Here is a 112,531-nt window from a genome sequence, read left to right on the forward strand (position 1 = left end):
TACCATCCCATTTTCCACTGTCACATATTCCGGTTCACCTTACGTCGCTGGATATATCGTTTAGTTAATCAACTTCGGGTCTGACGCTCGCGCTATTCTTCTTGAAACTAGCGAAAGCAGCAGCCCCATGTAGTACGCTCTTCTACGAGGACAATGTTCTAGTGTACTGCATTATCCGAAACCAGAGCTTGTTGCCCTATTGGACAAACGTTTTTTTTTTTTTTTCGAAAAAGCTGCCGTGCACCTACTACACACAAATGTTCTCGAAGTACTTAAGATCCTGATTCAGTCAGCATTTCAGAACTCAACACTGAGTTGCCAGAAAGGAATTGACGACAGCTATGTTATTAAGTCCGTTTCTTTGATATTTGAAAAATTTCTCAGAATTCTTCTTCTCAATTAATTATACCAGGAAAGTGACAGAGAAGACCGAAAGGCCAACTCCTTATGTGCACAAGCCGTGCAGGAAGATTTTGAGCCTGAATTTTCTAGACGCAGTTCGCATTTTGATGAATTGATGAATATATAGAGCAATGTCTAACTTTGAAGGAAAATTTTGTTGTTTGCTGCTCTTTTCGATTCTGCTTAACTGTTTATGCCCATTTCATTGATTAAAAGTAGTCGCGAGACTACATATACATCTTCGGTCTTTCAACCGACTGATACGTTTTGAACGAAGCTAGAACAACCCAGTCCACTAGACAAGTGAAATTTTTACTATATGAGTAAATTTTTGTTATTTACTCTGAATCTGAGACGCGCCATGAATTTTTGCCGATGCCTCTTCTGATCTAAACGAAAACGGCAGCGGTTGACAGCATCTCCACCCAACAGTTCACCAAGAACTCACGTCAGGTTGCGCTACACCTGCTTAAAACATTCAAAGGCAGATTGCATAGCCTGGTAAATTTATTTTTGTACAAAACTTAGAGGTAAAAAATGTTGAAGTGTACCCGAAGCTTCATTCGACCGTGCACGGCCGAACTGACGAAGGAGCGCGTGCGTGAGCGGATTGTTGACTGCATTTTATTCCTCGTACACGATAAATGTTCGATGTTGATGACGGACTTTGTATAAACCATAAGGGGCGAAATGTCAGGACCTGCCAGTTGCAAATGACGCGGGCGAAGCTAAAAGCAAGCGCGCGTTTCCCTTGCGCGTGAACGTCTGTAGCGGAGGAGCAGCAGTGGGGCGGTGGCGACCCCACCGAGGCGCGGCGGGCGGTTGAAACAGACCCCATTGGAGAGGCCGTAAGAGAAGAGAAGCGCTCTCTCCCTCGAGACCGGCCGTGCCTTGTTGTACGTAGGGTGCATGTTTTTAGGTAGGGGGGGGGGGGCGCTATTATATATTCGCGACACTCTCGTGGAATGTCTACTTTGTGGCTTGTTCCTCTATCTGACTGCAGTCCCACCCAGCCGAGGATGGTTCTGCCCGTGGTGGTTCTGCTTAATCTTTCTAGTTGCGCCATGCGCACAGCCTCCGCTAGTTCCGTCCAATTGTTGTGCACCCCCATTTCGAGGAGGCGTTCAGTCGAGGTCGAGATGGGTAGTCCCAGAGCCCTCTTCGGGCATCGTCTGATGAGTGCGTCTATTCTCTGCCTTTCGTCTGATCTAATGTTTAGGAATGGTGTGGCGTAACATATGCGGCTAGTGATGTAAGCCTGCATTAGTTTCAGGAGGCTTCGTTCCTTAAGGCCCCGACCCTTTAGTGCGATTCTCCTGAACAGACCCGTGACTTGCGTGGCGTACGCGTTCAGTTTCTTTACCGTTGTATCGTTGTACCCATCTGCTTGTAGAAACAGCCCCAAAATCCTAATTTGTTCGACTTTTGGCACTATTTGGCCGTCTACTGTTACGCTGATGTTTATCTGGCGTTTACACCTGAGCGCCTTCGGGTTGTAGATAAACAGTTCAGATTTTTGTGGAGAGCACGAGAGGCCCCTTTCGGCCGCGTAGGACACGACGGTGTCCGCCGCCGCTTGCAAGCGCTCCTCGATGCTCGCGTCACTCGGTAGCCCACAGGTTGACGTCGTCCGCGTACATACTGAATTTCAAGTTTTCCACTTTCCTCAGTTCTGCCGGGAGGTTTCGCATGGCAACATTAAAGAGGAACGGGGACAGCACCGAACCCTGTGGCGTACCCCTGCTTCCTAGTTTGACGGTGGAGGATTCAATGTCCTGAAACTTTATCTTTATCGTTCTACCCGACAGGAAGTCTTTTACGTAGTCGTACGTTTTCTTTCCGACCCCCAATTCTTGGAGACCAGAAAGAATTGCCGCGTGTTTTACATTATCGAACGCCTTTGTCAGGTCTAGACCTAGTAGTACCCTCGCGTCCCTGGTTTCGCTTTCTATGATATCGTGTCTCAAGCGGAGCATTACGTCCTGTGTGCACAGGCCGGGCCGGAACCCAACCATTTCGTGTGGCCACAGGTCGTTAAGCTCCATGAAACGCGTTAGTCGCGTTTGGACTACCCGCTCCATCAATTTCCCTATACAGGATGTTAGAGAGATTGGTCGTAAGTTCTCTAGTTTAGGGGGTTTGCCTGGCTTCGGTATCAAAATTACGTTTGCCGTCTTCCACTGTTGTGGGAGGCGGCCTCTGTCCCATACGATTCTCATGTACTTGGTGAGCGCGCGGATGGAATTATCGTCCAAATTTCGGAGAACCTTGTTTGTGATTCCGTCTGGGCCGGGAGCCGATTTTGTTTTTAGGCCTAATATTTCGGCGCGAACCTCCGCCTCCGTGATCGGCGCGTCTAGGGCCTCGTTTAAGGGTCCTTCGTAATCCGGCAGGGGTAAGGTTTGCGTGTAGCCTACGTACATGTTAATTAGTTTCGCCATGAGTTCCCCGTCCGTGCCCTCGAACGCGTGTCTGGCTTTCGTCAGTCTTATGCCCGATTGAGTTTTTGAATTGTCAGGATCAAGTAGGTGTCTGAGTAGGCTCCACGTATTAGCAAGGCTCATGTTCCCTTCCATCTCGTCACACCTACTACACCAGTTTTGTTCGCAAAGTTTTACTGCGTAATCTTCAATCTCTTTGTTATATCTTGCTATCCTTCGCCTAAGGTTCCTGTTCCATCTTTGCGACCGGAGACGCCTCTCCATGCCGCATTTTGCTTCCCACATATGAAGGAGTTTGCTGTCAACCGTCACCGGCGCATCGTCCTCCCGTAGGGTCGTGGTTGCTTTCTCTACTTGTTTCTTAAGCGTCTCTGCCCATTGCTCTATGTTTTGGATTTCATCTCCCGATTCGCAGTTTTCTCTGATTTGCCTAAACCTGTCCCAATCGGTGATTTTGGGTTTTTTGAGGCGACGCGTTTTGACGCCCTTGCTGAGGGTGAGAGCCAGAACAAAGTGGTCGCTGCCAAAATTTTGAGCTGTGTTTTTCCAGACTGCGTCTCCCGTGTTTTTTCCTAAGGTAAGGTCCGGGGTGGTGTCTGCACAGACGCTGTTTCCCATCCTGGACGGACAGCTAGGGTCCGTCAGCAGGGTGAGGCCGAGCTCATGTATGTCCTCCCACAGTTGCCTACCCTTGGGGTCGTGTCTATTGTAGCCCCATTCTTGGTGGGCGGCATTGAAGTCTCCTAGAATTATAAGAGTATTGCTTCCTGCTGTTTTGATCGCTTTGCGGAAGAGGGCGCGGAAACGTACCTTTCTCTGCTGGGGGGTGCTGTACACATTTAAGATGAAGAGACTAGCCTCTTCCTTGCGACCAGTGATAATTTCTATTAATACAGCTTCGATGTCTCGTAAGTTGACCTCATGCTCGACTACCGCTATGTGTCTTTTAACTAGCGTGGAGACGCGGGATTTTTCTCCCCGATCACCGTGGAACGCCTGATATCCCGCCCCATGACGTAGGCGAAAAACGCGGAGCCGCCTCCGGAAGTTTTGGGAGTCACGCCGGACGTGACGCAGCAACAAATTAGGAGCGGCGAAAGGAACCAGTTCCCGAACGGAACCGTCGCGGGATCGCCCTGAGCGCCAGCGAAAGACGCTTCGGAACGGGCTAAGGCCTCATTCTCATAGCCGGTGCTCCTCTCCGTCGCGGCGGCACCGGCGGGGGACACCGCACGACGGATGGAACGGCGCGATGTTCAAACATAAAAGGCCGCCGGACGCCGTCAAACCTGTTCGGGCGGGGCTTCGCCGTTCCCACGCGACTCTACGTCAGAGCGCTTTTTTTTTCCTCCTGCAAGAAAAAAAAAAAAAATGCGGAGGGCGGCTGCCCTCCCTGCAGCGGTGGAAGTCGTGTGTTCCGCGTCTGCACAGAAAAAAAAAAAAAAAAAGAAGCGTGCTGTCTCACGTGCTCTAACAGCAGTTTGGAGCTAGAACGCGTTTTCATCTCAGCTTCGGTAACGGTACAAACACCACGCGTACTGCGCCAAAGCAAATGAGTATAATTATAGCAACCATGTATTAAACCGCAGAAAATTATGCTCACTCCAATAACATTATTCTTCACAATCAGCGAAATTATTCTTCTCAATCAGCATAATCACAGAAAACATAATGAACTATTCTATCAATAAAAGAATTGTTCGCGACAACATGGCAAGATGGTTTTGATACAAGTATTAAAAAATCAAGTTAGAATGGCGCCGACTGAAATATTTCACGCAAATCTGTCGGAAGTCGAGGTTAGCTGTGACGTCCTGCATATTGCAAAATTAAACAAAATCGGCATTTTTTGTTAGCCTCCTGTGCTTTGGTGCTTCAGTAGCTGTACGAAACTCCACGCAACTCAAGAATGCTATCAATATAAGCATTGTTCACCAGCAATGAAACGTTCCTGTCGATACCACCATACGTGATATTAGGTAGCGCTTAATATTTCGCTATCACCTGCAAGTGCAAGCAATGCGCGGCTTCAAAAGCGGTGGCTTCCTCTTGAAACGCAGTTTCGTCACAGCTTTTTTTTTTTTTTTTAGGTTTCTCTGTCTTGCGGGGAGATTGCGACCTTCTCTTGCATTTCTTTTCCCCATTGATATGCCTTTTCTTTACTTGCTTTCTTAGACCTCCTCCCCTTGACGAAGTTTTCTTGCCGCGCCATTTACCCGCTGTTCGCATTTTTTTTTTCTCTCTCTTTTCTTTGTTCAGTTTTGTCCTCTGCTCCTTTCCTCACCTCGCCCATTACCTCTTCCTTTCCCTTCTTCACCTGTGTGGCAGTCGTTTTGACTTCTTTACTGCCTCGAACCTTGTTTGCCACTCCGTACTTGTTTTTGGTTCTTGCTTTGTCTATATAATGGCTCTTAGCTTAACTTGTGAGCCGCATGCTTTACATGATTTCAATTTGTCAAGAACCTGTTCTGCGTTTGGATTGACTTAGGTTGGTGAGAAAAACTACCAGATTAACTATTTGCAACGAGGTACCGTTTGCGTAGCTCCAAAATGAAAGGGAGTGAAATTCCAATTATGCTACTTGAAAATAGTGTTACCTCAGCATCTCAGATAAAAAAAAAAAAATTACCCGTCTCTTATATTCCGCTTTTAGTGTCGCGACTTCTCGCAGCAGTTCAGAGTTGGAACGCCTTCTTATGTCAGCCTCAGTACAAACACCGCACGTACTACGGAACAACAAATAGGTACCGATATATATCAAGCCAGTATCCAAGCTCAGCATAAATGCGCACATCTATATAATTATTCATGGCAGTCAGCGAAATCGAAGAAACCTATAGGAACATATATAATAACTCTGTCATCAATAAAGGAATGAGTCGCCAGAACTTGCAAAATTTCTTTTGATACACCCATTCAAACATACAACCGAAATATCGTTAAGTTTTGCAGGAGGTCATGTTTAGCTGCGACACCCGGTGCATTAAAAAAAAAGAAAAAAGAAACGGCAGCTGTTGTCTTCTTGTCAGCGCGCGCTTCGCGGGGCGCCAAACAGGAGGGCAACCCCCGCTTTTTTTTTTTCTCTGTGCTCGCGCACCGCCGTCTGCATGCGAGCCCGCGATGCCCGCGCGGCCGCTCCGCCAGCGCCCGCTCGGTCGCGACACGCAAGCCATGACGTTGAGTCACGTGAGAAAAGCGAGCCCGCTCACTGGTCCGTCTTTCGTGGGGCGGAGTCCGCCGCTCGCCGGACCGGCGGCGCCTTGGAGCAAAACCCCACGGCGCCGGCCACCCGATTTCGGGGAGTACTGGCACCATTAACTCCCCTTCTCGAGCGAGCGCCGGCGCGACGGAGGCGACGGAGGAGAGAAAAACCGGCTGTGAGAATGAGGCCTAATAAACGTCGGAGTTTAGCGCCGCTTTACTGGCAAGCGTCATCTCGTAAAATATTTTCTTGCTTTGCGCGACGCCTTCAGCAGCGGAGCTAGCAGACATCAGGTGCGTCGCACCGGCCAGCAGCTGTAGGAAAAAAAAAAAAGTTTCGCTTGTATCACTAATTATTTCTTCCAGGACCTCCGTATTGGCCGAATAATCCTCGCAATTTAATCGTGACTGATAGTCTCTTGTACAAATAGTTTAAGCGAATGAACAGCGATCTGCGATAGCTAGATTACCGATATAGGATGCTATGAGCCACCATACTATGAGGCAGCTATGACTTGGGAGCCGATCGCAGCGGCCACGTCTTTACGCACCCAGACTGCCTTGACTGCGCCAGATGGCGCCACATGCTTGGACGGCGGCACGCAGGCCTGCCGCGTCGGGACAGATCAGCGCGTGAACAGGCGTGAGCACGGGTATAGTGCTCACACGGGAGCCATCGGGAGAGCTTACTGGTTACGGTGGCTGATTGCGTCATCACTAAAGCATTTTTTTTAGAACAGCTTGGCTCACAGTGTTGGCCAACCGGACTGATAAAGCAGCATCTTCACGGTTCCTTTGTTGAACATTCCTACCAGTAGACATTTCCTGCGCGTCAACCCACCAAGCTTTCGTGGCTGCTGCTGATTCCTGCTTCGTCGCTTGAGTTGCAGGCGAACGGGTCGGGATTTAAGTGCCCGGCAATGTTAGTAACATCCACGCTATTGGGCGAAACAACGTCGCAGTACTAATTATGCTATGCTGAAGCGCTGCTCGACGACGATATTTTCTTGCACGTGCGACAGCAAGCAGACGAAAAACATGACCCGAATGCGTAATCAGATTTTGTGTTTACGCGATCACCAACCTTGCCAGTAGGGGGCGCTCGTGTCCGGAAAGGTCGAAACCGAAACTCGCCCTGATAAATGCACTTAAAATTGATCTGTGCTGAGGCTTTTTGGGTCGCAGTACCTCTGTTTTGGACCACTGTGGATCGATCAAAGCAAAAATACCGGAATAGAAAATGTACGTGTCTATACTTTAACGGAGCACGACTGTATACACTAGCACCGGTGCCAAGGCGTCGTCGAAAATAATTCCTTTTACTAAGAAACAGCGGGGTTTAGCGTAAGGAAGTTTAATGATCGAGTAGCCCAGTTACTATAACACGTCGCTATCAATTACAAAAGTGCCGTCAGCTGTGGCTTCAATAAAAAGCAATCTAGGCCTAGTGACGATTAGAGAGAAGCAAACGGCTAGAGCGCCGCCAGTCCAAACCATAGAATTAATACAAAGTCTTTGTATTAACTCTATGGTCCAAACGATGCTGCTAACACGGGACAGGGTACCGAGCATGGCGGAAGTAGCCGTCGCATGGTACTCGCTGCTTATATAAAAGTGCTGTCGGACGGTTCCCTATGCACTTCATTTTTGTGTTACTTTCCATTGCTTTCGAGATGTGTTTTAGTGCACAATTTGTACGGAGTAGGAGCGGGCGAGCTCGTGCGTCTTTCGTACTCGGGCATCAGCATGCATCTGAATACTTCCTACATACGGCGCTATTTCCTAGGGATCGAAAGACGCGGCGTCGACCTGTCATCACCGGCCGCCAGATCAGCTATTCACGAAGAAAACAATTTGAAAATGTCTGCACCTCTGATGGAGCTGTAACTGAAGTTTAGTTGCTTAGCAAATCAGGAATAAGATGAGTAAACAGTTTATATTCCAAAATAGTGTCATAAACCCTTTAACGTGCACTGACATCACGCAGCACACGGGCGCCTTACTTTTCGCGTCCATCGAAAGGCGGCCGCATTCCGCACCCTTGGATACAGCAGCTGAGCGCCCCAACGACTGCGCCACCGCGGCGTGCAAAATGAAATAAAGATTACACTTGGCCATATTCGACACCCAAATGGAGCATAGCCGAACGCTAGCGGCCTCGCAAAATTCCCCTTCAGTGGATGTCCCAAACAGTGAAGTGGAATCCAGCGCGCACTATCGCGCAGCCAAGCATCAATGAAGACAGTGCACACATCTTTACTGTGACAATGGGTCGCACGCAAGGCGGAGCTTTATTACGGGGAACACATGTAAAAGGGGTGGCAAAGACAGAGATGGTATGTGTACGGAAAGACTGGTCATCAACGGTGGTGCCGGTCCCGACTGTGTGACCTGCGACCGCGGTGCCTGCTGCCCGAGCGAGATCTCCTGCGCGACGAGGCACGGCGCGAGCGGCTACGCGAGCGACGGGGACTACGGCGACGCGGTGAGCGCGACCGGCGTCGCGAGCGGCTCCTCTTGATGCGTACCGGACTGCGCGACACGCGACGCCTCGGGCTACGGGAGCGTCGGCCGCGAGGGCTCCGTGATCGCCGGTTGCGAGGGCTGCGGCTGACGCGACGACGCGGGCTACGAGACCGACGCCGTGGGCTCCGGGACTTTCTGCGCGGACTTCGCGAACGGCGGCGCACGGGGCTAGGCGATCGTCTGCGCGGAGTGGGAGAGCGACGTCGTGGTGGACTCGGTGACCGGCGGCGTGGACTCGGGGAGCGCCGTCGTGGACTCGGGGAGCGCCGTCTTGGGCTCGGGGAGCGCCGCCTTGGGCTCGGGGAGCGCCGCCTTGGGCTCGGGGAGCGCCGTCGTGGGCTCGGGGAGCGCCGTCGTGGGCTCGGGGAGCGCCGTCGTGGGCTTGGGGAGCGCCGTCGTGGGCTTGGGGAGCGCCGTCGTGGGCTTGGGGAGCGCCGTCGTGGGCTCGGAGAACGCCGGCGAGGACTCGGGCTGCGCCGCAGAGGGGAGCTGGGCGAACGGCGCCGAGGGCTGGAAGAGCTCCGCACCGGGCTCGGAGAGCGCGGCCGCGGACTTGCCAAGCGCTGGTTTGCCGGACTCGCAGAAGTGTGACGTGGTGGCGGCGACGGCGAGAGTGTCTGCTGGCGTGGGCTCGCTGAACGCTGCACCGGACTCGCCGACTGTCTGCCGGGCGACTGCCTCCGCGGACTGGGTGAATGTCGTTTGGGACTCGGGGATCGACGCCTTGGGCTTGGAGAAGGGCGTCTCGGGCTGGGTGTGCGGCGCCTTGGGCTAGGGGATCGACAGTTCGGGCTGGGTGACCGGCGTCGCGAACTGGATGAGCGGCGCCTCGGGCTCGGTGACCGTCGTCGCGGGCTTGGTGACCGACGCCTCGGGCTTGGTGACCGACGCCTCGGGCTTGGTGACCGACGCCTCGGGCTTGGTGACCGACGCCTCGGGCTGCTGGGCGAGCGGCGTCTCGAGCTCGGTGACCGACGCCTCGGGCTGGGCGAGCGGCGCCTTGGACTCGGTGACCGGCGTCTTGGGCTGGGTGAGCGGCGACGTGGGCTCCGTGACCGCCTTGGCGAGCGTTTGCGGGGACTCGGTGATCGTCGCCGCGGCGAGCTTAGCGTTCTACGCGGGCTTCGCGGACGAGCCTGCCGCGGCGATGGGGACCTCCTGCACAGGAAATGGTTAACTAAATATAAGGAATGTGATTTCTTGCAGAGACTGGCGATATCTATGCCTGACAAATCAGGACATACCCCACGAGCAGTGTGTGCAGGGAAAGCATCACATCACCCTCACTTCCTCACCCTACAGGTGTGCAAAATCTCATCCAGGAGCGCGGAGTTTGCACATACTTTTGTGAAAGGGCAGAGTCTGAAGCATGATACAGCATGCACTTTTTACATTTTTTATATGCTGCCATTCTAGCTGTTTGAGCTGCCCTTCTGCAAGCCTTTGAAAGAGATACGCATAGAACAATACAAGCCCTGCTTCATAGAACTGGCTTCAAACACTCTATCACTGCTACTTGAAATACTGCTTTCTGTCAAGCAGTCATTACTATTGGTAGTGTTTCTATCAGTGTCATCAAGTGTCCTGATGCAATCCTGAAAGAGCTTAAGAGCTCACTGACAGATCCTGCTTTCTACTTCCCAGCATTTTAAAAATAAGACTGAAGATGCTCCCTGCATGTCAGAAAGGCAACTGTATTGTGTTAAGGCACAAGGACAAATAGAGTAGGGATATAAATGAAAGTGTCTGTATAAAAAAGAATTCACAAGCCTTTGGTTGCCATTTCAAGAACACATAGACATAACATATCAAGAACACAAAGGCATAACCAATCCTAAGTGGCACAATGCTGGCCATGAAGGCTGCATAATGCATTATCACTCACTCACCGCTGGAAGGATGGAGATCTGTACCCGGCAGGAGGTGTACGCCTCTTCCGGTCTGAAGGGCTGGGTGACCGAGGTCGCACAGGGCTTAGGGGATAATCGGCCATGGCAAGTTTAACAAGTCGACTTTGGATTCCAGTGATTGGAGGGCGTGGCAAGCCATTTGCAGGCGGCAGGCCATCACCACCACCTTGCTGAGGTGGCGGTGACTGTGGCCGCACGGGGCTGTTGTCAGAAGCGCTGCCTGAATCAGCAGAGCTTGCAGATTCGGACGACTGGGCACCTCCACCGCCAGATCCTGGCTGGTTGTGGCTACTGCTGTTGCTGCCTGTCTTTGCAGCCATACGCTTGAGTTTGCGTTTCTCTCTCTTGAGGCGTTTTTTCTTCTTCCTCTCCTTCTTCAATTTCTTTTTTTCTGCAAGTGCACAAGAGAGGGCCCACAGTCAATCATATAAGACAACTTGCCTTATTAGAGGCACAGAGCAACACAGCTGCTGCATTGTTAAAAAGGCATGCAGCCTATGCACCAGCCCATTTGGAAGCACCTTGATTAAAATCAACAACTGGTAAATGCCTCTGCAATTGGAACTATGCCCAGTGAGACTACAATGAATGTCACTAGTACAGAGCCATTTGATCCAAGCCACCTCCTCCCCTTTTCCTATTACAAGGCAAGACAAAGTACCATTCCACTCTGAAGACCATGACATCACTGCCAACAACAGAGGACCTTTCTCGAGCATCTCGTGCATGCCCTAGCCTCTCATCCAAGGCGAAAGTGGCAGAAGTTAGCTTTGCTTTTCATTTAACTGGGTGTTTGTCAGATGGTACCCATATGCATCTCGGCGTGGACTGGGACGCACTTGCAATTGTCTCTTGCCCCCGTTAGTACTTTCTCATTCTTTGCATGTATTGTTCAAGACCTCTTACACCTAAAAATACATGCTTGTTCCTTTGAAAACCATGTCAGCCCCAACCTTCAATAATTAGGCGGCAGTTAAGGGGCTATTATGGTGGACAAATTAGGCAAAAAGTTTTTCATTTTAAATAACGCAAGGAGCAAGCAAGTGCAGCGGCGGGTGCAAAGGAGCCTTCCAAGCCAGTTTAAAATGGCACTAGCTAGTGCTTTCATGCTGTTTTCCACCATTCATTTTTTTAATTGATAATTTTTACGAACAAAATCACTAGGTCTAAAAAAACGTATTTAGCTCCTAACATATCTGACAGTAGAAACTGCACGTTTCGACTACGGACACTTTGTGGAGCACTGAAGCCTGATTCTTGCTTTGCAATTTGCACCATTTTTCTGTGTGCTGTCAAGCCATTCCTCCATATTAGAAGCTGGTTTGGTTGGTCTGAAGGGTTCAACGTCCCAAAGCGACTTGGGCTATGAGAGATGCCGTAGTGAAGAACTGGAAATTTCAACTGCCTGGGGTTCGTTAACATGCCCTGACATCACGCAGCACATGGATGCCTTTTAATTCCTGGCTCTTTCTTGCTAGCAATTTAAGACCTACTTCACAGCACAACACACAGCACATACCAAATAAAAACAGACCCATCTACGTTTACATCATGTGTGCTGTGCTGCACTATAAAGCAATCTGTCACTTGCTTTTTATGAACACGTAGTGCCACCTAATGGTAGCACTTCTTTCCTTTTCCTGGCGGCACAGCGAAGCGTAGACTAATCCAGTAGTGCATGCAGTCACCAGTAATAGCGAGATTTCCAGCACTTGGACCATGCAACTTTGACTTGCGAGAGTTCAGTCAAGGTAAAGTGCTGTACAGCAAGAAATGCAGTAAATACTATAACTTTTTCCTAGAAAAAAAAAAAAAAAAAGACGCTTTTGAGAGTTTTCACACAGAATCAATTAACTGAAGTGCCAAAACAAGCAGCACAGATAAATATATTACTAAGTATTTGCATGAAAAGAGATAAGGAATTCTACACAACGTGAAGGTGGCAAACTAGGCAAAATCCTAATACTGCAAAATAATTTACTGGATTTATTCGCATAAGGTACAATGCATGTGAGAAACAGCCATGAGAAAATGCTCATGATTTCTGACGCTGCAGCACAGTAACCTGTTTCTGGTAGACCTGGCAGTGCAATGCGATTTTTACAAATTGAAAATGCACCACTAGACTTAATTGCTTGTTGCAGAATTTGCTCAATTGCCTCTGTATGAAACAGCATATATATGTAAAATATAAAATATATTGTGCTAAGTACAACATGTGATGCTTAATATACTGGGAACTAGCAGAGAGCTTTGGGTTTCTCTTAACCGCCTGAGAGATATACCTCACTGTGCCCGGTTCCTACCACAATAGACTACCTGCGATAAGTAGCTTTCTGCAAGGCTTGTTTTCCAACAGAAAGGTCTTGCTCCCAGATGCCACTCTCACATTATACAAAGAAACAAGCAGACAGGACTTTTGATATGTTTGATTACCACCTCTTTACATGTGAAAGAGGATGGATGGTCTGGGCATTGTCCAGCGCCTTGCTCCTCGAGTGTGACTGGGTTGGACCCATTCGTCGCGCTGCCTGCCTGCAACGCCTTCGCGACTAATAATGCTTCAATTTCAGTCAACATTCTGGTCTCAGCAGCACTTTCAGGTGGAGGCGAAAAGCTAGGCATCCATGTGCGGTGCATTGTTAGTTCATGTTAAAGAACCACAGATGGCTGAAATTTCTGGAGCTCTCCGCTATGGCGTCTCTCATAACCAGAGTCGCTTAGACACGTTAAACCCTACAAACTAACCCAAACCATTTCAAATCACTACTAATTTTAATGCCGCTCTGTTTCCAATGTTGATTCTTCTCTAAAGGTGTCTCGCTGGTGGTGTCTGCAAAGGTATATGAAGCTTCTAAAGTTGTTGTGAATTGATAGGAGCAAAGAAACAAATGCATGTAAATGACATCGTAGCTGAAGTCGGCAATAAATGTATTGCGGATAGGTAACCAATGATCACTTAATGTAATAGAGCTAATTCAAAGGGAAGGCAAACACAGAAGGGGTTGAGGTTAGGAAGTTTGCTGGGATATGTGGCCACTACTGGCACAGGATAGGGTTAATAGGAGAGAGGAGGAAAGGCTTTTGCCATGCAGTGGGCATAGTCAGGCTGATGACGATTATAAAAGGAGAGACCAATGAATCAGCAAGCCTTCGCTCTCATTATCAAAGAGGGAAATTGACTATCTTCGCAGGTTTTGATCTCCGCTTTGTTTTCTTTTTCTTCTTGCTCCAGGTTTTTCGTTCTTAATAAGCTTCGTTTTTTTCCCTAACAAATCTGCAGTGAAAAAGGCGCCAGTCCTGTGTTTTCTACTCTTTATCTCTGCGTTGAACAGCACCCACTAACCATCATGAGACCAATGAAACAATGTGGATTAGCTTTCGAGGACACTACAAACATTTTAGCTGTTTGAAAAGGGGGCTAAGAAAATCACAAATGAAATGCTCAATTTCTTTCGTTGAGGTGTACCTCAAGCACTACTCAGTGCTGTCACGTCTTCGCATTCAGCAGATGACAAAAAATTGCAAGTATCCTTGCCAAGTAGAGAACATGAACAAAACCAAAACCACTTTTCGTGCCGATCACAAGAGCCACAATGCTTACCAAAACCGATGGCATCATCATACTGTTAGCCATGAAACCATGCTTATTAAAGCGGAAACCTGTGATAGTTGGAAATGGTCGTTACAGTTCATACTGCCTAGTGCTTTTTGAAAACACAAAAAAGTCAGAACACATACAGACAGGCAGGACATTAGTTCATGTTATTTTTTTCATACTAATGACAAAAATAAGGCCAGTGCTCTTACAACCATAGAGCAACACAGAACCGCTGACTGAATGAACTCCGCACGCACAATTTTGCTACCTGCATGACCAATGCACGACTGGCACTCAGCATTGCACTGTGATCTTTCCCTCTGCAGTCCTTTCCTCGCCGACATGATATTTTGCACTTTTTTTTTTTCCTTTTGCTATCGTTCTTGTAGATGAAGCTGGACTGACATGCCACTTGTCAACACTGTCATGAAATGAAGTGGTGTAGGCAATGCATGCTCGTCTGGAATGAGTTAGAGAGAAACTGTCCAGTACCACGAACAACAGATCTGCAAAAGCAGCAGCAGCAGTGTTCAACCAGCAGAGATTTCAAATCCGAGCCCCATCTATCAGACGCACACAGCAGGCTTTTTCCAGTGTAGCAAAATTCCCTCTCATCAATAAAGCCAACACTCCTGTTAACTTAAAATTGTGGCATTGTTGGCAGTACAAGTCGACTAGTGCAAAATGAGCAAGTGCATCATAGACGTGTCCCTTTGACGTTGCTGCTGCAGTTTATTCAGTCGTTTCAGCGATGGTGGCGGCACCGCAAGCTCTGTTTTTGAAGCAGCGAGCCAGCGGTAGACCTTCGCGGTGCGGGCGACCACATTGGTTTGGAGCGTGAAGATGCGAGCAGAAAACGAATATTTTTGCAATTCGGAGATGTGTAAATCAATAAACTGTTTGACAAAGCAAATATGTTGTTCTTGCCACGGAGCAAATGTGTAAAAAGCAGCGTTTCGGTTCACTGGGCCGGTTTGTACGACGTTTTGACTTGACCTATGCGGATTCTGAGCGATGTATTTTGTTGTGGAAAAAAGCTGCGTTGTCAGTGCATTTATGCTTGCGAATCGCATTAAATTTGGGCTTAATATCATGCCATCGCAGCTGCACGAAAGTGCTGCAGTGTTTAAACACAAAGCTGATATGAAACGTATGGTGATATCTTTTAAGGTGGACGTGCCAAAGAGGGAGCCCTTTCTCTTATTACCTGCCTATATTTCTCCGCATGCAGCTGTTCGTTATGGCTGTCGTTCAGCTTTAGCTTATTCTGATTCATCACCACGAGTTTAATTAAAAAAAAAAAAGAAATGAAGGATAGATTTATAAGTCACTCCCTGGCCACACCGCGTCGACATAACGATATGAAATGCACACATTCTTCAGATGTATTTTCATTTTTCGACAGGGTGAATGGGAGCGATATATTTGAAATGCGCTAACTTTTTAGTTGTATTTTAATTTTTCGGACGGCGTGAGCAATGGATCTGAACAAACGCAATCATTTCTTTACAGATGTCTTGTATCTACTTGATCATGCGCTTTTCTTCCGGTAGTGCAAAGAACACGCCTCGAGTGTTAATTTCAGCTGTTTCATTAAGCTCAAATGGCTGTTTCGCTACTATTTTGAACAGTAGCATACATTTGCCTCAGTCTGCCTCATGATATATGCTAAAGACAAACAAGCTGTTATATGCTCGGTATTGAGCATGTGCCATAAAATAAAATGTGAATATCTGAAAAACTGCCACTTAGAGTTTGTTGCCCTTTAATGCGGCATGTTTAGTACATCCGGCAATACTGATAGAGTTTTCACTTCTGAGTTAGCGAATCCATGCGCACTCGTGTCAATGAACGCTTATCTTGAAACTAGTGTAGTCAAACTCATAGATAACTTCGTATTTATGAATGACATACTGCTGCTTGTCAAAACGTGCGCTATATGGCAGCGGAGCTATCACCGACTTAGCCGCCATGCCGTGCTGGCGCCACGCCTCCTATAGGAGCTGGAACGACCGGATAAACATTGCTGTACACATAAGAGAACTCGGACCTTTTTTTTTTGAACAATTTGAATTCAAAATCACATCACATTCCACTACAGAATAAAAAGATTTCAGCTACAAAACATTTATTGAGTGCTGGTGGACTCCACGTGATGATTAATGTTTACTAATGTAATGCGCACAATTCCAAAGCAAAAACTATACTCCGCAACATTTTGTGTCTCCCCCCTATTAGTTCATTTGTGCTAGAGTGCCTCGATCGCCAGCCCCTCATTCAGAATAGACATTGCTCTCTCTGCCGGCATTGCTGGGTTCCACTCTCCCATTCGGCTGCATTGAGCGCAGTACAGTGGCAGGCTGTTTTCAAGGGAAAAGTGCCACTGTTGTGCAAATACTGTAAATTTGGCTACCAAGACACGGTGGTGGCAGAGAAAACTTCAAAAGTAAATCACAGTTAGTTACATTAACATAATGTTGTTCTTAGCTAATCTATCAAGAAACTGTGCTCCCTGTAAGCAGTGATATGTCTCTGGGTAAGAAAAGCAGCACATTTTTTTTGATTCATTGACTTCTCCACTCGAAATAAATACTTTTCTGAGAGTCGGATGACTAATTTCAGACACCAGCAAAGCGACATTCAACTGATTCGCAAGGGAAGGCTGAAAATGAGAGTAAAACTTACTGGGAATGCTTTAATTCTGCCAGCATGCCTAAGGTTTCTTCCCCCCCCCCCCCCCCCCCTTTTGTGCTCACAGCAACAGGGGGTAATTTTATCGCCTTGACAGATGAATTTGACAACAGAAGCAGGTTTTCCGGTAGAAGCTAGAAAGGTGAACTTTGTTCCTCAGATTTCAATTTGAGAATCTAGCAAACATGGTTGCGAATTACCCGAAGGATGGGTTCTTGGACAGCACGTCCTTCACAGCTGCTGCTGATCTACATTTTTGTTGGGGCAAGTTATTGCTAATCCATACTCTTGTTTGCTTCGATACTGATCTTATCTGCTCACGCTCAATGAGTTTCATAAATGGCGATGTGAATGTGTATACTATATCAACAAGCACTTGCTAAATGTACGGGAGGTTCAGAGTAGGTGACAGCATCACAGTTGTCGATAACGGGTCCACTGAGTCACCATTAGCACACCTGGCCTATGTGAGCCACATGGGATGGTTTTACAAAGACCGGTGACATGTCTTCACACTAAAGGGAACTGAAAGGAATTCCAGGACCCCTCATATAAAGTAGAGGTAAATAACCAGTTTAGAACAAACGCTTTCCGCTCCCCCATCACCACAGACCAACAGGGTTACAATAAGGGTTGGGGTTTTCAGTTTATTTTTGAAAATTGGCTGATTTTTTTTCGGTGTTTATATTACAGAACACAACTTTCGTTTTTTTTTTCTTTTCAGCAGAGATTTATTTTTGATGACTGAATTACTGCCTTTCACTTTAATGTGGCAACCTTCTGTGGTTCAAAGGTTTCTGTTTGCTTAGCTGAGTCTTGCTATGGCAACAACAAAACCTAGCTTTACTATACAGGGCATTCTGAATTTATCTGTCTTAGGCGTGAAAAATTGTCCTGTGCCAACTACTGAACTAACCGAGCTCAAATGCAGACGTAAAGTAGCCTGTTATGGTCTACTTTTCGATAATGTATTTTAACACTTTCCTGTCTGCGGAAAAAGTAGTGGTTTTTGGGTGGCGTCATTAACTTTTTTTTTAGAGCAATACATGCCTGGTACAGGAGTGTATGGTATCAAATTGTAGGAAAATTTCTCTTCACAATGGTCTAGTCACAATTAACATGTTTATTGCACAAGTGATGAAAATAAAAAATAATAAAATTGCAGTAAAAAAAATGAAAACGCACGAAAACATTGTAGTTCTTTCACACAAAGAAACAAAAATTTCTACATATACGTTTTTTTTAAAAACAAGGTACAATGCAACATTGCAGCAAATTCTAGCTTTCTGTGTACAGTATTTGCCGAGTTAGGAAAGAAAACAGTAATCGAGGTCGACCCCTGACCGTCTTCGAGTGGAAAACACGACTCTGTGCGCTGGCGGTGGCAAGTAATCTCACCCGAAAGACGTTGATACCCTGCAGGTAACAGTTGTGACCTTAAGAACACTGATCTCTTTCGATCAGTGCGAAGCAAAAGGGGAACTTTGCAGGGGCGGAAGCAAAACTTTTTGTGGCATGGCTTTCTGGAGCGGTTTGGCACAGTTTCGCTCTCGGTGTTGTAATCTGAAGAGCTGAAGTCATCTTCAGAATCATTACTGCTGCTGTTCGCATCCAAAAATGAGCTCTCAGATGAGTCAATTTCCGATAGCAGCAGCAGCGCGCGACGTCAACACCCGACTCTGGACACCAGCTGCATGGGCGCGGCACGGCGGAAAAAATAAAACCAAAGTGAAATTGAAAGAAGGGTTCTTCTGTTTCCCGCTGGATGACACCACTTGTCAAGGAACGCTTCAAAAGCGCGAAAATTCTAATCATGAAACCATCGATAGCGGGTTATCGATATGAATAGGCGCGGACATTAGTGTTAACTCTTGAACCAGCCTGTATTTTCCGGAACCAGCGATAAACTGCTGTTGCCTGCGGCGAAATTTTTCGTTGCAGTGAGCAGATCAGCCGATTCAACAGGCTCCACCATCTGATGAACTCAAGGCAACCAATATCCTGGATAGGGTGTGGCGGGCCTCACAGTTCATCAGATGACACAGCCTGCCGAATCAGCTGATCTGCCCACCATAACGAAAGTTCCGTACCAGACTACTGCAGTTTTTAGCAATTTCGGAAAATGCAGGCTAGTTAAGGCATTAAATTAGTATATCGAAAGCATAGACTATAACATGTTACCTTAAAAAGTTGACGCTTGAGCCTGAATAGTCCAGAACTTTGCACAGGAGAATTTTTCACAACTTGGACAGATAAATATGTAACGCCTTGTAAATGGCTATACTAACTTGCTATGAGTGGCCATTACTACCATGACCATGAACAAGGTGAAAGCTAATTAGGTCCCTCACACAGGTTAGGAAATGAAGTCTAAATGTGTATGAACACAGAACAGTGCAATTACACCTTTTAAACCTGCCACGGTGGCGCAGTGGTTAAGATGCCCGATTACTGTGCTGGAGTACCCGGGTTCGAACCCGACCTCCGCTGGCTGCGTTCCGATACAGGGGAAAATAAGAGGCGCCCGTGTACCGTGCGATGTCAGTGCACGTAAAAGATCCCCAGGTGGTCAAAATTACTCTGTAGCCCTCCACTACGGCTCCTTTTCCCACTTTCACTCCCTCCTTCCTTCCCTTCCTTACGGCCGGTTCATGTGTCCAAAGAAACAAGTGTGGTAGATACTGTGCCTTTTCCTCCTCTTGAAACAATTATTAATATTAAAGCCTAACTCAGCATGTTAGGTTCAGTTAAGCCTAACAGACCTAGCTAAGCATAAAGGCTGATACGGTCACTTTAGAGTAGCTTGCGGCGGTCTGAGCACACACAGGCCATTACTGCTTCACTACTACTTTTCTTAGAAAATTAAGCTTGATTATGCTTACTTAAACCTAATAGGACTAAATAAACATAAGTGCAAAAGCAATGCAAGCTTTTGCACATAAAACCTGTGCTCAGCTATATCTAAACCGCCACTGCCATTTATTACACTTCTAAAGAAAGCTGCAATAAAAATACTGCCCTTAATTTTGTCTTTCCTGTTTATTCGTCAGCAAAAAATCTGGCTATTTTGAAACCATCAAACTATCAAAAGGTCAAAGGACTACGCACTATTTCTTAAAATTTCATTTTGTTTTTAAATTGCATTTTTTTCTTGCGAGCTGTAGCCAAAACTGCAGTTCACAGTTTTGTTGCCTCAGGGCAAGGTCACCCTTGAGCACCCGATTCTCAAGTAGAGAAAGAGGGAGGAGGAGGAGGGGGGGGGGGGGGGGGGGGGGGGGCTGCAGTAGCAGCAGCACTGGACTTGCGCAGCACACGAGGTCAAGCAGCCGATGACAACACTGAAGTGCAGCCAAATAAGCTTTCTCCACATATCATGCCCCAGACTTTAGCAAATAAGATATTGCCTCCGTTGTGTTGGCCTTATACTGGTTGGTGCAACAACTCTGGAATATAATTTGTGACAGCAATGGTCTTTTTTTTTTTTTTTGCTTCCAACTTCAAAGCTGATGCTGAGCTGTATAGCAGCAATGCAAGTGGTCTCCTAACTTTCAGCAGTGAAAAATACCGTATTTACTCACATAATAAACCCCCCTCCCCCATTTTTCCAAAAAATCGAAGCAGGTTTGAGGGGTGTGTTTATTTTGCGAGGTAAACTGTATGAAAACTTTCGGGATGAGCAAAAACTGTGGTAATGCAAAAAAAGAAAAGTGTTAGATAACCTACTTTTCACAATAAATCATGCATACACTATATGCAGACCATATTTTAAATTTCATTTCACTCTTTATCTGAATAGCTAGACCTGTCTTCCAGGTCGCTGGCCACTTCCACATCGCGTCACCACAACTGGCCATCCTCGCTGCCATCCAGTACATTTGCATAGAGCTCAACAGAAAGCCTTTTAATTTTGCTGGTCGACGTCAAAGTGTGCACTCCCTGGGCCATCCAGCCTGTGTACAGACGGCGCACACTGTCTTTGAATGGCCATTTACACAAATATTAACGGGTGGCACCACCGAACTGAGTCCACCCGGAATGATGGCACATTGGTGCGTAGCTCCTTTAGTTCCCGGCGTACGGTGCCTCCCAGTTGGCCGTGAAAGCTGTCAAGCACGAGGGGAGATAGAAGCCAAGCACCAGGTCACCGTCCAAAGCAGTCCGGACCCAATTAGCTATTTGGTCGGCCGGCATCCATCCTTTCTCCTGGGTTCGTACGCGTATGTAGGCTGGGAAATTGGCCTTCAGCACAGTTTTCCTTTTAAAAATGACATAGGGTAGCAACTTCATACCGTCTGCCGTAAATGCCAGCTTTACTGTGAAGCGCTGCTTCTCAGCGCCAGCTGTTTTGAAAAGTATGCTGCACGCTTCTCTTTCACTGACCACCCTGCTCATCGACATATCGAAGATGGGTGTCTGGTCAGCAGTCCCTACTTGAGAGAGAATAAATCATCTGTCTAGCCGCAGACCTATCAGAAACTTGTGGAAGTCCACTACCTTTTCTTCGTAGCAAGGAGGCAGTCGGAGGCACCTTTTCAAGCACAGTATGTTGTGCAGCATGAAGCATGTCGTCCACCTATTACTTGCTTTGAAAGCAGTGGTCGCAATGCCGTGCTACCTGGCTGTAGCTCACGTGTTCATTCTAGTCATTTCATGCGAAACAACACAGCCTTCCTTTCACAGGTCCCGGACATATTCTAGGAACTCTTATTCCACAGCAGGAAACTTTCCGATCTGCGGTCCCCTAAAGGCATGCCGCTCCAGATTTGCAGCGCGCATCTGTACAGTTGCTTTCACCAGTATCACATGCGGGCTTCATCTATTCCTACCTTCATCTATGCCTACTGGCAGCACGATTCCCATGCTCAACTGCATACTCCACAGCCTGTAACTTAAAACCAGCTGACATTGCGGTTGTAAAACGCAATACAGGCAAAGAAGAGACGAGCAACCTGCAGCGCTGTCGCAGGGCGGTAATGTCTGCTGGAAAAATGTAGGGCTAGAACATGGCCAACTTGGCTACCGTCTAACATTGTTTCGATTGGCTGTCTGCGCGCCCCACCACCAGCCCATTGGCCAGCTCCAAAAATTTTTGTATTAGCGGGAAGTGACCATGGAAAAGGTCAGAATAAAAAGAAAAAAAAAAAAAAAGTGCTAGGTTGAGAAGGCGACGTGCGGCTGCTGCTCCTTTTCCCATGACATCAGCCAGATCGAGTGAATCATTCGCAGAACTGCAAGGCATCAAAGTTGAGGGTGCGATTATTATGTGGGACAAAAAAAAAAAAAAAGAAGAGAGAGACAGAGAGAGAGACTGGCTGCAAAAGGTGGGGGTGCGTTCATCATGAGTAAATATGGTATTCAATTATGCGGACTGAGAATGAAGACTCAACTAAATGCCCTGGGAACATCACTTAGTGCTTCAAAATCCACCTCACTATATGTTCAAAATAGTGTGATTTTTTTTAATCTCTTCATCATAGATAAAGCAACCTTTCCTACCAGACTCAGAAGCCAACTTTTCAATGGTATTGGGGCAAAGTCCAGAGAGGGAATAAGTCTGCGCACATCCATTATGCAGATAAGTGGGCTATGGTAACACCACAGAGGCTTCTATTTCTTTGAGGTGCACTGCGTTGTGATTGTCTAACAAAGAATTCCAGGCTGGAAATATTTTTGCAAACAGAATTGAATAATTTAGGACATGCTAGTCATGACATTTGCAGTCTATATACAATCGAACCCGGATATATCGAAATCGAAGGGGATCGCGAATAGTTCGATATATCGATAATTCGATATACAGAAATCGGCTTGTGACGGCACTTACGATGCGAAAAAACGATACAGTATTTGTCGCGTAATCAACCCACTCGCATAATGAACCCACCCTCCACTTTTGCACCCGAGAATCTGAAAAAAAAAAAAAAAAGGGTGTTAAGGCCAGCTCGCTCACGTGCAAGCGATCGCAGTGACGAGCGGCAGCGACAGAGCGAAAAATTTCAAACTTCTTGGAACTGCGTCCCTCTCGCCGCTCAAGCCACCACGGCAGCTCAAAACAAGGTTTCTGTGTCGCCGCAGCAGAAATCGCCAGCGTTTTCACTTGCGTGTCGATGGTGCGATGGCGCGCGGCACTCTCATCCACGGCTCATTTCTTGGCTGCATGCCAAGATGCTGCGCAGTGATAATGTCAGGCGCGTTTATCTTTTGATAGCTCCTGCAGTGGAGGGGAGCGAACTTGGCAGAGTGCCCGTGATGGCTTGATTGCACAAGCCTGGTTCGATTTTTGACTCCGCGCTTAGAGCGGGCGTCATGATCGCAGCAGCTGACCGTGTGCTTTTGTTGATTCATACATGCAAAGATAAACAACTCCAGCGAAAAAAAAAAAAAGAAAAAAAGAAAACCTGCTTCCTGTCCGCAGCCGCCATATCGTACCCGAAAGGATGACTCGCAAAAAGAAAAGAAAAAAAAAAAAAAAAAAAAAAAAAAAAAGAAGAAGAAGAGCTGCCGCTTTTTAATGTTCGCAGGCGCCATCGCCACGTCAGCCGCCACGCGCAGAGGGTTCGAAACCCACGCTAGAAAAAGCGTCTGACGTCTGTCTGAAAGCGGGCTGAGCTGGCTTGGCGCATGCGTAGCGCGTGCTGAAGGAGAGAGATAGCTCGGCAAAAGAATGGGCGCACCCACGCACATGGCTTGCAAACGTCATGTTGGCGCGCGGGAACCGATAACTGCAGATGCGCGCGCCTTTGGGGAATGGGCGCGGCGCTTCCCAGACCAGCCGTCGCGGAACTGTCCCCTCTCATTCCTTTCGCGCGTGGCTTGAAAACGTCAGGCGGCAAACGGCCAAGGGTGATGCGATCGTCTTTGGGGAAGGCACACTTTCCCGTGCATGGTGCGGAGTTCGATATATCGAACGACCGGTGAAATTGAGTTCGATATATGACGCGGCTTTCCTATACTTTTACATAGAATTTTCAAGGGGATATTCCGTGAGTTCGATATAACCGGGGTTTGACTGTGTGTGTGTGTGTGTGTGTGTGTGTGTGTGTGTGTGTATATATATATATATATATATATATATATATATATATATATATATATATATATATATATAAAGCTTCCATCTGAGGAAGATATTTGAAAACTGCAGAAAATGGAGAGAGAGAGATCATGATTAAGCCTGCATCAAATCAAATAAAAACAATCAGAGGTATTGCCCAGCTGCTTCTAAATACAATTACATAACACATGGTGCACCCTTCCATAATCTCTCAATGTGCTACAAAAGGGTGACTAACACCCGCAAAATGAACAAGCACTATGTGTTTCATAAGAGGTCCATGCGATAACTACCTACAGGCAAGTGCTCCATGGAATGTCCATGCACAAAACTAAAACCCACTGCAGCTTTAATAAAGCCTGCACTGAGTCAGCTCTAAGCACTAGCAAAAATGCCAACCACTTACTGTCTTTTGCTGTTTGACCAATGAGGCATGTGCTGCATGCTTACACTTATGAGCATGGGTAATGCTCCTTTTTGACAAGCATCTTATGACCATCATTCCCTCAACAATTTAATAAACAGCTGCAGTTTTTGCTATTAGCACAGTTTCAAATGAACAAGATATACTGTCTCAAGTACAACTCTCTTCAAAGCCGCACTCCATATAGACCAACGTCTAAAAAAAAAAAAAAAAGTAGCTTTTTTTCAAACTTATCCTGCTAGTTCAATACTATTTTGCTCTTATCTTACAGTCCAGATCATTCCCGTATGCTCGGAGAGGCACAAAAAAAAGTGCCCAAACATACAAAAAAAAAAAAAAAAAAGGCAACCAAAGGATGTTGGTGTGCATGCTGTTCAGCAAGAGTTTCAAAAAGGCAAATGCAATGCAACTGTGGACCCTGATTTGTACTCTTCTGCAAGTACGGTACAGCAGAACAGACATTACAATTAGCTAAAAGAGCGATTTTTGTGAGCTGCCTTGCTCTCCCATCTAAAATTGAGTCCCATCTTATAGTTCCTAACGAGGGGGGGAGAGGGGGGGGGCCTTTATGAGGTCTGTGCCTCTTGCCAACCAAAAGCAGCAACCACAAGCCCAGACACAGGTTTCCATGTTCTAGGGAAGGGTCTGCTCACCCTTCTTGAGACGCTTGGTGTACTCAGGGTCATCCCCGCGACTGTCTGCCGGGGGTGGCCCCTTCTGTAGGCCATCCTCAGCCCCAATCTCGTCCTCAGAGTCGTCCTCGGATTTGCGCTCATCTCGTGCTATCGTCTCAGGGCCACAGCCTTCCCGGTGCAGCTTTGCCATCAGCGCGTCGAGGTCCTCAGAGTCCTTGGGTGGCTTGTAGTTCTCCACGTGGTCCACACGAATGGTGCGCTTGCACAGCTAGAAACCAGGAGGGAGGATGCCAGGCACAAGTCAGGGCATCCCCCTTCCCTTGAGCACACGCCCCGCCATTTCCTGCCTTTATCTGAAATGTTCCTCCCAGGCGTGATATAGCTTAAATGCACAGGAACAGATGTTAAAAGCAAGGCCCAGAGTTTGTAAGCTTTAAGTAATTGACATAACTAGCCAGCTAAAAACTTATGTCACACCAAATACTGAAAACTTGGCAAAATATGGCTCAGTGCTCAAAGTAGTCACCCAGCCACCAAGTAAAATGGGGGGCCATTTTGCACATTATCCATCCACCCATAGAAAAAAATGTGAAGCTTTTCTGAGCATTACTCAAGCTGGCCTTGTTTTCAACTTGCCCCACCATGTGCAAAGTATGCATACCCATGTTGAACAGCATTGTCTTGCTGCACAAAATGTAGTTCTGTCTGAACATCGACAAAAGCAAATTCACCAAATTCAAACTGTCAAACTTGAACCAGCCAGTTAGCAAACAATCTGCAGCAAGTGTAAGAGGGGAACTCCCATTTACCAGTTTCGAAAGGAAGTAGCAGAAGAGACGTACCCACTACAGTCGGTCACTTACTTCTCTGCAAATTCAACTACACTCGACACACTGGCACTGAGCATGTGGCTTCTGAACCATACCGGAATGTGCTTGTGGATTACACTGGTTCTCATAAAAAATATAAACACTCTTCAGAACCAGTGGTTAGCACATCTTCCAAATCTACATGACTGTGCACCAAGTTACATCAAATTAAACTTGCAGATTTATAATAGATGTAGCTTTGCTCAGCATACAAAAGCACGAGTCATAATTGAAGACAAGCCACACAGCTTCTGCAGCCTCCCGGTGCCAGTGTGCCTTGCACATTGGATAAAAAAAAAAAAATTCCTGCACACCAGTTTGCAAATCCCCCCCTCTTGGTGCTGTTGGAGCAGGGCAGTGCGAGGCGCAGCAATGACCAGGCCATGGTATCTTCAAAGTGACACGATAGCCACTGAGGAGGAGAGCTCGCACCGTCGTGCCGGTGCCGACTGCTTCAGGTGTTCGGTGGTAGCGCAGCGCCTAGTCGTCCTCCCAGCGCGAGGGCAGCCGGAGCCCCCGTGGGCGGGGAGGGGGACAGGGCGGGCCCGTCCCCGAGTGCGCGGGGGAGGAGAGAAGCCATTGTGGCGCCCATGGTACAGCCAACAGCTGCTCCAGACAGGCTGCCGAACGAGGTGTCCCAGCTCCCTCGCTGGCGGGGCCACCACCCGCGTTGGGGACGGGACGGGCCCACCCTCAAAACGGGCCCTGCCCCAAACACACTGGGGGCGAAGCCTCTGCAGCTCACGGTGCAGCCAGCAGTGCGGCTGCCGCTCCAGACGGGCTCGCGTCCCGTGCCGGCGAGGGGGCCTCCCGGTGGCGGCCAAGCGAGCGCAGCCACCCGCCCGTCCATCGCCCTCTTTAAAGAGCGTCGCAGAAGGCGGCGAGCGGCGGCAGGCCGGCTCAATCAACCCCTGTGCATGTCGCTCTTTTGCGACTCTGGAAAGGGGCAGTGCCAAAAGTGGCGGCATCAAAGACCCATCCCCATTCCCGCAGCCACTTCACACTGGCCCAGATGCAGCATCCCACAAAGGGCCACGACTGGCCACAGAAATCACTGCCGCCATGCCGCAAAGCAATACCACCCCAAACTCACCGGAGTAGAAGCACCCTGGCCGGGCTCACCTGCTGAGTACACACTCCACAAGGGCTTTGCAGAACAAAGGAAGTCGCACGAGGATTCGAGACACCAAGAGAAAGCAAGTCAAGCCAAAGCGAGAGCCCTCACTGTAGTGAGGTGGAACTGCCTACAGACATTTGCTCCGCCTGTCCCAGATGAAGGATACCGTTCAGTCCATGTACTTGACCAGTGCTTACAATAGGAACAATGAAAAGAAGCTAGCACCTCTAAAAACATGCCCCTGAACGAGGAAAGCCCTAATGTTCCGTCTATTTTGCAACAACAAATGCTAACCGGACCCGGTAAGCGAATAATTTTACACATTGCACACACATGAGCATAGAAATTAAGCGAGAGCTAAATACATTTAGAAATCTTTCTATTCACCCTTCGAATGCCGTTTTACTGTAAATTAAATGATGAAATTAAGTTCAGAAAATGCAGTCTTTGTCATGCTAAGCAAGAACAGTGTGCACATTAGTAAGGCAAGTTTGTGTCCCACACTTCTTACAATAGCATAAGATAGTGTAAAATGAACTAAACAAAATGCCACAAGGCATTCCATAAAAGCACCTAAAAACATGAAATGTGTACATGTGCCACCTGTATCGGGCTAGAGCAGTACAGCACTTACAACATAGGCGTACAGACAGGAGCAAACAAGAGCAAACGGCCAAAGATCAGGGTGCAGCTCTGGTAGATAACCACCAATGGCACAAGACCCAACAAGAAGCTGTACCAGCAGCATAGATTTCAAATATATGAGCCTAATGCATTAATATGCTTGCTGTTCCTGGACATGTGACAACTAGAGGTGTTGATATTAACAAAACCTGCATCCCCACACAGGTGAAACTGGTTGTGTGGCAAAGACTGAGCACTTACCGAAATGCCGTTAAGATTGTCCACTGCTAGAACAGTACTACGCTGGTCTTCGTAGCAGAGAAAGCAGTACCCTTTTGACTTCCCTGTCTTTTTGTCCCGGATCAAGTTGATGTTTGCAATCTCTCCGTACCTATATGATGAAAAAATTGTGGTAGTTAAATTTCACAGATGTCGCAAACGGAGAAATCAGAATTCGAGTAATTTAGCGTAATTCTTAAAGATCACGGTGAATGCATATGTTTAAGGTGGATCTATGACTTGGGATCAGTACTGAAGTGTACACATGAATACTGCCGTAAACAGCGTTTACCTCGACGTAATTATTTCTACTTAGATGGCTTCAAGGGGCTTCGGCCAACACAAATCGCTTTTTATTAAGAAGATGAATCACGAGAGTCGCCAGAGGTAATAATTAATTCAAGCCATACCTTCCGTATGGCTTCACCTCAAATATAATGCGCTTTATGTAGCATATAATACAGAAACGTTTTATTCGTAACTCAAGAGCGTTTCAGCGCATTGTTTATACTTCGCAGCAAAACAAATCATTTGTTACATGTAAACTTACTGTGAAAACACGCAGATCACGTCGCCTTCTGTTAGCTGATAGTCCAGGCCACCGATGAAGATCCAAGCGCTGTCTTTATACTTCTTATGCCAAGATGTTTTTTCAGTAACTCCGAGTTTTAGTTCGGTCTCATTGAGTTTGGTGATATTCTTGACGTTGCTGTGGGAGAAAAATGAGTCCGCGTACCAGAATGGTCAACAAAAGAAAACCAACTTGCAACCAACGCTCTGTGCTCTAAGGTGCAGTACCCAACACAAGAACGATCGATTAAATGCTCTATCTCAATTCGATGGAACCGCGCCCCGAACACCTAATGGCGTTCCGTCTAAAGTGTTCGCAAGAGTAGCGTAATTCGGCAGACAAATTGTACCTACGTCAAAGGATTCATGTGAAGCCTTTACCAACCGCACCGCCGTTCTCCGCCGTCAGCGCAGCATTCAACAAGAAATACAGTTGGCTGCTAGGACTAACGAAATCCCGAACCGCGACGCGCACTCGAGCGCAATCGCACCGCCTTTTCACCCTTCGAGCACGCAATGTAGCAATGCGCAGGTTTAAAAAAAAAAAAAAAAGAAAAAGAAATTTCTTGCTCAGCGACAGAATAACGTTTTACAGCATAATCACTGTTGTCATTACAGTTATATCAAATTTAACTTACGAAATTATTGTGTCCTTACGAGAATTGTCTGATGCAGTAGAACCTAACACGGACTATTTCGCGATGAAAACAAGCAGGCTGAAGCATCGGCTGAAGCCTGAAGGCCTGAAGAAGTATCCATGGAGGAAGGAAAAACTCCCATGGAAGTATCGATGGCCGAAATTACGCTACAGTATGGCTACAGCAGCGCAGGCAGTACGGCAGTACTACCAAGGTCAATTGTACTACCATACTGCGACATTCTACTTGCATTTTTTCTTTTTCAAGCACGTATACGATAAACTAAACTACTACAATCTCTCCTTTGATCTTTATTAGGGAAACAGTGGCTGGCAGTGGCACAAATGCTTCTTTTTGGAAGAGGCATAGATTTTCTAGACTTTAATGCTTTAATCTTTCAAACTAGGCAGTTGGTTACAGTGCACTAGAATGGGGCTACAGCACCACAAGTTAAAAGTTGGCCTCTGTTCAAAGGTTTAATAAGAAGCATGACTACAGACTACAGCTTTAATTAAAGCCATGGTAGACATGGCCCAGCCCTATTGCAGCTACCTACAACGCCGCTAGTTTGTGCAACCAACCGCCGGGAATAAAAAAAGAGCATAGAAGTAAAAAAAAATATATTAAAAAAAAGCTAAACGGTCAAAATTAATTATGGATGGGCAGGGGAAATATTTTATTGGACTCTATATTTCGATCAGGGGACCAATTTTTTTCAAGAGTAATTTCTCAACTGCGGGAACCATAAAGCTTAAAGCCCTCATCCGGCCTTCTTAGTGAAGCCAGTGAAGCTGTGAAACTGGAACCACTGGAACTGCTTTGGGAAGGCCGGGAAGAGACAGTTTACGATTTTACAGTTTTGTGAAACTTACAAGAAGGTTAGAAAGAGTTTTTGATGTTGCAAATATCTTATGATGATGATGGTGGATTTTCAGCATTGTTGCCAGTTTGTACTTACGAGTTTGTATGAGTGGCCTGAGATGAGAGTGGCTCGGTGGGCGTACGAACATAGGTGCAATGCAAGTTATCGCGCGCAGGTGATTTCGTGTGTCGTTATCCTGCCTGACTCATGACAACGTCTTTAATGACATTCTGTAATTTGGAGTGAATGTTTCTGGATGTGTGAAGCAAGTGAATTCCAGTGTAGCAGTCGCCGCTGCATTATGAAACTGTCAACGCTGATTCTACACATACCTCGTACCAGTGCAGATCAACCAGTTTGTGAACACCCGGGTTCTGGACGGCCACGACTGTCGGTGTTACCTGCCACGGCTGAGAATCGTGTGCCTTTAGAGCTGGTCGGGCGCAGTGTCGCTGTCGTGCCGACTGCCCGAAGGTGATGAACAAGCGTGGCAATGCTGTTGAATGAAAATATTTTCGTGCGGACCAAGTGCACCCTGCACCTCCTGCGCGATCGACTCTATGCGTGCACATTGTGCATGAGCACACGTAAGAAGGATCGAAATCTGGTGCATCGCTGTGAACTGCAGGTATGGCAGCGGCAGGGGCACTGGAGAACCGTGCGCACTGTCCGCAGTTGAAGCGGCGTTGGAGCAACACCGACGAAGCTGAGCGTGGCGGCGACCAGTCTTCCCCTCTTACGAGAACTGTAGGCAGTACGGGAAACATGACTGCTGCGCGGGGCCGCGGCGGCAGAAAAGCGCACCACGTCCGTTCGCGATCGGATCTGGCCAGCCACGTCCTGTGCGACCCGCCGCCACCGCAAGCACTCTCCGAGCCGCCTCAGATGCGCACATCCGTCTCGTACCCGGCGCAGCTGTCCGGTGGCTGTCCGGCGCGAAGGAGCTTCTTGGACGAAGGTTCATATTTAGTTCCTCTCCGCTCTCTCAAGGTGCTTCAGCCTACCTGCTAGCGCAAAAACGTGTCTTGCACTGCGACTGGCAAAAGGGGGCTAGCTTGAATTTCTTCATGCAGTTGGCTTACAGAACCTTGCTTGTAATGCAAAATGTCTTTCAGTCTTTACAACACTTTTTCATGAGAGAACTGCGTTCTAAAATCTGCCTGCCACCACATAAATTATGCAGCAGTATGGAAACATACTGGTACAGTTCCATGCTTCACTGTCTAATTTTCTTTAGTTATAAGTTTTAAAAGTACCGTAAAGCACTGCATGAAGATGGTGATTATGTAAATGAAGCGTCCCAAGATGTGGATTGATGAAAGGCATACAAATCATCGCAATGACACTTTTCTGTCAGGGGTGTCAGGCACACCCTTTATTTCATGAGGGCACAGTAATACTTGGCCTTGCAGTGCAGTGGCAAGTATTTTCCTGCTCTCTTGTAAGGAAACTACAGAAACCAACTAATCTCTCACAATAAAAAACAAATAACCAAGACATGCCATGAGGTAGTTGTGGAAGTGAAAAAGATCTTGCCCTATATTGTCATAATTAAGCATTCTTTTTTATTGGTAAATGTGGATTTGTTCTTAAGTTTGCACCAAATGCTGTGGGAAATGAGATAAAGTGGGGATCTGAGTTCAAACTTTGCTGCTGTAAGGATATGCCTCCACTTGATGAAGGGATTCCATGAATATTCCAATCCGGGAAATTTCCTACATCTGGGGAACATATGGTTGTGAATAGTATTCTAAATGTAAACCAACTTGAGTGTGTGAGTACTGACTCCTGACCATCTTTACACAGGGTAGGAACTGGGGTTGCAGCGTTTGTCTAAAAAAAAAAAAAAAAATTATCACAACAAAATGTAAAAGAAAGAAAAATTAAAAGATAAAATAAAAGAAATGGAGAAGGGCATGTTAAAGGGCCCATAAAAAGTATTTAAGAAAACTAGAAATCGTGCACATGCAATAGGTATCCCATATTCGTTACCGCAATGCAAAAATGTTTCAAGCTACCTTTATTAGTATTGAAGATATCGGCGATCAAAAATGATGCTCCCCCTCTCAACTCAGTCCATGCCAGCGCGAAAGAAAAAATGAAGTATACAAGTCGCGACGACCCCCCATCACGTCCCGCCTACTTAACTTGGGAGCGTCAAATGAGCAGGCGCGCCCAGCAAGTCTATATGACATCACATGGGAGGTTTGCATGCGGGGATATGTCGCTCCAGTCGGTCGCGAGCGCTAGCCAGGAGCACTTTTTAAAAATTATTTGTATGTTACACGCTGCATGCTAAGTGTTTGGATTTGACTCATATACTTGTATAAGGGTCACCTCTATGGATTTTTTGCATTAGAATATTACCACAGGTAGCATTTCAGGAGCCCTTTAAATATGAAAAGGATGCCCAAGGAACCAAGCACAAAACCTAGAAAATGAAATAAAGAATAGAACTTCCACATCAGACAAAGCGGCAATGCAAAAAATCTGTGAATGCTTGTGCTGAAGTAATGACTGAAGAATCAAGCAAACCGTCCAGGAGCTTGTTGTGTTTCAGGTAAACTTCTAGCTGCCTTTAAGGAGCCTTTATATTTGCTGTAGACAATTTTTCCAGTCATTCATTGCTTATTTCAGTTCATCTCACCCTAGCATCAAATTCCAGAGTATGACTCAACAATATTGTCCTGTTTTAGAGAATTTTGATTCTTATAGCGCTGACGAAACACCACAGGAAGAAAGACACAAAAGGACAGAAGCGCAAGGATGCGCTTCTGTCCTTTTGTGTCTTTCTTCCTGCGGTGTTTCGTCAGCGCTATAAGAATCAAGATCATGTACCAACTAACCCGTCAAAAAGTCCTGCTGGAGCGTTTTAGAGAATAGCAAGCATAAAATTGAGACATACAAAAATCAGAGTTAGCCATCATGCAGGGCATTATCAGTATGTAATGACAGGGGCTATGTAAAATTTTTAAACACATTAAATAAATGTGCAAATTTGTATAAACTACACCTCTAACTTCTTGAATTTGGCTTACCAAATTACTAGCCTGAAATAATGTAATGCAGTTCTACTCCAATTGTACACATTGCTCTGTGGAGTTTCCACCTTTCACTAAATGACTATCCTTGGAAAATATTTCCCAAGGCAGCAAAGGTTACATAGAAATGTAATTCAAACATTAGGGATATTGTAGTGCAGCTCGATGAAAAAATCTCCTCCTGTAGCAAACTGCCTGTCTTGGTCCATTTGTAAGATGTGCAAACACCTTAATATGCCCTAATGTCAGTACTAGGAGTACCGAAATTATGCTCAAATTTCACAGCATTCTTTCTGTTCCTTCATTGGCATAGACATCACATGGGAATAGTGTTATGCACATTAAGTTAATAAAGCATTTTGAATAAGAAGGAACTTACGCTGTGTTTGTGACTGACTGCATCGAAAGTAAGCAGTATGAGACAAGTTGTGCTCTAAAGCTGTCGCTGTCATTGTGCATGAAGTTGAGAAGAAAATCTTCAGTACATCATCATATGCCTTGAATGTCATTTTTGTTAATTGGCTTGTGTAGTCCAGTCTAACAGTGACTGCTATCGTTATCCAGGGGAACATGATAGTCACAAGTAAAGCATGTGGCTTCAATGGGTTCATAGTTACTACCACATGCAAATACCTGCAGGTTTTACAAATAGTGTTATAAATATATCACAGCTCACTTTAGATGACACAAAGTACAAAGTATGACATGAAAGTTGATACCCTTTTGCATAATAAGCATGTCTACATGCACATGAAATTGAGCGGAGTATTTTAATAGGCAATGTAGAGAACAATCTTTACGGTTCTTTTAAGGTCTAGCATGCTTGTTTTCAAGCATTGTGTCAGAAGTTTCTGATGTTTTCCCAGTCAGTAACGCAGTCAGTAACGAAATGCATTGCTAGTAAATAGTCAAATGATTTTAGAGAGAAATTGAAGAAATGATGTCACTTCTTGTGCTTCCTCTTGCACTTTTTGTTCTTACATCGACCTCCAACTCATTGCGCTGTTGATGTCATTTGTAACAGATGCAGATAATGCATGCAGGCATTAGTGGGAACCACAGAAGGTTCACTCCATGATTGTAACTATACTTGTGTGTGCCTTGCTTTCATGTTTTGTCACCTGCAGGAAGTAGATTGGCACCAGCCACTGAATGCTTCTTTCCCACACCGCACAGAGGCCAGAGTCTGACCAGTTTTTTGTCATCTGCTGACTTCAGCTCATGCGGCGAGTTAGACCGGGTGAGTCTACAACTTATGGGAGTTAACCCGCTCAGGCAGTTAGGTTTTACTTTGTGTTTCAGGAAGGCAAATCAGAGTAAAGAAGGAATCAAAGTTGTTCGAACACTATTAACCTAAGCGGGACTTGCAACTTGCAAGCTGTGGTCAGAGCATGCTGCAGGCCAAGTTGGTGATGCCATTATGCATGGAGGAAGGAAAACATTTAAGGAAAGGCTGTTACATCACATTTCTTGAAGTGAAACGGGGTGTTCCTTCTCACCAGTCGGTCATGTGCCCGTAGGGTTTCAGCACGTTTGTGCATATACCATTAGCACCATGAAGATCAGAGTAAGCTTACGATCTTAGATTGCGCCATGCTGCCGTAGGTTGTTGCAGACTTTCAAAACTGCTTATGACTGCATGCTGAATGAACAAAATGCGGAACAGTGAAGACCAACGCAAACTGTAGGCCTCCAAACTTTGTGTCATCCGCAAAATGCAAAGATTGTATTAAAACTTACCAACTTTATGTGGTTTACCTTATGAATATTATAGTCAATTTTGGGTGATGCAGATGATGCAATGTATGAAGTGGGGCCAAGGAACACCAGTAGCTATTGGAAAAGCATGCGAGTTCTGCCACATTTTTTTTACTACGTAGCTTGGATTTTAAGTGCCTCTCTTATGCATTCTTTCCTCCATGCTACTACATGACACACTCATAAACCAAATTGAAGTTGTGCATCATCCTCTGACCATTTGGCTGCAAATCGTGTACGAATGACTTCATCGCTAATTTGCTTGCATATCATATCCAGTTCTCATGCAGCGACACTCCTACATTTGTTAAAAAGGAGAAGAAAATAAAGAAATGAGTTTTCATGTTGTCACTAGAAAACTTTGCATTCTTTTAAAATTTATTGTTGCAATTCTATCTCAAAATGCCATGTTCGTGCTCACCGTCAGTACATTCCCCCCCCCCTCCTCTATCGCTACCATTTCAGGCACAACAGATTTTAAGACTGCTGTATTTTCCACTGTTTAAATAAACTTTTCTTCTGTTCTACAAGATGTTAGGCTTTGTTTGTCATCACTGTTTTCTGTAATGTCCTCAGGCTTGAAAAGTTTGCGAAAAAGAAGGGTATCAGTGATACAAGGTCATCCTGAACTCTGCATCAGACATTGTTTGTTTGGTAAACACTCGTTATGTTCAGGAAAATAAATGTGGGATGGGGAGGGGGGGATGCAGGAAAAAAAATTCCTATCGTTATATAAGCCTTTGAATAGCTATCCCTTGATGCTAAGATGTTAGTAACTCTAAACCAAAAATGCTCCGTGTTGGATGGATTTCTTGGTAATGAGTTTAGAGAACAGTTTACTAGTACACTTTATTTGAACAAAACATACACAAAAAGTGTGCACATTGGTGGCAAAGGAACATGTAGTTGTGCTTCACTTGTGAGCTGATGCGTGTTTCTATTGTGCCATAACTCCACGCTGAAAGCCTTTCTGAGGTTGACGACAAATGATCACAAAACTGATGGATCCAGCATACCCTCATGGTCTTTAGCTAGTCATTTTTTAGCACTGTCTCTAGTGTTCTTAACAAAGAATTTGTTCTGTGTTGCAATTGGTCTAAATATTGTGCCCTTTTGTGTGTGTGTATGTGTGTCTTCATCTGTTTTTCCTGGTGGTTTGCAGGAAAATGCACACATGTACGTCTCGGAAGCTTTGATTGCAGCGTTCGAGCAGATGCGGTGCAGTCGTGCATTGAGGGCGGCTGATGACGATGATGACCAGGGGGACAGTGATGAAGAAATCTGTCGGCTAAGGCAGAGGATACGGATTAGGCGAAAGGAGCGGCTTCGAGAGGTGAGAGCACCGGGGACTAGTGCAGCACAGGGTTAATTTCAAATGTACTAAAGCTTGTTCTATTGAAAACACTCCATTTGTCATATACTTTTATGCTGCAGCAAATGGGAAAGCCTCCCAAAAGTGGGCTAGTTTATTATATTGTAGTTGAGTATGCAAGCTTAAGGCTTAGGCTGATGCTCTGGTTAAGTGTATGCAGGCCTAAAATCCTCCACTGTTATAGCCTTAACGTTCAGCTTGGGTTATAACGGTTTAGCATGCAGTCTGCAGCATCACAGCAAGTGATGTTGTGCACAGCATCGGGCATCTCGCAAGCAACATTGCTGTCTTGTTGGTGCATAACTGCACGTATGTGCTGCAGTAGTTGTACGAAATAATCTCCTCAGAGTTTACGGTGTGTACCAGAGGTGTGTCTCCCCCACTGTGGTGTTGCAGTCCGGACTATTGAATAACTAAAAAATCATAAAGGCGTCCACTCTCTGCACTCGTTCGTTGCACTCTGCAGTGCAACGAAGCAGCAGTGGGGCCTCTTCACACAAGAGCCGCATTGCAGTTTGAGCATGCTTTTTGAAGATTAAACAACGGTGACTCGCAAAGCAGCGCCCGAAATGGTGCTACTGGCTGACGTTCGCGCCCAGTCGCAGCCGAGGGATAGTGCAACTTTAAAGAAGTGAAACCGAAACTATGTGACTGAGCTGCATTTCGGAAATAGGGGACTTTCTATTGTGCCTGCCAAAGCATGCATGAGTTTCGTGAGCACCACTATTCCATGCAGTTGAGGTTCGGAGAGGTCTATTTTGGTGATAGCTGGCTGAGCAGGTCGTACCTCAACGCTCTCACCCATCCAAATTTACGAGCGTCCGGCACCATAAACTTAAATGGGTGTCAGCCAGGACTACACTCCTAGTTTGAGTTTTCCGAATTTCCAATTTAACGAGATTTTACTTGTAAAGGCGAACTATTTGATAAAAAAACTATGTGAGGCCATTTGGTTGGTTTCCTGTAGGAATCAGTGTAAGAAGAATCCATTTAAGACAAACTGTTTAACTTTTGCATGACCAAAAACCACGGTGGTCTTGTGTAATGGCACTCATGGGGCATCTATAAGGCAATGTCAAGGGAAGGAAAAAAATACACAAAATGCTCTGCACTAGAAAGTGCTGCTTCTCACACTTTCTCATGCAAAACTAATCATACATTTGCTAGTTCAGTGATATGACATAATCATGTTTCACACACACGTCATATGTGATACACTAAAAGGTGCATGTGCACAAAGTGCACCTACTTGTTGACTTGGGGCCTAAAGACTATGGGGTCACATTTTCAAGTGACATGGCTTTGCAAAACCTGATGTTATGGTGCAGAGATGGCCAGGTATCAGTGCTCGGCACATTTCCTGTGACATACAGAAAGGTGCTTTGTGTTCCTGCTTGTGGAGTTGGCAACAGATACGCTGCAGAAGGAGCAAGATAAGAGAGATGTCCAGTAGGGTAGCCCTGTTGGGCATCCTTGAAGTGCTTGGGGCGGAATGGAAAGCGAAATTCAGAGAACACATGCATGCATGAATGCCTCTGTGTGTGCGTTCTGAATTTGTGCGTTTTCATGTGTGTGTCTGTGTGGGCACCTACAAACATGCAGGGACATGTGCGCAGACATAGCTGCTGATGTGGGATACAGTGAGAAAAATATACATATGTTGAAGAAAAGAAAACTAGACCAATGCTTTTTTTCGACCAATGCTCGAGCTTATTTCATGCTCTGTCTCCAGCTCATTTTGTGTTTGTGTGTAGCTCGGGAAAAGTCGTACAGTTGTCTCTCTAAAAGGCTATTTTATTAATTGTTTTCATGAGTGTATATAAGGGCACATATAGAATGCTCACATATCTTCTTTACGGGCACTTCTGTTAAAGACAAACAAGTTTTCCGGTCCCTTCAGGTTTGCATGCAAGCTTGCAAATGTGGATAATACATATGTTCACTAACGCAACACTAGTGTTGATAGCCTCCTGGGATGGCTGTGCTGCAGTTATTTAGCATTGAAAGAAATCTCCTTTCTCCGTTTTTTCTTCATCTTCTTTCACCTGTGGCTGGAAGAGATGCATGTGCGCAGCATGCACTAAAGCTTGCAAATACCATATATCATGTACACCATCGCGTCTCCAGAAAAGCAGTGAACTTCCCATCAGATTATGCACTCAGAATGACAAAGTACCTTGATAAAATACCACACCGCATGTGAAAGATTTTAAGGCCTACACAGATATAAGCAGTGGTCTCAAGAAATATGCAGTCACACCGCTGACACCGCCAGCCAACTGAAGCAAGTCTCCCGTCTTTGTTTTTCCCACAGAAAGCATTAATGCGACCAATTGAGCGTCAGCTCAGTGATGGCCGCACAGATGGTAAGCAGGATCCCGGGTGGTGCTGCTTGAACCTTGCAATGAATCGGCATTTTCACCACGCAGCTGCCACTACCAGCACATCACCCTTGAGCTCTGCATTCTCTTCGCCCTGCTTCCACGGTGAGCTTCTGTGACTGAGCTGATGTCACATCTACTTGTGTTGTGATCTTCCGCTTCCTCTCTATCTTTATAATAGCGAAATCGCAGCAGTTTCATCACTTTGTACTTTGCATAGCTGTCTACCACGTTGGTTTCCAGGGCCCACATCTAGCATCAGTTCCTCAAAGAATTGGTTGCTGAAAGAGATCATCAGTTGACTGAAGGAGCAGAACTGGTTTGTAATAAGCCAACGTGGTGCCAGGCATCAGTGGACCGATCATTAGGATAGTTGCTTGTGTGATCACCTAGGCGTGCTTGGTTTGGCAGCTCCATTTCTTGCTGCATTGGCTGCGACATTGCATACGAGGCCACTGTAACTTACAGTGTGGCAAGTATGCCAGATTCAAAATGATGACGCGTGGTGTTATAGAACTTGAACATCACCACAGTTTTATATCGGCCAAAATAGCTCTGAAATGTATTGGCTCTTTTTGTGAATGAGCAAAATTATATACCTGGCTATATTTTCAAATTGCAATCCCTAATGGGATTGAATGTAGCATGGTTGAGTCTTGAATAAAGCATGATTAGTATTCATTTAATTTTTTTCTTTTTCTTTTTGCTCGTCTCCTTCACATCCACTGCCGCCAGCGGACTTGAGCGACAATGATGACGACATAGACGAATACGAGCTATCAGGTGGGTTCAGATATTTGGGTATCTTGTGGCCCTTTGAGCTGAAATTGTTTTTCCCACTTTCTCAGGGCTGGTACTCCAAAACTTAGTGCGTGCTTGGCTCTAAAGCTTCATACTTTTATGCAGTTAACCACAGGGTCCTTATGTGAAGCTCTGTGGAGGCTCACTCATGCATTCAGCGTAAAGTACTGTTATCTGCTGTTACATGCAGTAATATGCAGACGACGTACAGCATTTGTTGAGACCATAAAGGTGGAATGGCTGTGCCTGCACCTCTTTGCAGATGACATGGAGTCTGGACTTTCTACAGTGCATGAATGTGGTCTGTCTCTCTCCTTGGCCTCACTTTACTCGGGTGAGTTATGCTCTGTTTTTATGAAATAACATTATCAGTCTTATGAACATGAAAACTGTGGCATCTGTGTGAAGCCTCCACATGGCAACCGTTGTTGGTGGTGTTGAGGGGATTTCTCGCCACCGTCCATGTGCAGATAGGGAAATCCTTCTTTCCTCTAGTAGGGGAGAGGTGAACAAGGGTGGACTAAGAATTACTCAGCAAAGATGAAAATGGCTGAGAATGACTGAGCAAAAATGAGTAAGATAAGTGACTATGGCTAGAGATAACATAACAATAGGATCATAATTGGCATGTAATTGGAGTGAAATTTAAATTGAAATAGTTTGACGAGGGAAAAGAAAGTCCTATAGCATTTTCTCCGCATACATGCAAACCCACATATAACAATATTGAAGAGCCATGGTAATACCATTGTTATAACTGATAATTATTATAACCGGGTTAGGCTGAAAAAACAAAGAAAGCATTATAAACTACACATTTAATGAGGACGAGGTACTTGCACTTTTTATTTCATAGTGGGAAAAACCCCGTAATCTGTAAGCGTTGTCTGTTTCATGGCAATCTGGCCGACATTTTTTTGCAGGGCATCCAACTGCTGAACATAGTGCAGTGGAAGGTTTTTAGCAAAAACGCAGTCCCGCAGGGATTCCATCATTCTCAAAGCTTCCTGGTGAGACACAACCTGAACTGGTTCTTGTTGATTGTTGTCGTCGCTACTGTCACCGTCGTCCGCGCCAGTGACTGCTGCGATGATAGCCTTCTCTGTCAGCTCTTCATCTGTCGTGACTGTATTTTCGGCATGTAAAAATTCCTCAAGTCCCGAAGCGTTGCTGTCACTACTGCTCACTTTGGACCAAAGTTCAGTCATCGCTGTGTTGGAAGGAGCTTCGCGGCTTTCCGTGCCGCCGGCACCCCCAGCGAAGCCCACCTTCCTGAAGCAGTTCATGATAGGGGAGGAGCTTACTTCTGCCCATGCTCCAAAACGAACTGCACTGCCATCAGGACCGAGACCTTCAAGTATGGTACCAGTCGGCGTTCTCAGGCAGAAATGTTGAGGTTCAGTGTGAGCCTGCTCAAAGCATGTCGGCGATACAGTTCCTTGAAGCAAGCAATCATGCCTGCATCTACATTCTGCAAGCCTGCAATGCAATTGTAAAGCACCAATGCCACCTTCCTGCCTTCACGCTGCATCCGCTTATCAAACTCGACCCGCCACTCGTCCATGCATGTCATCCATGCTTTCCCATTATGACGGTAGCGAACTGGGATCCTCGTGGCACCGCAAAAGTAGCGGGGATTTTTGAATTTTCCTATGACGAAGGCAGGGCACTTTTCGCTGCCGTCCATGTTGGCGCACAAGAAAACGGTCATGCGCAATTCTCTTTGCTTGCCGCCCTTACAGGGATCGCCTTTGACAGCGTCTTTGACGGTAGCATTTGGAAAAACGGCCCAGTCTCATCCCCATTGTACAAGTCCTAAGCCACGCATGCTTCTTGGATGCTGAGCAGTGTTTCCTCAAGCCACTTCTGCCTAAAGTCGACATCGAGCGATCCCGCCTCGCCCATGACTGCCTTGTAGATGATTCCATGCCTCTCCTTGAACTGTTGAATCCAACTGCCACCAGGCTGGAAATCTGTGTTGCGCAAGAGGTATGCGAAGTGCTTCATCTTCTCTGCTAAAATTTGGCCACTAATTGGCAGGTTCGCTGCATGGGAATTCAAGAATCACGGGTAGAGCGCGTGTTCTACATCTTTGTAGGCCCTGTGTCAAACCTTTTTCTGGCCTCTCGAGGTAATAGCGCAGAATGTGGACGGGAGCACATGATTAGAAGGCGATACCACGAGCGCTGACTTTCAACCAACATGCCCAAGCTGCTATTCTAGCTATTCTGGCCGTCGTCCATTGCATGGGCAGCACTGTTCTCAATCTTGACCGCGTTGCAGTTGATTGTCGATACTGTCGATTGCATCAGGCTGTACTTGTGCACCAAGTTGCACACTTTTACGCCATTCTTGTGCTCACGTGCAATGTTCTGCTTAACTTCTAGGGGTATTGCCATTCGCCTCCTCTTCTGCGCCGGTTGTGTCGGCTTCCTGAAGGAGGATCCTCCATTGCTGTTCACGAAAAATCCACGGCCAGCAAGATCGTGGCAACGATAATGGCACACTAGAAGAACCACGCTAGAAAGACATATGCACTAACGCTGGTGCATGCCTGCTGCAAAACATGTGCAACTGCGAAGCGGGCACCCTGGTCAAAGGAAATAGGGGAGGATAGTGCAGTGCACCATGGTCAGCACATCCTCAGAATGAACTGCTGCACTGTGCAGAGAAAGAGAGGACGCAAATTGCCTATGCCACGGGCGGTCTCGAGAGGGAGTGCTCAAAGCTCTCTCTCAGAACGACCGTGCCTAGCAGTGCCTTATGCTTTCCCTCCTCCTCCGCATGAGGAAATGCTCCGTCCTCCCCCGCGTCTCCGCGGCATGCAAGCTTCCACGGCGCACCTGACTAATGCATTGACTCGGTGCGCTGTGTCCTAATTTTTTTTTTTTTCGTTGTCGCTGCATCGCCGTTGTCGGCATCTCCGCTTGGCGCGCACTTTTGTAGTTGCCGCATTTCCACATTTTTGTTGACTTTCAGTGACCATATTTGATTGTTATAACTGATAATATATGACACCATTGTAATAAGCGGTTTATTTTACCATAGAACACATGGCAAACCTGACAGTGCAGCGGCTGCCCATCCGATATATTGCTCAAACCGGTATTGTTATAAGTGGGTTTGGCTGTAAATCCAGTTGATGACCCCTTATGCATGTTTTTTTTTTAGGCAGCACTTAGTCTGCTTTTGTACTGCACCGTTTCTTGTAGGGAAAATGTCTTTTGATCTTATATGCAAATGACATTTTATTGCTGTCAGCCTCTACTGTTTGTATGGGGTTGCCCGTACAGAAATGAGGAAAAGTAGGTAGAGCAAATGTGTGTTTAGTGGCTACTTGCAAGCATTTTAAGATGTGAACACAGTGAATTCCATTGATAACACTACTGGTGAGAAAAATTCAGTAGTTATAATGATTATCATTACTTAGGGACTACTGAAATATGGCCTCTCGAAATTACCCGCACGCTACCCGATTTCCATTTGTCATGAAAGTAAAACATAAAGTGTTGTAGAATGGAGGTTGTACAAAAAAGAAGCACTTGACTTCCAGATCTGTTAAACCAGTGCATTGCGCAGATTAGGCTCACTAAAGAGGTCTGATATGAGCGTGCTGCAACTGAGACTTAATGACCGCGCAGTGCATGCATCAAGTTGCTGCACATACATGACAGTAGATTACCTTTCTGGACAGCCTTTCTGGATTACTTTCTGCTCCCGCTTTCCAGACGCGGCGGCATGTAGTTCGAATTTTTCCGTAGCGGAGCCGACTCGCGTTGAAATTAATGGGCTTTTTATACACAGACCGCTATGGAGCCTGGCCGGACCAAGTAGCATAGATAGAATTATCTGAAAATTCTAATTATCGAGGTTCAAATTAATGAGCTTTCACTATAAGACGGCATTCTTGAGTGCACTTACCAGTCTGCTTGCTGTCTTTGTATTTCAAAGGTAGTTGTCCACTGAGATGGTGAAATAGTTTCCGCTGAGAGGTCTCATATTTACACCGCCCATGGCAGCTGTGGGAATCCACCAGTGACGGCACCGCAGGTACTTTGTTTTTATGCAGAGCACCTATGGTGCTTTGGTTGTAGTATCGTTTTTGATAAAGATAACATGTCTAACCTGACTTATCGTTTTTCTTCGGTGTTCGTTTAAGACCCACAAAAATTTTAAAAGCTGGTAACGCTACATCAGCATTCCAAGATGTGCTTGGTAAAATAAACAGCTGTAAGCTATGTGAAAATATGTATCAAAATATATCTCATTTCTGACTTGCAGATGCAGATGTGCAGAAAAGCTCATCGGTATGTTGGTCTCAAGAAGACCCCAGTCAGACGTAAGTCCATCTAATTTAAAGTTTTAGATATCATACTATTTTTCAGAATGCTAATTGTTTTATTTACAGCAGGATTTAGAGCCAGGCCAATGGCAGTAAAACCTCGTTACAAGAGACACTCAAGGGACCCGAAAAAGATGCCTCTTGTAACCAAGGTCTCTTGTAACTAAAGAATTCCTACCAACTCGTATGTGTGGCAGTTTAGATTCCCTTAACTAAATTCTGTTCTATATCAGTGTCCTGTTTTGTTGCAGTATGCCAGGAGCCAAGAAGGAGTGCCTTCTCTTGACTAGAAAGTCGGAATGTCTTTATTTAGCCACTGTCATTACATTCCTGTGTGAGTGAAACAACGGAGGCATTTTGACGTGCGACTGAAACAATAAGGACATTTTGACTTCCCAGTCAAGAGGAGGCCCTCCTTCTCGGTTCCTGACAAACTGCAACAAAAAAATGACACTGATATGGAACAGAATTAAGTTCTAAACTGCCGCACATATGAGTTGGTACCAGTCAGCTGCGTTGCATGAGTGTACCTGTGTAGTGTCTCTTATAAATAGTGAAGAAGTTACTTTAGGGACCTGCAAAAGTTGTCCTTAGTAACAGAGTGTCTCTTGTAACCATGTCTCTTGTATGCAATGTTGCTAACATGGCAGACACAGAAAAACCAACCAGACCATTTTCAAGTGTCTCTTATAACCGAGTGTCTCTTGTAACCGAGTGTCTCTTGTAACCATGTCTCTTGTAACGATATTCTACTGTATCAAAAAATTATAGAAAGTGAAGATTATTATTGTTCAGAATAGTCTTTGAATTCAAAATACAAAATTGAAATACTGTAATGCCACTTTGGAGGCATTGCTTGCTTTACTTGCCCAGCAATCTAATTTGCCACTTTTGAATCAGAACGTTTCACATAACAGGAATTTGTATTATCGTTGTGACCTTTTCAAGGCATGCAGCTAGCATCTGTGCTGCTTTGACAGTGCTGTTACCACAGTTGCAACACTCACGTGGTGACAATACAGTAGCCATCAGTCCATCTGCCACTTGTCAGCACATAGGACATTGAACATAGAATTCAACGGGGAGAAATATGCTCATGCAGTGGGGTGAAGCACTACAGGTAGTATGGTATGAGGACACAGGTACTGGAGGAACACCAGCTCTTGAAGTGATGTGAAGCTCAGCACATGGTGTGGCACAAGGACACAGCTACTGGAAAAACAAGCTCCTGTAGTGAAGTGAAGCACTGCATATAACATGCAACTGGAGAAATGTAAGCTCATTAAGTGGTGTGAAGCAGTGCGCATACAGTGTTGTGCATTTTTATTGTGATGACTTGAAAAAAAATTTTCCTGCCTCAGGCGCTGCCTTGTTTGTGGCGAAACTGCACAGAACTTGCAGTTGCGCTAAATTTTGCCTTGTAAATTAATAATACTACTTACCTGTTCGGCCAGTTTGCAGTGAAAGTGTGCACAGAACTCGCAGTTGCGGTAACTTGCTTCCTGGTAAGTTTAATAATGGTGCTTACTGGTTCAGCCACAGTTTGCGGTGAAATTGTGTACAGAATTTGCACTTGCGGTAACTTGCCTCCTTGTAAGTTTAATAATGGTACTTTCTGGTACGGCCACAGTTTGCGGTGAAGCTGTGCACAGAACTCGCAGTTGCGGTAACTTGCCTCCTAGTAAGTTTAGTAACGGTACTTACTGGTTCGGCCACATTTTGCGGTGAAATTGTGCACAGAACTCGCAGTTGCGGTAACTTGTCTTCTAGTAAGTTTAATAATGGTGTTCGGCCACAGTTTGCGGGGAAACTGTGCACAGAACTCGCAGTTGCGGTAACTTGCTTTCTAGTAAGTTTAATAATGGTGTTCGACCACTGTTTGCGGTGAAACTGTGCACAGAACTCGCAGTTGTGGTAGCTTGCCTCCTGGTAAGTTTAATAATGGTGTTCGGCCACAGTTTGCGGTGAAACTGTGCACAGAACTCACAGTTGCAATAACTTGCTTCCTACTAAGTTTTATAATGGTACTTACTGGTTCGGCCACAGTTTGCGGTGAAACTGTGCACAGAACTCGCAGTTGCGGTAACTTGCCTCCTAGTAAGTTTAATAATGGTGTTCGTCCACAGTTTGCAGTGAGACTGTGCACAGAACTCGCAGTTGCGGTATCTTGCCTTCTAGTAGGTTTAATAATGGTGTTCGGCCACAGTTTGCGGTGAAACTGTGCACAGAACTCGCAGTTGCGGTAACTTACTTCCTAGTAAGTTTAATAATGGTACTTACTGGTTCGGCCACAGTTTGTGGTGAAACTGTGCACAGAACTCGCAGTTGCGGTAACTTGCCTCCTAGTAAGTTTAATAATGGGGTTCGGCCACAGTTTTCAGTGAAACTGTGCACAGAACTCGCAGTTGCAGTAACTTGCCTCCTATTAAGTTTAATAATGGTACTTACTAGTTCAGCCACAGTTTGTGGTGAAACTGTGCACAGAACTCGAAGTTGCAGTAACTTGCCTCCTATTAAGTTTAATAATGGTACTTACTAGTTCAGCCACAGTTAGTGGTGAAACTGTGCACAGAACTTGCAGTTGCGGTAACTTGCCTCCTGGTAAGTTTAATAATGGTGTTCGGCCACAGTTTGCGGTGAAACTGTGCACAGAACTCGCAGTTGCGGTAACTTGCCTCCTAGTAAGTTTAATAATGGTACTTACTGGTTCAGCCACAGTGTGTGATGCAAAGCCATAATTGTTTGCACCAAGATCGAGGAACCGAACATGCCGGGTTAGTGCCAAAGGGTGGTGATGGCACCATCTGTTGCTCGCAGGGTACTCACACACCTTGTAAAGCTTGCCTCAGTGCCTTTCACATCCTGTCACTTCCCTTTGCAAACAGCAGATGGCGCTGTTGCCACACATTGGCACCAGCCCAGTGCTGGTAGCTTTTAGTTCCTGAATCTTGGCACACATGATTATGGTTTTGCATTGCGTATGACTGAACCAGGTAAGTACCGTTGTAAGACTTACTATGAGACTAATGTGACAACAGTCTGCAAGCTCTGTGTGCACTTTCACAGCAAATGAGCCTGTGGTTGAGAATGGAGAATCTTTTAAAGTCTTCACGATAAAGATACACAATACTGTAGTACTGTAGTATGTACAATGTGATAGCAGCTGAAGAAAACATGAGCTCCTGCAGTGAAGTGAGGCACTGCACATAGTATATTGTTATGGAGGTGAAGAAGTGACAAGAAGAGCCAGGAAAAAGGAAGAAAGAACTGGAAATTTAAGAGTGCGCGCTACATTGGACCTTTTCTTGTGGTGCCTGTGTCACTGTTCGTTAGCTGTGTGAATCTGGCCTGTCAAACATCATGCATTATAAGCAGCATATCTTTTTTTTTCTGTGATTTGTTTGCAAGTCATTTGATTTAAAGCATTGCTAGCTGCTACATTTTGTGCTCATCTGCCATTTAGTGTGCAAGCAATGTTTGTTCATTCAAGTGTGCCATGTCGCACAATAACAGTTGCTCTTCAGCTGAGGCAGTGGCCCTGAACCTGCTGAAGCGGTTCTCTGAGAAGCACCTGCCCAAAGCCTCAGACCTCCAGTGGCTGGTGTCAGAGCAGGATGCGGCCCAGTCGGTATGTTATACTGGCGCCATCTTGGCATAAGAAGAAAAGGCTAGATTGGCATGCATACGGTCCCCATTCCTGACTATATCAAGCAAGTGGGCATAGGGCCATTCTTTAGGTGGGATACTTCTTGCAGAAATTGTATAGACCTATGGCTCGCCTTTTTAATGTGCCAGTGTGAAGCGCCCCGTTCTGCAGTATATCCATCATTGTTAGAATTGCGAGCAAAAAATCACCACCACATTAAAGCAGAGTTTCGTTCAAGGGGTACAGAATAAAGAATGCAGCCAGAAATAAAAATCTTTGTTATTAACCCTTTGACTATTTTTGTTGTACGAGTACTGCGGCCACATTCCGTCCCGCAGGGTTTTTGCTGGAGGGGCACTGCGCTAAACGCATGGCGTTTAAAAAGGTTCAACACCGGGGGTGAGTTTTTATTTTTTTTCGGAATATTCGACAGTCAAAGGGTTAATAATAAAAAAAAAAGAAACGGATGTGGTCATTCTGGCGGCGAGGAGGGGGAGGGGGGTGGTTGGCAGCTGACATGGCTACATACTGATTAGGCAGTGGGTTGTGCCACATCGCAGGATCATACGGCACTGGGCAAGACACGCTACTCTTAGGCCACACAGGCACATTTATGCAGCTTGGTTAAAGTCGAGCTTTATAGATATCTATGTTGGAAACATGACCTTTCACATAACTGGATAGCTTATGACCGTATGCTAATGAATCAGTGTGAGACAACAGTGACAGAAATCAAGAAATTAGTGATTAAGTTACTAGAAAAGGAAATGTATGCGAACAAGGATCTACAAACGGAGCAGCAGATAGGAGTTACTAATGATATTGCGTCATACCCTTGAAGGCAGAGCTTAAGAGTACCCTAAATCTTTTGTGTCCCAGCTCTCGTTGGGCATGTTTTATTGGTTAGCAAAGCATGCTGTATTCACTTCTGTCATGTGCGCAGCCATGCTGAGAGGAGGTGGCATTATTTCTGTAAGATAAATGCTTCTGCTGCTAATGTAACTCATTGGTTTTTTCTTGCTACATCTTGTGTGCTCAGCTAGGTGCCAGTGCTGACTGCGCCAAAATCGGGCACATACTACTCACCCCACAATAAAAAAGACCAATTTTTATAGCAGCATGACTGCCACATGCGAAGTGAAGGTGGCTTGCAATGTTCCAGCTGCACCTTCTCTTCTGCACAATAGGCAGCAATGTTCATGTGCTTACTACTTCCTCACTATTCCTCACTATTGTGTGCTTTTTGCTGACAGTACTAATTGATGCAGCAGAAGATTTCAGGTTTTTTTAGCCTGACTGCCTGGGCTGCTTGCGATATCAACTCAACATTTCAAGCAGATAATGAAAGTTCTAAGAATAGGGAGGCCACAAATGCTGTTGTGTCTGTGCAGGCACATCAAATACTACACTGTAAATTCCAGAAATTCTCCTGCCAGAAGTGTTTTGGGAAGCTGCTGTTATCATCTGACAAGTTCATTTACGAGCAGATAAAGAGTGTGCTGTGTACTGACTGAGCTTATTTTGAGCAGAGCAGAGGTTTATTCAGGTTTTCATCCTGCATGACTACCTACTATGACTTGCGGCCTAATCAAAAACTGGCAAGTGTTAAATGCCCATTGCCAGTACTTGAAGAGTACAGTGGAATACATAGGAAGCGTTTACAACTTAGCTATGCCACTCACAGTGTACTGATGGGCAAACTGTCAACGTGGAATTTCTGTATGACGCCAGTGTTTGTTGCAACTTCCTCAGAAAGAAGTGTGACATTGTTTGTTTGTTGGTGGTGCAGTTGCTGCCTCTGCCTGATGCCTGGCCTGTTTCGCCAGACGAAGTGGAGGAGGAATACTACAGTGCGCACAAAGTGGGTGAATCACTTTCTATGGTGGTTTTTCTTTGTTGCACTTGTGGCTCTTATATGCGAAATTGACTGACCCAAAAGAGACTCTGCAGCACCTTTCTTGTGTAGCAGGTTGCTGTGAACGTCTCAGTACTACAGCTGTGTGATCATATGCTGCATGCTGTGCTCACAAGCACTGCACAAAGCAAGGCTTCTTTCATTCTTTTTAGTTTGCCTTTTGGATGGAATCAATACCATTAAGCAGCCACTGTTGCACCCTCAAGACAGTGGTGAGAGCAGGGCAGTGGTGACAAGCTATAAGCCTTGGTAGGATGGGGCAAACCGCAGAGGTTGAATATTTTCATAGCTTTTTATTTCTCTTCTCTTTGTTGCACAGTAAAGAAAATAGAGTAAAATCTCATTACAAGAGGCATGGTTAAAAGAGAGACTCGGTTATAAGACATTTGAAAGTGGTCTGGTTGGTTTTTCTGTGTCTGCCATGTTAGCAACATTGCATACAAGAGACATGGTTACAAGAGACACTCTGTTACTAAGGACAACTTTTGCAGGTCCCTAAAGTAGCTTCTTTGCTATTTAGAAGAAACACAACCCAGGAGTGCCCATCCAGCACAGCTGACTCATACGAACACGTATGTGCGGCAGTTTAGATTTCCTTATCTAAATTTTGTTCCGTATCAGTGTCCTGTTTTATTGCAATATGTCAAGAACTGAGAAGAAGCGCCTCCTTTTGACTGGGAAGTCAAAATGTCGCTTTTGTTTCAGTCATACAGGTATGTGACGACAGTGGTTGAAACAACGGGGACATTTTGACTTCCCAGTCAAGAGGAGGCACTTCTTCTCGGTTCCTGACATATTGCAATAAAACAGGACACTGATATTGAACAAAATTTAGATAAGGAAATCTAAACTGCTGAAAATATGAGTTGGTAAGAATTTTTGGTTACAAGAGGCATCTTTTTTGGGTTTCTTGAGTGTCTCTTGTAACCAAGTTTTACTGTATCTTTTTGGACTACCTCGCTTCTACCAAGTTTAAGGAACTTGTCATAATTGACCAGGAAGTATTTCTGGGCCCTTTTAAGTCCAGCTGTGCTATTTCTTGGTGTGCCAATGATATATGTCGAAATGTACACAATAAAAACCCTAACAAATACTCTTTTGTGTTGCTGTACTTATCATCATGTGCACACAACAGTTTGCATTATGGCTTGAAGAGCCATCAGTAGGACATTAAGTGCATGCATGCTGGTAGTGCAGACATTTTGCTTAGGTTTGCTCTACATTGCTGCTGCTGCACATTGAAATCAAATCAGAGAAGAAAAGGAGCAGCAACGAAGAGCACAAATAGCCAGTACAGTGGGAGAAATGCCACACTGAAGCCCAGAATGCTAGGTCTGTGCTTAATTTACACTTGTTGTGCCACTTAGATGCTGGAAAGCACAAGTGAGTAGCTGCAGGCTCAGAGTTTTGTTTAACGTTGTGCTGTTAAACAGGGCTATGTAAACACGACACAAGTAAAGAACAAACAGATGAACTTTACTTGAACTTGAGTTGGGTTTTTGCTGAAGCAGTTGTGCTGGGTGAATGAGTGTGACTACCATTTTAGGCAGCTTATTCCAAACTCATAATAAAGGGTGTTAACGATTATTTCCTGCCCTATTTCACTTGGCCCGGCAAAGCTCTGAAGAAAGTGTCACATTTTTTTCTCCTCCCTACACCCCATGTATCTGCTGACATCGGTGCTAGACGATATTCTATGGAGAGAATCGAAAAGTAAACAAGTTTCTATCTTCATATCTTCTCTTTGCGACCTGTAACGTGGCTGGCATTTGCAGATGCGTCTCCGAGGGAACTCTGAGTGGGCTCCGCCAAGGGAGCAGATCATCTTCAGCATGCAGCCAGAGCTGAAGTAAGTTTCTGGCCACTGCTGGCTCTGGACCAAGATGGCCCTTCACTTTTCTGGCCCGCTGTTCATTATTATTATTGTGATGTAAACGGTTTGCAGCAGCTTTTTAAGCTATTCGATACCTCGAACTTTTGGATAATTCGAACATTTCCCCTGGTCCTTTGAAGGCTGAATTAACAAGATTTTACTGTAGCAGCTGCTGTGAGGTACAATGAAAAGAAGAGATGGCAAAAAAAAGAAAACTAGGCAAATGCTATTTTCAAGTAGGATAATGCGAGCTGATTTCATATGCTGCTTTCAGTTTCCAGCTCACTTAATTTTTAATGCAGTAAATGCTCTGTTTGCAGCTATCCTATTTTATTAGAAGGCTGTTTTATTGACAGTTTTCGTGTACGCACATTTGAAACACCTAGCATGCTCACATTTTTTATGAGCACTTCTTTTCAGGCAAATTTCTGGTCTGTTCAAGTTAATCCCAATGGGAGTTTGCTGTATATCCTCACTTCAGATGCCACATATGCACTTATACTCCATATCATAACTAACTTGCAGCACTATGGAAGCTAGGAGACCTCTGCAGCCACTTATAAGAGTGTGTTAAGCATGTTCGTCTGTACTGCGTCATCTGCTCATGGTGTATGCAGATATGGTTGCAAAAAAGTATTGTCTATGTACTAAATCACAGAAAGAAGATTCAGAAGTTTTAGAATAGCAAATTGCTTAACGTCATACTATTTATCGCGTCCGTGCATTTACTGCAACATATCTAAACAAGGCTGTGGCGACAGTTTCAGCCTATTGGCGCTGTCTGATTTTTTTTGGATTGAAAACATTTTTGTCAATGAACAGTCTTGCGTCTTAGGCCTAGAGGAGGCAGAATCATGACCCCCCATCCCCCCAAAAAATATATATATATTTTCTTCTCACAGCTGCAAGAGATCAAATGAGTCTGAAGCGCCGTCGATCATTAATGAACAGACTGAAAAACCCAGTAATAATGATGAGTTCACTCTGGAGTGAGATGCTTAGGTTTGAAGCGTGCCTCCACGTTGGCCACACGGTTTTATCGAAGATGAGACAGAAGTGTACGTTAATGCTCGATTTGAAATGGCATTCCACATATGTGCCCTCTAAAGTTTGTTATATGCTCGTATGTCTATTTCATACTGGCACTGCGTTCCGTAGCTCGGAATGTTGCCTCTACATTTATCACAGTTTTGCTAGTGCTGCAAGGAACTACTGGGACAAGTACCATAATATCCAGAATCATCGCATATCTCCGAGTCATTGCCCACCCCCCACTTTAGGTAAAATATTCGTTATCTAAAAACTGCTGAGTCATCACCCACCCCTAGGAAACATAAAGCGTGGGCCTGCTGATTTCCGAAAGATACCCTGCCGAACACTATGATCTGACTGGAGAGAAAAAAAAAAAGAAAAAAAAAAAGAGCAAGGAAGAAAGAAATAATTGATAGAAAGAAACTGTTTTGTTCACGCATCCTCCCCATTTTTCATGGCCTCAAGGTTGAAAGATGGTCGTGCAGAATAAAAATGATTGAGAGACCGTAGGGTAAATATTTTGTTCGTGAGCGCAAAGAAATCTGTCTGTGCCCAGTGCGGAGCAGGAAATCGCTAACTCTTTGCACCTTGACGTGCAGCGTTTGCTGACACAGGCATTGTCGCAGTTCGACTGCCGGACAACCCCAGTCCTTGTTGCAGTCGTGTGCAATAGGTAGCGTTTTCTTTCAAAAGAGGTCTATTTATGCAAGATAACATCCAATGATTAAAGTTAAGTGTATCGTTTATAATGCCATGCGACTGCTGGACAACCCCAGTCCTTGTTGCAGTCGTGTGCAATAGGTAGCGTTTTCTTTCAAAAGAGGTCTATTTATGCAAGATAACATCCAATGATTAAAGTTAAGTGTATCGTTTATAATGCCATGCTAGATGCAAACAAGAAATGCATATTTTCAAGCAAATGAAAAAGGCATATCTTCAAGCTTTCTTCAATTATTTTGTAGCCCACCTCACTTTTTCGCTGAATTTCAGGTTACTGGGGGGGTGGATGATGACTCGGGATATTATGGTGTCTGTATGCATTTTACATATTGGGAAGTCTCCTTGTATAAAGAACACTGTGCAGAAATGTGGGTACTGTAGTAAAGAGCTAAAATGTGCAAAATTGGTCACATTACCATTTTGAACCAAGTATGCGAAATGGATGCATTTTTAAGATGGACACCTTCACATTTCACACTATGCCTGGTATGGCTCCAGTCAGTGTATAGTAGATTTTTCTTTTTCATTTTGCAGGGATTAGTGCTTTAAAACACTTGAGCTGTGCTTATTTGTTTGCCTGCTAAGTTAAATGTAGTGTAATAGTGCTAAGTCAAAAATAGTATAATAAAGAATTTGTAAGCGGTGTGGAAAAATGAGGTCTAGACAAAAACTGCATAATCGAGCATTTTGGATGGTGAAAATATATTTTGGGTTACCTTGATACATGCAGCTCAATAACACTGGAATGTACAGTCTTTGTCAAAAGTATATGGCCCAAGGATTTTTGTTCTAAGCCGAGTAACGAGGCTCGTAAAGCAACTCTAGCGTTCGAAATCTCGTAGATTACAAATCTCGCCTAATTTTTCTCTAGCGTACATTCATTTTCCAGTATTGCTGCCAGCAGCCGCGTTACAGTGCTTAGAATCGAACCTCTTGGGCAAAGACTCTACATACTAACATTCCTCTCCTCCCCTTTTATGACCTGGGTACAACTACTGGCAAGCTAGCAGCTGGTCTATTGTCCCCAATTTAAATACAGATTTGCTTATTTCCATTGTAGGCATGTGTCGCCTTAAAATTAATGGCGGAATCTTTCTTACGGTTGCATACAGTATCACTGTGCAGTTCAATGTTCACATTATGCCGTATACTTGGAAAAATCACTAGTGTTTCATTCTTTGCAGCAAGTGTTGTAGTGAACAAATATGGATTGCTCTCAAACTGTATTTTTGCAAATGCAGTTTGCATCTTTTTGCAGCTAGAGTTTTTCTAGGTCGCGTCGCTAGTGCCTATTGATGATGATAGCATTTGGTGTGGTTCATAATCAGTAAACACCTGTTAAATTATTGTTCTGTTTTAGTTGCTTGGCTATAATATGCAGAAGTCCTGTTCTTTCGACGAGATCTCGATTTTGCGTCTTTTTTAGCTGCTAGATTCTCAACCGTGCTTCGTGCTTTCAATAGGCACTGAAAGCAGTGACACTTGTTTCCCGCAGGCGTAAGGATCAACTTGCCAAGCAGAACTACCGCTGTGCAGGCTGTGGGCTGCGAGTCAATCAGGGTGAGCGGGATGCTTTGACTGCTTTGTTGTGAACATATTCTATGCCAAGCATGTTGGCTGAACACTCTGGCTTTTTTATTGTGTGGTGTGATGCAACCTCCTTTGGGGTCTGTGGACTTTGTGTGTGGAAGACAGCTGCAACCTATTTTGTAACTTGCATGTCAAAATAGTGGAGTGCAGCAGCATATGTGACAGTCAATTCAAACAAAGTGCTAGGGCGACCTGCCCTGGCCAGAAAAGCACAGTGGCTTGCCCGTTTTGCCTAGTGCAACAAGTGGCTACTGGTGTCATTGGCATACACAGCTTAAAATTGCCTTTAAGAAACATTGGTTGTTAGCACACGCTGTTTGTCACAAGCTGTGTCCTTGCTGTTGAGCTTTTGCAATCTTCAGTGTAGCTAACTGCACAATGCAGTGCATAAGCCACTCATTCCAATTGGCCTTCTTCCTTCTTGTGAAGAAGCACTGGTGAGGAATGGAATTGTGGCTTGCCTTGTGTACTTTGCTTTGCAGTGGGGCAGCAGGGATGTGCATCTCAGGGCATATTTTCTAAGCGGTTAGGTATGTACAAACAATTGCCGAGCTCCATATGGTGTCCTTCATTGCAGCCCAGCTGAGTCGCCTGCGCTACTGCGAGTACTTGGGCAAGCTGTTCTGCCACTGCTGCCACAGCAACAGCCGAGCCACCATCCCAGGCCGCGTGTTGCAGCGTTGGGACTTCTCACCTTATCCCGTATCCAACTTTGCACGCAACTTGCTCGAACGCATGGCCCCCGACCCATTGTTCAATGTGCGTGACCTGAACCCAGGCCTCTACCGAAGAGTCAAGAGCCTCGATAAGATACGTCAGTGCCGTGTTGCACTGCACTACCTTGACCAGTACATCCAAAGCTGCCGACGTTCTGTTGAGTAAGAAACAGTTTCTTCCTTTTTTTTCACACAGCTCGCTGTTTGAAAGCAGGGTACGCAAAAAGGGATGCATGCAACGAAACCCTGGTTAATCTCTTTTGGGAATGAGTACCTATAAGCCTGTACAGGGAGAGATGCGGCTGGCACAAGCAGGAATGCTTAAACGTTAAATTTCTCAGCAGTGGACTCAACTTGGCTGTTGCTACCTATGATAGTAAATGAATCGGCTATGTGAAACGAAAACACAGATTTGAGCTTCACACTGATGCGCAAAAAGTTTGAATTGAACGAAATTCAAGTACTGGAAGTTACAGACCAGACAGAATAGTCACATTTGATGGTGGAGTGGCGCGGATTATTTGGGAACACAGTTTAACCATTGGAGTCTGCTTTTTTCTTAGAGTGCAAGTGTATTTGCTTTGTCCTTGAGTGGTTTGGTATTCTGAAAAGAATTTTCATCATCCTAATTGAGCTTTGAAACAAGCACTTAGTGTTGTTGATATGCCCTTGAACACCGTAATGTCGACGACATCCGGCATCCATTTCCTCCTCCAGCTTGTTGCCATCTTCTATACCAGAATGCTTGCTGGCTACTTGTGCAGTGTCACCCTCCTTTCTAGTGTCTCTTCAAAGGGACAAAGTAGGAGATGTTTGGTTGCTGTGTAAAATTGGCTGCCTTAAGAGAATATTTTGGCTCTTATAAGCTTTTACGCACAACATGCGTGATGGTCCCTAAATATAAGTTGCTTGCAAGCCACGACTCTTCCGCCTTCTCAGCTCCAAATTCTCAGCTTAATGGATGTTCTTCGTAATTTCTTTGTTAGTTGTTGAGTGTCTTAGCAATCTCATGCTTGCTACTCCAGCCTTTGCTAACCTGGCTTTAGGTGACGTAAATGCTATAGGTGATGTTCTTGTGGCTTGGGGCAGTGCACGGCTACTTAGGACAACAGATGTGCCCACAATGCCATTAACCAGTGACAGATAGAGGTCAAAGATGATAAAAAGTAGCCCACTTCCCCGATGCACTTGCTGTGTTAACCTGATTGGTGAGCCAGACAAGTGGCAGACTGCAGGAGTTCCATTTGTTCCAGGTTTCACATCCAGCTCTGGAAGCAGCTTTTTTTGATCTGAGGCCGTCCATTGCTTAGTAGTGAAGTAGGAAAGCATTTATGGAATATGTAAAGCCCTCGACTTTCTGGGCGCAGAAATTTTAATTCCGCAAATAGTAAACTAAGTATCCACGGTATTCTGCTGGAGACTTCTTCAAAGTGTAGAATACAGTGCAAATTTTTTTTAAAGGTTTTCAAGCCAGTTAAAGAGACCTTCACAACCAGGCTTGAGAAGTACTAGGATTCATATTTATAGGGAGGCTTTAGCTTTGTACTGTCCTTTAGGCAAAGTGTTCGGTGTGAAAGTGCAAGGGAGAAAGTGGTGTGGGACAAAGGTGGTGCAGGTTGTTGAGAAAGAGAAGGCATCGAAAGGGTTTAGTGGAATAGGAAAAGCAAGGAAGGGCAGTCAAGTGCAGGTCTGAGTGGCTCGAACCTTCAAGTAGCAGAAGCATGGCAGTGATGGCAGCTGCTGCTGTGTCAGAGACTGCACACATTGAAGTTTAGGAGACTTGATTTTGCTACATTGTTGTGCTCACTGCTCAGATTATATTCACAGAAATAGTGTAAATCAGACATATTTCCATTGCACTATCATTCGTACTGATGTCCGTTACAACAATATCAGAAAAAAAAGTGAATTTGCTTCTAACCCATGACTGCGAAAAATGCTTAACTCCATGATTTTTCGCGAATTCACGGGGAAGTAGAAGCCTTAGGCACATGACAGCACTCTGTCTTTTCCGATTCTGCTTATTAGTATAGGTAAATTAGGCCTGCATAAGCAGACATCGGGCGTGACATGTGCAACCTTGTTTTGAAGTATGTGCACTCATGCCCCAACTGCCAACGCCGCACCTGAAGCCATGTTACGCAGACGCTACCTTCTCAAGAATGATGAAAGGAGGACCCAATCCGCGTGAGGGTTTGGCCTAATGCTGTGTATGTGGCAGTGGGTGATAAACTATCCAGCATAAACTACTGGGCAGCTTATCTGGAGTGGGCATTTATATTTGTTTACAAAGACAGTATAGAAGCTGATGTATTGCATAAGCAGCCAGAGTGACCATCTGCAGGCTCCAGGAGTGGCTGCAGAGTCTGCCGCCGCACCTTGTGGGCGACCCGCATCTGTACTCGCTTGAGGATCTGGAGCAGGCACACCAGAGCAATGGTGGAGCATTGCTAGGGCGTCTGAGCAGCCTCCGGCAAGACTGTGAACAGCACTGCCTCACCTGCCCCGTGTGCACGGGCCGAGGATTCGTTTGTGAGATCTGCAACGACGTCCGCCTCCTAGTCTTCCCTTTTCAGCTGGCTTCGGCTGCCCAGTGCTCAGGTGTGTGCCACCACCTTCCTCAGTTTAAAATGAAATGTGCACTGTTCTCTCTCCCAAGACTCCAGTGAGACAGTTTGATTCTCCACTTCAAGCTTATCTTTCGTTATCCATTTCATTATGTTTCTCTCTGTCATGCATTTGTTACGACTATTCCACCAAGCTTCGGTTTGGAAGCTGGGGGTGACGAATGGATGGTATACTAGTATAATTAAAATGCTAAATATTTCCGCTCATGATATGGGAATCTTGCCACAATGGTAAATGCTTGCTCAAATAATGATGAGATAAAGTGCTGTGTGTTTCAAGTTTCATGTTCATTGCTTTGCATAGGTAATAAACCATACCATGGCAATGGTAAACATTACAGACTGGAGAGTTAGATGTGGCAGCACTGCTTGCCAAGTCTGGGCAGCAGTGTAAGAAACCAATTTGCTTGGTGGTGTAAAACTTGCTTGCATATGGCATGCTTATGTAATGAAATATTTTTGTCATATTTGATGTAGTGCCAATTGTGGAAAGTGATGGGAGTTGTGATGGTGTGGTGGTACAGGGGACCGACAGTAATTGACAAATATTTATAGTGGCGTTGTATGGGTAGTGTTGGTTTCATTTGGTCCCTGTGAGAGGGAAGATTTCACTATGGAGACGTACAGGTCGAGTGCATTCTGTTTTAAAAGAACTAACAGCAAGGCATTGCATACTTGAGTTGACTGTGTGTAGAGTGAGCATGCACATGTGTCACACAGCTTAACCTATTTGTCATGCGTTTGGTGATTACCTGAGGCCACCATCGAGACATGGCAAGAGAGAGGTGGTCAGTCAATGCCTGGTGTAGCTGATAAACAACCATGGAGAATGAGACAAAGGCATGTTGACTTGCAACAACAACAAAACGCTGTTTATAGATTCAGAAAGAGGAGTACACCAAGCTTTTAGTGGATTGCAGCTGCCATTCTTAGAGACAACAGCCCTATGAGTGACCAGCATATTGAATCAAACATGCTGAATTATGTTGTACATATATTTAAACACGCATTTCAAGATGGAAGTAATAGTCCAATTAGTGACAGTAGGAAAGAAAGTTCAGAACAGGAGTGAACATACAGTTGATCAGGGAGTGCGGCGGCAGCCCACTCACAAAGACACCGTAGATGGGGTGGCCCTCGAAGGCAACAATTCTTCTGGGGGCAGCTTGTGGTTTCATGGATGTGGTGCGGCGGCAGCTCGTGACCCTGGGAGTATGGACGTCTCAGCTCTTCCTAAAAGGAGCGGACTGAAGCCAGCGCCCCATCGGCTCCTTTTTATGCCATTTGGAGCCAACCAGGGAGCATGCATGGATGACACCTTGTGCAGAGTCATGGTAAAAAGAAACGGAAGAAAGCACACACTAAAAGTGCTATAAGTGATTCACACACAGAGAAGGAATCACATAGGCACACCGCACTTCGACACTGCATGGCCGCCATGTTGAGTTCAAAAATACAGCAGACAAGATAGGCATGTATGTCTGCCACTTGTTCAGTCCCGACGATGGTGACATTGCTTACAATTAAAGGGTGCCACCAATTCTGTGACACTATTGCAAACCTGCTTGCACGGACTTGATTAGCAGTTGTTTTTTACGGAGCTGATTCTGAGCAAGATGTTTATATGGGGCACTGCTGTCACCCTTTTGGTTTGCCCTTCAATAATCTAAAGCCTGAGGTCTTATCTACTGCTTTTTTGTTTAGTTAAGAAAGCAGCGTGCTGTAAAGTAAGATCTATCTTTCCTCTGAATTCTTCACTGCATCCTTATCTATGGATCCGGCATGCAAACCATCACTACCCATTTGCTCAGAGATACCTTCTGAGCCTTCTTGAAACTGAGGTTAAAGGAGAATGCCGATACTGTTTTTTTTCCTCCTTTAATTTAGCATAATGAAGTTTGACCACAAATGCCTTTTTCGCTGTCTTATTGTTGACTGACCCCAGCTGGTATGTGAAGGTTTTCTTTGTGATTTTCGCAGGCTGTAAGGCGTGCTTTCACAGGACTTGCTTCGTGCCAGGTGCCTGTCCGAAATGCAAACGCCTGGAAACAAGGTGCGTACGAATGGAATTAAATCAGTTATTTTTGTTTGGAGAGTCAGAATAGTTACCATGAGATGACATGTCAGTAGATAGATAGATAGATGAATTTATTGAAAGGAAAAGGCAGAGAGGTTGGCCGGAATAATTCAATGGCCTGCTACTCTGCACTGGGGAAGGGGAAGGAGAGAAGAAAGAAGGTCATGATGGGTGACGATGTGGGAGAAGGCATATGAAATACATATACAGACACAGTAGCTTGTTTTACAAGCGCGAATCAAGTCCGCTGGCACACAAAAAACGGCAAAAAGCACGCACTGCCTGGACACCCTTCCCCTTGCCCTGCCAAGCGCCCAGCAGCAGTTCCTCCGACAGAGGCCTCTTGTGTAAACAAGCCAAGCGGTGCTAATCAGACATATTGATGGAATAGATTCTGTTTGGATCAAAGATCCTCAAGTAGATGAATTGAGGTGGACTCTTAACTATGAGTGTATTAGGACCAGTGACATAGTCCTTGGACACGCACACACTTAACTGGTAATGGCAAGGTTGCCAATGGCCTCCTAAAGCATAGCTGGGGATTGTAGGTGGGAACCTGTAAATCCACTGGGATAACATGGCCATGCCTGGTGCTAGAGAGAGCTCATCCATGATGAATAAGACAGGCCTGCTTCCTGCTGTGGATGCAGCCAGGTCTGGTGGTGATGATTGCCTAGAGCCATTAAATTTGGCGGCATGGCACTGTGTGAAATGCATTAAATGCTTGTCTCAGCAGTAAGTACAATACAATACAATACAATACAATACAATAATAAGTTTATTTCCAGGTTCAACTGGAGTGTTTCCCGGATAAAAGCTGCCTTCGCAGCTTGACAGTGTCCAGGAAACCCATACAAGCAGCAGCAAACGAGTGGTGAAGGAAATCTACAAATCTGTCATACATACAGTAGTCACATTCAATAACAAAAAATTAAATACACATGTAAGCTAGCTAATAAGCTTTAAAGTAAATGGAACAAAGGGAAAAACAGTTAAAATGCACACTAATTTAAGAAAAAAACGTCAACTGGGCAAACATTCAGCAATCTACTAACAGAAGCATAAAATCACATTTCAACAAAATATTTGCGCAGCTCGGCTTTTGTGTATCCTATTGTATTTTGATAAGTGTTTAAAACATGGGGCAGGTTGTAAGATAGCATTTGTAATTTATAATCAGTGCAAAAACGTGGTACATTCCATGTACATGTAATCAATCACCATGTCACCACTGATCACATCGTAATATTGGCAAGGAAATACATTTCACTGTGCCACACATTAGTGCAGCATATCAAGGAGTCAGTGGAGGCCATGGTAAAAGAGCATCACTGAGAATATATTGCCATTTCTATAGTATAAGCAGCTTGTCCATAGGGGCTTTTCTGGCACAGCAATAAATTTGATGCTACAATGGCACTCACATATCACTGTTAAAAGTTGTCCGCAATGGTTACTTTGTGTCCTGTGCAATTAACAGCATTTCCTGCGTCTTGACTATTCTGTGAAAAAGGGTAGCTGCCGCTAAGAATGTCACAAGAAATTGAGAGAGCCAGTGGCTCTATTCCAAACACATATTGTACCAAAGTAATACATATGAGAGAGCTACTTAGGAAACCAGAAAAACCACACATACATAAATAGCAGCTGCTGTGTGATATAGCAGGAAAAGAAATGGTAGTGAAAAAAAATAGAGAACTTGACCAATGTCATTTTCAAATAATACATAATGCGAGCTTGTTTCGCACCCAGTCTTCAGCTTCCTTCATGCATTATGAAATAAATGCTCTGCGTATTTGCAATTATCCTCTCTCTAAACGGCTGCTGTTTTACGTAACATGTATATGAACACTGAGCATCCTGGCATCTTTTTTCTTTTAGGGCCTGTGCTGTTGAAACGAATTTTCTTGCCCTTTAATTTCAGCTTTAAAGGGAGTCTACTCTAAGTAATGCTCCTTCTCTCCCCCTCTCAACTCATACATGTTGATGCAGCAGAAAAAGAAATAAGGAAAGCAGGTTGGGAGCTGCACTCTGGCCTGCCCTAACCACGTCACTTAGGCTTGCCTCTTGAAAAGGTTCATCAAGATTCCCCTCTATTTCAGAGGATGAAAGGTTGCTAAGAAGGCACATGACATGTGGTGATTGGTCTGTGCTTAGCAGTGATTGAGAAACATTGCATAGTCACCAGCCTGTGTGCTCTGGCGCTATTCCCTATCATATCAGCAGCTACACAACCCTATCTGGGCAGTAGATATAGAAGCTGATAAGCCCTTCTCCTTTTCTTCTGTTGCAGGAGAAAAAGCTTGCTGGAGGCAGATGTGGCATCAACCTGAGAGCCCACTCTTGACGTTTCATTTACTGCTGTGCTTGCGATGGCGTGGAAAGCTGTGTCAAGTCTGGGGGCAACTCATTTTTATATGTCCTTCCGTCGTCTGCGACAAAAATGTGTGTGTGTTAAACAACACAGAGCATCGGTGTGTGGCCTCCATGTGCGGGCAGGACGTTGATTGCACACTTTCGTTTTACTTTTAACTCATCAGATGTCATGCACACACCATGCTCCGTTTGTTACGCCCCACTCAGGCCCTGATGCTCAGGGATATGTTTTGACCGAATGACGGCTTAATTTGCACCGTTATTTTTACAGCTGTTAGCGCTACTGTGATGCATTATTGTGGCACTGATCAAGCAGAACCAGGATATTTATACGCATTGATAGCCACATGCAGTTTTGGGGGCAGGCAGATATTCATTGATTCACCCAAATTTGATATCAGTTAATGAGCTTTGGAGTGTATCTTAGCAGCAGAGCATGAAACCGATAACAGACCAAGGTGTTAACGGTGTTCGGTAACATGCTTCAGTCAGCAGACCGTAGTACTAAATGTGTGGTATTGCACATCCCAAGTGGCAAAGAGGGGTGCCTTTGCATTTTATTAACAGCATTGTTGTTTCATCTTCTCTTCGGTTTATCTTTTGACATTGTTTCATGCTTTGTTGCAGAATCAAGCATGTTTATCCAACTAGTCTGGTGGTACAGCATAAGTGATTTTAGGACATTTCGAGTTCCAATTTTCATAGTGTTCATTTGTGGCTGCTGCAAGTCGTTGCTTTGCTCATCTAGAGTTGTTTTCATCCCCATCTCAGTGCATATTCGTGAAGTAATGATTGCCAGACACACCAAGGGTACCACTATTTATTCAAATATAAGCTGACCCGCCCTCCAATTTTGGAGCTGCTCATGGGTTAAGAAATATTTAAATCTGCACTGAGCACTGTGCCTTGCACTCACCGAGTGAAAAACCACAGCCAAAAACCCTAGTGGCATCTCCATTATCGGTACATTATACAGAGAGATTAAATCAGAAGTGATTTTTCATTGACATGGCAAGGAAGATAATGTGAAATCAGTGGCGAAGCCTGTCTGATGTGATATTTTCAAGCATGAAAAACTGCATGTGAACTGATGAAAAAAAAAATGAAGAAATGCATCAAAAGGCCATTGAAGGAAGCACATGGCTCCTTGCTCTGTAGTCATGTGCTTTGTTCTGCTAGAAAGTAATAAGACAGTATCTAGTCGGTGTGAAGACGTGTGCAACTTCCTTGCTCTCGTGTCGTATGGAGTGCTCGTCGTTTTTATTCTCATGGTGCACTCATAACCCTAGTGCTGCCTCTCAGTTAGGTGAGAATATTGTGTATCTGCTGCATCCTGACTGAAGAAACTAAAAAAGGAGTTGCGGTTCGTGGTTGCAGTCACAATTGTCACCCTTGTTTCGTGATGACCCATCAGCCCTCTGTTTTGGACAGTTTTCAGCAAAGAAAGGGGAAGCTATAGTTGGATAAATATGGGCGCCTTTTCTTAATGGAGATTATTATATTTGTGGGAATGCATAATATACATAGCTTTGCTGGGCTGTTGACTTGTGAGAGACACAGTGTAGCTTTTGTGATTTAGTCATTTCCTTTGATCTTTTTTTGCCTAGTATACCTGGTAAAAGGTGGGCAATTTGATTTTAACAGCGGAGATGACTCGGTCTTCAGTTTTCACACAAGTGGCTTAAATATAAGTAGTATCCCTTTTCAAAGCTGTATGCTTAAGCCAAAGATATCAAGTAATTGTTTTGCATCACTGTAATCGGCATATTTTAATGTGGTTGAAGCTCATATTAGTAATTTGGGTTGTTGTCTTTAAAGAACCATTTAACTTTTTTAACTTCATTCTGCCTTGTGCTAGTTGGCGCGCTGTCTGCAAGAGGCCTTTTTGAAGACAACGCCACTCTGCATGGACATTTGAACTTGTTCAAGTGGCAGCTAAGCCTGTGGATGGGATATGGAAACTGGGCTTGAAGGTATTCTGAGTAACCAATCTCGGTGTACTGTCCATGGCTAGAGCTGTTTCCTCTATATTGTAATATACAAGAGCCATATTTTTACATGTTGCACAAGAATTTAAAAGTCTAGATGAACAATAAAGAAGCACTAAACAAATAAATGCACTGCCATTCCTTTGGTCTTTCTTCTAAGGAGACCCTACTCGCCAAGACATGGTGACTCAGTTTCGTGTAATAACAATGTGTTTATTGTACGAGACACACCCATACATATTTAAAATCCCTGCCGACCACCACTGTTGTGGTCATCAGGCTGGCACACAACTGTTCCCATTTTCCTGAGACAAACATACAAAAATCAGAGCAGCTGAGGGTCACCTCATAGTGCTGCGTTACTTCCAAATTCAGCAACAAAGCATTTGAGTGTGATGTGCTAAGAGCATTGCCCAGGCAGTGTTCACTTCATGACAATGTGCGGTCAAAGCTCAGCAGAAAACGGCGCTCTGAAAAGTTTCCCAGAAGTCACGTATACTTTCACCCAACCAGAGAAAACATCTGTGCTCAAATAAAATGTCATAGATAGATCTGGACACTTTGAAATAGGGCAGCAGCTGTGACTAGAAAATGTGTTGTAGCGACTAGCTAAGGCTGGTGTCACGCATGATTCAAGCTGAAGTATCTCTAGTGTGAACTCAAACCATCCTGTCTACTGCCAGGATCCACGTGCAAGTGGATGCCAAAAATGTAGCGTGTGCCGCAAACAAGTGGAAAGGCTGCATGCTTGACCAAAACCATATGAAAGATCTACATAGGTGCAGGGAGACCTAACTATAGCACTTCTGCATTGCTGCCACACACGGCGAGACTACAGGATGAAAAAAGGATGGCAAAACTGCATACCCGCCAGACGTCAGTTTTACAACAGAGTTACAACAGAGATTTGAACGTAGCACTGCAAGCCTACTTTGACTGTGAACTGTACCAACAGCCTACATACATTCGAGAGCAGAAAAAATAATGAATACAATAAGCAATAGAAAGGAAAATTATAGGAGCTATGCTAAGAGACAGAAAAGGAGCAAAATGGGTCATGCAATAAACGCAAGTCAACATTGTCCATGTCAAAATCAAGAAGAAATGGACAGGGCATATGTAATGCCGAGGGAAGATAAGTGGATCTCGAGAAGGCAAGCACTGCAGCAGATGGCAGAGTCGAGTGGGAAGCAGAGATTAGGAAGCTTTTAGGGCGTAGTTGGCTGCAGCTAGTACAAGGGAGGGTTGATATGGGAGAGGCTTCTGTCTTGGAGGGGACATAAGCCGATGATAATGAAAACACTATACCATGATGCCTCGCCAATATAACAACTACCTGCTGTATCAATGTACTGGTTGATCCACATTAATTTGATTTCATAGTTCTTTGTGACCATGTATAAGTAACCTTCCTGTATAAATCTGTGATCAGTAATGAGGCATTGCATTGTGGATGATGCAGAGTATGATAGCTCGTCATAAAAACCTCGTGTCTGCTAGATGTTTGAAAACCGCTGTCCTTTTGCGACATACCACCTCACATTGCCAGCTAAACTTGGAACAATTAGGAAATGCTTAGATTCCAATTAAAAGTTCCCGTGGTGTGCCTGCCTTTTGCCCTGGCACCCCGGAAGATATGCCTAAAATCAAAACACATTTCTTTGGTTCAAGATGTACCAAAAAGCAAGCTAGTAGCTAATCCTCAGAATAGTTAATGCAATCCTGCTTGTTGAACAACACTTGGATTAATGCACTTTGCATTAGGTGCACTTGGCATTAAATGTGACCTTCAGTTTGTAATGGCAGAGCAAGGACCCTCTCTAGGTGAGAAATTTTACATAAACCATGCTGAACCTCACTTTTTAGGATGAAAAAAAAAGAAAAAAGGTCCAGTAATTACATGGCTCAAATAAGACTGTATCCCTCTTCACCCACGCCCTTTAATGACCCATAAATCTTCGATGACTGTGCCTGTTACCACACATCTGACTGCTAATACACCCCTTGGCCAGAGCAGTGTTCATGATGTTGAGTGCGGAGTGGTGTTGGCTTTGAACATGCTGCAGATTATTGGCTCCACGATGCATTTTTCTTGGGGTGACAGGGCTATCAGTGTTCCAGTCCTTAATTTCTGCGATGGAAAATTTGCGATTTCATGATAAAGGACCAGCAATACCCTGCAGGAGACATCAAAGAATGCTTCGAACTGCAACTTGTGCTGTATTCAGAACCATGGAATGCATACAGGATTAATTCCTTTTTCACCAAGCTCTTTAAGGTAGCCGAAGCAGCCTTTGCCACCAGGCTTGTAAGCTGCTGTGAGAAGCCAGCTTTTGAGATAGGGGCAAGGAGCCCCTAGGTAATAAAAAGCTTATTAATCAAGTGCAAAGGAGAAAGCAGCTAAGGATGTGAAATAAAGGTGGCACAGTTTGAGAAAAAGACAATAAAAGAAGGACTGCGCAGCTCGAAACACTGTGTGTAGGGATGGCACAGCGCTGACAGCAGCTGCAGCTTTGTGGAAGACAGTGTGAATGGCATAGTGCAGGCTGTGTTTTGCTGGACTGCGACATGCACGTCTGAAACGTTTTGCCGTTTAAATAACATTGACATACCTGTTGATTCCATAGCTTAGCGCTAGCATGGCACCTGGGAGAGGGGAGGGGAATCGGCTATGGTCGGCCAGTTGAGACTGCACTGTATTTATGATAACTTTTAATATTCTCCTGAGGCCTCAATCTCCACTTTTCTGTCATATTTGCACTGCAAAAATAACTTATTAATTCCTACTGATGTCTGTAACACATGTACTAAAAATGAGAATGTGGCTGCGAACACACAATTCTATGCAAAATTCAATCCACAACTGTGGGCAGCTAAAGGCCATCATAACCATCTGTGATATGGTAAAGTGCTTGCTAGTTCTACAAAGAACAAAAGCTATAGCTGCTGGTCATGAGCCACAGATGAAATTGGAAACAGTTTCTTACCAAGCATTGCTCAGAGGTCAGCTTGTGCAGACCAAGATGCTTTGTTGGGCGAGTTGGTACTTATAATGAATAAGCTTGTGCAGAGTTTGCAAAAATATGAAGCCATAGCCAGACTTACCTTTTTGTTTCGACACACACACACACACACACACACACACACACACACACACACACACACACACACACACACACACACACACACACACACACACACACACACACACACACACACACACACACACACACACACACACACACACACACACACACACACACACGCACACGCACGCACATGAACGTAAGCTAAAAATTATGGGCTTGTGCAAGTTTTCTTATGACTATGCCTTAGCAGCTGCTCAGCTGTAAATCATGTTTGATCCTGACAACTGTGGCCACTCGTCACTTGTCGAAACTAGATTGTTTGAAGTACCCTAAGGCTGCCATACCCTACCATCTTGCATAGCCCACACTACTACTGTTTGTATGTGAAGCCCCAGGCATACCAGAAATGGTCAAAACTTAACAGTCATGATGCTGATGTGAATGGTTAATGTATGACTTCTGAAATTTTGCACGTTAATGTACTGAAAAATAATTTGTAGTCCAGTCTTCTCACGTTAAATGTAGCCGGAAGGTTTATGACAGCTAGGGCCCTTGTCTTTTTGTGTCATCGCATTTGTCCTTTTACTGCGGCCAACCACTGAGGTAACCGCTCAGCTGTTTGGTATGTAGTTCCAGCTAGGAAAAATCGAGTGACTCAGTCTCACTCTTGCTTTTCACCATCTGCCTTGATGCATACTACACTGCCATCGAAGTGGAGTCCATCGCCAGACACGGGAGACTTGATCCATGGGGACAGCCACACAAGGAACCAAAAGGCGCCCAAGGATTCCCGCAGATTTCTCCTCAGTCCCATGCTGTAGGTCTTGATGCCGTGGCTCTTTTCATAGGTTGTCTGGTTTCTGGCCATGCAGGTCAGCTCTACTGTCAGCAGGTAAGCGCAGAGGCAAAGCACCACCAGCTCAATCAAGTTCACAATAGTGCACAAGAAGAGCCAGAAGTCGTACAGGCCCAGTAAAAGTCCAAAATGTGGGGCCATCATGTGAATCATGGTAACCACATTCAGACCACCCAGCATTTCAAACACGTAGGGAAACTTGTATGACAGACTGTAGAGGACACCTGGAAAGCAATACACATACATCAGCACAGCTTGGCATTTGCTGCAGGAGCTCAGCTACTTGTTGATTGTTGCACTGGTAAGGAAATACTATTAGGGCTAGGGTCGTACCAAAGCTATGGCTGTATCAGCCTTGCAATGAGATTAAAGGACTGGCGTGTGGTCAACAAATGCAGTTTACACAAGAAGGCAGCTCGTGGTACGAGCCACAGGTTCTTGAAAAAAAAATGGCAACAGCTTACCAACTGTCATGTAGAGAAGAGCGACAACAAAGTACCGTTGGTTGTAGAATCCGATGCACCGACCCGTAAACATGCAGTGGTGGTCGTGCTTCAATATGCACTCATTGCAGACGCTGCAGTGATGTGAACGTGGTGGCGCATTCACTTCGCATACAGCACAGTACCGCCAGCCAGGCATCAGCACGGACGGTGTCTTTACATCACGCACGCCCGTGCCAATCCGGAGTAGCTTGAACAGGTTTCCGTATATATTGAAAACAAGAAAGGTTGCTAGGGCTGTATGGATGCACATCACGTTGTCAAATGTCTCGTGATACCTGCAAGGAAATCATTGGCGTGTGGCGTGAGCTCATTCATGCTCTGGTACGAATAACACACGCACGGAAAGCTAGCATGGACAAAAGTGGTATACTCCACGCGAACCGCAACGATTGCATTTTTTCAGTATAAAAAAAATGTGCCACACAAAATTGCTTGGACAAGATGGCAAGTATATCAAGGAGGGTACGTTATGCATATCGCAGAAATAACTGCTTCTCTGTCAGAAAAATCTGGCGGGCAGTTTTCTCGCAGCGCGTGGAGTATACAACTTTTGTCCACGGGGGTACATGGAGTTTTCTTCAGCTGCACCGCGCATTTTGTATGCGGGCGATGATCCTGCCAGTTGTCCTCAACATTGGTAACTCCATGCTCCTTCTCAACAAATGCCTTCTTGGTACTGAACCAAAGAGCATGATTCGGAAAGGCATGCTTTTTGAGGTGCGTTCTTATTCAAAATTTCGGCAAACATTAGGATGTAGTGGCATAGCACTGTGATCACCGTACGTATACTTAATGCGGCATCCAGCTTCCTTCGAGCCTTATCACAGTTATAAAATCGCTACAACAGGTTGTAATGACAAACCTGGGTGCAACGAAATAAAAATCAAAGAAGACGATGAGAGGGATGCCGAGCACCATCAGCAGGAACAAGACACGGTCGCGAAAGCCGGTTGGCATGATGCTTCTCCGCGACGCTGGTGCAGCGAAGACATTGACGGCTGTAGTTGGCAAAGTTGGTTCCATCGTAAGGTCTCCAGCCAGCTGACATCCAAATACACGTTCTCGTTAACTGATTCACACAACCAACTGGGTTGCAAAGCCCGTGGAGTAATTGACAGTTCGTTCCGACGCCATGGAAACGATGGCAACGCCCAATCGCCGCTTGGTGTGCTGCGTTACAACCATTACAACCACGGTGGTTGTTGCAACCACGGGTATTTTTCAAGTAACGACAGGGTGTGACGAAAAAGCACTCAAATGGTAACAAAATAGAAGCAAACCTTCATTACAGGCGGATAGTGTCTATTAACCACACAACGAACTACTGAAACTGGGCAAATGTATTTGCCATTACCACGCGCATCAGATGCACCGCTGCTGCACACTCGCGCATGGCCGAGCGCGATAACGATCGAAATTTGCAATAGCAAGAACGAAACCGAAACTGATCCGTAACACAAAATTCAGAAAAACGTGTTTGAAAAAATACTGACGGTTTAACTCTGTTACTCGCGGAATATCGTGCAGCAACAGGGCATTTTAACAGGATTGTGTTTGCTGTGTCTCAGTTATTAAACACTATTATGCTTTGTTAATCTGCTGCGCACGGTAGAACTACGTCAGTGGACTGAGGGAATGTGCTGAGCGGAGGGAAGAGGATGTCTCAACTTTTCCTTTTGACAGAATAGCTAAGCGGACGAGTTGGTGATACATTTTCGAAAGAGAGAAAAAAAAAAAAAAAACAGCGCGAACAAACGGGGACGAAAGGAACAGCGCTTGTTCCCTGTGTTTTCTTCCTTTCGTCCCCTTTGTTCGCGCTGTTATTTTGGAAAATTTTCCTTTTGAGGAGTGCCGGCGGGCCGGATGGAGGAATAAAACCGAGGCAGTAGAAAACAACAAAATGAAATAAACACACCAAAATGAGGTAGCGACTGGAAGCGACGTCAACAACCGCGGAATAAATTAAAATAATACTGCAGATATCTGAACTCATCCTATAGAAACTTCATAGAAAGGGCACTCCAGGATTTCAATGGAATTAACTGCGCCAAGCGGTCCCTGTAACCCCTTCGTATGGAGACTTTCTAGAACAAAGAAACGAGCTTGCATGAGGAATGTGAAGTTTGCTCCTCTTCACAAAGAGTAGAACTTATGCCACCCCGGCAGCAGCACAGTGACTTTATGAGCATTTAAAAGGCCCTCATCAAAACCAGGTTTGAGCTGTTGTGACCTGCGATAGTTGTAAAGACCAATTATTTCAACGATGCAAGTAGAACCATGGTATGCTCTAGCAATGTCAATAATGAGAACGCAAAAGCTTCGGCAGTGACCATTTCTGGAGGACTTAGACGTATCTGTTACGGCACTTTGCATAACAGTATATACGAACATAGTGAGATACACAAGGTTCAGTTTTTTGTGGATGGACAGTGAAACGTATAGTTTGAAAGGTCACATGAGGCTTTTCCAACAGCAGTATTTTGATATTTGAAAACAAAGAAATAATGAGAAAGGAGAAAATAATGAGTCATTGTTTAGCTGAGAGTATCACTCTCTTTCACGCTCCTAGTTCTGCCTCATTTCCCTCTAAGAATAGTGTTTCAGTTTCTCTCTCTTTCCCACTAGCTGCACCGTATACGTACGGCTGTTTTTCTGGGAGCTCGCGGCCCGATTAGCGATCATTTCCAAGCTTTAATGAACACCAACGAATAGCTGTAATGTGATATGGCGGTGCTTTAGAAATCCACGCGAGGATAGGGGGGTCTGAAAAAAAATTAGATACGCTTTGACTCTGTTAACCACCACAGTACTGTGCGAACGCATGGAAATCTTGACTGTCCATCCACGTTTAAGATTTACTAATATTTTATTTGGGCCACCAAAATTTTGAGTGCGGGCCAAGTGAGTTATGACTCATCCTATAGACTGCCCCCCAGTCATGTCACCTGCCAGAGGCATGCTTGTGAGGAGGACCGTGATATATTGTATTCAATTTGGCAGGAACGAGGTAGATACAAAGCCCCGCTTCATAACTAAGTAGCACGAACGTTCCAGCATGGCCTAGAAATAGCACCTCTGACTGAAAGTTGGTACCCCGAGTTTGCAGCTTCTGTCAGTTCTGTGTCCTGATGGCGACGCACAACTTCATAAACAGGGTTCGACTTTGCGAATGAGTGCTTTTGCGCTGTCCCCCATTTTTAGCAATGTTAAACCAAATAGCCCGAAACAGCACCCTCGTGAGCTCTCGCATCTGAATCCCCCCCCCTCCCCCCTTCTTGCTCGTTGGAGGTCAAGCGGCCTGCAGGTCGGCCTTGGCTAATACATGGCGTAGTGAAGCTTTCACTGCAGCTAAAAGAAAATGGTAGTGGTGAGTCGTATTGAAGTCCAGGCTAGCAGGAGGTGCTCTCAGTGTTTGAGAATGTTTAGCAGAACCTCCAGCCGAGTGCGGAGAAACGCATTTTGCGCCGTAGAGAACCGAAGTACGATTACTGTGTAGGGGAAAAAGTCATTGTCCTCCTCGTATGTTTGCAATCGGCTGGTGTGGATGACTGTCTCGTTAGCTTGTCAAAAACCCATGTTAGCGAGATTGGACTAGGGACATCAATTGCGAGGGGTTTGCCTGATTTTGGTATAGTTATCTCCGAGTGTCGCCATTCTAGTGGGAATTCTTTCTCCCAAAGCTCCTCACTGATAAACGTTATAGAAGAACTTCAGATGTTCATTAATAATGTTTTGGATGATTGCGTTGGTAATGCGATCAGCTCCTGGAGTTGTGTTTCGCGTGCCTGAGCGCGCGCTGCTGCACAAAGCTCTGCCATGGTTACTGATACTCTCGGCTAGGAGTTTGGGCGCCCCCATATGTGAGTATGGGAAGGTACCATCTTGCCCGTGAGATTTAATGTTTCAGGGTCAGTTTGATCGGTTGAGAGGCCCGCTCGCCTGAAAGTCTTCAGTCTAGGGTTTGCTTCCCCACGCACTCTGAGCGCCTCTTGAGGATCTGTATAGTGCTTTCTATAGTGCCGATATGCGCGTATATCGATCGGAAAACTCGGCGTTTTAAAAACAGCCGTTTAGAACGACTTCGTCTCCCTATTGCCTCGCAAACGCGCTCGTACAGCTTGTTTTGCAACTCTGGTACACGGCTAAAAGTCGTATACAGTGAACTCTCCATACTTTTGGTTAATTCATCTTTCGAGCCATGCAAGGTTTCAATATCAAGCCCTCCGGTTTCTATTTTAGTCCGCATCAGTCAGTTAAAGATGACGTCCTCTCAAGATTTTCAAGTTGAGTTCTGGAGCTTGATGAAGTTTTTGTCGAAAGAAGAAAACTCCACCGAAGAAAGTCGCAGTAGAATGATGAATTTTTATGTCGGTGGATGTCCTTTGTATGCAACAATGATTCGTTGGTTCATATAGTTTAGACGCAGACTTGTGAACGGTCGTGGTCAGAATGGACTCATGAGAACGTCCCATGCTTCCATCGCATAAACTGCTCCTTTGTTTATTGACCTCGCTGTTAAAACCACGTGATGTGTCATCCCCCTGCAGTCAAAAAGGCGGGAGGCAAAATTAGGGAGTTCTTGATTATAATTTCGTTGTTCGGCCAAGCGAACTTCCTTCTCTTCAGGTGTCTCTTCTCGTTTAACACGCCGCTTGTGGTCAGGTGCAGCCTGACGATTGTGTTGAACCGTTCCTGCACTATATAGTGCAGATCCCTACATGACGCCGCTAAGAACGGCGAGCAACTTTACAGGGAGGAGGAGAAAGAAAGGACTCTTATTGTTAATTTATTTGAGCATACTGCAGGCCTAGTGAAGGGTCCTGACAGGAGGGGTAGCAATTGCAAAACAAACGGCAAAACATTAAGTACATAAACATGAACATTAGACAAATACAAACCAAGATGTAGAAAAATAGCGTCAGTGAACAGCCTTTTCTAAGGTATCAATGTCAAGGAGTGATGATAACGGTAGCTTATTACATTCATGTAAGGCCGCAGTGGCCCATTCTCTAATGTTTCGGCGCGCGCGCCTCAGAAAGCGGCGATGGAAATTTCCAAAAGCTTCGAGATTGCGACGCGACCGATTACGCAATCTTGGCCACCGCGCTGCGCCCCCTCGCCCTCGTCGTCATGGGCTGAGTCACGCGTGCATTCCCCCACACGGACCCGGCCCTCCTCCTCACTTTGCGCGGGAAGGCCGCGCGTGCTGACGATGTTCGAGTAAATTCGAGACCATTCTAGCGAGCCGAGGGAGGAAGGCATAAAACTCTGGCAGCGCTATGCTGTTTTCCGTTCCTCCTCCGCGCCTAGAAACTTCTACGCTGTTCTGGTTCTGGTTCTGGTTTGATTCTCGCTCAGAGAGGACAGCGTAGCAGGTAGGCCCCGACTGAGAAGTCTTAAAAGGAGCTATGCGCTCATTTCGCAGTTAGTCTTTCGCTCAGTCTGTTTGCAAAGTGTGTCGCGTCTCTGCCTCTTTTGTAAACAAGTTTTCTTTACTTTGTGTTATTATCGTTATATGAAGTTAATTTTGGTTCTGTTACATTAAGTTCGTTGTCCTTCATCTCAGTGTGAGTTTGTGAACTGCACGTCGCCTGCCGAACCGCCGAGCACCTTGGAGAGGTGCAGAAGAATTAAAGAAGACAAAGAACCTGACCTTTACTATTCGGTTATGGTGCGCGGGAAAAAAAAAAAATTTGAAGTCAGTTCTGGCAAAGTAAGGTGTTAAATGATTCAGTGTGTGTATTTCTTGTTGCCATAGTCGTTGTAGGTTTAAGACACAAATAAAGAACCACTGACAATTGATTTTTCTTCACTAGAAAGAAAAATTTTCGCCTTTGTATATTCTGCGCCGAGATTCAAGGGACTGTATGCTATGTTGAAGCATTAGGGTGAGTCAGTGGTGCGATATTTAGAAAACATAAACCGAACAGCCTTGCGTTGATTCTTTCAAGAGAATTAATGCTAGTTTTTGTGTGAGGATCTGAAACAGTGCACGCGTACTCAAGTTTAGGTCTAATCATGATGTTATATGCCAACTTTTTCCAGTTAAGATTATTCGTTAGTGTCACACCGTTTGTATTCTTGGACTTCTGAAAGGTTCCGGGTGGGAAGATTATATGAAAAAGAATGACTGCTCTTTTTGTTAATGATCCGCATAAATACTGTCTTCATTCTTAACCAGCCAAAGGACGAGACACAGGAAAGAAGAGGACAGGACAAGGACAGGACAGCCTTGTCCTGTCCTCTTCTTTCCTGTGTCTCGTCCTTTGGCTGGTTAAGTATGAACCCTTACCAACTTGCCCAGTCGTCAACCATGTTGAAATACTGTCTTGTCAGCATTTATTTTAATTCCCTATTACACAATTCACTCATTGTCTATTGTCCGACAGAAATGACACCTACTCCCCCCCCCCCCTCCCCCCCGCTGGGCACTAGGCCGGGGAGGCAGATGATGATGATGATGAAAACGTTTATTAGAACCCCAACAGTTTAGACAAGGGGAAGGCTGATCGGGTCCCGACAGGGACATCGCTTTAGATGCTGGCCAGAAGATCTCGCGTTCCGGTGTCAGCTCTTCAGCCATTCGGGTGAGGCGGAGCTGGAGCTCAGGGTCCGAACTAGGCAGTAGGGACAACGAGGACAGTTGCCGCGTTCTTTATACAAGGAGGTAGATGCTATATGCGGCTAGTCACGCGGTCTGGCGATCACGCGGCCTTTCTTCGTGGTTTCGGGGTCATTGCGCGGCTTTGCTGACCTTGGAAATTGTAGCTCGGAGAGAGGTGCAAAAGCTCCCTTGGTTAATGTGCGCGGTGTCGATCTTGGTTGAAGAGGTTTCGAGATGCCAATCGGGCCGAGACCTTCAAAGGTGCGAAAAAATGCAGAGTGATTCTGAAACTACATCTATGCGTAATGTTAAATTCTATGCCAACTACAGGACTTTTAATTCGGCGATTCTTCATAAGACGGCACTCATCTGAGATACAGTAATTCAAATCGGTTCAAGTGCATGATATCACTTGAACCTTTCTTAGTCTGTCGTAGCTAATAAATTAGAGGGGTCCAAAGCTGCTGAATCGAATGTCGAGCGAAAGCCTTGGCTATGGACGACTAAGCGTTGCATCCAACAAAAAAAGAAAAAAAAAAAACGTTCAGTTGAGCGCATCAAAGTGCACCGGCGTTCTATGCAGAACCCACATTCCTGCGTTGCGTATGCGATGCTGGCAGACGCTTTCCCGATCCCTCTCTACCACCAGGGTTTGGGCCCACCGGGGAGGGGGGGGGGGGCGCAGCGGGGTTTACACACACCCCTAGAAAAGCCGAGAGCCAGGCCGGGGGACGCTTGTACCCATAACACCCCTTCATCTAACACCCTAGGGGAGCTTGGGCAAGAGCACGCTCAAGCTGTCTGGAATGCCTCTACCCTGGAGGGACCAGGTCAAGTAAGTACCTGGGCCGCCTCATTAATCGGAGGCTGACCTGGATTCCTGCGGAGAAGGCCCTCGTTCCCCGGCTTTGGTGATTAACACATCATCATCGGCATATGTCGATTACTTTGCTAGATCTGTCATAACCACAACTAACAGCGCACTGTTACACTGTACGCCGAACTCAACAATGCGACAGACCTCGAAGAAGGGCGACATCAGCTGTAGAGGACGGAAACTTCCGTCTTAAATTGCAGAAAGTTGTCGACCACGGCTTCAAAAAGATGCTGCGCCACCTTCTCCTCTCAGAGTTGGAACGCGAGAGGAAAAGACGCCCCCGGCAAATGGCGAAGAACACAGCGTGTCGATTTCGGATTGCTCACCAACGTCGTGAGAACGTGGGGTTAAGGCGCCAGCTTCTAGTCGCGACGAGAGAACCACGCCCACAGAAAGAATGGAGCGTGAACACTTATCCCATGTTACGGGAGCTGTTTCATTTTTCTTAGACTACGTAACTCTCCCTTGCTCATTATCCGTGAAGAGAGGAAGGCCAGCGGGTGGTGAGCAGGGGGCCGCCGCCTACACGGAGGAGGAGTTCGAGCACTGACTGGCGTGTCCCCCCTGCGAAACGATGAGATGCCTGCATGGATGACAAGCGACAGAAGTCCGCGCAGCCGACGAACAGGAATCCGCCAAAGCTAGATAAACAAAAAAAGGAAGGGGGGGGGGGGGGTAACGAGCGTGCCCGAACGCAAGAGGGGGCACTGGTAAATGACGACACAAAACAAAAATAAGAAAAGAGGAAAAATACAGGTGTGCAAGAGGACTTCTAACGCACAAACCCACAGAAGAAACCCCGAAACACAGACAGAGGTATGCACATTCGCTTACTATCCAAGAAATTGCGAGGGGCTCCCGGTTCCGCGATTCGTTCGTCAGTTGAGATCGGACAACTGCTGCGGAGCCGAACGAGCACACAGCTAGCTTACGAACAAAAGGCGCACCCGCTACTTTGGCTGCAGGCTGTAAAACGGAGGGGAGGCCCTCAGAGAAGCAATTATGTCGATGAAAAAGGCGCTCGCTCACCTAGGGTGCGAGAAAATTATGACTGCATTTAAAACAGCGGGGTTTCAGAACCGTCTTACAGTTCTCGCCTCAAATGGCTCCCACCTTTCTATGCGTGGATAGATGATGCTTTTCCATTGCAGTTGTCAGTCACCTGTCTGTCCTTCAATGATTCTTCGAGAAGGGCGCATTAAATTCATCTCTTTAGGTAAGGATTTGTTTAATGTCTAGCGACAGAGAGCAAACTAATAATAATAATAATAATAATAATAATAATAATAATAATAATAATAATAATAATAATAATAATAATAATAATAATAATAATAATAATAATAATAATAATAATAATAATAATAATAATAAACAGTGAATTGCACTGATACAACTAAGATCTACCGTCTTATTGTTTTCCATCGGATTAACTCGTACCATATACTAATAGCAAAAACAAATTTTGAATTACTAAAATATAGGATCTTCGTGTGGCGACTTCTCATCAAGGCATTCACCGCTCGCCTCTTCTGCTTCCTAGCTTGGTCTTTCTATATGCCCCTCTGAAATCTCCTCTCTCGGGCCGTCATCCCCGAGCAATGCCTTGGTTGCTGGATCTGGCGGGTTCCTCTTTTTTACTATTCTAGTTTTTTCTCTCTTTATTTTCGAGAAGTTGACACACTCACACTGCTCTGGAAACCCTTGGAGTTAGCGCACTTTCTTTACTTCCCAAATCCGCTAGGAATGGCGGCGGGATCTTTTTTCACCTTATTTCGAAAGCTTTTGCAGCCTAGCTCATTTGGTGCGCTACACTTCCCGACCTTGCCCCCCGTTCTCTCTCCCCCCCCCCCCCCCCCCCCTCCTCTTTCAGTTCGGTACGTGCGCGTTGGTAACCAAAGGAATGTACACGACAAGCATTACGAAAGGCGTTCTGCCTTATGTTTTATCGCTGTGGAAAACAATGACAATTTCGACCTCACAAGCCGACCTAAGTTACAGCCTCACTCAACTTCAAACTCGCGCATGAGGTTGAGGTCTCATTTGCCGACCTCACAAAAAAACATTTCAGCTGTAGCCGACCTCACCTCAACCTCATCTCACTTCGAGAGGTTGAGGTCGTTTTGAGGTTGAGGTTGACCTCATGAGGTTGCTCACCTTTGGTCCCGGCTTCGTGGCGCCCCCTCCTCTCGCACGGGGTGCCTCTATGCGTTGTATGATGGCACCATGGGAGGAACACCAGCATTCACGGTCCTCCCTCCTCCTCCCACCACATCTCCTTTAAAGATTCGTACATTCCTTGGATGCAGCAAGCAACAGACTCCAGTTGCGGCCATAAGACAGATGGTCGCCTCCCTGCTTTAAGAGGCTTTGGAGGGCCGCATTCTAGTCTATTTGACGGCTCTGTCTTCCCCTTCTTCGGGCAGGCGGCAGCAGCCTATTTCGTTCCCGCCCTGGGGCTGTCTTCTTCCTGTCGGCTCTCCTTCTCTGCAAGCTTGATCGCTGCTGAGATGGCTGGCCTCCACCTGTCTGCTGACTTACTTAAACGAGCTCCCAGGAACCAGCCTGCTGCAATTCTTTGCTACTTCCGAGCCGCCCTGCTGATCATAAACAACGGGGGAGGCATGCAGCCGACCGTGGCTCTTCTTCAGGTGCCCTGGCCTTTAGGAACTCGGGGTGCCCGGTGAACCTCCACTGGCTCCCATCGCACACTAGTGTCCCAGGCAATGAGGAGGCGGACCGACTGGCCAAGACAGCTCATGAGGAGGGCACACCTACCTACCCCCACGTCACCCCCTTCGACTTCTCTCGGAGGGTACCGACCCAGACTGTCTCGACACTTCACCCCGACGCAAGACTCGCGTCGTGACAACTGCTCCGCTCCCTACCGGACATGATCCCATGGCCTGACCGGATCCTGTATACTCCGCTTCCGCACTGGTTCCTCATGGCCTGCCTCCACATTATACAGGCATGGGCGGGTCCAGTTCATAATCCTGTTCCCCCTGCGGGCAAGGAGAGACTGTAGCACACCTGCTGTGCATGTGTCTCTCTTCGGCCACCGCCCGAAGTCTGCTTCGGGATGGATACCGAAGCCTACGACTCCCAATCGACACCGGACTTCCCCTTCCCGAAACTGTCGCGGCTGACTTCCTGAAGACCACTGGCCTGACCTACCGTCTGTAGCCCTTATGGTGCTTTTCCCTGCCCCCCCTCCCCCCCTCCCGACCCACCACCGGAGTCCAACTCTAGGCTATGCCTGGCATTCTTGCTGGCTTCTGCCTGCCTGCCGCTGGCAAACCCTCCGTCACCAGAGCAGCTGACCTTGCTCATATCCTGATTTGGAATGTAATGCCTTTTCCGAGACCCTGCCCTCTACGTATACCTACTGTATCTACCAGACGGTCTGTTTCGTGCCCGCTACTATTCTGTTCCACTCGGTCAGCTCGGCGCGGCAACGCGTGTGCGCTGCACTCTCCTCACTGCTATCCTCACCGCGAGTTTCTGGGTGAACCACGGGACACAATTCCTTCTTCTCGTCCTGAATAGAGTCCTTTCTTCTCGTCCTGAATAGAGTCAAGTCCCGAAGTCCACTTTTCTCCCCCTGCTCCTTTTCTTCACACACTGGGAGCCTTCCAGCTCTCCCCTGCTAATTTATTCACGGTTTGCAATTTTCTCAGTCCGCGCGGGAGGGCGAGCGAGCCAGTACCAGGAACATGGAGGTGCATTTCCCTTTTGCGGCGCCTGCCGTGACGCCGGCGTTGGCGTCGCGGCGCGTTGAAAAGGCTTTGGAGTCCCCCCTTTAGAGGTCCTCTGATTATTTTTTATTATTATTTTTTTCGATTGTGTGTTAAGTGAGGTGTTGTTTTTTTTTTTACTGTACTTTGTATTGTTTATTTTTTTTTCTGCTGCGCCAACAGGGTGCCCGCCCGATACGAAGGGTAGAGTCAATAAAGTATCATCATCATCATCATCATCATCATCATCATCATGACCTCAGCTATGCATGCGGAAAGTAGAGCTTTGTTCCAAAATTCGAAGTGAAGAGTCGCGTCATTGTTCGCCATAACTAAAAAAATTAGATTATTTATTGCGTCGTAGTTCGTCGCAGTTAAAACAATTCTAGAGGGTTCATTAAAGTGCGATGAGGCGAAAGTCATTATAGCGCGGTGGATCGTAGCCCTCCACTACGAAGCCTCTATCTCCCTCTCTTCTTACACTCCCACCTTACTCCCTTCCTTCACGGCTTGGTACATGTGTCCGCGGAGAATAGTGACAGATACTGCACCTTTTCTACCCTGAAAATCAATTTCAAACGCCGCTGATGCCTGCTGTACTAACGCCTCGTAGGCATCTGGGTCTGCTCCTGTTTGCTGTGTGGTGCTGCGTTAGAAGGAAGCGCCTATTGAAAGGTGCCGCATGGACGCCTGGATCGGGCGCTCGGTGGGGTCAGCTTCGTATATGCATGATTTATTGATGAAAACTTTATTTTCCACCGATTTAGGAGGCCCCCTACTCCCCGCTCCTGGCATGCAGGCCTGAGGAACGGGGGCTGGAACCTCCGCGACTAAGGGCTGGCGAATATACATTGGTTATTCGCGGCCTCAGCCGCCAGGCGGACGGCTCTTTGCTGGTCTGCGGGGACGTCGCTTCGCAGCAGGGTCACCCAGGCTTCTCTTCTTTTAATGGTGTCCCTAGCGCCCGGAGACTTAGGGCATTCCGAAAGTATATGGTTGAGGGTCCCCCTCGCTTCGCAGGCTTTACATTTATCATTTTTTCTCTCATCTATCTGGGTGTGAAACAACCAGACACGGTTTTGGAAATTTCCGGCTTGTAATCACCGCCTGTTTATCATTTAAGCTAGGATCCGGTGGCGGCATCAGACGCCTTCCTAATCTATAACTTTCGATGATTTCTTTATAGGTTTGCAAACGTTGGTCCATCTCCTGGCAGTCGGCTGGCCCCGCGTTTTCCCGGAAGTAGAGATCTCGGGCTAAATCATGGGCCGCCTCGTTGCCGAAGCCGGACGTGTGTGCTGGGACCCAAATTAGGGTGATTTTGCTATCGATTTTAGCTGCAACTGATAGAATTCGGGCGGCTTTTTGCGAGACCCTGCCTTTTCTGATATTCCAGATAGCAGCTTTACAGTAGCTAAAGATCAATCTAACCTTCGTTTCGACGCAAGCGAGCGCTATTGCGACCTCTTCAGCCGTACGTGTCTATCGCCTGGTTACGTCATGACCAGTCGTGACGGTGTACATGGCGCGCTTCTTGTCGAAAACTACCATTCCATTGAACGCATCAAAGTTCACCGGCGTTGTATAAATTGAAGGCGCAGTATCAGCCATTCGCGGAATCCCACTATCCTCACGGTATACGGGGAATTATGATGAACGTTTCACGATCCGGTGCATAGCGCAGTTCGTAAAGCGCTTGGGTGGGGATCCTATAAGGTTGGAGGTTCGATTTCTGGCGGAGACAAGGTTTATTTATTTATTTTTAACTATCTCCTCCGAAAGTGTGACACCCTCTGCCGACAGCCTCTGCCTACAGCTCCTGCTGACAACGATGAGTCATTAAAGGCTTTCGAATTAAAATTGGAAACGGTGAGTCGTCGTGTCGTAGTCCGTCATAACTAAACAACTGAAAGTGATTAATAATCGTGCCGTAGTCCGTCGTAGCTAAAAGCAGATGAAGCAAATGAACGCACGCTTATCGCGTTTAAGTTCGTATTCATTGCGTTGACCGGTGGGACAAAATAACTATTGCATATTTCAATACAAATTTCCCAGTCTCAGATGCACCTTTACAGCCAAAAAATTTAATATAAACAATACCACATGGCGCCAATAAAGTGAGTTATTCTAATAAAAAAAAACAACAACAAAAGAATGATGGAGTTGTGCTCGGTGTCCTTATGAAGGTACAACGGCAGAGAAAGGGCCAACAAATGAGAAAGCGAGCGAGCGCAGACGGCTTCCTTTGTTCCAGGGCCACTGCCATGTTGACACAAGCGCAATCGGCCTGCAAAAGTGGGCTGACTATCAGCACCCGGCAGCATCGTCGTGTCGTTTACGACGCTGCGCGAAGCTCGGTCACTCCACCATCACTTCGAGAGAAGGGCCACGCACGGTGAGTGTACCGCTGCTCCGAAGCAGAGGAAGCATCTCTGTAGCGAATATGTCGGAGCTCGCTGATAGAATGTTGGCAGATGGAAGGCTCTGGCCTGGAAGGCTCAAAGTAAAGGCTGCCTGTAATTTTTCCCCGCCCTACAGGATAATTGCAGATATAGTACTCAACGCTGAGTTGGCGCAAAATGAAATGTACGTCTGTTGGCTGAGCACTGCCCCCCCTCCCCATTTTCCCTTTTTTTCTCGTTCTATCAGGGTTATCTTTTTCCTGCGCACAGTTTGTCGTTGGTCAAGGTTAAATAATACTGTTTCCGGTGACATGAACCTTAACTGCATTGGTCTTCGCTGATTTACTCTCATTGTCAGCGTTTTTTTTTTGTCTATGTTATTTTTATCGGTAGCTGAATTACATTCCATATCTTTCACGGAAAAAAAAAATAACAGCTTCGCAGGACTCAGAGTTGAATTTGGTTTCCGCAGATATACAGTGGAACAAGCTCAAGTTCATACACGTCATCGGGGGCCAGAAATGGCGCGCACAGAACCGCTCGACGAAGAGTGAGGATTAAGGCTAGGCAGTCACATAGGTGACGTCGCTTTATCTCACGGCGCAGGCTTTGGCGCACGTTGCCTGGTGTTTGCAGCTAATTGTGTAGCGTCAGAAGAGATACGCCGGTCATACGGGGGCATAAAATGGCTCGACATTCCCGGGAGCTGATTACGCCGGGCGTTGTGGGACACACATTACTCTTGCACCTCGGACACATGTCTCGGCGCAGCCGGTGACGCAAACTGCAACGTCCTTTCTCATCCTTGGCGGGTGGAACAGAAGGACTTGACCTCCGGATGAAAGAGCATAGTGATTAGCTTAATCCTCTATCCTGATTGCGGCGCGTAAAAATGAAAACGATTCCTTGCGAACTTTCCAAAAGTTTCATCTCCTTGGATGACTTCGAGTAGAATTTGTAGCGTCCTGGATACCATTTGCATCTGGCCAAATTTGTAATTATAAGCGCAAGAATTACGTACAACAGCGAAGGAACACTGGGCAGTGGTAATTACATTTACAAATAGACAACAAGGCCATTGTTTCAGACTTTGAGAGACTGAAAATTTCTGCTTCAAACTTGCATCTAGAGCAGTTTAGGTGTGTTTAGTTAAACAAAAATACTATAAATGCGGCGTTTTGGGTTAGGAGTTGAATGGCGAAGTGAACGCAGAATTTATATAAAGTCGACTTAAATTTGCCGGTGCTTTAAATTTTGATCGCAACAATCGCAATGTGTATAGCAAGGTGCGTGGCAACACTTCCACTGTGAACGCTTTGACGAAGACTTGCCTTATGGTTGACTTTGAAACTCTACTACCGCCTGTGGCAGAGACGGCGCATTTATTTACCCCAAAGTATACTAAGGATGGAGCGCATTTGGCAAGCACTCGCAGATTATGACTAGCAGCTTACCGGTATCGCTCAAGAGGAAAGTATACAACAGTTGCATCTTACCTGTACTCACCTATGGGGCTGAAACGTGGAGGCTAACCAAGAGGGTTCTACTTAAGTTGAGGAAAACTCAGAGGGCTACGGAACGAAAAATGGTAGGGGCAACATTAACAGATAGGAAGCGTGCAGAGTGGGTCAGAGAAATAACGCAAGTTACTGACATTCTAGTGGAAATTAAGAAGACGAAATGGGCATGGGCAGGACATGTAGTGCGAAGAGAGGATAACCGATGGTCGCGTAGGGTAACAAACTGGATTCCAAGGGAAGGAAAGCGTAGCAGGGCGCGGCAGAAAGTTAGGTGGGCGGATAAGGTTAAGAGGTTCGCAGGGGTCAAGTGGATGCAGCTAGCACAGAACCGGGTTAATTGGAGAAATATGGGAGAGAATTTCGCCTTGCAGTGGGTATAGTCAGGCTGATGATGATGATGATACTAAGCACAGTGCTCTTTCTGTGGCAGGGGAGGCTACTGCGCTTCTGCCCAAACATGGCTCCCGCCACGGTGGACGCTGTGCTGGACAAGCTGTCCCGCACCCACATCGTCATATTCGTGTTCGCATTTATGCGGGGCCTGCCCGTCACGTGGAATCTGATGATGCCGGTGTTTGTGGCGCCGTCGGCCGTCCCCTTCCATTGTGCCGACCTGGCCCCGGAGAACTGGACTTCAGTGCCTAACAGTAGCCAACTGTGGAGGGTGAATTCCAGCTTCAGCACAGCTGGTAATGACACGGAGCAATGCTTCCGCCCTGCCGAAGGCCGCGAGGTCTCGGAACCTTGCACGTCCTGGGTATACGACTCCAGTCTGTACGGGAAGACAGTGACCGAAGAGGTATGTATAAAAATGTCAGTTACATAATCTATTTATCGCAAGTGGACATTTGCGTCCCTACCACATTCCTGAATTTTTATTTATTTATTTATTTTTTTTTGCTATGCACCAACCCAGGTACAGGTGTTGTAACGTATAGGGCAGGGAGGGGTGCTCGAAGCATGTATTCTTACAAGACAAGAGCATTGATTTTTCTCAAAAGTATTATTGTGCTGAAGGCATGTTCTTTTAGCTTGATCAATTTGTAAGGTTTGCTTAAAGTTATCTATAAAACACACAGCGTAAATCTTCATAGAACATCATAGTTGTCGAAATGTCGAATGCTGTAGATGTAATTTTAACAAAGCTTACAGAGTATGATCTGCTTGCAAATGCATTTTTGGTTGTTACTGCTATAATGCGCACGAAAACGGGTTTGCTAAAACTTATCGTGACATAACTTGAGAAGCGCTGCAATCACTGCCGAAGAGGTGGTTTACTCGTCTGTATACTTTAAATTAAAAACGTCATAACCCGTTTGACGCTAGTGGACAACGTTGTTTTTAAGATCACGTTGCGTATATGTGAGCCGAAAACCGGCAAAACGCGTAAGCTATACAAGACCTTTCATTTAGAACAGGATTGAAGAAAACTTTAGCGAATGTTTGCGTTCTTATTTTTCGCAGTGGAATATGGTATGCGGCAATAGGTGGATGACTTCCTTTGTGCAAAGCATCTACCTGGCTGGCATGGTCGTCGGGACGGTCGCCGCGTCTCATATTTCGGACTGGTGAGCTTTTAATCGCGAATTTTATATTCTCCGTTGCTGCTTAGGGCATTTGTTTAGTTGACTGCGCGCACGTACCGGGCTTGCTAGAAGAAGAATGCACAAGCTTTACAGTTCACTAAAGACTCGCGTCGTATCTTTGGTCTGGGAAAAAAATTCTTGGATTACAAGCTCATTGGCGAGTCGGCTCAGAATGATTTTGAACATCTATTATAGATGCGACACGTTACGTTGGTGATACTCGATACGCCACGTTGCATACTTTGCCAACACTATAGGCTCACCTAAGACGTTATGCGAGTACATGCAGCCATATAAACACTACAGCCGCATAGTACATCCGCAATCAAACCACGAACATCCCTACGACGTCCCGGTAAATTGAAACGTCCGAATCCATGCGGTAGCATTCTAAAATGTTCGATATATTTTAAGCCTTTCTGGAGAGAGAAACGAAGGCATATACTCGCGACATTTCCTGGAAAGCACGATCCCATCGGTCCAGTAGTGGTACTGTGTTGGCAATGCATATAGGGCCGGACATAGCAAGCACACCCCCAATATAGGGCGTAGGGTATGTGCTGCTTCGGTTTATTTACATTAATCTTAGGCTAAACAGATGTGCGGAGGCGTTGTTGCGTACCAACGCAGTTTTCTTCGATCATATTTTTAGAACATGCAATAAAGAAGGCAAATTATTTTCAAATTAAATAGGTTCGATCACTGGCCTAAGTCATTCAGTTTTATTTATGTGCGCTTGCAAAACGTTACAGGCAAAGGGAACTCGTTCGTGGGAGTTGGCATTGAAACGAAATGGAAGTAGTGCCAATGGGTGGTTAGACATACGCCACTGAGAATTCTTGAGGTGTGCGCATTCGCATGGCATTGGACTGCCGGTCGAGTGCACAATGGGTATAATCTCGTCATTATAAACTGAAGGCACTGTCATCGGCAAAACTTCTCGGGAAGCAAATTCCCCCCCCCCCAATACATACATACATACATACATACATACATACATACATACATACATACATACATACATACATGCATGCATGCATGCATGCATGCATGCATGCATGCATACATACATACATACATACATACATACATACATACATACATACATACATACATACATACATACATACATACATACATACATACATACATACATACATACATACATACATACATACATACATACATACATACGTACATACATACATACATACATACATACATACATACATACATACATACATACATACATACCAGTGGCGTAGCCAGAAATATTTTTCGAGGGGGGCTGGACATTGCTGCTCAGCCTCCTCCGTAACAAGATACCTATCAGTACCTGTCACCTCTCAACTGCGCCATAAATTCTACATGCTGGGGTGCCAAGATAGCACGGAACTAGAGTAACGTCCGGGGCTTTCGTTCCATCGAGTATCCTGCGCATGTATTGTTTCAGAAGAAAATCATTTGTTTATTTTAGCAAATGCAGAACTGAAAATCCATCATAGCCAGTTTTCCAGCCATACAATTAACATTAGTTCGAATACGTAGTCTTCCTGACCGACCCGCCGATGAAATGGTTGCCTGCACTGTCTTCAGTGTGCTTATAATTTTGATTATAATGCAGCATCTGCACTCTAAAAAACTGAAGTATTACGAACAGACGAGGGCTCTCAGCAGACCACTTCGACAGATTTTTCACCGGAGCATACATCGCGGCTAAAAACACCGAGATTCAACGCGAACAAGAGATCCGGGAGGGAGAAGACAGCGCGGCGTGAGAAGATCAAGTTTTGCCTGCGGAGGCTGCGAATGTGGCGTCACGCTCCCTCCTAGTTGTTTTTTCTTATTTTTTTTTCCACGCATTTCATCTATGCGTGCTTTGTCAGCTTGTCTAGTATGGCTTGTCTCATTTGTATGATCCGATGAACGATTTCAGAAAACTAAACCCACCTTTCGCTTTTTTATTCCCGCCGAAAACTCTTTCTGAGTGTAAAAAGACATACTGGAGACAAAGTACAGATTGATTTCCGACTCTGGTGGTTGTTTTGGTCTGCCGTGTATGTACGAAAAAATTTCGTGGGGGGCTTCATAAGCCCTCCCTCTGGCTACGCCCCTGATACATACCCTTGTGCCTTGGCCAGCTAGTGAGCTGCTGTTCTTCCAGCAGTTGGTGCACGCATATCTTCTCGTGCTAATGTGCTTTTCATTGAGGTGCTTTGCCTGAGAACATAAATATCATTTTTTTTCCCGTGAACTCGTATCCCGTAAACTTTTCTCCATATGTATACACCGCACGCATGTGCGGCATGAAACCAGTTCGAATGAGAGGGCTGTATATATATGCACACAAATGAAAAGGTGATGCTGTAGCACATTTTAGGGTTCTGACACGGTTCTAACAATTAACTAATGGAGTAGCGCAGTACAAAGGTACAATGAGCAATTAATGCCTGAGTATATAGCATTCACTGTGACCGCTAGCTTTGTCGGACGAAATTAAAAAAAAAAAAAAAAAAGTACTCGTCCCAATTATACTGCGGCTCTTGACTAAAACGCTATATTTTTAAGGCTTTTTGCATATGCCTTTCTGGTCACCCTTGGTCTGTAGATATCCACTAATATACCATGTCTGTCCAGCTGGAGCAGTTACAGTATTTATACGCACGCAGATTTTCGAATCTCATTAACGTCCATATAATTTGCGATGCTTCACTGTGGGCAGTGTTGCTCCAGCGTCGGCATCGTGAACCACCACAGTTGTTATTGAAATACGCACATCGGTAAACATGAGACATTTTTTGTTTGCAATATCTGAGATGCATAACACTACAAACCCTCTTTTCTCGAGTGGCTCGAGTTCCTGCTGCTGTCTACTGGGCTGCGACGATGAGAGAAACTCCACACTAAACACGGCTTTGTAGCAAAATGGTGACATAGCTCGCCATCGAATAACACGTATAACAATCACACGCAAAGTACAGCGTTTTTTTTTTGTTTTTTTTTTGCATGCAGGTTTGGACGAAAATGGACGATCATGGGTGGTCTACTGATGTCAGTCGGCGCGAGTGCCATGACTGCCTTCTCGACCTCGGCCACCATGTACTACGTGTCGCGGTTCGTCATGGCCATCGGGGTGTCCGGATACGCGGACGTCATCTACACACTCAGTAAGAAGAGCCAGCCGGCCGGTCTTAGTGTGGATGCGTAAATGCACCCAGACCCTGGAGGCCAACGGAACTCATCCGCGATATGTTTGCTCACTGCTTCTTCCGGTTGCATAGTCATACCAGCGGTAATTAGGACTCTGGGGGAGATCCAGCTTGTCACAGGGGATCGAAGGATTCACCTCCACCAAGAGATGTTGTACGGGGAAGATTAAAAGCTCGATAGCTGTACGCACCACTAACAGTTATTACAGCATAGATCTCAGCACCCGTCTGCGTCGCACTTCTTTATCCTTAGAACGACCAGCGAATGCCGCTAAGTAACTGTATACGATGGCGAAGGAAAGCGGACTGCAGAGTCCGCTGCTCGCTGAAGGCATCGAAAACCTGGCTTATCGAGTTAGCCAAAAAGAAGAGTTAGCCAAATATGCACTCAAACAATCAAAATGTTTATAGATACATCAATATGTTTGCCGGTATATGCTGTTTATTGTCAAAAACATGATCGACTGGTTCTCTGGGGAAGTCTCAAATACTGAGTGCGAGCGCTTGAAAACCTTAGAAGCGAGTTGTTCCTGCGCATTGGCATATTAGGGGTACCAAAAACAATAGCATGCGTGAGAACACAATATAGTATAAACAGCAATAGTTGCAGCTACCCCCAATCGAAAAAAAAAAAAAAGAACTTTATTTTGTCACAAGTTTTTCTGTGTGGTTTTTGACAGTTCAACAGGAATTTCTGTAGTATAACATCAAAATTGTCTGTAATTACAACGGAAAAGTACTGCAGAACTATACAGTCTACAGAAACGTACTATAGAAATGGCCTCCAGTACTAGTAATGAGTAGCACACAGGTGCAGAAAATTCTGACGCTTATGGCAAATTTTGCTGCAAACGTCAGAATTTTCTGTACTTGTGTGCTCTTCTCAATTGCGGATTCTTGTGCGTGCACTTTGTCACTCGCTTAACCACGAGTTTCTAATTTGTGCTTCTATTGCCTCACACATTCTGATGAGCATAAATTTGTAATCTATTAATGTCCACTCGAAATAGATACAAACCCCTGTACAATAACACCATTGCGGGGAAAAAAGTAAAGGTGACACACACGACCTCCGGTTCGTGCTTGTCTGTGTGCTTCCTGGCTTATCCCGCTAACTGCCCGTGAGAAGTTCAGTATAGTACACGCAGGGATAAAAGCCGAGCTCGGTGGGAGTGTTTTATAGTTCGTCTATCCTGTACTTCGCAAATTCACAACGACATGATGACCAGGGTTAGTATTTAAGGCTTTTTCCATTTCGATTTGTCCCTCTGCTTTTGAGTTGGCGCACTCAGGACAGACACGTCAGCCACTAGCACCCCTCAGCGGCTCCAGTATCAAAGACGGGGCTGAGTGATGGCAGGGCGAAGGAGTAAATTAGAAAGAAAATTAACAGCTATAAGACATGTCTGACATACTACCTATTTTCTTGCATGACGCATTTTTCTTCGTCTCAGTTGTGAGCCTATACCTCCTCTATTGCGTGCACCTTTCGAGTCTTGGTTTTGCTACTGATGTGGATGAAAAAGCTATCGCGCGCTCGTCGGGCAAGTATTATTGCTTTTAATATGGCTGACAATAGCAACATACATTTTCAAGTCAGTAGTTCTAGTTCATAAGCGTGTGGAGGCCTTTATAGTGCCTCTTTGTCATGTGCTGATCTGGGGTGTATATATATATATATATATATATATATATATATATATATATATATATATATATATATATATATGAAGGAAAGAAGCCAACAGTCGGCGAGGCCAAGGAAAGCGTTGGGGATGGTACTTTATGTATTTTTTTTTAATGTTTACTTGGATAATCGCAGAAATGAGTAATGTAATCTGTTTAGGGGAAAGATATTTAGACACAAAGTAGAAGAAAATACAACGTGCCGATGGTGGGATCCGAACCCACGACCTCCGAATAACGCGTCCGGTGCTCTTCCAACTGAGCTACATCGGCCGCTGTCCCCCCTGCTACTTTTCTTGGGTATTTATGTTGTCTGTATACGAAACTTGAGAGTGTTCACCAGCGCCACCCTCAGCCATAGCGGCGGACGTGGGACGTCCTTTGTTACCGCCAGCGTCACGTAGAACGTGATCAAGGGCGAGGGCGAAAGCTGTGCTAGAACCCTCTTACGCTACCTATGGCTTCAAGACTGCCAGAATATATATATATATATATATATATATATAGAAGGCAAGAACAAAGGTGTAGGAAAGTAAACGAGTGCATGCATGACGTGCTCTTTCTGCCCTCAGTAATGGAGACGGTGTCACCACGGTACCGTTACATGCCGACAATGACGATGGGCAACGGCTGGGCGACTGGCATGCTGCTGCTGCCGTGGCTACATTACCTGTCCGGCGAGTGGCGGGCGACTCAACTCTACGCAGCGCTGCCTCTCGCTCCACTGCTGGTGCTCTGCTGGTAGGTACTGGGCCGCGCAGAACCCGCCATGTGACTGTGTGAAGGCTTTGTGAGTTCGTTCTCCTTTATGTCTCAGGCACTGAGGATATTAGGCGAAAGTTCATTGCGGAAAAAAAAGTTTGGAATATTCGTTAGGAAATACAATTATAGGGCAAATAGTTTTAGTTCCTTCTGAAATGTGTGTATAGCTAAGGACGATAGGAATTCTAGCAAATACAAAGGCACCGGATGCAAACCATGAGTAAAAATCGTAACTGGCTCAACATGCCGGATTTTGCGGCCACATGAATGTTGGACTGTTTTGTCGGTAGCTTTGACATGAATTTATCTTTCACCAGACTTACCATCCCGGCAGCTGGCACTTTCGCCTTGCTGTGGCAGATACACGTATGGAAAGGGCACGTCTGTTACTTTGTTAGCAGGTATACTGTGCAGTTTTCGGGTAGAAATGAAAATTATTCAAGTTTTAGCACTGTATATAGTAGGTAGGAAGAGAAAAGGAGGACCTGTTTGTTGCAGAACCTTGGTTCAAGACTAAATAGCGCAATCTGTTGACCACATGCAGCACAACCTTAGTAAACCCCCAACAACCACTGAAGCCGAAGGATTAAATTATTCCAAAAATGGTTACAGTGCCAACGAGTTCGCTCTTTGGATTATCCCAAGAAAGTGCCTGACTCGAAAGGAATGTAGGTCGTTCGAGTGCTTTCCTCTAATTATCAGCTGCGTACGGTGCTCTGGCAGCGCTATATTATACAGCATAATGATGCATGTCGGAACCATATATTAGTGCATGCACTATTATCTTCTATATATGATTGGCCTTTGCGATGAGGTTCGTCATGTTTCATTGAGAGCATGCATGTGCAGCAGTTTTTTTTTTCTTCAGATAATTGCGCATTGTTCGCAGTTACAGTTGTGGTGAATTTACTGCTAATTTATGTGCCAGGGTAGAACAAGAGGAAGCAGAGAGAGAGAGAGACATTTTAATGGCAACAGGAGATGTCTGCCTGGTGGTAAGCCTAGCATGCTACTCCTGATGAGGGTTGAGGGATGAGGGTGACAGAGTGTGGGAGGGGAAGGGGAAATAAATGAGAAAAAAAGAGAATCGGGAAGGGAGAGGAAGCAGATGGCTACACAATATGAAGGAGAACTGAACAAGGGTAGAGGGGAGCCTCAGTCCGCAAGCCAAGCCAACGTTACGACAAGGGGACTTGTTCAATTTAAGGGTCAGATATTGGAGACCAAGAAAACCATTCTTGGTTGGTCTACCCGGACTGGTACCATGCCGCCGACGTCCGCCAGGCTTTTTCATAAGCATTTCATTCAGACTCTGATGCGCACCGTGCGTAGTCTAACTGTGGTCAATTTATAAAGCATGTACTCGAAACAGCAAAATCCACGCAGTATGTTCTGAAAGTCGTGATGCGTGAAAAGGGCACTGGTCTGAATACACTTTGTTACATTGGAAGACTTGCCATGTGGCGCAGTCGTGCAGAGCTGGGCAGAGAGGGCATGCGAGAGCGGCGGGCAGTAGATATTAACCCACCAGCCCAGTTTTTTGCCAGAATCTCCCAGGTGGCTGATGGCCACCGGTCGCTTTCCGGCGGCCAAGCAAGTGGTCGCCAAGTTTGCCAAGCACGGCGAGTCACCGGCGCACCTGGTGGATGAAATCATTGAGGAGGCCAAGCGCAAGAAAGCAGCGGTGAGTGCACACACAAGAGGCCGGCGTCAGTAATTGACGTAAACGGATTTCGCCATGTTCAACGAAGTGAACCTAGCTTGTGGGCCGGTTATGATGTCCATATAGTCATTGTCGGGCTTCGTACAACTTCGAAGGGTATAAAAATGGTATCACTTCGTGGGCTGCTACCCTTTCTGATCATTGCTGGTATTGGTGATCATTGGTGGTAGGCGGTGCCTCGTACGACGCGGCTTAATATGGGCGATATGCATGATACGTCTTGCCGTCCTGGGTAGCTGTGGCGTCTCTGCTTACCGTCTATGTTAGTGAGCGTAGTTATTTCATAAATCAAGGCGGTACGCGCTTTGCGTTGCAGCTGCGCGGCATACTCTGAAAATATTCGTTAGAAAACAAAACAAAACAAATAATGTTGCATCTGCAAGCGGACCCGCCAGAATGGTGTTTATTCGAAAGCACGCTTACGCTCACCACCACCGACCCAAAATCTTGTCCGATATTTCTTGTAGTGCGGTTTCTTTCAAACCAGTGGAGTTCAAACTCGGGTACGTGGGATCGCGTTCAGCAGCAGAGCGTCGTAACCACTGAGCCACAGCGACGGGTGCTTTCATTAATTATAAACAGGTTTAAATAGGGCTAAACGGCCTCCATATGACATGGCGGCTTCAAAACGGCACCACTAGTAGGATCAAAGCAAACGCTTTCGCGATATCAAGCGCGCCGTTGCGCTGAAGCTGATCACAGGAGGCCAGGCAAAGCCTCCGGTATGTGGCGGTTCCCCGATAGCGCCAGATCTGCAGCTGTGCTTTCGTGCTATAAATTCGGTTTAACAGAGCTAACCTCTGATAATTTTCTGCTAGTCTAGACGGTGCGAATTAATTTGTGAAGGCCAATTTCGGAATTAAGGGAGACTCGCACAAAAGAATGCTTCATTCTGCTCCAGATTAAAAAAAAAAAAACATTTATTGCTCTCATGAATTCATGTACGAAGAATTACATAGCGCCTCCTTACTTTCGCGTTCTCGCTCCTAAAAAAAAAAAAAAAAAAAGAATGGACGAGGACCGATCTATAACTGCTTAAGATAAGGTGGGGGGCATTTACGCTCCGCTTTTATGGTTGGCATCCTCGAGGCGCTGCAGATGAAGTTGTGATGTTAGGAAGATGGTGAGAGGCCGGAAAGCGTGGCGTGATGGTCCATAGGGTCACGAAGAGTCGGACACGACTGAACGACTGAACTGAACTGACGCGACAGAATTAAAGGCTGCAGTCTGCGGCTCCTGTCTAGGATCCTCGTTCGAGCACATGCTCATTGATGCTGGCTTAATCGTTAATTATTCAATATGTTTCGCTGCTATCCAGCTCGCACGTATTAGCATGTTGTCGTACTCTATACTGCTTCGTGAACGATCATCCGACATTGATATAAAGTTTCGTTTTAACGATATATCGAAGCCACGAATGTGCCTGCGCAGGCTATATATATATGGGTGTCGCGTCTGACCAAGGTATATCCAATGGTTCCGAGGGTTCGAAAGTGAACATCTCATCTTTCGTCCTCAAAGAAGCTGCCCGGTTTGGCAGCTTCTGCCATGTAATATGGCTTTGTGACGTCACGCAACCCGATGACCAATAAGTGCACAGCTCTGTCACCTGCCATGCCCGTGATTTTTGCTCCCAAAGCCGACGCCGGATTTCCCGAAGAACGGCGCCTTTATAAAAACTAAATAGTCGTGGGCATGGAATTAATTCTAGCAACAGCCACTCTTTAGGCTTTGTCGCCTCGCCTTTCATGACACCGCTTGCGATCGCGGGCACGAGACGGGCACTGGATATTATGAAGAGGGGTGACGCAGGCGCCATGCACTGCCACGATCGCGCCAACTATGCATGTTGCCACTATCTATTACTAGCATGGTCTGTTTTCTATCACTAGCACGGTTTGTTTTTCAACCATTGAATATATTTAGACAGGGCAGGCGACGACGAGAGGCTGTTGCGTGAAAAAAGTATGATTATACTAGACCTTTCCCAGTTGGGGCCTTAAGAACGCCCCGGAGACTGCTCTTTTTGCACCTGATGCTAATTCGGCCTCGGCGGCCGCTTTTCGATGGAGGCGAAAAGCAAGGCGCCCGTGTGCTGTGCGATGTCAGTGCACGTTAAAGAACCCCAGGTGGTCGAAATTTCCGGAGTCCTCCACTACGGCGTCTCTCATAGCCTGAGTCGCTTTGGGACGTTAAACCCCACAAACCAAACCTGATGCTAATTGCTATTAAATCATTGCTTATTTTCCGTAAGCTGCTGCGCCAACATAATGCAGAGGGCTGGTAGCGCAAGGTGTAAAAGCATTCTAGCGAGTATTATGGCGACACCGGTCTTTGAAAGGTCGATCGGTAGGCCGCCGCCGGAGCGCGATGGCGGACTAAAAGCGTTTTGGCTTTCCCACAGTGCATTTGTTTCAATGTATACAGTATCGGCGTAAGCCATCCTCGCGCTATCATAACGATCTAAGGTACCAAGGCCAGTGAAGGATCGAGTGAGGACTAGAGCTCTAGCTTAGCAGTTTAGTTGTGCTGCACTGCATTGCCTCAGGGAACTCGATGGGCACAAGGGAAAAATTACGAGTGTACAATTCGGGTGCTTTCCTTCCTTTGCTCTCTAGGCCCGCGACGTAGGAAGAGCAAGCATCGCTGACCTGTTCTCAACGAAAGCCTGGGCTGCAATAACGGCGCTGTTCAGCTTCCAGCTGTGAGTTCACCCTTTATAGGGCGCCTGCATCATTTTTTTTTTCTTTTTTTTTTAGCTCGTAGCACTTCTGACCGCAACCACAGATTTCGCTGGTGGCGGATCCGACGCCTGCTATTTCTCTTTCTCCTCACTTTTTATTGCGAAAGGAATACTACTCTAGGTTTCGAGCCTTCAGCGTAGCGCGGCGGTAGCCATGTATGTCTTACCCACGTGACGCTATGACGTCACACCCCCACGTGACACTAGGGTGAGAGCTGGGCTACCAACTCAAGCGGTTCGCGTAGCGCGGCGGTAGCCACGTCTTACCCACGTGACGCTGTGACGTCACACCCCACGTGACACAAAAGCGAGTGGGCTCCCAACTCAAGCGGTCGGCGTGGCGCGGTCGGAGCCGTGGCTCACTTGGCAGGAGTTGCCAACTTGGGTCTCTCGTTTCACATGGGACGGTTATGTCAGAATCATCCTGACACGTTCATACGGCTTGGTTAAAGCGGGGATTTATATCTGGGCTGAGAAAGACGGAAAAGAGAAGAACGCTCGGTCAACCGCAGCTAATGCTCTCGCTCAATGTTTGGTTCAGCAACGTTGAACTCTTGTAATTTCTCTCTCTCTCTCTCTCTGTGAGTTGAGGCGAGAAGGAGACGGTGGCGACGCCGCGGGCCAAGGTGGTGTTGCGCTGCGTCGCGTGTCAGCTTCACAGCACAGCCAATGAGACGTTTCGCTCGCGCGCCCTCAGCTTCAGCCTCTTTCACCATTCTTCATTACTTCTCAGCCTTCATGGACAGCAGTCGTGTACACGCGGTGCTCGGCTCCGCGCTGCTCGCCGCATCGTGACGCAAGCAAGTCGTCAAACTCACATCCGTGCCTTAACTTCATGCTTTCATGCGCATATCCTTGCTCTTCAACAAATTGTAAAAATGCATAGAAATATACACAATTCCAGGCAGTGCTAGCACACCTACTTCGCATTTGATTAACAATGTAAATCGGCTATAATTTCTTATTTAAAAACCCACAATATTAAAAGATTCAAATCTACACAGGCTATAGATAGATAATGTTTTTTGGCATATCTTTCGGAACTGAGGACGAAATCGACGATAGAATATTAGGCTTCTTTTGTCCAGAATCGGAAAAGGGTGGACATTCGTTGATGACACCACAGACTTCCAATTTTCGCGGTCTTCACCCGCCAACTGGGGTGCGTCGTCGGATGGAGCCAAACAACATTTCGAGCTTTGCTTTCGCTGGCGTTTTTGTTCCTTCAAAACAAGCGTTTTTGCGTTGTAATTGTACCGACCTCGTGCAAGACGTCATCGCCCCCTCCTATACTCGGCGCTGAAGGCCGTCTGAAAATTTACTTGGTGATTCCGCCACCATTTCGAATACTAGACGAGAAAGACTTTGCAGGCCTTACCAGCAAGCTTTACACATTCGATCCATTTAAAAGGCCACTGACTAGGGTGCGACATTTTAGACAAACAAGCCCAAAACGTGGATCAGTAATCGGAGATAGTGTCTGCAAAATAATACGGCGATGCGCGCGCCACAAAGCCGCAAAAATACAAATCAAAGCCTCTCCCATGCCCCCCTTCGGAAGTCAGTTTCCCTCTTCTCCACTCCGACCGCCGATCATGGGTTGTGACGTCAATACTCAGGACTTACCCAGGACGGAATCCATTGGTCTGTCTCTCTGACTGAAGGGTGAAGGGTTGGCGGATGACTTCTTTGTCGCGCGAGCGATGTCCTTGCTCCGAGACCTTTCTGTGTGCTGTGGCGTTCTACTTTCCTACAGACAGCATGCTTCCCGCCAAGCGCGAAAGAGGAAGGAAGGGAAATTTGGCTAGCGGAGGCATGACCGAGGCCAGAAGGTCAGGCAGGAGGGGGAAAACCTCCTTCGAGGAAACGGAAGGAGAGAAACATCACCGAATCGGTTGATTGCGATGGCGGTAACTGCGCTACTAATTATTCCTAAAAAAATGCTTGCTCGTTTGGGTTCCGAGGACGAAGCCTCACAGTCGCCGGCGAAACGATATTTTCGACCGGAGGATTCCTTTAGGCTCGATTTCTGAAGCCTCTTCAGTTGCCCTTTACGCAGTGAACGGGGAAGCAGCTCCCCTTCCTTTCATTTCGTATCTTATCCACAGCATGTTATAGGTTAATTATCACCACCTGCTATATCTTTCAGCTGTTCGCTTTGTTTTACGCTCAATTTTAGTAGTGTGATTACGACGCAGGAAAGGGCTTTCAGGACAGCAACTATATCTTGAGCGTTTTACGAAGACATGCAGGCTGGAAAATTAACTATAGGAACTTAGCGAGAATTGAGGTATCCAAATAACATGACGACGGACCATTTTTACACCCAAAGGCGCCCATGGAGACAGTCGTGTGGCGTGGAAAGTTCTCACAGCAGTCGTGTCAGAGACCGTCTTCCACTTGCGCTTCTAGTTGTTGCTCATTGCTGGAAAAACAATGGACTTGATGGCACTACCTATCTGCACCTTCGCAACACAAACTGCTTTCTTAGACGAGACTACGGGGGATCACTTTCATGTACTCACCTCCAGAAGCAAACAAACAAACAAACAAACAAACAAACGAACACACACAAAAAAATAGAAGCGTGTAGGGACAGAAAAAAAAAAAAAGTCCTGTCGGCATGACCACGTAAATAGTGCTGACATTGACAAAGCCGCAGCTGGGCTTTAGAGAGCAGCGATAAAGATGTGCTTTTGAGGGCGGTTTGCAAAGGAGTATATGAGCGATCATTTTCAGACATGGTTCTGTGCGATGAGTTATAAAATTTTCTCATTGACAATCTAATGGTGCATTAATGTTTCACATCCCGCGCTGATTACGAGGGCGCCTTGTTATATGTCGAAAGTCGGTGGCATAAAGGCGGTAACTCGAAGCGGAACCCGAAGCCATCATGAGTTCATCAGACGTGTTTGCATGGTAGTCGGGTCCACGCGTCCATCTCTGTTGTCGTTACCGCGGCATTACTGTAGCTGGCTCAGCGCTTCCCGCTCGCCGCTGGCAACCCTTGTACTTCGGGCGAACCTTGCGTGGCTCGGATATATTCCTCGCAAACTGGCCAAACGACCAGCTTTACCTTCAAGCGACAAACGCGGCAGAGACATCGCATTAACTGCGGCATATGACGACAGGATGACATGGGAGCATGTATTTTTTTGGCAGAGAGCAGTCACAAGGTCATGTACGTGGCTGCGATAACGAACGAGAGATAGCGTAGCGACGACGGAAAGCGAATCCATTCTCGTGAGTGTAGATAAGTGTTTTTTGTTTACAACCGTCTCCTCAGTTTCGCGGCGTCCGCATGCCCACCGTTGGTCGCTTAATGTATAAATGCAACTCCGAACTGTGAGCTCGCACGTATAAACAAGCCCGTTTTTTCAGTGGCCTCGTACAATGATTACAGCCTTAGCGCTACTTAGCTCTTTCCTCAATTTCGAGCCGTCGGCGTTCAACGGACACCCACCGCCAGATAAAAATGCATCTGTCACCTCATAGTCCGCCGCCTTCTACGCCTTCGATACGTGTATCCATCTAACAAATAGGAGACCACTGAAATGGTCTAGTGATTAAAGAACACTCTAATACATCGTCTAACATATCTCTATATCCTTTGCGGTCACAATTGCCAGCTAACACTGGATGATTCGCTCACAAGCTCGCAACTGGTCTAAGATATTTCTTTGTCTTAATGCGCTTGTGCCATCTACCGCAGGGTACGAATTTGAAGGCAAATGAGATAAGGAGGGGGGGGGGGGGGGGGGGGCAGGAGGCTGATTTTTACCAAGACGTAGCTCTAAGGACTACTGCTTTTAAAATCCGGCTGGAATTTTTTGCCCGCTTTCGGTTTGAAGCCTTGTCGAAAACGTACGTCGCTAAAGCAGTATTGACTGTCTCATGTCACGCGGCGGCAGGGTGATCTCCAGCCTGGTGTGGTACCATATGACCGTGTCCACGGCCGGTGTTGGCGGAGACCCGTACGTGAACTTCACCATCGGCGCCTCTTCAGAGTACCCCGTGAAGATCATCAACGTGGTGCTCATCAAATACTGCCGCCGGCGCCGCACCATTTGCGGCACCATGTGTTTCTCGGCGCTTGTCATGGTCGCCCTGTGGCTTGTGCCGCCAGGTAAGACTCCGTGTTGGCCACTGGTAGGGACTTCAGCCCTAACTGGTCGCAAACGATGTGCAGAAAGCACAGGGAGCGCGGACCATGCCCTTTCCTGTCAAGAGTATCACTAGAAAAAAAAAAAAAAAAAAAAGAAAGGGCAGGTAATTACCATACAGGGTGATACGAAATGTGAGCTCAGCTCTTCAGGTATTTTGGTAAAACAATTGAGAGAGACGTGTGTATTTTATATGTACAGCAGCCTATACTGTCTCAGGCATCCCAGCTAAATGTAAGCAAGGTATTAATAAAGCCATGCATGGTGTCTTCAAGCCACGACCGGCTTTGTCCTAGCTAGTGAAAACAACTGAGAGCTTATGAGGGGCGCCTCATCTAGTACGCCTTTTGAACTTTTCGTTTTTCTATCTTTATTAGCAAAAACTAAATAGCTATACTTAATTATTTGGCTGCCTGAGGACTAAAGCGTCAATACAGAAATTGTAGGTCGCTTTAAAAACAGCTTACTGAAATGTTTTGTCGCAGACTGCCATTTACATAACGTATTTTTTTTTCTCTGCCTGGAAAATAAATCGCGCTATAAAAAGAAAGGCTTCCACTTGATGGAGGAGTCATTTCTAAGTTTCGAAAGGTGCCTTAAAGAATAATATACTTCTTTTTTTTTTTTTTTGGGGGGGGGGGGGGGGGGGGGGTGGGGGGGAGAATGAGGCTTTGCATGCTCACTGAGACAGAAGGGCCATTTTTTTAACCTACACCAGCTACACCAGTGCAGCACAAATTCCTTGAAGGTATAGGTGATTTGCTACTCTGGTGTAGCTGGTGTAGGTTAAACAAACGGCCCTAGAGGTGCGAGCCAGCAGCTGGTCACGTGATAGCTTTGTTTCTCAAATTAGCAGTAAAAAATTAGTCTTTAGTAATGAATTGACTTTTGTGAACGACAAAAATACTTCAGACTAGGCTAGACAGACGACTTTCAAAATCTCTCAGTTGGTTTCGTTGGGTTTAGAGTCTCCGTGTTCTTTAAAAGCTTCGTTCTGTCTAGCTGGAACACTCGGTACATTTTTCCACGCATAACCACCTTTCAACTAAGACTCCTTACCAAGACCTTGATTGTTTAAAAGAGGCGCCGCGGCATGAGACCTGCCGTTTCTAACGCCATGCCCCGTCGATCTGGTCTCGAGCAGCGCGTGCGTAACGTGGGAACATTTATCCTTTGCGCGATCCTTATTCACAGTGGACTCATCAGCCTGTACAAATGACAGCCTTCCCCTCTGCACCCGCCGTACCTGCCTCCTCCTCCACTGTCCACCTTATTTACGCTTCCTTCCACCTTTCCGTCTTCTGCCGCTGCCCTCCCCACTCTCCAACCATGCCCCCCCCCCCCCCCCCCCCCTCCACCTTTTATTGTCGCCCTGCTGCTTATGTTTCCGATTCCGATTCTTTCACGGTAGTCACCTTCTGGCTTCTTCCCGTGGCACCGCCATAACCTCAATCCTCAACACTCATCTTCGTTCCCTTCCCCATGTCCTCGTCTAATGTGCGCCTTTCTCAATTCTGTCATTCTACATGGCGCTCAAGTGCACGGGGTCATATGAACACCCGGCGCTCTTCTCGTCGTTCCCCTTCTCGACGCCGACTTGTTTGAATTAAGGACTACAGTACCTGTACCGGATACCGCTTTGCAGAGTACTCGTGGGTGCGGCTCGGCCTACTGATGGTGGGCAAGGTGGGCACGTCCGTGAATGGCGCCGTGCTGCGTGTCCAGCTGAGCGAGACGTACCCCACCGTGGTGCGCTCAGTTGCAATGGGCTTCTGCTACACCCTGGGCCGGCTCGGCTCTGCGGTGGCGCCTTTCTTCGACGATCTGGTACTCCATGCTCAGGCATTTCACTCTGCTGACATTGCTGTGCAATAAGTGAAAACACACGTTTTCTATTACGGAGGCGATGCACGTACACCCCTGCGTAAAAGTGGAGAGACCACGCGAACCGCTGCCATTATTTTTCTTTATAAAACAATGCACCTGAATAATTTGCTTGGACAAGATGGGAGGCATATTAATGAGGCTACCCTATGCATAAATCGGAGATAACCGCTTCACCGTCAGAAAAAGCTTGCGTGTATGTTTTGTCAAAACGCGTGATCTCTCCACTTTTTGCTCAAGGGTTTACGTTAAAACGTCCAGGAGCGCAGGAGCTTAGCGTTTGGCTGTATGCGCACCATCGTGAGGTTTATTTGCTCTGTTCGAGTAAGGCTACGCTCACTTCGGTTGTTGTCTTAAGGCAGTGTCGGCGCCTCGTCGAAGGGGTGCTTGACTGCACGCGGACGGTCCAGGGAATTAGTGTCTGGACTATTTTAGGGCAGTTCTAACAGCTTGCACTGTGATTTGAATTGTGAACCGTTCAGAAAAGGAGAAGCTTTACGATGATCACAGTTTGCTCATTCCTGGCTTGGCTTTCTACGTCATATCTTTCCTGTGGTGCCTGAGAGATAAAACGTAGACACAGAGGGTGAATCACATTTAGCGTGAACGCAATTACACGGGGCCCTGCATCTAGATAGCGCCGCTGCGTCCCAGTCACGAATCAGTACAGAGTGGCGCACGAGAAAAGTGACCTCATGCTCACTGAGGCAGTGCTTCATGTCATCTGCCACTTTGAGCGAGTTTGCTTGGACGCAATGGTGCTCCGTACGTGCGCAGCCATGTGGAGCTATGAAATAGGGTTTGATCCGATGTTTAACTATGCAGAATGGTGGCCGATTGCCTGTCCTATACCGAAGGCGATAATCGTGCGGTAGAAATCGGGGCAAAAAGCGCGATATGCTTCACCCTACCTGCGTACGCAGCATGCGGTCATGCATGTGCAGCCGCGGTGGCCGCAGCAAATCTGGAAACGCAGAAAGTTGTGAAAAACAATGGCACAAGCCGTTTTCATCTCCCTGTTTTTGACTCGGAGGCGTCGCCGTGCATTACTACGTAGGGGTATGAGCAGCATGAACGATGGCTGCGGAACAGGAGGAGGAGGAACGGTCTTTGTTCATTATATAATGGCATTCTGATCTATGTTGCGGATGTGTCGGGGCTAACAGATTCAAGGAAGAGTAAGTTACATCCTGCCGACGAGGCCAGTTTCGCGAGCCAAGACCTACAGGCAGAGAGACCTCCACCTCTTGAGCGACATACGGACGGAAGAAGCAGTCAAACGAATTCCTAACTATCCGGGTACACTTTAATAATTGAGTAAGCGACTCACGGTGTGCAGACCACGCACTAGTGTGCAGTAAGTTGGTCAGTCAGTCGATTGGTTATTCAATCAATAAATAGCAAATACATAAATAAGTAATTCAATTGATCAGCCAAATATGATTTTCATGTCAGGTAGTCACGTACATTGAGATTTTTATGTCAGCCAATCAATAATATATTCACGTCGACTTGACAAAGTCAAAGTGTTCTTACCCGTCTTGGCAGCGGGCGGTAAGATTGCGATGTAATCAACCCTAAGAACAAAAAAGAAATCCCACGATGGACGCAAGATTGCACAACGTATAGTTGAATGAGAGCTGTTTGCTTCGTTGAAGCGCGCATAACGGGGCGAAGCTTTCAGCCGTGAAGCAACTGCGTTTGGTCCACGTAATGCGGCGCGGTATTATTCCAAAACTCATCTGTCCAAAGTTTCAGCGCAACAGCTTTAATTACCCCGTTCTGCAGAAAATCTGGCGTCGGCGAAAAACTGGGGGGAGTATTAGCGAGTTGTGTAACATCACGCGATGTCATGACATTGCCGAGTTGCCAGGAGCAGCCGAGTCGGGCAGTTCCCCTGAGATGACAGGATGAGATGTGAATTGAACAATTGATCCCAGGAAGTATCCTATCGGTATCTATTGATACCGAGTCAAACAATGCCATCCCTATACAGCGCAGGCACGTTCGTCCTGCTTGGTTAAAGCGCAGTTTTATATCTTTGTCGGATAGTCATTCACATAATGTGCTGGCTATGTACAGTCTTTGTCAAAGGCGTAGAGTCTAGGGGGTCTACTTCTGAGCCACTTCGTTTGGCTTGTAATTCATTTCCGGTGTTCTGAATCTCTTGATGGTAAGGTTTTTTGTCCTACCCTCTCCAATGGGAAGGACCTCCATTAATGCTAAATCAGCGCCTACACGGCTCAGAAGGAGACCCCCTGGGCTGTGCACTTTTGACAAATGCTGTACGTTTCCCCAGCAGCTAAAGACGCGTTTATTGCATATAGAGAATGGGAGAATGAACCTAAAAGCTTCCCCACTATTCGGTTCAAACTCATGGCGTCCATATACAAAAGAGTTTCTGAATCGGAGGTCCATGAATAGATTACTTGACGCACCGCAGTTCACTTGTGAGCACAGGTATCGCCGTGAGTGACGACGGCTGCATTGACTCAATATGTATTGATTATACAGTATGCAGTTATAGGCGCAGTAACTCAGTTGTCTTTATAGATCGTTAATCTATCCATATATTTTCCCTCAGTATCCCTTTAACCAGCTGCCTGTCGCTGCGAACAGCTACAGAATTTAGAGAACTTTGATCGTGCCGTCTTCGCACCGAATGGTGGCCCACGCTACGGTGAGCTAGCCATGCCTTGTGACATTGTTCCTGCTCTTCCTCACCGCAGGGCCACGCCACACAGTCATGGGTTCCGAACGTGGTGGCCGCTGCGCTCTGTGTGGCCGGAGCGGGCTGCTCGTGGCTGCTCCCGGAGAGCTTCCAGAAGACACTCGAAGACGGCTTCGCCAAGAAGGACGCATCCAAGTGAGGACAGATTTTACCCAAGGCTTTCGCGGTGGAACAGCGAGCAACATATACAAAACGAGAAAGGCAGGACGCGGAACGAAACACATCAAACAGATGGAAATGCCTTCGTCACGGTTAAACACAGTTAAACCAAGTTTTAGGAGTGACGGCTCTGATTTGCTTAGTTTTGCTAATCTGGTGTTCAGCCCACGTGGTCACGCGCCTATCACATGATATCTGAAGTTATTGACAATCAATCACCTTTAGGGGGTTCCTTCTCGAAAGAGAATGCGCCACGGGGGAGGAGGGGCTAGACGCTACAGTCGCCTTCCAGCCCCGACGTGCCAGCCCTAGCAGACAGAGCTGTGACCCCCAACCCGCGGTGCGAGAAATCGCCACTGCGGCGGGTTCGGGCCAGAGGGGACAAACACCGAGTTGCGTACTCGAACAGAGTTTATTGCACTGCTCGAGTACACGGCAAAGGAATAGCAGTCAAGAACAACCACCGTGTAGCGAGCGAACGCCGCGTACGGGGGTGAAATAAAAACCACCTAATGGGGAAGCGCACCAGGGAGGTGAGAGGAAGAGTCTTCTCACCTGACACTGCTTCTCGCTCACATCCCGTTGCGGTAAGTGCCTACGGTCAATGGGCGATTCTCGGTGACGGCGGTGGTCTCCTCGGCGGAAATCACGAACCGCGCGCGTGCGCGCTCATTCGCCGAAATAACCCCGAGCGAGTTGCTACAGTCGCGCTCCTCGACACGGAACGGGAGAGGAGGTCTCCCGGTTACGCCGGCAGGAAAGAGGGAAGCCCGCAGCAGCGTCGCCGCAGGGCCCGGGAGGCGGCGGGGGGTGGCCAGCATGCCCTCTCCTCCGCCAACCTCTCTGCCAGCGCGCGTAATCACGCGTGTTAATTACGCGCGGGCGTTACAATAGAGGAAGGGGATTGTGAATCCCCACACCTTTCAAGACATTTTGAGGTGAAAGGTTAAGGTCACAGGTCAGATGTAATCAGCCGCGGTCAAGGGGTTAGTTAGCCACGTGATCAGGCACCAGCTTACGATGCCATAACTGTATAAAACACTGGACGAGACATGTGGCTAGGTCCCATTTTGACCATGGCTCAGGTTCAAGGTCACTCGGACGGTACCAATCGGTCCCTGTGGCTGTACATACGGGCGAAAATTCAGCGCGCACGTGTTCAAATATACATCACAGCTTCTTTTCTCGAATTTGCACATGTGCAGGACATGGTTGTTGGGGCCGCCGGCCCGAATACCGTCAAATTAGCCTTGCGACGAGAGATGGCACAGCACGTATTTACATTGATCGTGCTGACGACAACCCCGCTGAAACCGCAATGGATCACTCATATATAGCGCACGTGAACTCGAATGCATTACTTGAGAATTATTTGCATGAGATCACTAGATTGCAGCAGCTGGAAAATCTGTCACAGGGGCACACGTTCATGACCCCATTTCCTGCTGTCCCTGATCCAAGAAACCACTGGTCGCAAGGTGCCCGCCGACGCTGATGACGAAGTGTTTTCCCCATTTGTAATAGCCACATTTATAACTTTTTTTCGATACGTCTTCTCTTCCTGGCTGTAAAGTAGGAAATTATGCTGCCCCATAAATGCCAAGCGGTATCCGCGGGGCTGATGAGAATATGCATCCGCCTTTATACAAGTGCATGTCATAAGGCTGCGTGCTTCCTTCCCTGTCTTGCTTTCCTTGCTGTTTGCTGGGAGGATGCGGTGCCTATAGCTTTAATCATCGACACCACACTCACTATACCGCAATAGAAGATGTAGTGTCTAGACAAAATATTATGTATCAGAGGAGCGAGAAAAATAATCCAGGTAGGAAGTTCAATGCACAACTTACTTCAATAAATTCAATGCACAACTCAGATAAACTAGTGAAATGGAACTCATAGATGCCGATCTCAGGCGTGCGCTCACCTTTTCTGCGTGAGTGGTTGCAGGAGGTTAGAAGAGGAGGTAGCAAAGACGAACATGCATACCAGTGTGGGCCAGCCACACTTTCAGGTTTCTGGGCCATAACGGTGAGAGGACGTGGACTGCGGGGGATATCTGCATGGTCAGCGTTAGTTGACACCGACAATAAGGCCAACGTGGCTCTAGGCTGCTTTGAACAACTTATCTTCTTGGACTTCCTTTCATAAATTACATTCAAGAAAACGATGCAACACGTTTAGATGGCAAAAAAATAACACTGAGACACCAGTATTGAAAATGGGGTTTTTGCAGCACATGACGTCATAAAAGACTGAGAACAACCACAACAGACAGCATTGGCGAAGTTCTCGAACCGCGCGTTATTTGGCCAATGTTGAGATTTTAAGCGGCCACCCCGTTCATGAAATGTCTGATATGATCAAAAACAACATTTTCTCGCCAAGCTAGGGCGGAGCTGATATCAAACAATGTGTTGTTTGTAAGCATGGAGAGGGAAAAAGAGACCCGCATAGGAAGGGTGCACTGTATAGAACCATGTGCGAGGTCATATTAGCGTTGTTGAAGAATATGCGTGCTCGGATAACATAAAACTGGTAACAGTATGCTGGGCATGAGAAAATGAAGAAACGCGAAAGTATAGTTCTCTTGGAAGGCGACTGGAATTAACTTTGCTTTTGCTTTGTTTTGCAGAGGAACTACCGCATCGAGCTCAGCTGCGGAGCAAGTCTACACTGTGGAGATGACGCACTTTTAGGCATCTCACCTATCCTCCGCAGCAGGACCTGAGCGGCAATTGAAACATAGGGGTGGACTTTGATGGAGATCGAATCAGCCAAGCGCAGCCATGCGGCAGTTGGCTTGCGGCTCTACAGCGCACCTCTGCCCCGAGTCGCTGCTTGATACTAATCAGCGTGGCGCTCAATCCGCTTATTCTTTGCCACCACGCTGCGAAATAAATGTGCGGGTGTTATCAACAAACCTCAGTTCTTGAGGAGGCAGGAGTAAGAGCGATAAATTGTGGAGGGCGTCTTTCCTGCTATATATAACTCCTCACCTTTGGCTCTGTCAACTCCCAACAGTTTTTGCTATGGCGTTGAAGAAAAGCGGGGCTGCGTTTACATTGACAAAACATGCCTTTTTCCGTGTGTAAGACGAAAGCCTTACTTGGCTCGTGGTGAAAATCTCGCTTGGCCGAGATCTGTCCGCGACCCATCCTCGACCCTGTTCATAAAAAATGAGGGCAGATTACACTATCGACTGAGATTGATGGCACAGCGATGCTTTTTGCGTTTGGTTCGACTAAGTTATCCGTACACGTGATTATACTTCAAGACTCGTCATTTCTATCTGTTGTCAGCGGAGAAGTATGACAGATACCGTACTTTTTCTTTCTTGTAAAACAATTTGAAACGCCGCTGATTCCTGCTTTGCTGCGTTTGCTTCGGTATGTTATGTGGTGCGACGTTCGAGGAAGCGCCAAATGAGAGGCGCAAAACGGACGCCTGTATTGGACGCCAGGCGGGGTCAGCTTCGTATGTACGCGAAAGCAATGTGAAGTCATCGGTCATGACCGAATGTGACGTTTTGGTAACGTCAGTTCCGGATATTAGATTTGGCCGAATGATGTCACGTCATGATGGCGTCACGTATGTTCATTATGACGTTATTACTGCGAGCATGCATGCTGCTGTGCACGCTACACGCAACGACCTCGGGCATAAGCATGCTGTTAAAAATCATCCTTCATCGGGAATCGAACTCCTACCCCTCCGATCATCAGTGGAGAGCTTTAACTAACCACGTCACGCCGGGCACGTGAGAAGCATATCTACTTGCCTAGCGTTCCTGCCGTCCCGATGGCAACGTAGGGGCGCGACGTTGCCATCGTTGCCTCCCTGCTGAGCTGTAGCAGGATGTTCTGAGCCTTTATTTGGCCTGAAGCAGTACATCGAGTCGGCGAATTCTCGCTTGTTTTCTAGATAGTACGTCTGCCTCTAAATATTCTTTCCGTCAGTTTGCCCTCTCACGGCATGAAAGAAATCGGCCTAATCTATGGTATCGCCCACCTGTAGGGAGATGAAAGTTATCATAGCCGTCTTCATTTCGTGGGAAGTGGAAGTGTGCTCGTCCAGATCAAGTTAAAGTGTTCCAGGAGGGATTCGTACGCGTGTTCGGGGAGATAGTTACCGTGGTCCCGTCTCTTCCTGGCGCAGTGTCGCGTTTCATCCTCGCTAGAGCCGCCTTGAGTTCGTATAGATAGGCGAAATATTTTGACCAGGTTGCGTCTGGCTTGGGTATCCACGTTCGTCACTGCCTCTGAGATGTTTACCCGCGTCTCCGTAGAATGCAAGTTAGTCACCAGCCGTTTGGTCCAGGCTTGGTATTCCCGCTCCTGGATTGAGCTAACCTTGTATTCCTTTGTGAATTTCGTCCGGTCCGCCAGCCTAGTCTACCCCATCGGTCTGGCAAGGGGTCTCGTGAGTATCGTTATGTTGATGAGGCACTCGTCGCTGCCGAGGGTTTCCTCCTTATTCATCCACTCAATTCACCTCGCGTTTTTCATGAAGGTTAGGTAGGGACACGTGTCCCGTCTGCGCTAAGTTCCAAATCCTTCTGGGACACGCCGAGTTCGTGAGTGGGTTAAGCCTAACGTGGACGCCGCCTCCTCTATCTTCCGTCCTCGTATGTCCTCTCGGTGATAACCCCACGAGGGACTCTGCGAGCTAAAATCTCCCAATCTCGTCCCACTTCCCTGGTAGCTCTGCTCAGGAGAGTGGTGAAGGTTACATTTTTTACTTCAGGTGGACAGTACAACTTCATGATGTGGAGCGGTGAATCCTCCTTCTTGATTGGCAGGAGAGTCGCCACCACGTGCGGAAAGCTGGCTAGTAATTCCAGAGCTGCCAAGTTTGCGGTGAAATGTCTGTGCACAGAAGTGCACCTTATATTTCTTTCTGACACGACGCTCACAGGAGGACTTCCGGAAGTACCTCCTCGCAGCACCAGAAGCACGCAACGAGAATTTGCCTTGAGTGTCCCTCTTAATGAGGTTTCTGCACGGCTGTGATATGTTGTCGATGACGGGAAAACAGCCAATATTTTAATCGAAAAAATGTGACAACCTCTGAACGTGTCACCACATCATTCGCAAAGGAGCCACCAAACGTGTGAACGAGCTGCCAGTCTTTCTTAGCACTGATTGCGGCGCTACCGCAGCGTGGCGTATTTCGTAAAAATTACTAATATATACCGATATTAATATTTAAGGATACAGCTTTCTCTTCTTCGTTGACTTACAAGGAACATCAACAGTCACTGTTGGGTGGGTGCGCTCGGCCCAACAATCCCTTCCTAAATTGCAAGCTTTCTTTCTCCCCCTATTTCAATATAACCGGGATGACAAATTTATCTGCCATCCAACGCTTCGTCCTGTTTGACCTTTCACATTCAGCGATGCTGTTTGCGCAATTGTGACGTGGCTGAGTGGCCTAAAAGGCTGCACATGTTATACATTATGACAAAAGTCATTGTTTGCTGCAGAGAGTAAGAGTCATGCAAAGAGCGTCGTATCGCGGTCTGGAAAGGTGCAGATTCTCCCATGCCAACTGTCCGCCACATTGTTCTCAATATTCACTGAGAAATGTTCATTGGTTCAGATTCTACTAAGGTTTGTGACCGCTCTTGCGTAGTTCATTTGAAATAAAAAGGAAGGCCGGACTGTACATTAGATTAGTGGTCAGCCGTTTAGTTAAACAAATCACTTTCCTGTTGCACACGCAGCCAGCCTTGGAAGGGGTCCGGAAGCTGCCGTGAGCCCAGTATGCACCAACCGTTTCAGAAAACATGTTCAGGAACACCTTTCGATGACTTCTTGATAGACCGAAAGCATTCACTGACACGTATAATACTGGAATTACAGGGAACATGAGGGGGGTAAAGGAAAGCCTAAGGCCGCTGTATCATGCATTTTTCTACACCGTACGCTGCTGGGCTTACGGTGAACACGATGTGGCATTCCAGGCAGAGCCTAATGACAGATTCATTTCTGTGGGTCGAAATAAAACATTTTCAAATTTGTATCTATTCAGTACTGAAAGAGGTCCGACAAGCCTTTCGGTACAGATTAGATAGTTAAGTGCCGAAAGAAGAAGAGAAAGCAGTATTGAAAGAGACAGCTTTCTACTTCGTCAGCTTACAGGGAACAATAACAGCCCCTGCTGGGTGTGTGCGGTTTCTTTATACGAGGCGATACTGCCACGTTGCTGGGTTTCGTTCGGTGGCTGCAGCGAGAACAGTCCAGCGCCACCATTTTGTCATGAGTGATTCATCTGCCCATAAACTAGGGCTTTCCGACAGGAAGCAGAGCAAAGTCGCTAAACGCCGGAAGAGCAAGAAACACAGGGGATCCACAAAAGTAAGTCGCACAGGTTATCTGGAGCGATTTATATATTGTTTAATCATGGCATAATCTTGATGTGGCATCGTAGCTGCGCTTGCTAAGGTCATGGACTCTGGGATCGTACGGCATTACATGCATTGCGTGGATTTCACGAGCACAGCCAACCGTTGAGTCAGGGACCTTACCTCATCGTCGCGCTAGACTTCTTCGCCGTCGAAGTATAGGGTTTGAATTCGCTGAAATATTTTCAATCTCGCCTATAACTGTGGTCGTTACAGGGGGATACTGTCCATTACCGTTCGAAATTTCCAAGGGTCCGATTTCACTCTTGGGAGATTTGGCTGAAGTTTCTGGGGCCTTGAAAGCCTTACTGAGCGCAAAGGGCTACATATACTTTTTCCGGAAGCGCTATACACGCACCGTCTTTGACTATCTAAAGCTTCTTGGGCTGCAGTAGCTACGGTCGTCTCTCCACAGGTGTTGTGAACACCAATTCTCAGATCCTAAATTACCGGCACGCAGGCCGACGTGATTCGTTTAAAATACACGTAGTTTATGACACGGACATTGGCATGTACTGACGCACACTGCGCAAGAAAATTCTGGCCTTGTCAATGCTTTTGAATGGGTATATGACAATGACTTTTTTCTTTGCCGCTTTTCTTGGGCAAGGGTCCACAATTGTCCAGGCTAGGAGAGCAGCCTGAGAATACGAGAAGACTAGACACTGAAGAGAACCAAAAGGCCTGTCCAGCTCACACCCGCGGCACGCAGAGAGAGAGAACAAAATTTTATTGACCATTATTAAAGGTACGCACCCCAACACCCCAACAACTAAGGAGGAGCACCGGTTTAGATGCTGGCCATGATGTCTTGTTTCTCGGCGGCTCCACGGTCAGTCGTATGAGCTCCGCAGCAGGGCTTCCCAGGCTTCTTTGCTATCGGTGTTCAATGCCCGTCCCGGGGAAAAAGAGACTTCCGAGACAATGTGGTCGAGGGACCCTCTCAGATCGCAGTGATGACACTGATCCGATCTTATTTCCGGGAACACTGCGTTCGCCAGAACTGGGTTTGGATATGCATAGTTTTGGAGTCTGCTCCAGGCTGTCACCTATTATTATCAAGCGACGGGTCTAGCAGTGGCACTAGACTGCGCTCTAGACTGCAGTGCTGTTCAATCTTCCCCAAATTTTATCATGCACTCTCCGCGCCTTTGGTCGAGTGGTTCTGAACCAGTCGAGCAGTAAATACGCCGGCCTAGCTCATGTGTCGCCTCATTATCAGGGACGGAGGCATGTGCCGGCGCCCAGATTAGATCGATTTCTCTCGCAATGCTCTGTTCTGCTAAAATCTTCGCTGCCAGGGACGAGATTATGTCTTTAGCAAAATTTGAGATGGCAGTTTTGCTATTGATAATTATGAATGCCGCTGGTCGTGCTCACGCAAGCCAGCGCTATTACACCTTTTTCCGCCTCCTCGGTCACTTTGGTTCCGATTGTAGCGGTCGCAACCGCTTCCCCTTGTCCGTCCACTACAATGGCGACTGCCTCATGGTCGCCCGCACGCCTCGTCTGTCTACGCCAACAGTTTGGGTTGCATATTATTGTATCATCGACCAATGGCATCCGTCCTCTTACCTATCCTAGCCCCATTATGTTCAGGGTGCATGTTCCTTGGTAACGGTGATATTTTCTACCTGAATCTCTTGTCCAGTTCGACCTTCGGGAGCGGACAATAAATGAACAGTTCTTTTTCACATGCTGTGATCAAGCAGAGCAAATACTAACTCTAAATTCCAATAGCACAATGCAGAAAACTATGCGCAAAACAAAATATGGAGAGAGAGAGAGAGAA

General features: G+C 46.2%; 4 protein-coding genes across 7 annotated transcripts; 2 read left to right on the top strand and 2 right to left on the bottom strand.

The window, feature by feature from the left end:
- Positions 1 to 8,299: 8,299 nt before the first annotated feature.
- Positions 8,300 to 28,851, bottom strand: LOC146198220 (uncharacterized). 3 transcript variants are annotated; one of them, XM_084593616.1, is made up of 6 exons: positions 28,699 to 28,851; positions 28,325 to 28,483; positions 27,757 to 27,886; positions 24,904 to 25,153; positions 10,460 to 10,871; positions 8,300 to 9,728 (listed from the first exon to the last, which is right to left on the bottom strand). In XM_084593616.1, exons 1-6 carry the CDS (start codon positions 28,710 to 28,712, stop codon positions 8,405 to 8,407), a joined length of 2,289 nt encoding a protein of 762 aa, XP_084449742.1. In that variant the 5' UTR covers positions 28,713 to 28,851; the 3' UTR covers positions 8,300 to 8,404. The 3 variants fall into 3 exon arrangements, with proteins under 3 accessions (XP_084449742.1, XP_084449745.1, XP_084449744.1); XM_084593619.1 differs by lacking the exons at positions 28,325 to 28,483; positions 28,699 to 28,851 and adding an exon at positions 26,187 to 26,690; XM_084593618.1 differs by lacking the exons at positions 28,325 to 28,483; positions 28,699 to 28,851 and adding an exon at positions 26,069 to 26,690.
- Positions 28,852 to 29,772: 921 nt separating this feature from the next.
- On the top strand, positions 29,773 to 64,227 carry Rubicon (run domain Beclin-1-interacting and cysteine-rich domain-containing protein rubicon). Of its 2 annotated transcripts, XM_084593621.1 has the most exons (16): positions 29,773 to 30,802; positions 34,013 to 34,125; positions 35,806 to 35,976; positions 38,330 to 38,381; positions 38,445 to 38,501; positions 39,132 to 39,179; positions 39,460 to 39,531; positions 43,479 to 43,536; positions 47,053 to 47,167; positions 48,975 to 49,046; positions 50,876 to 50,949; positions 54,221 to 54,285; positions 54,893 to 55,193; positions 57,376 to 57,632; positions 59,639 to 59,711; positions 62,029 to 64,227. In XM_084593621.1, exons 1-16 carry the CDS (start codon positions 30,475 to 30,477, stop codon positions 62,066 to 62,068), a joined length of 1,896 nt encoding a protein of 631 aa, XP_084449747.1. In that variant the 5' UTR covers positions 29,773 to 30,474; the 3' UTR covers positions 62,069 to 64,227. The 2 variants fall into 2 exon arrangements, with proteins under 2 accessions (XP_084449747.1, XP_084449746.1); XM_084593620.1 differs by having other exon boundaries at positions 38,330 to 38,501.
- A 3,114-nt stretch (positions 64,228 to 67,341) lies between these two features.
- On the bottom strand, positions 67,342 to 69,824 carry LOC146198222 (putative palmitoyltransferase ZDHHC24). Its single transcript, XM_084593622.1, has 3 exons — positions 69,413 to 69,824; positions 68,509 to 68,825; positions 67,342 to 68,268 (listed from the first exon to the last, which is right to left on the bottom strand). Exons 1-3 carry the CDS (start codon positions 69,571 to 69,573, stop codon positions 67,850 to 67,852), a joined length of 897 nt encoding a protein of 298 aa, XP_084449748.1. The 5' UTR covers positions 69,574 to 69,824; the 3' UTR covers positions 67,342 to 67,849.
- A 12,280-nt stretch (positions 69,825 to 82,104) lies between these two features.
- LOC146198223 (organic cation transporter protein-like) lies at positions 82,105 to 107,256 on the top strand. The gene is made up of 11 exons (XM_084592577.1): positions 82,105 to 82,163; positions 84,121 to 84,489; positions 85,155 to 85,258; positions 88,289 to 88,443; positions 90,744 to 90,912; positions 92,470 to 92,617; positions 95,275 to 95,360; positions 99,311 to 99,525; positions 101,208 to 101,389; positions 104,176 to 104,312; positions 106,969 to 107,256. Exons 2-11 carry the CDS (start codon positions 84,148 to 84,150, stop codon positions 107,030 to 107,032), a joined length of 1,602 nt encoding a protein of 533 aa, XP_084448703.1. The 5' UTR covers positions 82,105 to 82,163; positions 84,121 to 84,147; the 3' UTR covers positions 107,033 to 107,256.
- Positions 107,257 to 112,531: the final 5,275 nt, after the last annotated feature.

The sequence above is a fragment of the Amblyomma maculatum genome, chromosome 2 (genome assembly GCF_055883805.1).
Source record: "Amblyomma maculatum isolate TAMU_Amacu chromosome 2, ASM5588380v1, whole genome shotgun sequence".
Taxonomy (NCBI): domain Eukaryota; kingdom Metazoa; phylum Arthropoda; class Arachnida; order Ixodida; family Ixodidae; genus Amblyomma; species Amblyomma maculatum.

What these genes read in the sequence shown, in the direction of transcription:
- LOC146198220 (XM_084593616.1), bottom strand. An exon ending in CACCAAGCGTCTCAAGAAGG is followed by an intron (nt 10,872 to 24,903) that starts GTGAGCAGACCC and finishes GTGCACTTGCAG; the next exon opens with AAAAAAAGAAATTGAAGAAG. An exon ending in AGATCTCCATCCTTCCAGCG is followed by an intron (nt 9,729 to 10,459) that starts GTGAGTGAGTGA and finishes TTTCCTGTGCAG; the next exon opens with GAGGTCCCCATCGCCGCGGC.
- Rubicon (XM_084593620.1), top strand. Translation starts at nt 30,475, where the DNA reads ATGGCAGCGGCAGGGGCACTGGAGAACCGTGCGCACTGTCCGCAGTTG. An exon ending in CTCTTCGCCCTGCTTCCACG is followed by an intron (nt 38,502 to 39,131) that starts GTGAGCTTCTGT and finishes CACTGCCGCCAG; the next exon opens with CGGACTTGAGCGACAATGAT. An exon ending in TGGGCTGCGAGTCAATCAGG is followed by an intron (nt 54,286 to 54,892) that starts GTGAGCGGGATG and finishes CCTTCATTGCAG; the next exon opens with CCCAGCTGAGTCGCCTGCGC.
- LOC146198222 (XM_084593622.1), bottom strand. Translation starts at nt 69,573, where the DNA reads ATGGAACCAACTTTGCCAACTACAGCCGTCAATGTCTTCGCTGCACCA. An exon ending in TTTTATTTCGTTGCACCCAG is followed by an intron (nt 68,826 to 69,412) that starts GTTTGTCATTAC and finishes ATTTCCTTGCAG; the next exon opens with GTATCACGAGACATTTGACA. An exon ending in TCTTCTCTACATGACAGTTG is followed by an intron (nt 68,269 to 68,508) that starts GTAAGCTGTTGC and finishes ATTGCTTTCCAG; the next exon opens with GTGTCCTCTACAGTCTGTCA.
- LOC146198223 (XM_084592577.1), top strand. Translation starts at nt 84,148, where the DNA reads ATGGCTCCCGCCACGGTGGACGCTGTGCTGGACAAGCTGTCCCGCACC. An exon ending in CCACTGCTGGTGCTCTGCTG is followed by an intron (nt 90,913 to 92,469) that starts GTAGGTACTGGG and finishes CCACCAGCCCAG; the next exon opens with TTTTTTGCCAGAATCTCCCA. An exon ending in GCCAAGAAGGACGCATCCAA is followed by an intron (nt 104,313 to 106,968) that starts GTGAGGACAGAT and finishes TTTGTTTTGCAG; the next exon opens with AGGAACTACCGCATCGAGCT.